Consider the following 123,851-nt stretch of genomic DNA (forward strand, 5'->3'; position numbering starts at 1 on the left):
AGGATCTACTGGTGAGAAGAAGCTGATTTGATGCCCATTAGAACACCTCAATTGAAAGAATTGCATATATGCATATAAACCTTTTAAAGTTACGTGGTGCTCCAATAGCAGTATATCCTAGAAGTTGCTTTCCAAACCAAGAATTCTAATTGATGGTAACTAGCATTGTACTTTCTTTTGCCTCACAGATAAAGTTAGAACTACATGTTCAGATTCCAGAACAATTTCCCAGTGAGACTCTAGCATCAGTAAGGTAGGTCAGATACAAAGAACAGTATCATAATGACTTATGAAGACTACGTAACTTCTAGTTTCACTTAAAAAAAAAAAAAAGTACTGCTTCTCTGATCTCTAAGGAATCACTTGCAGCTCTTTAACTGCAAGTAATAACTCACAGCTAACTTCCCCCCCCTCCTTCTTTGTCTACCTGTTAAGTACTTTGTATTTGCACCCGGTATCACTTATAACATAGAAATGTACCATCACTTATGGACATCGAATATCAAGAAACTAAGTGTTAGCTAATCACCTTCCAATCCCGTACACTAAACAAAAACAGAAATTTCACTGTAAGTCTCTCATGGAATCGATGTACTTTTATAACATTCTAGGAGCAAATTTCTTAAGCAGAATTTTCAGCAATACAGAATATACAACTTTTCATAACTTAATGACCATTTATTAATTTAAGCAGCACATTTTTCAGAAAAAATGCAACCCTTTTGTACTATTTATGTGAAATGAAGAGAAAGTCATTCCTATCTTCAGCTGGAGAAGCCTACCTGGAGTGCCAAAGATAAAGCAGAAGTTTAAAGGGAGGCTACAAGGAAAAGGGCAGGTTTGCTAAATACCTTGATCATGTGAGAGCTGCAGTCCAGTCCTTGCTTCAAGTGACAGCTAAGTTGCATTGTAGCATTTATTTTGTTAGATTGCAAGGAATATATCTTACTTATTGGAAAATAGGATTTTATTTATTTAAAAAAAAAAAAAAAAAAAAAATAGAAAGATTTCTGTCCCATGGAGAAACAACTGTGATCTGCTAGAGTACCAGTGCAGGTTTTGACAGTTGCAGCCTTTTTCCCCATGAAGTAAGTAAATATCAGAGTATAGTGATAGGAAACAAATTCAATGCCACTGGTTTAAGTATCGTTCACAATCTCTGGTAAAAGCTGGTTGAATGCTTTCCTTGCAAGATTCTGCAACTGTAATCCAAGAGTTTGCAGTTAAATAATAACTCAAGGGACTGAAGTAAACTGTTTTATTCTGCATAGAAATTATTAATGTTGCAGAATTACTGATATATTTCTAAAATAATCACTGATCAAGCATAAGGTAATTTCAGCAAAATCTGTTCAAAATTTTATCAACATTTTCATAGAAATAATTATTTTTGGGGGGAAACATCATGATTACCATGTCAGTTTCTCTTCGATGTTATTTTCAGCATTTGTTACATCAGTAGACAAGCTGGAGGTTTGCTTTTTTTTTTTTTTTTTTTAAGGATTGAAATATCAAAGCATAAGTTCCTGATTCAAGTAAGTACTGTGCTTTCTAGAAGTCTGTAGCCTACAAACATACATTCTAGTGATGTTAATGACTTGATTAAACAATCAAAAAAATGCAATGGTTGCTTGGCAACAGAAATCATTATTAAGATTAGAGCTTCATTGTATACTCAGGTATCCCAAGATCTGACTCCCTAATGTCATCTTAAAAGTTTATACTTGTTCAGTACATTCGCTAAGGAGTTTTCTGGAGAAATACCATCACTAACAAGCAAAAAGGTGTTGCCATTGCTGTGCTAGGGCAGTGAGAAACACTGCTTTATGAAGTGGCTCATATGGGTATAAATGTGTTTATGTGCTTGACCGCTGATGCCATGGTCTTTGTCAGTATACCACTGCAGGAAAGAAAATATAGAGACTGTTACCTCTAGCTACATACAAGTCATATAAATCAAACAATAGACATAAAAGCAGACTAAAAAAATAAAAATAAAAAAATCAGCCATGAACGAGGCTAATTCAGCAAAGACAATCATAGCAAAAAACTGCAGTGATTTCTGTCCCTGCTTTCTGTGTGGGATACACCAGCTATTCATGCTAGAAGTACAGAATAAGTACATTACTTGTCTGCTTGCTCTGTCCCTGGAGGCGTACAAGGTCAGATTGGATGGGGCCCTTGGCAGCCTGGTCTAGTATTAAATGGGGAGGTTGATGGCCCTGCATGTGGCAGGGGGGTTGGAGATTCATGATTCTTGAGGTCCCTTCCAACCCTGGCCATTCTGTGATTCTGTAATCTAGATCCAGTTTCTCTGTTAAGAATGGTGTCCCTTCTCACTAGATTGTTATCCCTGCTGAAGGAAAGACCATACAGTGTGCGCATAGCTTCATTTTGTATTTATCCTCAAGGGCTGGGACAAGTAGAAAAGGAAGCACAGCTACCTTAATCTGAGAATTTCCATTCACAGGGCAAACAACTGCTCTGTCTTTACAAGTCTAAAAGGGATGCCAAAAGTGTATCTCAGGTAAAGAAATGGATCTAGCTTAAGTTTACTCTTCCTTATACAGAAAGTATACTACTGAGTGAGCTGTTTCTAAGACTGGGACTGAGTTGGCTGATTTGAGAATACAGAACAATAAAATGGAAGATCAAATACCAGAAAAAAAACTGCATTAGTTTTTGTTCTTGTGTAGTAGATACATAGACAGTTATGTAATGATTTCAATTACTGAACATGAAATACAAATACATAAACTTATTTAAGATTGCAGTTGTTTTCTACCTAACTAGAGGGGGCTGTTGCTATCATTCTCATAATACGAGTCTATTCATATGATAATGAAAAAAAAACCAAAAACACAACCATACCATTGCCTGAAAATCCACTTCAGCATCAACAAGAGCTTTGGAAATCTGAGCTGCTTGCTGAAAGTGAACATTATCTGAAAAATGGAAGAAAAAAAAAATGGAAAAGGTAAACAAAAATTGTTTCAGTACTGCTATGGAGCGAAAAAGCAAAACAATGAACACAGACTCCCCAGCACTGCTGACTGAGACACAAATTAGTAGCATAAAGCTGATTTATTTTATTGACGTAAATGTAACAGCCTTGCCCCTTCATGCTTTTGTTTTGTCAGTAGTAGAATTGCAAACCTGTCTGTAATACTAAAATGTCTAATTAACTGCAACTCACCATCTGCTGTTCCATGGATAAGGAGATATTCAACTTCCTTGAATTTTTCAGCTCTGGCCATTACTGTTGAACTCTGAAATTAAAGAAAAGGAAAAAAGAAAAAAAGGTTCTATTTGTTAGATGATTATTTGCTACCAACTGACTTTGATTCCTATTGACACAGTCTGGGGTTCTTCAGATAAAAAGTAACAACTCTTGCCCTTCTCCCTCAAAGTAGCATATTCACATATCCAACAGCACTGTGCTCACACTCTAACCATTCTGCACTGGTCTGCAATTATTACCAAAGGTTATGTCTACGAAGTGACAAGCAAGTCCAGAGGGGAAGAGTTTTGCGAGTTAGATACACATTTAATGCTTTGCTAGCATGTTGTTAGCCTGCAGCACACCACTTACCATTGGTTTTCTGTGTTACTGCAGGCAAGTTACAACTGTTGCCATGGCAACAGTGCACCCTATGATAGAAAGGAGAGATATTACAGACTACACATTATTTTCCTCACTAACATGTACACTACAGTATACCTGTAGCTAAGCTGGCAGAGGCTGTGTACATGTACGTCATCGTTCTCAAGTAAATGCGTCTCAAAAGTTTAAAACAATGACCTCCTCCGAGTATAATACATGCCTAACAGAAAAAAAAAAAAAAACCTCACAAGACAAAAAGTCTATAAATAAAAAGTCAATCTGCATTTTGGGAATTATAATACAGCAAGGAAAAAAAAATATCAGCAATTGAACTTAATCAACAAATTGAAAACACTGACACAAATGTTCACCAGAACATAACTGAATTACTATAGTGAGCAGGTACTAAGGAATGAGGAAAGTAAAGACATCAGAAACTGCATTTGGGCAAGGGAAGGGAGTGGGATAGCCATTGCCATGAGGATGGGAAGATGCAGGTGAACAATACAAGATACTGTATGCTTGATAAGACAGACGCCTGATGTTATGGGGCCAAACATTTTGAATGAAATTTCCTTCTATTAGCACTATTACAGAGGTTCTCTTTTAAAAATGCCAAAGTCCCTGTAGAAGTAAGTATGTGTTCTCCATATTAGAGCAATTTAAAAGCTACTGTGGCTAAGAAAATATGTAAAAGGTACAAAAAATAAAGTGCATATCCCCCCCTTCCTCCCTCCCCAGTTTGCATGAAGGCTGCATCCATGCACAGCAATTTGCATGAGTTTACAAACAGGAAATAGGAACTTTTCCATTTCTTGGTAATATAATGCATTTGACTTTTTTTGGTGTACTAAATACAAATTATCATTAAAGAAAGCATTAAAGAAAAGCACTGATATTAAATTTCTTCTGTCATAGCAAAATACCATACTGCAACTTCTCATTTGTAGTAATTCAATCAAATTAAAAGACTGAGTACAGTAGAAGGAAACCAACCAAACCAACAAAACACCTCTAATACAACACTGCATTTGCCATATTTTCATAATCTAAGGCTGCAGTTTAACAGAAGCCCCATCAAATGCATAGAAGACTGTGCACATTGGAAGTGTGTCACTATCCATTGAACCACACCAGTACGGATAGCTAGGAGTCCCAGAATCTGAGGGGACATAAAGTATGGAGCACTATTACTGTGGCCAACTAGTGTATAAAAAAAGAAAACAACACAGGCAATATCCTTTGATGAAGTACTTTCCATAGGCATGGAAAACAACTTGATAGATTTTCTTTATAAGCTTTCTCCTAGCAAATAAATTTAGTTTAAGGGACAGCAAACTTATGTGTGGAAGCCTTACTTGATCTACAATTTTAGGGATTTGACCTTCCAAAAGCGGTTTTAAGGAAAGCATGTCATTTCTTTTTGTCTTCAATCATTAAACAAAATGAAGCTGTAAAATATGTCAGAAAGAAGGTGTACACAAAAGGAAGAATTTCTTTTCTAAGTCATTTCTCTCTTGCTGTACCCAAACATAACACTGAGTGCCTTCCCTTTCCCTAAATTGTGCAGTAAATACAAAGCATTTCTGCCACCCCATCCCTTCCTTAAAAAAAAAGATTAAAGAGATGTCACAATAGCTAACAGTATGAAGTTAGACACAGTCACAACTCAAGCCACAGCTGAAATAACTGAACAAACCTCAGGTGGACTGTATGTAAATGCAATGTAGTTAATCCTTTCCATTTCATAGTTATGCTGTAATGGCAAAGGGTCTGAAAACGGGCTATGTGCAAGTACTGAGAATTAGGCCCTGCTGAGTGTAACTGGCTTTTCTAAAGATCACACAGCAGTCAACATTTTATCAGCACTCAACAAACAAGTTAAGGTTTGGCTGAAACTGAAGGTCTCTCTCTCTTTAAGCATATTCTCAGATAATAGAACAAATGTCAAATCAGTACAAGATGGCATATTTACAAAATTGTACCCTGTTTTGCATAACCTAATGATGCAGCAGTTCTTAAGGACTGAACATTTCAAATCTGCTAGAAAAAGATTGCCAAATCTATGACTGTTTCAAACACTTGCCAAAAGCATATCAAATTCAGAGTGAACTGCAAAATAATCTCACAAGTTGAACAGTCCTCTTTGATATGCTTTATGTGGCTACTACATCTGACCGGCAAAACTCTAGCATACTTTAGCCTCCAGCCCTTTACATCAGGGATATTTCTGACATCAGATGAGATTTCTGCCATTCAGCACAGGACCTGTACTCACATTTTCATGCTTATAGTGGGAACCCTACCCATGCTCATGACTGTCTTTTACAAAATGCCAACTGTTAATACCTCACAACCATTAAGTGGCACTGATCACACCTAAGTACCCCACAGAGAGGATTATGAACCATCCTTCAGCCTGGTAACTGAATGTCAGATCTCATCCATCAATAAGTGTGATATCTAATGTCACAGTAATACATAGGTAGGGTTTACCTCTCAACACCACTAGATGCAGTTTCCTGAGATGACACATTCACAGTCATTAATATCACTCTGCTTTAGGAAGGCATTTAGCAATATACACCTATTCTCAACAGGTGTGCACATATCCCCATTTCTTTTAAATTAGATCACACAGTACAGGGTTTATGCAACTTTCCACTTTCAAACCAGCTTCATGTTTTATGTGGTAGAACAGGGAATATATATAATGCAGCATGCAAACCTGACAGTATGAAGTTAACATACTTTAACAGCTTTAGCTAGGAGAGCTTTTCAGTACTTGTTTTGCTGAACAACACTATTCAGGAGTTGGCCTTCAGCTTCAGTAAGGGGCCAGGAGCAGATTTATTGGGCCTGAGCCACTGAAGGAAGGGTCTGTAAGCCAGAGAAACATACTGGGTGGAGGACGGGAAAGGTCTTCAGCAACAACAACATACTTTGACTCTTTCATTGTAGTTATATGAAAAGCAACGAACTCACCTCTGAAGCTACACACCCTCTAAGTTTATGTGGAAGAGCAAATTTTAAGTAATAGGTTATTTGGAGCTTTCAGCAATAAATGAAGACATGTCGAATTTTCATGTATCTAGAAGGAGCAATGAAGTGCGACAATCTGATCTGTGCAATTGCCCCTCCTCCATCTAGCCACCATTCTCCCCAATTAGTCCTCAGAGTAACACATTTGAAACCTTTAGCTCTTTGGTACTGGCAGTTTCAACGTGGCTATTGCCAGCAATGAATACTATGCCAAGAAAATCCAACTCCTGGCTTGAAAGGATTAAACAGTCCTCTGTTGCCATCTGTGCCGTGAAGCTGGTGAATGACTTTGTGCACCCAGAGCGTTAACGTTCGTTCCACACAACGACTGTAACTTCTATTTACTCTGCTACCTCACAGACCTCCTACTGTTCCCATTGCCATAAAGAATTGCATTTGGAAAAAAGCAGGCAGGCTGCTGCAGGCTGCTGGTCAGCCCTGCTGGGCCCAAGCAGCTCGCCTATTAGAGGCGGACACAGTAGACAATCACCCTGCAAATCACTACTGATTTCCTCAGCTCATACAGCAGTATGACAAACTGGATCACTGTTGTAGTATGTCAAAACAGACACTTCAGTCTGTATTTCAGTGTATATAATCATATGTTTTACACACTGTTAAGTCACTCTTTCTTCCCCACCCCATGATATTGAAATAGCGTAGGACTGATTGTGTACTGGGGAGGAAAAGAATCAAACCGATTCACCAAGCTAAACAGAGAGAATACCCCATCTCTTTGTCTCTAAAATTTATGTTTGGTTTCAACGTGATTATAGCTAAACATCTCCATGAAATACCGCAATAACAAAGTACTCCTCACATCACTCACTCTTCTCCAATAGTCAGTGTATTTCCACCTCGATCTGAAATTTAACAAAACCTTACAGAAAATTTGGGCAGCTCTGTCGTACTCTCCACTGCTTGCAGTTTCAAAAAGCCTTTTAAGCAACAAAAAGCTGCTGGCACATTGAGGGTAGACATTACTCCTCCATCAGAAACTTCTCTGTGCAATGAAGCAAAATCCACAGGTATTTTGTTCCCATTACATTGCCTGGAAATTGTTTAATATCTGGACAAATATCAGTTACTTTTGATCAACTTTCAGAAATCCTATATTCATAGAGAAGTCCCAAGCTGGCTCTCAGTTGGTCTGCAGTGTATTTGTATGCTCAGAGTACTCACAGACTTGCCTCCCTGTAAAGGTTTCCAAATACCTGGGAGATTTTTCTTTCCCTGAATAAAGCTTACAGCTTCCAAAGTTGGAAAGTTCACGATATCCATGCTTTTTAATTAAATTTCAGAGAGAACTGGCGTAGATTTGTTTTGATGGAAATGTTTGAGGGTTTTGTTTGTTTGTTTTTGTTGGGCTTTTTTTGAGATAATACATAGTTTGTCCATGAGCATATTAAGACAAATTTGTTTCTTTGTGATTAAATTAAAACAGTTTTACAGCTTATTTCACAGTCTGCATAGTAGCCAAATGGAACTGAATGTAAAAGAAAGAAAACCCAACAAAAATGAGTAAACCAAAGAAACAACAAAGAGCCCACGTGTACAGCAAGGAGTAACTGCCTCATTCAAACTCAGAAGCATGAGACTACAACCTCTAAAAGTGGAATGCAATAATTAACACTGGAATGAAGAAACAAACTTAATTCTTCATACGGGGATGCAATAAACTGCATGAAGAACAGCTTAGGAAAGAAAGAACATACTTAAAAATGAAATCAAGTGATTTCTTACGTTATAGTTTCTCAGATTATCACTTTCTGTAGGAAGGCCCATATATCGCTCCGTGTATATTGAGTCTGTAATTAAAAAACAAAAAACAAAAAAACCAACAAATACAATGTACTACTTAATTCCCAATATTTCTGACTGCCAGACGTTTCACACACTGATAGACACAATAAGAATAAATACTAGAAATTAAAAAGAGATGGAAGATAAAAAACAAGTTTTCCCACAATAAGCTGTGTAGGTAACCATTATTAGTCACAGTATTTAATCTTGTTGCCATGGACACTTGAATGTTGAATATTAATAAAGTACTTTATTTCAACGTTACCTTATTGTTATTCTTTCAACTAGCCTAAGAAAATTGCTGAAATAGCTGCTAAAACAGTTCAGTAAATGATGAGCATTTTAAAAATATATATTACTTTTTTTTTTTTTTTTTTTTTAATCTAAACAGGTAACACTTAAAGTCTATGATATGAAATGTTGCAGAAGCTTAGGACTCTATCTTATATATAGTCAAAGTTTAATATCTAATTTTCCACAGATTTTTGAGAATGACATCTTATTACTCTTGCAAATTTACTGCTTTATTTTAGCCATACAAACCAGTGTTTGTTATGTCAACATATTTTAATGTCCACATTGCCGCACTGTACTAACATACACTGTACTGTTAACTATACGTTATTATCTGGGAGGAAGTTCTCTATAAAGCCATATTTATAGCCTTGTGTGTCTCACAACCTTATAAACTATGACATGGAAGTTTGTACAGACCTGTCAATTTGTTCAGCTTTTCCTCACATCAAGCTATGTGTAAAATTAAATTGGTTGTCGTTTTGAGAGAGCAGTTTGCAATGCAAGTTTGATTTTAGGTCTCACAGTTCTCTCTTTTTTAAAAAAAGTAGCATTTTAAATACACAAAGTATACTTGATACTGGTCTCAGTACCTCAGAACATGTGGCAGCTCAGCAATACATGTGCAGACATATTACAGTATTACTACAAATATAAAAATTTTGCATCATTAAAGGTCATAGAGATTATCTGAAATTGTGGTTGTAACTTTTTAAAATGGAAATAAGGTTTAGGCAACTGGTTTTATTCTGAAATGCAATACCCATGAGTTCATAAAAACAGACCAAATGGCATTTATATGGCATCTAGTAGATAATCAAAGTTCTGCACTATGAGTCAACACTTTGCAGCATGTGCACTGCAAGACATATGGGAATCCTTGTAACAAGGAAGCCATCACATACCATAATATTGCCAACGTGACACAGGGGCAACCGCTATTCCACACTTGAATACGCCGCTTCCAGAGCCAAGCACCATGGAGGTCACATATCCCCCATAAGACTGAGAAGAAAACATTGCTGTTATTTTAGTCGGAAAGGAAAGGATGGGGCCCATCTGCTAAGTGGTTCAGACATTTATAGGATCAGCATTTTTCATATTAATGAATTCCATTCTGAATTTGGGTCAGATCTCACTCAGCCTGCACAGTGTGGGAAACAGACATCAAACAGTGCATGGCAGCTGTGGCTCTGATGAATGAGAGTGTGCTGTGGAAAAGGGGTGCAAACGCCGTTGATCTGTGACTCAGCTTAGAATGACAGTGTTTGGTAGCACTGTAGGCAGCAGCGAAAGACAGGAAACAAGACACTGCTGAACCACTGTGTCCCTCTCTGTGCTGGGGAAGTAGGTGGAAGCAGAGCTGAGGCCCGTAACATGCTTGATGAGTAGTTGTACCAGGGCACCCGAAAATTTACAGCTCCCTCAGAGCAGGGCTATGGCAGCTCACTTACTTCCTCTCCTACAAAGTGTAAGAGCAAGACTGTGACTGGGAGTGAAGGATCTTCTGCTGATTCTGTGGGAGGAACTGTGCAGCAAGACACTTCTTGCTAGGCACAGAACATTCAGAGTCTAGCCCGATACACAGATGAGTAAATATCCGACACACTTGAGCATTCAGGCAGCAAGATACCTAAACAATGTCACCAACCTTCCAAACGACTGCCCTCACTGTAGTTTGAAGAGATTATTTAGGAAAGCGTGCCCACGTACATTCAAAAAGAAGAGTGATTTTTGGATCTCGTTTTTGCCTTGAGAACAGATTACAGGCAGATGGAACTGTGACTTAGTTCAAAGCTCTTAAATGTTTGCTCCAGCTTCAATACTTAAGTCTTCTCAATGAAATCAGCAACATAATGCATGTACTTACTAATTAAACCCGTGTATGAATACTTTGCATAACCTGGCAAAATGAATGCACATAGTGAGAGGCTGACAATCTAAAAACCCAAGAGAAAGAAATTCCCATGGATTTGGTATCCAGGATACATGACCTCCAGCCTAGCCCCAGGAGGACTGCTCTTCAACTATTCATCCCTAGGCTCATAAGCAGTAAGATGGGAATGCATTAAGTCCTCTGTTTCTGCAGAAAGAATTTTCCTCCTGAAAATGCTCATTACAGAAGGCTCAACTTCATACATCACAGAGGTGTTGGAAAGGTACTAAAGGCATCACTGTCATCATAAGTTGCCTTCAAACAATTACTCACTGGCGCTTGTCATCAGCAATGAAGAAATTTCAGCTCACAATTTAGTTCAAGATCCTGCATGCATTCCTGTATTAAATTCAACATAAAGCATGCAAAAAACACCCATTGAACACCAGAAAAACAATGAAATGGCAGCCTAGGATGGAGAAGTGTTTAAACAGAGGTTGTACCAAATAGCTACAACTAATGCTACATGCATGTATGATTTACCTTGAAGCTGAGAAGCTATATATATGCTATTAAGTGCTCCCATCCTCTGTAACAGATTTAAAAACATAGCCAAATCAGAGATATCTAGCCTGAAATAAAATAATCAAAACTAAACAGTATGTTTAGGTATTTTCAGACTGCTAGTGAAAACGCTACAAGCATACCACACAGCCTTACATTATTATTATTTTTAATCTGGAGTCATCCAATTAGTATTAAGAGATATTATTGAATATATTTGGAATTTTTCTTTAAATATTACTATCTGGGCAGCCAGGTCTAGTGGTTGGCAACCCTGCCCATGGCGAGGGGGTTGAAACTAGATGATCTTTGAGGTCCTTTTCAACCCAGGCCATTCTACGATTCTATGATCTTATGATCTAGTACACAGTAACTTGGCTGTATCTCTTTAAATAGTTTTTAATCCCTCCAGTAGTCTGAATTTTTGTTTCAAAAGCACCTAAACAGGTGCAACTGCATGATACACTTCATCAGTTCAAGATACTGGACTGTGCTGCTACACCAGAGGTGCTTCACATTCAATACTCAAGTACATCACACCCACAGGAGGCAGTACAACAACTAGTTGCTACAATTAAGTAAGCCAGCCAAGCAAATTTGAGTACTTACCCAACCCCAAATAGCTATTCTGTCCTTATCGACAAAGCTCATTTCAGAAAACTTTCTAAAAGCAAACACAATAATTGAACACTTAATAGATTGCAGGAATCTGCCATGGTGCAGATGTGCCTAGTTTTCATCCTTTTGGCCTCTTTCTCTTCTGTGAATAAGAATTTCCCACTGCACAGTAGTGACTCCTTACGACAGCAGACCCTGAGAAGTTTGCAAAAACTCTTAAATCACATCCACTGACATCTGTATCATTTGCTGGAACTAGTTCTGATAACCAAGTTGTCCCCATCCTACCTCTCTGCCACTTTTTCAATTCCATGTGTAATTCTGAAAGAATTAACTTCTGTAAGATTCTTCAATATAAACTAAGTTACAAAGATAAACTGTAACATAAACAAAGGGCACCTCAGTGCATACAAGTAAGTCTCAGTTGCAACAGAAAGCTGCAAAAAAGCTTGGAGAAAAACTTTAAACTACAAATTCATTGTTGGTGTACTTTCCTTAACTAAAGTGACAGCTACCATCCCTATAAAATCAGAAATATAGTAAATTTAGTACAGCATTAACTCTTCTCTCTTTTTGAGCATAAAATGATGGTTGGCTTACAAGTCACACAAAAAAAAAATGAACATAGAATTTAGCCATGTTTTAGCCAATAATTTTGAAATAAGCACAGAAAAGACAACACAGTTGTTGACCATTTCACTGTAGCTTACCTGGCTGCTGAAATCTGATCTTCCACTTCATAGGTTCCTAGTCTTCGGTTTATTGCATGCATGATCTCATCTCCCTGGTATCCACTTCCTCTGCCATCAAAGCTGGCCACAATGATCTGCTCTGTACTGGCAAGGTATGTAGCCCAGTTAATCCGGAAGGCATGATCTACTTTCTGACTACAGGGTCCTGCATACCTGAGTGAAAAGACCCATAGCATTCAAGCACTTACTCTCCACATTCTCTCATATAGCATTTGAAACACAATTTGCAGAAGAAGGGCAAACTTTTAAACTAGACAGAACGAACAAGAAAAGCATCGCTCTGATTCTAATATGCTTTTGAAATTGGAATTTTGTTTTATTGCTTTTTACTGTAACAGGAAGCTTTAATCTTTTAAGTGGCTTATCAGATATCTCACTCAAAATCTTCCCTGTTTGTGCTGACGTATCCACTCATCTGAGTTTTAGTGATGACTTACCTATTTCTGTTCCATTTACTTACAGTTTTTCTGTTTAAAGTCTGAAATAAACAAATAGCCTTCATCTACAACATGAAAAAGATCTCTTCTGCATTTTTAGTGTTTCATCAGTGAATTAACTGTTACTGTCTAAGCAAGCTATTTTTTTTAAGCGTGCTGTGAAAAAGGAATAAAATATTGAAAACGTAATTTTTTATTTGAAAGTATTTGGAAGCAGTTGAATTCTACAAAATCAGACCGAGTACCTGCAAGGTGCAATTATGTTCACATTTGCCTAACCACTGTCCAACAGAAGGCCCACCAAAGAGTGGTCTTGTGGCTCTCATGGTTGTATAACCTACTTTTCTCTGTTTTGAGAGCAAAGAAAGGCTATTAGGAATAGTTGATGTCTGTACACAATAGTTGTTTCTGTACACTCTGAATCCTGCCACTGCTGAAAGGTTTTCTAATATAAAGGCATAAAGGCAACTATGCAGCAGAGGTGACCCAGACAATGGCTCAGGTTTCAGTAAAAAAAAGAATCAAAATGAAAAGGAGTTTGTACAACACAAGAACACTGATGGCTCATTAAAGTGTTCAGTAGGCAAAAACTGTTACAGTGGTCCCAAATCATATAAAGGTACATCTAGCAGGTAATGATTATTCTCTTTGGGGGGTAATATCCTGGAAAACAAAGGAAAAGCTAACATTTCAGTAATTTCCAGTTAGAAGAAAATGCACTGCCACAAACAGAAGTGCTTGAGGAAGAGTGGATCAAACTGCATGCATTCATTAGCTGTTCAACTTTTTTTTTTTTATACCTTGTTTCTAAGAATAGGAAGAACTCCTTACCAGCAAGGGTGTATTTCTCTGGTAAAGATGTTCTTTTCTTCTGCTTGTTTTCAATAAGAAGAGAACAAAACCCATTCAAGAATTACTACCCATACAGAATAGTTCTAAGTTAATGGTCATCCCAATTTTAAAAAACCTTTACATTATTTTCAGCAATTTCTAAGCTGAATAACAGAATCTGGTTATTTGTTCATCTGAAGACAATACAAATAATTCTCACATCTTAAATCCAGAGTATTGGGTCTCCTTTTCTGAGGAGATTAAGGTCTTTAAAAATAAATAAATAAATAAATAAATAAGCAGTTAAAAAAAAAAAAAAAAAAACACTTAAAAAAAACTTTCATGAAAACTATTTCTTTCAACTTTTTTTGTTAAGTGAAGGATAAGCAAACTGAGCTGAACTAAATTTTGTATAGCTGTTTACCAGCCTGATTTTTTTTTTCTTTTTTTTTTTTTTAAACCAGACATGGCTTATCTCACTTTCTTCTCTCATCCCTTAAAATAGATAAGTGGCAAGACTGGCATTTGAACAAAATGCAGAAGGCAGATACACTGGATATTTTTGCAAAATGAGACAATGCTCCAAACAGTCAAATATCACAGATACGTGGCTTATTCAAGGTTTCATTTTGAAATGCAGTTTTAAAATATTCCTAAAGGAATAAGAACAGAGAACATAGCAAGTTAACACTAACATCCTGGCTTTTAAATAAGATACAGAACATATCTGCTTCACTGCTAATCACAAAATATGCTCTTATTAAGCACAGCATCATCTTATGGCACAGAAATTTATCAGAAATTGGGATACATCCCTTATTTTCATTCTCTATTAAAACTCCTTCAAGAAGTAATTAGAAAACACATCAGTTCCACGCTTCCCAAACTTATTAAAAGGATTTGAAGTACATACAGGTGATTGATTATTAATGCAACATTCCCACATAAGTTGAAGACTTACACTTCGAGGAGCAAAGGGTACTTCTTTGATGAATCCAAATGGGGAGGCAATATCATTTGATACCAGAGGTCTAAAAGAGAAGCAAATGATTTTGGTCAGTTCTCCGGTAAAATAACTTGACATACTTTGCAATTCATACGAGAGCACATCCGAATCACTCCCTTAAAAAGTAACTTCATCTGAACTGTACTAACATACACAAGTAAAGGTTTCCAGTTAAGCAAACAAATACATAGAGAAAAGTTAGAAGAAAGTTTTAAACTAGAATGCCTAAAATAATACAATCTGTGGCATTAACATGATTTCCTTTAACACTATCCTACATTATAAAACTTACCTGTAAAACTAGGTAAGTATCTGCAGAGGGTATTATACAACAAACTCAAAAGTATTTCAATACTCAAGTTTCTCTCCCAACACTAAACAAATAAATTCTAAATGCTATCAACATACCATATAGGCTTTACAGAGCAGTTTGTAAAGCATCACAGGAACATACCCAAATATCTATTATATCCTCAAGCAACATTGTTCTGGTTCTATCCATATTGCTCTTTCTAGAGAAGTTGTCAGAGAGCTAGGAGAATATTTGAAATGTACACAGCATAAGTTTTGCAAACCAACTGGCTTTACCATTACTCATTAATTTTAAAAGAATGGATGCTGTAAAGTACATGTATAATTGCATGAATCAATTATAATGGACTGTACTGCAGTAATGATTAGAGCGTATTACAGTATTGCAGCAGTCTGTCCAGACAGAAAAATACAATACATTAAAACCACTGAAAAATTCTAAGCCTTAATTGAACATTTAAAAATACTTTTTTTTCCTTTATTTTACATTGTCTATGTACTTTTGCAGTCATAGGAGTCAATTTCTTTGATAAGTACGTTGTACGTAAGTGCAAGTAATACACTGATTTGCAAGTGGACTTGGAACTTGAATTAGGACAACAGAAATGAATTTATTTATTCTATTTGTGACATTAAAAATAGAATCCCCTTACCCAGAAGTTTTTACTCTGATGAGATGAAGTAGTGAGAGCAAAGAAGAATAAAAAGATGAATACACAACTGATAGCATAAAGAATACTTTAAACCTCCATCTTTCCTGGAAGATTTCACCTTTCGCCCTATTAAAAATGTGACTAAAATAAAAGACAGAAAACACAAAGGTAAAGACTGTTATTAAACAAAGTAACAGTGGAAGGAGGGAGACATCTACAAGAACAGGTTACAGGGACTAAGGGAAATCAACATAGCATGTAAAATAAAATTTAAGAATATTCATGTTATCAAGAGGAAGCCTGTCACAAATAGAAAAGCTAGTAGCAAAGGGCTTGAGCAAAAAACAGTTCAGACAGAATGGAAATGTTAGGCCTGGTACCTATCTGATGTTCGTCAGTCTAGGAACATTCCAAGGAATTGTCTGTATTTGGAGGTGCAGATTCAAATAAGCACTATGAGCAAAGCATTACCAGTTTGTTTTCTAACATTCTGTTATTCAGTTTATGCGACCTTGAGCGTGAACATGCTTTTAACAATGTGACTATTCAACTGAAATATCCCCTGCAGAAGTTCAAAGGTAAGCAGTGTTTTTTAATTTGCAAACCTTACCAATTAGGTTAGAAAACTTTTCAATACTAATTGTATGTCACCTCCTACCTGCTCTCTCCAACCAGAGAAATTTATGTCTGTAAATTAAGACCTGCTTGAATTTAGAGTTTAAGGTAACGTGCTTACAAATGTTGTGCCTGCTCCACCTTACTTTTTTCCTTTTTTTCCCTCCAAATTGGTGGTAGAGCCTCCTACTATTTTTCAGGTAAAGATCAAGGAAAAATAGAGCAAATTCATATCATTATGAGAACTTAAAGACATCACACTACGGAAAAAGAGTGTTTTAGGTCAGAATTCTTGTATATTTCAGCAAATATACACACACACACACACACATATATACACATACACACAATATATTTTCCTATATTTTCTATATTTCTAAACATCAAATGACTGCAAACATATCCTCTACACTCATCTTTTTTGTCATGCTCTTTTAACAAAGACTTTGAAGGACTTGGCAAAGTGGGGAAGAAAAGCAAAACATTTTTGAACTTACTGTATCCTCCTACAGTAATGGAGCCAAGTTTTTTTGAAGGCATTTGAATATCTTTCAATGAATTTTCCAGTTCAGTATTATTTTCCAAGTACCTGAGGACTAAATAACAGTTCATAAGTGTCGAAGCTCAAAGACTATTTTCAAATCCATTACTCTCCGAATATGAATCACTTTGAAAAGTCAACCTGAGAAGATGGCCACCTACTTGGTGGTCTCAGTATACTTATCAGTTTGTTTTCTCTCATAGTCAATGCTTCTGGCATAGTTCTTCCTCAGTGATTTAGAAACCAGAATGCCAGTTTCCACATTTTCTAACTGCATTTTCACAAAACCCAAGCAATTGTCCACTAAATAAGACATAGATTAGTTACTGTTTTCTAGCACAGTGTAAGGTAATATTAAATAAAGTATTAATAGCTGCAAGCTGAACTACTTATTTTATTCTTGTGGTTAACTATAGTAGAGAAATAAAGGATAAATTTAGTTTCAGATAAAACTGACTTTTTAATTATTATACTAGGCAATGAGAATTAAAATAAACTTACAGTGCATGTTCCTGGTTTAACAGAAATTATATTTTAAGACAATTTCATACCTTGATCATCACTACTTCTGTGCAGAGTAGCCAAGGGCAGGCCAGGACCTGTTGACAGAGCACAAAACCTTTATGTTTGCATGCTGTCTCATAAAACAACTCTGAAAAAGTAAATGGAATTGGGTGAATCACAAGGCTCAGAATTCGTTTTCATCCATTCTACGTATATTGTTTTCAGTTAGTGGGGCCCAAACTGAAGCTGAAGCATCATATAAATATTCAAATTGTCTGGCAGACAACTATGTGACTGTGAGGTACATGCTTTTCAAGTTAAGTGGAAATCTTAGAAAGATTTTTATTTTTCCCCACTCTGTGATTCATTTATATCTAGTGCTTATAGGTCAGACTGCAGTCCCAGTGCTTAACATGTGACTACGTAATTATATACAGTGGATTCTTTAAACAGTGCTACCTATCTTAATTTTATTCCCACATATGGCACTTCTCTTTACCTAGCCGATGACCTCTTGTTCCCAGAGCTTACAGATCACTTCTACTGATAGAGCTCCCCATGCACAGTATGTTCCCTTAGACAGCACAACTGTATGCAGTGCTCTACAGGAACAGCCCGGAAAAAAGAAACAAGTCCTCCTTCAGGGCCTTAGCAATGATTTCCTATCTTCAAATACCTCGTAGGCAGAGAAATTTCTCTATTCTCTCTGGCCTCAAAGTAAGGTACTACCTCCTCTTTGTCACAATTGTGATGAAGGAATTTTAATCCATAAGGTATGATGTTATTGTTCTTTTAACTTGCTCTAAAGAAACTGCAGTTCGCTACAACTTTTAGCATATTACAAATGGCATCTAATTATGTGGGCAGCTTCTGAGGATAATCAGGTTTGCATACAGAACAGGAATGTTTGCTGCCCCTTTCAGGTCCATTAGTGAATAGAACTATAATTTATAACCTTGTAATTTTATTGAGGTTCTTTTAAGCCTAGAAGGGAGTATGTTTTTCCACTGCCAATGCCAATACATAAGTTACGCAGTGCCTATCAAGATCTTGACAGGGTGAACTTCCCCACCCAACTAAACAGTGAATCATACGTATGTCAACTAATTCCAGATGTACTCACCAAGACAATTTAGCTGATAATATTGTGCATCTTTGCTGAAGGAAGCAGAATAATACTGGCATCTTTCTTGATTCAAATCACAGCTAACACACTGAGTAGATTTTGGACTGCTTTCCAAGAGCATTCTGCAAAGTAGATGGGCTTAATTTCAGAGATGAAAGATTATTATTAAAAAACAAAAAACAAAAAACCAACAAAAAACAAACAAAACAATGGAGCACAAGTATATTTTTTTAAATAAGATGACCAAATACAATTTGATAAAAGTCAAGAATAAAGCTCTTATTGGCTTAAATAGCAAAGCAAGGAAATTTAAAATTTTTAATTTCAGTTAATACTGGAATTATCATCACAGCAAAAGTAAAAGCATGAAAGGTTTTCTTCAGGGGCAACATGCTTCTTTCTTCATTACTAAGATTACAGAAAAATACTATAGTTTTTTGAAGTTTAATTACTATATTGATTCTAATTAAATATCCTATTAATGGAGGTATTTGAGACTATGAACAGCCTAATCTTTGACACAGAAATTTTAAGTATTACATTTTCATTAGCAGATATGTTACTTGCAGTGCAGAACAAATTTCTTACTTGTAAAGATTCCTTCCACCTGGCATATCACCATTTTGATTACTAATATAGTACCTAGAAAAACAAAGCATACTGGTTTTGATAAAGTGCTTCCAATACAATACAATATTTAAAGGATTATCTTCAATGTTTAGATCAGATTTTTAACAAATTAAAAGGCACCCACCCCTTGTTCTCTCTCCTGGTCTGTTTAAACACTGCTAGGAGGCAATAGCTTAATTATGATACTTACAGAAAATTTTTGTTTACAGCTGCTATGCTGATTACTTCCCACTTTCCTTCAGTAATAGGTACTGGATCCTGGAGAGGAGAAAAAGGCAAGGCAAAAAACAGAATATGAGGCTTCTTGACCACCAGCAGAAAAAAAGTCAGCAGTTATTGCCCTATAACTTACCTCTGTGCCATTTATGTAATGAATGTGCTTGTAACCTTCTGTGTCACTGAAGACTTTGTAGTAGGTAGTGTTGTCTGGGGCAAAATAAGGTACAGATGGCTGAAACTTGAACGCAAGAAAGATGTTGTTTAAAGCAAACAACAAAACTCCAAAACAAAAATGATAAATTCAGTTTTTGATATCTCTAAACAGAAGCTTCTATACTTTAAACAATATTTCACCGGGATATTTTGCCTACTGACTTAGCAGGCAAAACTTGTAGCCACTACTCTAGAAGTGAACCCACTTAAAATATCTCATTGATCCTAAAGGGGGCAGAACTTCTTGAGTGCTAGACCTCTGCTAATGACAGATGCTCTTCCTTACCTTGTTTGAATTTGAATTCCTGTAAGTGTTCCTGGTTTCCTATAATTTTACGAAATGATATATGCATCTACCTTTAAAGTAACTGCTTTATTCTGCCATAGGCTATGGCTTTGGTTTGGATAATGTAAATATTGAAAGCAGTTTATTTGAATGCCCAATTTTAAAACACACAGTTGTAAACAAATCTTTGAACTCTGAAAGAAAACAAGCTGCTTTTCTAGAGAAATTTTACTAGTAAGTAGGTCATTATGAGATGTCTCAGAGAACCTAACTGGAATGCTACGTTCGTGAAGGAATATCCATGCAGTTATCAAATGGGAGTGATAGAAACAAATGGGTCCCTTCTACAGCACATACTTTGGATGTGCTCCACATGGTAGGGAAAAAAACACAGAGGAATGAGCAAATGAAGCAGAAGTTATTTCTGATCGATGTATCAAATGCATTAACATTTACCCAATAGACACAGCATGGTCTGAGATATTATACCTGTTTTGTAAATGAAAACTGAAACTGAAAGTTAAACTAACTTGCCCCCAGTCATTAAATAAGCAATGACAGAACTTAATCTCCCTCCCTCACATGCTCCAGGTAATTGTACCTTCTTTGCTAGTAATATTTTTGCACAAAACATCCAGACGCATTTTTCTAGCTTTTCCCTTATCAGTCTTGCTTTTTCAAAGTGTGACTTTTTGTCATCTCAACTGGCAGGTTCTATCTGAGCTCATGACCTGGATGTCTTATTGCAGTAACACAGGCTATGAAGTTCGGAGCATTCTTAGATTAAGAACAATTTCATCTCTACATTCAGAAAAAATAAAAATAAAAAAAAAAGGAAAAAAACCCTATGAACACATGCAAAAAGAGAAGTATATGTTTTATGCACATATACATGATTTTATGTAAGCTTTTACATAGAACATATGAAATATATGTGTATATACATATATAGAATCATATACATATTTTTCTTTTATATATTTAGAAATATGCCTTATCAGTCAAGCATCATTTTATCATCCTTAAGTAGAAGATTAAGAGGGTATAAAGATAGCTTTCTTATCCCCTCTTCAATCATGCTTACTTTCCTCTCCTTTCTCTAATCCAAGAACCATACAGTGAAATCATATTTTCCTTCCAACAGCTTCTAAGATGTGGGTTGTCTCTTTAAAAGAAACAAAAAAACCAACAACCTAGTTTAATGGCACAGACTCGCATTTTGCCCTCTCATTTTGCACAACTGTTTACAAAGTCTGCAGCTTGATCATCACATTGTCTAATTGTGAAGCCTTTGCTGCAGAGAAGCAAAATGTGTCAGCGCTAAGGCCTTCCTTTCCATATCAAATTTGACAGCAGGTGGGTTGATCTCTCATCTTCATACTGCGGATGATTTCATCCCTGCTGTTGCCTCCCTCTTTGCATTTCTTTAAACTTTCATTTTTGACTTCAAAAGTGAATTAGTGACTAAAGCATAATCAGTGTGTGGAAAATGCGGGAGTGGAAAGTGTACTCTGTGTTCTCATAAAAACTCTGAAACTCATTTCTCCCTCCAAGTCTGAACTTTTGCATCTCTGCTTCACTTCCCCCAGATCTTCTGTGTAGTTCATTAGGTGCCTACTCTCTACCATGAACAAAAGTATTGAAAGGCAGCTTGGAAAACATCATCCAAATAGTAGCAATTGGTCTGGCAGAAATGTATGCAAATTTTAATCCAATCAGTTGTAAGCATCTTGTCCTTAGTTCTCTCCAGTGGATATTCTGGGAGGGGGAAAAATATAAATTAATTAAAAAAAACTAAAGGGTACTTGAAGTGGTTTATTCCTGGGAAAAACAAACAAACAAACAAAAAAACCAACAGGGAGAATTTGAAAGACTATAATCGACTCCTATCCTCTACATCTCCTTCATTTTAGTTTGAAGGGTATAGGACACGTTTCGTAATGTTTTATTCCCTAGATCATTCTGGAGGTGGCAAGAAGACTGGAGAGCAGCCAAACTAGCATAGCTGACAGTTCTTCCAGTACAAAGGGAATTCTGAATCCTGACACCCAGATTCTCCTACCTACTACTACCTAAGCAATAGGTCAGAATTAAAAAGAAGCCTGGAATAAGATCTCTGCTTTTTGGCAAGCTGAAAGTGATGCACATGTCATGGAGGATGTGGGCTCCAGCCCACACTGTCATCCCAGCCTTGGGAGTTCAGAAAGCAGTATCCCCATTGTTTAAAAGTGGGAGTGAGGATGTTGTGCAACTCCACATGGGATATTTTTCCTTCATATACAAAACGCAGTGAGTGAATGGAGCAGCCTTGCACACAAGAGCATTGTAACTGGTAAGCAGCTCACAAGAAAATTTCTTAATTATCAGTGTCATTTAACATGTTGCAGTTTTAGAAATCACTCACTCTGCCAATCCAGCCAGTTGTACTTTCTTCCGTAAGTTGTTTTTCCTAAGAAAGAGAAAATAAACATAATTATTGTGCGATTTTGTTTTATATCAGCCTATGTTTCCACAAAGAGAAACAATACAGAGATACTCTACTACTATCAAGTCTCATTTATCAAACATCGTGACTCTTCCATTTCAGTTTTCTTACCTGTGGACATGTCCAATTTCCAGTTGCACTTTCAAAGTCACAGATGGTGAGGACTGAAAAATTCTGAATTCTTCGGAGCCACTGCAGACAGATCCTTTCATCTGTTACCCACGTTACAACGCTCAAATAATGATCCCTGAAACCAGCAGTAGCATTAGGCATTTAAAATCCCTTTCTGTAATAGTATACTATACAATAGCATTCAGCAAATTCAATGAATGAGACCAATTTGACTATTTTCATTTCAATACACTCTTTTAAGGACAACCACTGATGCACTGATCTAATTGTGGCTTTTGGTTGCTGATTATTTTTGCTACTAGAAGATTCATTGGTTATTTCATTCATACAATAAAGAATTATATAGTTTTACACACCCACTTCCAGGAAGACTGCAATTAAATCCTAGTAGCCAGCTCACCATCCTCTAATGCATGAAATACTAGCTACTCCAGACTGCCCCTACATGGTCTTTAAATGTACTGCATGCAACTAGAGGAAATTCTTAAGTTTTTACGGGTCTTATATTTTGGAGTTATTTCGTTTGGTACATGAAGTTGATTGCTGCTAAGCAATTTGAATGATACACCTTTCTGTTTGATTTAGTACTTACTTCTTTACATAGAATTGAGGGAGAGATCATACCAACAACAAATATTACTACTTGAGTATTTTACTTTCATGTTTAGAATACCAACTAGTTGACATGGAGAACTAAAGTTTCCAAAAAATAAATATTAGTTTTTCTAGAATATTCTTGTGTTCGCTTGTTGGTTTTTTTTTTTTTTTGTTTGTTTGTTTTTTAAACAAAGTACCACATAAAATTTAATAATTTTTTTTTTTTACCATTTTGATTTATTTCATTCCTTTTTTTCCTTAATTTAGATCTCTCCTATCTCCTAGAAGCCTTATGAACTAAAATAAAATAAACCTCCCCTCCAAGGCAAGTACACATTTTTAACTAAAATTTGCACATTTGACTTAGTTCCAAGTTCATGTTCCCTTTTTCCCTAAGTTAGTTAACAAAAATGTGTGGGAGTTTTGCCAGAGTGAGTATATATTCATAATCATAAAATGGGGGAAAAGAGACAAGAGAAAAAGAAGGAAGGAAAGAAGGAAGGAAAGAAGGAAGGAAAGAAGGAAGGAAAGAAGGAAGGAAAGAAGGAAGGAAGACTACAATTACTGCAAAAGGATTAAAAATATATGCCAACTCATTACCAGTCTTTTTCAGGTTTATTTCCAGATTGCAGTTCAAAAATCACATTGTAAAAAGGTAGATTCTTGCATTTATATTTGACTGGGAATTTGGTATGATGTTGAACACCACTGCTATCACTGGCTTCAAAAAAGACCATTAATGTTATGAAACCTCTCTGCAAGAGCATGTTGCGTGTTTGGTTAAAAATACAGTGGTTTTTCTTGTTTCTGCAAGAGGGGAATTAGCCCTACAGTTTTTGTTCCTTCAAAGTAAGATAAGTTAGCAGTTTCAGATAGACCATCCAGTGAGACAGGATGAACAGTACATGGTTAAAAAAAAAAAAAAAAAAAAAAAAAAGAACATTTATAGTCTAACAAAAACCTTTACAAAAGCTTATGACAGAGATAGAGAATACACCTTCAGTTCTTCAGTTCTCAACATCTTGTGAAAAAGTAAATTAATTTGAAATTAACTCAAAACGTACATTACAGAAATTCTGCACTGCCCTTCCTCATTTGTTGCTTAGAAAGGATATTCCTGCAATTACTATCCAGAATCCTCTACTATGAGGACTCCTTATTTTTTTGGGTAAATCATTTTTGACAAGAAACATCCATTGCCTTCATCCTCCTGTTAACCAGCAAGAGTCTTCAATGCCCAGGAAGATAAAAGTGGCATCTGAATGTGGCATAGGCTTCATACTGGCCATTCTCATGCAAAATCAGTAACAAGTTTTGTATACCATATTAAAGCAGCAGATCAGGGCCATTCTAGATTTGGGGAGATTTCCATGAAAAATAAAGAGGTAAAGATCAAAATCCATAAAAACATCTATATCTCAGTTAACACAGAGATGTTATACTGCTGTGAGGACAGATATGGAACACCATCAAAATTCCAATCTTTTAGGTCTTCCCTTACAAAATGCAGTTCTGTGCACAAGCTGACAGACCTGTTTTGCTTTTTTTCTGAAGTTTATCAGTATAACCTGTGCATTCATACCCAACATCTTCCTAAGTACAAAACTCTAAAAATAAATAAAGTTGCTACAATAGCATTAAAATAGGAAAAACAAACAAATAAACAACAAACCAACATGATGTAGGATACCAAATTCTGTATGCATGCATTTTGAATCCATTTAGTTGCTCTTTACAGAATACATTTACATCATGTTGTGCATTTTGAGAAATGCAATTTTTCAATTAACTTTGAGAAGCACTGGTTTTCACTGTATTTCCAAAGAAAACAAACATTTTAAGTATAAATCAGAAGACAACCACGATACCTTGCCTTAGCAAGGAGTCTGCTTCCAATGAAATTAAATCTTCACTTTCCATTAAGGTTTTTTTCATGTTCTTCTTCTTCTTCCCAGTGAATTGGAATACATACATTTTAATTTGATTATACCAAAACTTGCTCATATTAAAGTTGTACTGTGAAATGACTTCACCATAGTTAGACTCCACTGAGTGTGATGAGCCAAGAACTTGTCACATTCTGAATATAACATACATGGAATATGCTATCTATATATAATCACTAGGAGGATAATCTCTGAGCAGATTTTCTCTGGTAAATCTTGTTGCTACCAGGGCTGCTTGACTTGGTAAAAGGACAATATACACAGCAGGTAGGGTGGTCACACACAAAAGCTCCTCACTCTCACCAAAAGAAAGATACAAGCATTTAATCAAAATTTCTTACCCTGATTTTATTTCTGCAGGTGGAGAAATTTCAGTAGTGTTAAAATCAGGGAGCATTTGGATATCCACAATGAAGAATTGCACTGTTGGATTTTTAGCTCCTGCCTAAAATAAAATGTTTCATTGTAATTTCAAAGAAAGAATATTCCTGGGGGAAAAAAATAAAGACTGAAATTATAGATGAAGAAATCACTGCAGACAGGTATAACCAGCTACCTTCAGACACATGAGAAGACAAGTTCCTAAATGCAATTCTTAGGATTGATACATAAATTACCTTTAAAAAGCATTAGCTGTGTATTTCTAGATATGAAAGGCTACATGTATAAACATCCATAGGCTTTCCTGTACCCGCAGCAGTATTTGACTGCATCTTGCCTCAGATGCTACACACTATCTAGGAGAGAATCAAATACAGGGAGAAAAGTATAAATATTCTAAATACTCTAACAGGGAGAAAAGTGATTCTTCATGGAAACGAACACCTTGCCTTAAATGATTGTATAACAGCTGCCTATAATGTAATCAAAGCTGTGGCTGCCACATGGACTCCGTTGTTTTTAAATGTAGCACTGATATGTACTAACAGCAAAATTACTTTGTCACAAAGGACTTCTCTAGATCTAGAAATTGAAGCTAGCCAGCTAAATCCTCATAGTAACAGTTAAGCAGCTGTAGCTCACCCATCTGCAGAAATAAGCAATACTCCAAACTGGAAGGGTCTGTAATAAAAGGTGCTATTTAAATTGGCAGTTCTCTCCACGCCTGCTACACCTGTGCCTCTTCACAGGTGGCACACTCAGGGCACAGTCCCTGAGCTTACTGCAGCGAACCCAGCTGCCTACTGTAGCGAGCCCAGCTGCTTACTGTGACCACCAGTGAGAACCTGTACTGGAGCCTCCAAGGAGATAGGCAAAAGCAATGTGATCATGGAGATCAGGGAAGGGTAGGGGGGTGACCTAGCACAGCTGCTGCAAAGAAAGCTGAATTCAGCACAAAGGGGACTGGAGTTTGGCTTTTACTCCAGGTAAGCAGTTTTGTCAGTTGCAATCAGCTGGCTCTACCAGCTGTTCTGCCCCAGCTAATCAAGAATACAAGAATTTTCCTGAGCTGGCCAGACTGGCATAGGGGGAGATACATATATATGTCTGTCCAACACAGAATGTAAAAACCAAAACAGTGAACAAAAAGATGGGCTTAAGCTGGTTTCAGACTACATATTACTTCAAGGCAAACGGGATGACCAGCATTCCAGCAGTGAACTTCTCATAGAGACCACTAATAAGAATCCCATTTATATTGTGATTCAGAGGTACAGTGCAATTGTTGTACTCAAAGTGTAATTTGTACTTAAATTTGTCTTACATCTATTGCTCTATCACTCTACTAAATCAAAATCACAGGTAGATTCAAGTAACTTCAATAGTTAAATCTAGGGAAAACATGGAATAAACATTTAATCCTCCCTCTGTGGAATGTTTGAAAGGACCTGTTGGCAGCATGCTGTACTCCAACATTCACATCATTTATCCCAGTGCCAACAGTGCCATGAGCAGTGGGCACACAGTCATGTGGAGGGAAGAAGGATCTGCATGCACTGAAGTTCTCACTTACAGCAAAAACTGAAAGAGCTTCAGGGTGAACAAAGAAATTATGTCAGTGTTTTCTTCCTCTTCCCAACATAGGAAGCACCCAACAACTAAGAATTACTCGACTGTTTGAAGAAGATTCCATTTACACAAACACAGTACAGTGCACAAGCCTAACACAATGTGTGTATGCCAAATGCATTTACTGAAAGGCTCTTTTTATCTCAACGTCTACTTGTCACCTCTCAAAACTTCTGTGATGAAAAAGAAAAACTTTTTTTTTTTTTTCCTTTCCTTTCCCCTAGAGATAATAAATACTTTAACATTGCCAGATGCTGTTGATTTCAGAAAGGGTAATCACAGCAAGCTGTTGAGGAGAGACAGACAATATTTTCATTAGCAGAAACTGATTAAATGAGACTACTCCCTTAATGAAACTGCAGAATAAACATGTTAAATAAATAACACAGACCTTGGGATAAGGGATTCTAATGGTCTTAGGATACTGCAAGGTGTCTTCAGAATAAAAGGAATACTCAACAACAGGAACTTCTGTATCATTAAATGCTGCATATGCCACAAAATTGCCATTTGGAGACCACCACAGAGCAGAATGGCTGCTAAACATTTCCTCTGAAAGAGATGCAAAAGCATTTAATTTATAATTGATAAATTGGCTCTTATATCTGAAGTAATATTCTTATTAAATTTTTAATAAGTTTTTTTTAAATTGAAGTTAATATACCAAAGCAGAGAGTGCTTACTGGAGTTCTGAAATGAGAGAAAGATTGGTGCTCATTATCTATCACATGAAGCTAAAACTAATTTCTGTTCCTAGATACCTACACTGACCAGGCATAAAGCCCAGACAGTGATAAATGCTTCTGCTAAAAATGCAGATCTGCATTAATTTTGAATTTTTCAGTAAATAAAGCAATTTTAATAAAATCAATATTAAAAAAAAAAACAAATTTTTACATTGAAATGCAAAGAAAAATGTGCTTGATGTACTTACCTTCATAAACCCAATCTGGTATTCCATTGAAAATTTTATTTTCTTCTCCATTGCTAGTGATTTGCACAGGTGCTGCTGTTGGTGAAGCTTTTATATAAATATTATTATTCCAAACATATGCCTGCAAAATATTATTATGATGACTATTAGAGTAAATCCTATTTCCTCTCTATGCCATATTTAGTGACATATTTACATTTACTACTGATGACAAAAATTGTCCTTTAAATTTGCATTTGTCCAAACTTCATTGATACTTATACATGAAGTACTAATACAAATCAAGAGTAACAAACTGAACTTAAGCTGAGATGCCAAAAAATAAAAAATAAAAAATAAAAATCCAACCCTCAGAACAGTTGTTTTAAATGACATTATGATTGCATCAAAAAAAGCTTGCCATTAATTTTCCTTTGAAATACAAGTTTATTTTTGGAGTTGGTTTTTTTTTTTACTCATTTGTCCCTCAAGGAAAATCAAGAATATTTTGGTAAAACCTTGATAAATGTCTTGATGTTGCTAACAGATCTCCAAAGATAATGTATTTCTGAGTAAAATGTCTTTGTTTTTTTTCCCCTTAGCGACTGAATAGCACATTCTTATTCCAGAGCTTCTCTCTGAGATGCAGCAATTTCTTTTCAACATTCTTTGCATCTATTGCTGGGCTCCATAATCCATGACAAGGAATAAGAATACTTAAACACCATATACTACTGTGATTGCTCTTTAGGTCAGATCCAAAACAGCCTTGCAAACACAGTAGCTATCAAAGCTGTCATGGATTAGGGAGGAGAAAAGGAAAATAAGGACAATATGAAAGAGCACACAAGATGATTTTGTTCCTCTAATCCCTGTTAAAGTCATCCTTAAATAAAACTTCATTGTTCTTTTTAAGAGATAAAAACCACAGTGGTGAATGTATAGACAGCTGTAATGATATTGCAAAGATATGTTGATTTGAAAGAGATGAGCTACTGTTTGCTACTGTAAAAATACTAAGTTCCTGTGCAAAATACTGGGAGCATACTGCTTTCAGGAATGTCTTTTCAGCAAAGAACAGAACATGACATAGAGGAAAGTTTGAGTATTTCCAACAGCCATTTTGAAAACTATGTTCAGGTATTTTACCTGGAAGTAGGAAAGCCCCCAAACCCCTAGGACATAGTTTATGTGAGCTACTCTGTCATGGCTACAGAAGAGGCTGTATAAGTTTAGATTATCTTTACTAACCAGTTTGTGACCAACGGGTGACCAGGATATATATTGCGTGTCATTAGGTAGCAGTGCATCATCTAAGATGGCTCTGGAAATAAAGAAACAAGATACAAATAAAACAAATCAGTAAAATGCCACTTCATTGCAAATACTATTAAAATTACATCTTGTGCAAAATTTACTAACCTTGCATTGAAATCATAGATGTGATATGAAGCTGTGTAGGAATGCCTCCACAACTGCAAGAGAATTAGTTCAATATTAAGAAAACAAAAATCTCTTACAGCTTCAATTACCACTGAAACTTCTGAAATCCTCCTCATACTTTCACTTGAGATAGATGTAACACAATGAACCTATAAGGGCAGTAATTCTCTGTATGGTTTAAAGGAAAACTGAAGAAACACTGTCCTTCTGTAGTCATCACTTAGTTACTATGACAGAAGCCGATCACTGATCAAGGGCAGAGATACAGAGGCCAGAAATTCTGCAGATTTTCAGAAATTCTTGAAACTTTATGGCAAGACTATCACAGCTATGTACAGTTAATCCTCCTCCTTCTGCCTTACTGGCACAACTGTTTTCTGCCTCCTTTTCCATGGTGTATTGTTTAACTTGGCATTCTATTTTTTAGTAGTGCTCTCAAGTTCCAGCACTGTTTCTGTAGCAGTTCCTCTAGTTCCAGGATTCATATTCTCATCCATATTGTCAGAGAAATAAAACTTATTTCTCAGAAACCTTCCTCTTGAAACCTATGCCACTGTGGGCATTTATTGAGAGGAATATGTCATTTAGATTTAGATGAGGAGCTGAAGAAGTTTGTTTTAATTCTTGGTGTTGATATGTTACAACAGTGTTACCTTCTATGGTAGTTCTTGAAGATTTGTATGAAAATATGAGGATATAAAACAATATCTTAGTACTACACAACCAGATGGTTGTTATATAAGAAGCATCCACATCTTTGTGATTCATTTCGTTACTGTTTTTTTTGTGATTAAGATTAATAACAACATAACTTCCAATCATACTACTATATAAAGGTTAAAAGACTGTTTCAGCATTAAAGTTAAATTTTATGACTACAGCAAATAAAATAGCATAGAATAATAAATCACAAGTGGAGGGGATGTCTAGGGTAGCTGGAAAAGTATAAGACTTTTAATCACCACTAATAATGCAGAAAAAAGAATCAATTCTGAACAATTTAGAAAGACAGAAAGTAAATGGCCTAGCTGCACTCAGCAAAGAAGCTGAAACTGTAGAAAAGTGGTGACTGACTTGTGGTGACTGGACTGCAGCTGGAACACTGAGACAGGTGTTCTTGGATTGCTTTGCCAGAACATGTAAAGGGAGCTTAGTAACACAGCCTTTAAGTATTTGTACACAGAGCCTTTTACAAACAAAACATGCAGATCTCTCCAGTAATAAAAACAAAAAGGAATAAAAAAACAATGAAATTACTAGCTCCTCAGTGCACACACTGCAGGACAAGTTATCACCTCTATTAGGCTTCTGTTCTCTCCTCTGGAGGCACACAGGTCCAGGGATTCTTGCCAACTGACATACATGCGAGTTGACCTTTGTTACTTTATTCAGCACCAAGCCAAGATGATACACTTACGCTGGGGGCTTTCCAAATACTTGCTGAGAGCAGCAAACTAGGACACCTGAGCCCACACCATGTGCAAGAGGATAGCCTATAACCACACAGGACTTTTCTTTCACCTCAGTTTTCAAACCCTGTGTCCTAAAACCTCAGGCTTGCTGCTACAATGCTGTCAGTGTAACATGCTCATACATACATACATACATACCATATATATACAAGCATATGCATACATCTGTTCTCACTCACACAACCCCTTGGATGTCACACCCATCTACTCTTCTAGTTCATCTTTCTGGTTAACCCTCCAGCTTCACTCCCCTTGTAGTATCTTTCCAATCACTAAGTTTTAATTTAGCTTCTTCATTCAGTCATAGAATTATAGAACACCCTTCTATAATATAAATACCCTTCTCTTGTAGTTTCCAAGCCTGATGCCTTTACTCAACACCACTCAACACGGTAATCTTTCCTCCTCCTCCTCCTCCTGTCTGTTAAGACTTCAGTGTTACTATACAGATATCCATCTTATTCTTCTAAATAATTCTCTCAAAATCTTTCAGCCTCTGCAAACTCTACTTGCAACTCTCAGCATCTTCTTGCTCAATTATTTCCAAACCTTTACTTCCCAGTTTCATTCTCAAAAAATTAAGTGCATTTGTACCTTTTCATACTTGTACTGCAGAAGAGCAAACCTCTGGTCAGGGGACAATATAGCTGTTGTTGCCTCATATGTGCTCTGTCAATAAGAGGCAAAGAGAACATGTTAAGCACTAATTCCAGAGAAATGTTGAGGAAGAAAAGGTATTAAATATAAAATCTTCCTCTAAGATTGCACATATTATATATAAGTCAACGTACTAATGTTGTATTTAACAAGACTACTGAGGATGTTCCAGTTTCAGCATCGAAACGTAGAATGTTCCCATTAGGTGTTTCATGTAGATATTGATTTCCTAAAAGAGCAAGAGAGATGCCAATAAACAATAAGTAAAATGCACATCACTCACTTCTTTCTCCGCTATTTCTTGAAGCAGGAAATAAAATTAAAATTCTGGTCAATATTCTGTTTCCAGCTTTTGTAATTAAAGGATGCTTATAGCACTGTTAACAAAATTGGGCTCACATCTTCAACTTTCTGGGACCTTTTTCTCTTGGGGTACTTTTAGCAATAGGAGAACATATTTTGCCACAAGCACTAACACATATCTACAGAAAAGAATTCACAGCTCTTTGAGCCCTGCACTGTTTTGTAATAAGGCTATTTAAGCATCTAATGTATTTTCAGGATATATTAGTCATCTCTGAGTATTGTGTATTTACAGTAGTACATTTTTTTAATACACATGCTAAGTGTAAAAATAAATTACCTGAAATCCATTGCAAATTATGTGTTTTGTACACATAGTCATCGTTCAAGTAATTCTCTAGGGTATATGTTCTTCGTGAATCAGACTCAGGGGTACTTTCTGGAAGAAAGAGAAAGAAGAGAGATTTTGATGCTGATACAACATTTTCCACCACATCTTAATAGTCAGGCTAAGAAGCTAAGTGTCTTTTGCTACTGGCAACTAATGTGCTTTAGCTAACCAGCTATGAACTGCCAGCAGGGAGAAAGCACAAAAAAATCCAACAGTCAGAAAGGAAAAGGATCACAGTGCTACCCGGCTTTCCACTAAGTTATCAAAGTATCATAATGTCTGCTTTGACATTAGTGTTTTGACTGCAAAATTAAAACCAAGTACCTGATCTACTATGAAAGGACTAAGTGAAACTGAACCCAGCTAAACTTAGGAGATTTGTCATCAACAACTGTGTGACACAGCCAACATCTATGAAAATATTTCTGTTTTACAGTGCCCTAGCAACTTTTTCCAAGATATAAAAGGTTTCAAAAGTACATTGTACTTTTATACACACATAAACATATATATTGAAATTGAGATGTGCAATTCTCTCCCTGATTTCCTTCTGCCTTTTTAAAATAAACAAGGCAACACCAAAAACCACCCTCATATAACCTACACATTCAAGAAGGAAAGCAGTTTTTATTTCAACTTGTATTACCTTTTTTCTTTTTTCTTTTTTTCCCCTTTTTTCCCCCCCAGTTATTAGCAGAACAAATCAAAAAATCCAGGATATAAACAATTGATAAAAACAATCCAACACAGGTGTTTAGACTAATCAGTTGGGATGATAACCCACCACCATCAATTCTGAGTTTTCCAGTCTGTTCAGATACTTTTAAACAGACAGCCTCTTTTAATATGCAGAAGAAGAAAAAGAGTACAAGGGAGTGAGAACAAAAAAAGCCCACCTCACAAGATTGCTGTGGGGAATCTTTCTGCAAGTTGAAAAAGTGTGACATATGGAACATGACAGGAAGACATTTATGTTAGCTACTATGGTTTTACTCTTATTTCCAAACAATAAGTACGTTACTTATATACAGCACAGCCTGGAGAGCCATTGCTGTAGTGAAAGTCAAGAGCCTTAACAGCCAAAGCTTTTAGTCTAACAAAGATTAAGACAATTACTTGCTCATTTCCATCTGAGATTTGGCTATTCTGAAAAGTGTCACAAGTCTAGATATTTTGCTTGTTATGTTTCCACGAGAATATTAAATTCTCAGGTTAATTGTTCTATATTAACTGAATATTTAATTTGATGGATTATGAACAAGTGTGTATTTGATATTCATGCACAGTTGTCTAGTTGGGAATATCACTTCTCTTCTTCCTAATTGAGTAAGTGTCACTTTCAATTAGAGGGACTTCAGAAAGCAATGAAATTCTCTCTTGGAAAAGGAGGAGCAATTTAAGACAGGTGGCTGTTGAACAGGTTTAGGGATTTTTCCAAACTGCTGAATGTTTTTCCTCCCTGGTGACATCCATATTTTGTTAAGGTCTCATTACTAAAAATCAGGCCACCATTAAGATTTTTTGGCTGTGTGTAAAATTAAAATTTCATTTTCTGTCAACACCTTCCACATAGTAACTGAATATGAAACGCCAAGCTGTACTGGTATAGTCATCAAAGTTTTAGTTGGAATATTTTCTTAGTTTGTGAGATAGAGCACTACGGTTATGTTTTTACTGCATGTATCTTATTCTGCATTTTGCTTGTTTTGGTTTAGACTCCATTTAAAACAAAAAATGAACAACAACAGTAACAACAAAACACGTTGTACCCCCCCCAAAAAAGCGTCACCTGGGCTTTTTACAAAATGAATTACTTGTTGACATTCAAAAACATTTATATATATATATTATATATATATAATGTATATGTAATATATATATGTATATATATATTCTTCTTTCTCTCTTCCTCAAAGAGATTGTGAAACTTGAATTTTCTCTCATCTCCATTTTTTTTCTATTTTTCTTTCTTTCCAGACAGGGACTGTTTTTCTAAATTCCAAATGACTTGCTCTTTCTATCTACCCTTAAAACTCCCCCTGAGCAGTACATGCATATTTACCCACTGTCATAGTGATATATTAGAAATATGTACATCTTAATACCTGTTACAATAACAAAAATTTAGAGTAAAACATTCTAGAGAGAAGGCTATTAACCATTTATGTAAGGAATGTTCATACAAAGTTGATAAATAGTATTCTTTCAATTTCAGTGTTTTTCTTAGTTTTTTTGTTTGTTTGTTTGTTTTTTGTTTTGTAAACATGTATCTTCTCAGAGTTTGTTTCTGTAGGTGTAAGGAGTAAAGGAAATAAAAATTCAACTGCTGTGTGAAGTTTGTGCCATGACAAATCATCATATCCAAAATTAAAACTGTTAAAATTACTTTTGGTGAATGCATTGTTTAAATTTCTATATGCAATGCAAAAGAGCAGGAAAGGATGTAATCAGCCCAAAAGCAAAGGAAACCTGTAAAGCTACTAATAACAGAAACTTTATTACACCTTCAGAAGAGAAGCCTGATCCAAGAGAATACCAGCAGAACAGTGACATCAGCCAGGGCAGTTCACCCAGCTGTCACCAAGGCTGCGGAGACTTCCTCAGAGAGAGGCAATCATTAACTTTGTAGTTAATAGCTCTGGTAGCTCTCTCCAAGTTGCCACATCTCGTGCAAACTAAGGAAATAGAAGTGTTCTAGACATAGCAACCAACTGTTGGTAAATTTGTTTCTATGCATTACTCAACATTTGAATTAAAGTAGATAATTCAGTTAAATGACAGCTAGAGAAAGCCAAAGACACATAGCAGGAAAACATTTCTATTCTTTGTCTTCACTAAGTAGAATAGCCACACGCATCGCTGAGAATATGGATTCTGCAATGCAGTGCAAGATGCATGAAAAAAAATGGAGAGACAAACAGTTACGGCAGTCGTATTCAAATGAAAAGAGCGTTTTCTCAGACAAGTACACAGTATATTTTCAATGGCCTGATTAATCTACTGTATCTCCACCTTGCAACTTTTTAGAGAATTTCATCCATGACTTTGAGTAAAGAAATGTAAAGTGAAGTTTGTAGAATTAACTACCATTCACAGGTTATACATTGTCCTTCTAAGTACATACAAAATAAGATTCTCATCTAAACCTTAATTTTTTAACCCAGACTCACAGAGATTCTACTTCAAAGATACAATTCTAATCCATAGATTAAAATTCACTTAGATATTTTCTTGCTTCCTCACTAAACATCCTTAAGCTGAAGGCCTTCCAAAAATTGTGGTAATAAAATATTTCCTATTCCCAAGAAAACTGGTACAGATTACAGCTGCCAGATTCATTCATCTTGTGGCATAGGTCTTCAAATATGAGAGCTACATATCAGCCAGACAGCTTCATATTTTTAAGCATCCTTTTCAGTTGCAAGCAAGGTGTTGACATAGGCAATAGATACTCCTCCACACCATCCAGCTACAAATCTGCTTAGCACAGGACAGATCACAGATAGGATAAACAGGGTAAGTGTTGATATGTAACCATTCCCAAAGGAACAATGAGAGCTATTTGGAGGCTTTCATTTCATCTTCTTTTCAGTTACACATTAACAAAACTGTCAGGAAGATATGCAACCTCATCTCTTTTGAGTCCTTGAACCAAGAAGCTGTCTCAGCAAACCCAATGACCTTCATTATGAAATCCAGGATGACAAAAAGTCATTGGACTTTTGCAGCCAATAACCCTTATCTCTATTTGTGTTAGCTTTTTCCCAGCCACTAGTAATACCTAACTCATCAGTCAGGTGTCAAACTCATCAAGTCCTCTCAGGCACCTCAGGGTTATTAACCTTCCCAGAACCTGCTGTGCTTTACCAACCAAAGGAGCGGGCACATTACTTTTAACAGAGCACAGGAGACAAGCACATTATCACCTAAGAATTACATTTCACATCATTTTGTCAATATTTTACCCTTGGGGAGTTAAATCTCCAGTACAGGAACATGGTTTTAGACTAGACTGTTGTACAGCTCTCCACACTGTAAGATTGTCTGTGGCTTTCTCCTTAGGGCAGCAGTCTGCTAAATATAACACAGTCTCCTTTCTACTCAGCACTGGCTACTCTTCCTTCTACTCCTGGCCTTCCAGAGCCATAATGACAACACTGTTAGAGAAGAGGAAATGCTGTACAGCCACTGGATGTTTTGAACTGCCTTTTGTATAGAAAATTATAAAAGGAAAAAATGGAAGAAGCAAAAGTAAACAGAAAAATTATTTGAGAGCAGACAAACCATGTTTTTAAATAAATACTCATGCCTTGCAAGGTAAACAGTTGTTACTATATTCACCTCTTAAAGAACTTCTCAAGGCATAACAATGTCTTCATCATCTGACTGCAAATTTGACTTCTGGGTCTCTTTTGGGATTAAACTCTTTGAGGTAAGGTTGTAAAAATACAGGGGCTACTTCAAAAGTACTTCCTATTTTATTATGTAGGTCCATAATGTCAGAGGGAGATGGTTGTGGTATGGCTGTAGAGGTTGAAATTTCTCACCAATATTCCATTACATTTTGTTGTTGTGTGACAGATGGCAGCAGAAGGGTAGTCTGACAAAATGGTGCCTGACATGGAAGTGTGCATGAAGATGTTTACGGAGACCAAACAGTGGATGTCAGCACAGTGAGGTGGTGGGTGGTGCATTTCAGTAGTTCGATGTGAAAGACAAGTCATGTTCCAAATGGCCATGGACAGCTGTCTCACTATGAAATGAAGAGCTCTTGTTCATTGTTGGCAAAAATGCATAACTAATGGTGGTAATTGTGATGAAAAACAGTGTTTTGTAGCTGAGAATTTGCTCTATCAATGAGCGCTATGGTGCTCTTTTTATCTGTTGTGATTTCCATAGAAATAAATAAGAGGCATTACTTTTGAAAGGAACTTTTTGAAATGAACACACAGCATGGAATTTTGTACTATCACTGTTCTGAGCTGAAGAGCTTAGGGATGCAAATTTATTATGAAGTGTTTACCATTGTTAAACTGGGGCAAGAGAAGAAACAGAAATAACCTTTCCCTTCTGTGGCTTATCATCTAGCCAATGAACCTGACTTCCTCTGTAGTGGCAAAATTTCAAGTTCTTTTATAGCACTTAAGCCCATTTATCTAGCTAAATTTTGCATTGCATGACTACTAAACTTATGAAATACATAGAGGAATGGCAGGGAGAAGGCCAATGGTAAGAAATTCAAACCCAGTATATTTATGTATGTGAATAATAATTTTCACCTTCTGCAAAATGCTTGAACCATTGGGATGAAATAAAGATTTGGCAACAATTAAAATTGCTTTTATAAGAGCTGACTTTGATTTCACATTGTCAATTACGTGAGTTGCTGGACCTTCTCCCAGTTTTACCTCCTTTCATTCTGAACTCAGTCAAGTCCCTATACTGACCCAGAAGACGTACTCAGCTGACTTGCATGACCTTAGTTTGTGCATAAGGACAACGCAATCAAACTGCCAGTGACTAAGTGTTCTCACCTGTGAAGAGCTAATTATAAGTACACCACCAGTATACTCTAAGCTAACAGAAAACATTGCTTTAACACCCTTCAGTCAAAAATTCAAAGTTCTTGAACTTGCTTTAATTACAGTTTTATTCAAATATTAAAACCAGCCTGATTTGGGAAGTCAGAACTTCAAATTTGCAAAACAGGACCTCTCCCTCTCTGTATTTACTTTATCCTTATTTTATTACCTAGGTGCTCTAGTCATCCATTAATTTAAGCCATGTGTAAGAAGACATGCATTCACACTGCTCTTTTACAATAGACAAAGTAACACAAGCCAGGATGGGTGATATTTTGTAATTCACGCAGCAGAGGTGATTTTTCAATTTTGTTTTTTAATTTCTTTTACTATAAAACTGAATGACAACTCTAAATTGCTGCCTCTTCTCTTGCAAAAGGATTCAGTCTACGAAAGAAGACAACCCATCTGATTTTCAGTAATATGCAGCATAGCATTACGTGTAGAGAAGCAGTGAGGTAACTTAGAGTAGAACTATTCAGTCTCATGTACCGAATTCTTTGACTAGGCGTTGCATTAGAATGCACACATGCACCTGAGAAGCTAACAAGACTCTTTCTCTTGCAATTCCCAACTTCTTCACTTCTTCAACTTGAAGTCACTTCAGAAATCTGCTTTTTTTTTTTTTTTTAAAGATAACTGGCAAAAAGCAGCCCCATCTACCAAAATGAAGCAGCAAAATCTAGCAAAATGAAGAATTAGTAGATATTGATGCAAGCTTTTGCTCAGGTAATAAGAAACTCAGATACCTGGACTTCAGATACCCAGACTATGAAAAACTGTTTTCTATTTTGTGATATTCTTAATTACAGAAAAGAACTGTAAAATATTTTAATGTAAATTATACCATGTGAACAGTACAATGACGCAAATTTTGCCTCTTTAATCGACTTAAACACTAGAACTTTCTATGCACGTAAACCATTGCTATGTTTAGAAAAAGAAATCAACAACTCTATCTTCTTGCTATGGGCAACTATTTTACAAACATAAGGCCACCAAAGGTCTGCTCTACAAAATACTTTGTTTCCTTAGAGTTTACAGTGCTGAACTGCGCAGCTCCTGCCTGCACAGCTGTTAATCATAAAAACATAATGAGGGGGATTAACCTGCAGCTGTGCCCTACCAGCTAGGAGCAATGTGGTGCTGGATGAGGATTTAATGCTGTTTTAGATTAACAATTCAGAGCTGCAATATCAACCTGGAAGGTACAAACTGATCAGAGTCCAAAAACGCATTCCAAATCTTTTCCTACTTTTCTGACCTCTGTAACACAGTGTGTATAATCTCACTCAACAAACATTAATAAACTAGAAGTTGTGCAGACAAAGCAAATTAGAATACAATTTTATTTCTTCAATACACCCTAGAAGTACCGCAATTGGCTTTTTATTGCCGTTTTGCAGATTTTCGGGAAAAAAAGTGCTGAATTTGATGACACGACTAGTAGTTCCTAAATTTGCATAGAAATTAAGTGACTTTTTAATTTCTTCCCTCACAGCCCCCATTCTCCCAGATGAAGCAGCTCCTTGACGAAACACTTTCCAGTTTCAGAGGACTCGTGAGCACCGGCTCTAAAGTACGCTCAAGCACAAACTTTCAACAAAACTTTCCCCCCACAAAGAGTTGGGCTTCACGGCTGCAGACCCCTCAACACCGACCAAGCCCCGGTGACTGCAGCGGTGCTACCCCCACGTTCCCGGCCCCGCCGGGGACTTACCGCCAGTGAGCAGAGCCAGCGGAACGGCGATCACCGTGATGACAACGGCGACCCCCACGAGTCCCAGCAACCACTTCAGCAGGGTCTGTAAAGAGAAGTCCCGTCAGGACCGCCGCCCATCACCCGATCTGGGCAGCCCAGACCCTTGCCTCTCCCTCACCCACCTTCATGCTGCAGCAGCTCGCAGAACGCGGCGTGCGGCTGCGAGCGGGGCGGGGCGGCTGCTCTGAGCGCTGGAAGGGCTCGCCAACGGCCCGTTTCGAGGCGCTGCCGCCAGCGGGCACGCGGCTGGGGCGGCGCGGGGCGCTTTGCAGCGTGGCCCGGGGACGGTTACCGCCTGCAGCAAGCGAGCATCGGCAGAACTCCGCTCGACAGTTGTGCAAGATCTCGTTGCTCCAGCCGGCGCTGCAGCTTCCCGTGCTTTTCTCTTTTCTTTTCTTTTTCTTTTCTTTTCTTTTCTTTTCTTTTCTTTTTTTTTTTTTCTTTTCTTTTTTTTTTTTTTTTTTTTTTTTTTTTTTTTTCCCCACTTCCCCCCACCCCCCGTCCTTCAGTTTAAACGCTTGGAGCGTGGGGACAAAGATGTACATTAGAGAAGAAGGACACTTGACACATAAAGTATTTTTGAAGGAAATCAGATAACGCCCACACAGTGTTCCCTCAAGTAAAATGCCTGAAACGCTAATAGCAAAGCTCCTAATGGTTTAATAAGGGCAATATTTCGAGTTTCTGCTCTTTAAACTACTTTCTTTGACAATCAAGTCCTAGAAATACTGACAAAATTGCAGCAAAGAAGGGTTTATATTGAATTCTTTGGTACCACTGCTGGCATGAAAGGCAGTGCAAGGCTGCAAAATAAAAGCTGAAATCAAGAACAGAAAACAGAAGTATGTGATAGGATGAAAGTTTGAAGTTTAGCTCTGAAGAAAACCCTGGTTTATTACATCAGACAATTCTGCATAGGTTGCTCCGAAAGTAATGCCTTCCATTTAATTCCATGAAAACCACAACATATATATAAAGCATAATAATACTATCTGATAGGGCAAATTCTCAGCTACAAAATGCTATTTTCTCAATACAACCACAACCATGAATTATACATTTTTACCAGCAATGAACTGTACTGTACTGTGTACTGTACTGTACCTGTGTACTGTAATTATAAATATCTTCACTAGCAGACGTGCCCCACTGTCATTGCTGTTTCCACTGCTGAAATGCACTACCCATCACCTCACTGTGCTCAAAGCCTCTGTTTGGTGTGCACAAACATTCAGTAAGCACCAATGAATATCACTGATGGGCATTTTTTCCACATGGAGAAATAAAATTCCACACCTTTGCTTCATATGCTCTTCCATGTCAGACGCCATTTTGTCAGACTGCCCCTCTGCAGGCATCTGTCACATGGCAACAACATGTAATGGAATATTACTGGGAAGGTTCAGTCTCTACTGCCAAACTGCCAACATCCACCTCTGTTGTTTTGGTACAACATAATAATAAAATAGAAGGCATTACTTTTGGAACAGGCTTCATATTTCTAAGAGTAATTTTGAGTCTGTATTGGAGTAGTACAACACACTGCAGGAAAGTACCGGAAATGCCTGGAGATAATAAAAGCATAAAGCATTTGTTCATTCAAAAAAAGAGCATCACCAAATAGAAAGATGTGGGATTTTAGAAAATATTTTAAAAGGAGAATTTTAGCACACATCCTCCCCCCCAAGTCCTTATTAAGTAGTGAGGTTTGTGGTTTTGTTTCAGTTCATCTTAGCTTTTTCCCCTTCTATTTGCATAGCACTAGCACTTACCAGAGAAGGATGCAAGTATTTTACTGCTTTGAAAGTGTAACAGAAAAGTATGTGATCCACTGAAATAAGAAGAAGAGACATGAGACCGAAGAAGACAACATTCTTAGTCTTGCCTGCAAAATACTTGTCAGAATAAAGCTGTACACTGAGCACAGCATTTAATATTTTGCTCTGTTTCATAATCTGTATCTGGAACCGAGCTAACAACTTGTTATGTTAGACACAGACATTAATGGCTGGCAGGCATGGAAAGTAATAGACATTAGCTGGATGTAAGTTTGCACTATGCTCGTTTTTATATACTGCTCTCCTTGAAGGTAGTAGTTACAACTAACTATGAAATAAACTGGTGCTAGCTATATCAGTTTGCCTTAGGAATACTATTAGTGTGATATGTCAATAGTTCCATGCTGCTCAGCTTAAGTTTACAAGTTGTATCTTACATGCTGCAAATTCACAGTTTGCTTAACACTATTTTCTGTGTATAAATGAATCCACAGTGGACTGTTACAAAGTACAGTTACAGTTTTTTACTTTAAATTTCAAACTAGTACCACATGTATGTTGTGAGATGTATGATCAGAGTTTCAGAAGTCTTACAAGCCCATCTGAATATTCAGTAACTGCCTGGTGTACTGTGTTATTAAGTGCCTGACTCATCTTGTTCACAATAAAGAAAAAAAACCCACAAAAATAAGCCAAAACCCTGAAGTGAATTTTCATTTTCACAGTGAACATGAGTCAAAACACATATAATTTAGCCAAAGTGTTCTTTGTTTTCTATATTCAAAACATATAAATACTGTAGTGTAGTGCAGTCAAAGTAAAATCTCAGTCTTGTGATAGAATGCATCTGAATTGTACCGAGCTTTCTGTTGGCAAGTTGCAGTTTAACAATGTACTGAGAGGTTATCTGCAAGCTTTTAGTGTTTCTCAGTGGTTATTTTAAGAAAGACCTACACTGACATATGCCTTCTGATATTTTCAGTGGGCACACAAGTTTAAAGAACTGGAAATCAGGCTATATGTATCTAGACCAAGATGTCTAATAATTTACAGCATTTCTGGCTCTGTTGTGCCAGGGAAGTTTGTGAGATCAGATTCTATACTAAGAACCACATGAATTATCCATTAAGATTAAAGATAGAAAGATATGCTTTCCATTTAGTTGTAATAATAGTAAGTACTGATTCTTGACAACTTTTAAGAATCTCAAATTCCTCTACTATGATCAAAGTACCAGAGGTCACTGGGATGTAATGTTTGTAATGGTGCTTCTGGATACCCTGTCGGATGGTCTTTTGTGGAAGCCTGAGACTCAAAAAATGGCTCCAGCCAAGTGATTAAAATTCCTTTATATCATGGGGTTCTTCTGAAATCAGAGATGTGTGAATATGATGCCAAGAGATTATGGAAATGAATATCCAGGAGTGGCTGCTACACAATAAAACCTGACAAATCATAGCTGTTCAGCATGCTGCATTCATAAAGAATGCAGTTAAGCAAGTTGGATAATGAAGAAGAGCTACTTACTAGAAGGAAGCAAAATACAGCTTTTATCCTGAAGGATAGTTTTCCTAAACGCTTGGTTGGTACACCAGATGGAATGTCTCCTTCAGATTTCCAGCCTTCGTAAACCTCAAGGATTTATTCTAACTCTGTTTATTTATCCCAATCTTCCCTCTAAAAATCTGAAGAGCTCCAATGGGAAAATTGGGAATAAAAACATTCTGTTCTGCAGAACAAAACAAATATTTTTTGGGACTAAAATGCATAAAGACTTTTACAAACACAACAATGATGTATTCCAGTGTCTCAATCTGCAGCTACAGGCCACAAATGAAGTGCTGGAAAAAGTTTTACACTAACTTCAGGGCTCCCTTCAAATGTGCTGTGATGAAGGGAAGGTATGAGTGCTGCTTACACTATAGTGTTCAAGCTCTACTTTTGAGTAAAGTGCCTTTTGATAGCAAATGTATGATTTGTTTCCCAGGAATTTATTTTTGTTTCTTTACATTTTGAATCTGAAATGGCATAAAGACAGTTTGGTAATTCGTTGTTACAATGGTTCTGTTTGAGAGGATTTTGAAGAGAGAGTAACTATGAATCAGAAAAGGAAATAAGAAAAAATCCAAAAAACTTCTTTTCTGTGGTTATATTAGTAGGACAAGCATTTCAGTGTGTCTAGTAGCACCTGTCATTCAGTTCTTTCAAATTTATAATGAGTATATAAATAATTTAAAAAGAATTTCCTAGCTACTGAAGATTCTTGCCACATGTTTGCAGTGCACAGCTAAGTGGCTATTGTATCTCAATTATATTTTTATTTTATTTAGAGGAAAAAAGATTTAAAAAATCAAATTGAAATTAGATATTTAATTCCAATTAATTCTCTTGTTGCTCTTGAATGTGCTTATATTTTGAGATACTTAGAAAATGGAATGGAATAGGAAGGATGCTGCATATTTCAGTATCTAAAATGCAGTTAATGAAGAAGGTAAAACTGGGAAAACTTTTTAATATAAGGACACTTGGAAGTTCTGGGTAGCACATGTGCAGAGACACAGAGGACTCCAAATACAAATGATTAAAATACACAACTTCTGAATCCACACTTACACAATAGAGTAAAAACGATAGAGTACCAAAACATCATTGGTACTATTTTCATACAACTTAAAGAAGGTGGAAGGTTCGGTTTTCTAATAGAGTGAAGAAGTCAGTATGAAGTGTATAAGTGAATAAAAACAAAAGAAGTTTTTTTTTTTTGTTTGTTTGTTTGTTTTTGCACTGTAATCTACATTTATGATGCATTTACAATGTATTTCACATAAAATGGAACCCATATCCTAACTCTTTTAGTATACTTAAAGCTCATATAAAACTTTAAGTATAAAGTAGGGATGCATTACAATGGCATCATCTTTTATAGCTTACCAATGAAGACCCCTTGTACACACCAGAACATTTGATTTTAGAAAGATGTATGCAGTTTGGTCCTCGAATAAAGAGGATGAAAAGGAAGATCAATGTTTCTAAGAGTAGATGAGGGTGTAGCCCTGTAGGTAATTCTGAAACATCCTGTTGAACAAGATCCACTTTGGCAGCCATACTTGCCTTCCTTTATTTGCTGACAGCAAATTGAGGCCTCCTCACACAAGCAGTAGCACCACAGGGAACACAACCAAAATTATAACAGACAGCTGTTACTTCATTGTCTGAAGACTTCAAAGAACATCTATTATTTGCAAGGAATTTCAGGGCCACTCTAAAATTGCTGTTTTTCTCTACAAATGCACCATTCATAGCATGTAATACCTAGATCCTCTCTCCCATACTATAGAGCACAAAATCAAGACAAGAATATAAATAACAATTCTCTGTAGGCTTGACTACTTGTAGGCTTGACTGCTGCAACTATTCTGCTCCCTCTGAGCCTGAAGACATGGATAAGTGGTGTTTACTACAGAATCTTTGAGGAAGTGGCTGCTACATGTTTAGGTTTATACCTTTCACTTGATTATGTCTAGCATGTACAAGAGATATTCAGCACATACCTCATTCGTTCCCCCAACTGAATTTGTTCTGTGATTTCAGGATAAGCGTAAGTCCTAGTCCTGTTGCTAAGCTTGTATTTGGAACTGCTGGAACGTGCTCAACTTCATCTGACTTCTGATTCATGCTCTAGATTGGGACTCAGAAAATTAGAATGTAAATATTTTTGCTGTGTTCCGAACAAACTGCATAACTTTGAGAAAATTATTTATACCCTTCTGTCCTTAAAAACATCTAAAAATTTTATAAACATATGGAAAAGCAGTATTTACATAGCTGACAAAGCGATCATCAGGAGGTGCTCAAATACACTGGTGACAGACAGCACAAGTAAGTGGGCTTGTAACTCTGGAACCTTGTCCTTCAGAGCAATAAATGTCTTCTGCAGAACAGAATAAAACACATTAAAGACATTTGCTCAGTTTATAGAAATAGAAGATTTAAATTTTTGTACCATTTCAGCCTAGACTATATGGATCCAACTATATATAAGTCTGAGTCTTTAATACGGCACAGTTCTACTGAGCTCTAACTGCTTTAGGTTGGATAAATGTTGCTGTCAAAAATCTGCAAGAACTAATTTGGGTGTGATCAGTTCTGCTCTGATACATTTTAGTATGTATACCTGGCATACTGCTACTATGACAAGGGAAGAAAAAGGGGTTGAGGACTAATAAGAAGAGATGCATAGAAGCACCTGCAGTTATTTGACTTATTTGCGGTTACAGCCATACACACAAAAACACATCTTGGCCAATTGAAAGTAAATGCTAGAAACACCGAGATCTGCAGGCAAAGTGTTCTGTGAACATAATGGAGAAGGCATAAGTTACTAAAACCATAGTTGTTCTTACAAGTTTCAGTGTAATGTTGTTAACTGCAAGAGGTGATGGATACAGTACTTTTTGTAGGAGGAAGGAAGAAAAGACTATAACACAGATTATTAGAATGATCTCAGGGCCATTTGAGTTGGCTTTACTCAGCAGTTTTGTAAGCCTTGACAGTATTAGATGGTAGAGTTTCCACTATTAATGATGTAAATTTTAGTTAATATTTTTCAAATCTGTCCTCCTAATTTTCTGAGAAACAGCCATTTATGCTAATGAATACTGTTCAGTCTTGCTTCCATCTCTACCTTCATCATACATTATTCTTTCTTAACTAAGTACAATCAAGCTTTATACAGTTTTTCTCATAAAATCATAATAGAGAAAAATTGACAAAATGCTCATTTTGTTTTATCATTCTGAACAAGCCAGTTCCAAAGATCTCAGTGACAATAACATTAGAATAAAATAAAATTGAGTGGAAACAGACAAAAGGGATGTACAGACAAAAAGTCAACAGAAAAGAAGCTTGAAAAAATTTATTTAAGGCTATTATTTAATATCCTTAAAGCTTAGCCTTTTTATAACAAAGGTTTCAACAGGGATACTCACTTTTCAGACACTTACAGCTGCCAGCCCTAGATAATAACTGGTGATTGAATCATTTGCGTGCATAAATCAATTTTTAGAAAAATAATTTCATAAGTAAATATAAATGGAGTTATTTCAGTCCAAATAAGTGGAAAATATAAAGAAGTGGAACTTTCATAATCTTAAAGCTATTTTGATAACCATCCCTTAGATGATAGGTATTCCATATATAATCCTTTGGCAACATTAAATGAAACTACAATTATTTCCTGGCATGCAAGGTGACATAGCTTTGTTACACCCAATGTAAATGACAATATAGATTTCAGAATCTCTTTGTAGCTGGCAATTCAGGCAGTGAAGATCTTCATTTATCCCATTTTTATCCTGCATTCTTATTGATATTCTCCCAAAAGGTCTCTGGAGAAAAAAAAAAAAAAGAAAAAAGAAAAAAAAAGTGATTAGACATAATATAAATCTCACAAGATTTGTCACTTATGCATCATATGCATGAAATATATTTTTTCTTGTTAAGAATTAGCAGATATTATTTCCACAAATTCCTTAATGCTTTTCTCTAATAAAAGACTGAAAACTATTCCTAAAGGAAAAGATTTTAAATGGTTTCAAATAGATGACTTTCTTAAATTAATTATTTCAGTGCTTAACCATAAACAAACACAAAAATATGAAATTGTTATTCAAATCCATGTTTTAACTATACATTTTTTTTTTTCTGTTTCATATTTCTGAGTTTAATTAGAGATTTGAGGTCCTTTAGGAGTCAAAAGGCAAAGTTAATAAATTTTTGCAATGGACACACAATATTTTAGAAAATCTGGCCTACACATGTGCCTTAAGTGGACATTGCGTTAGTTTTGAAATGCTTTGTTAGTGTCAACAAATAACCCTCAAATATTAACCTGTTTATAGAGCTCAGATAGAAAATGCACTTCTCCCAGCAGCGTTTGCCTATATACAAAGAAATTAAAGAGTGGTTCTTAAGTTGCTTTTTGGAATGGCTACACTTTAGAGCAACATACCCTTGTTCAGCGCTGTCTATAATGTAGAGTTTGTAACACTGTTACATGTATTCTTACTTAAGAGAAAAGTGAGTTGTATTTTCACTGTGTGTGACAAATACATTTAAAAAACCCAATATATTAAGATAAATATGATCAAAATTCAGGCACCTTTGGGTAACTTTTGTGTTAATCAGCCATTTTAGGAACTCTTTGGCAGCCATATCATCCAGAATTTTGTTGATATCACTTGTGAAAGTGCCATCTGCGTGTCTTCGGCCCATTTCTTCAGCCATTAAATCTTTTTCTGGGAAACTTCAAAGGAAAGAAATTATGAAACAATTTGTAAGTCCAAAGCAAAAACTGATAAAAGGGCCTTACTACAGGTCCTTAATTACTGAAAATTTCCTTTTATTTTAAAAGGTTAAAGGTTGAACCAGATGTTATGGCTCTGCATAGCATGAAGCATATCAGAACATCTTACGAAGCATTATTTTAACAGAAGAAAGCATCAGATTCTCCCTTCACCAGAAAGGACTCTTCCTTTAGACTTCCTCTAGTCTAGATTCCTCTTCAGTGTTTTTCATGGATTTTCTTTGAAAGCTATAGATGCAAAAACGTAACTAAAGTCAACACCATCTATGCCAAGTAAATTAGGCGTCAATAAAACTCACAGCAGATTTACGAAGAATCATTTTTTAAAAGAAATATCACTACTAAAATATTACAGTAGAATTTTCATATGGATTTTTCCATTTGACTCTTGAAGTCCTAGTTTTATATTTACAGTTATATTGCATAGGTATTTAAACAGTAAAAGCAGCTGCTTTTGGGGGGGATGAAATAACTGAATTCAAATATCTGTATTAAATTTACGTGCTTTTTTTGTTGCACAATAGAATTTTTTATTTGGAATCCTATTGCAAATCTTGATGCATCCATTTCTGACCACTGGAAAGCCAGTTTACCAAGTAGTTTATTTAGAAAGCTTGTTTCAAACCATCAAATTAAGGAAAATTTTTCTAGGTTCCAATGAGGTTTGCTGATTGAGGCACACTGTGTTCTGGGATCAGTGACAGGCAAACTGTTTTTTTTAATGTACTAATTTTAGGAAAAGCTACATTCAAGTCTGACTGCAAATAGTACTAAATACTAGGAAGTAGGAGGCTGCTATGTATGTAATTGCTTGTCCAGGTTTTTAAACTCAGGTCATCAGAACTCAGTTGTAATCTCTATTTGTTATAAATACTAAAATAACCTATCTCTGCTCATGTAAATAAAATATAACAGAACAAACAGCTGCAGATCTGAACATCACCTGGAAGTGGCACCAGCCTTTCCTTTATCTGTATAGCTTGATCTCATTTACTTAGCACTGTTTTTTCATCATTATTTTCAAAATTTACTTTTACCTAGTTAGTCTTCCTTGACTACAACACACAATCTTGTCTTACAGATTATATTTTATTGTTGCTGTTATTTATTATTTTTAGATAATATGAGAGATTTACATAGTACTTTACAGCTAGCAAAACATAATAATGGGATGAACTGAAATCCCTGCCCCGAAGAGCTTACAGTCTAAAGGCACAAAAAAGTACAGAACAGTTAAAAGGTAGTGAGTGGCATGTGCATGATGTAGCCCCTAACCACACTGGCTTGGAATGGTGATAAGACAGAAAGTGCCTGAAATTAAGGCTGTTCCAAGAGTAAGTCTATTATGAAAAAGGTACAAAGTCATGAGTGAGCAAGTGAAGTGAATAGGTTTGAGAAATCTGCACTGAATATATGGAGAGCAAGATAATGAAAAAATCCGAGATGTACCTGAATCAAAACTATGGAGCTGAGTCTTGGAAACTGTGAAGTATAGCAAAAGAAATAAAGATGCTTTAAAAAGGAAAATAAGGGACAGCAGTAGGAAATTATGGTTATTTTTGATGCTATAATTTGTGGAGACTTTGCAGATAATAGGTAGAGCAAAAGAAGACATTAGTAACTGCTGGGAATGATCACCAGAGCATGGAAAATGGCTGTGGTGGCAGTGACATTGGTACAAATTTAATCTTGGAAATATTACAGAGAGAATGACTGACTACAAAGGCAGAGAAAAAGAGAAAGAAATTTAAGATGACACTAACATGACTCATTTCTGTGACAGTTAAGGAGACTGTAAGCAATGTTATATGATGAGGAAAAGGTGATAATTAGAGGAAACTCTGGTTTAGTTTTAGATATATTGACCTTAAATATAATTTGACCTTTCAGAGTGTAACAGTATATTGAACATGCTTATTTCAATCTATGCTTGAACTTAATAACTTAAGATGGTAGTCTAACAGCCACACAGTATCTTCTATTACAAAAGGAAAATGTGAAGTACAGTAGAAATGATCAAAAATACATCATGATTTCATAAGATTTGATTTCTAACCTTGAAAGCAAAGCAAAATTTAATAATAGGAATGGATGGATTCTTACTCTCTTCTTCCTCGTCCATTCACTAACCAAGCAATGAATTCTTTGGCAGCTTGACCTTCCAAATAAGAGGTGATATCACTGGTGTAGGTGCCTTCAGCATGTCTCTCAAATTCAGAATGACGCTTGGAAATTGCATTGCTGAAAGAGGAGCAATAGTCTAGGATCAGACATCATTATTTATCATTTATTATTTTTTTACCATTTAATAATTTAAATTTCCCACTAAACATTCTGTATCAGAGAGAGAGTTTTTCTTTGCTTCTCTTTTACTCTTGATATTTTCATTTTCCAGTTCTGAAAGCAACATATATGCTACACACAGTACAGTTTTGTGTTAACTGAACTAGCTGTAAAAAAATAAGATACTGAAAGCATGTATAACTGCATCGGAAAGATCTTCTGCTAGGTAAATTAGCTCAGCACAGCAGACCACCATATTCTACAGACATACTTTTTGTTACCTCTAACTGCAGTAACTAAAAATTCCATTAAGCTACTCCTTCTGTGCTCATCTTCATTATTTCTCAGCCAAACTCCTCAGACTTTTATTTTTGAGACGTTACTCTGCATCATTTTGAATTGTTTTGTGAATATCCATTGTTTTCAACAAAGTAATAATTTTGGAACAATTTCAAATTTCAAACTTGATAAACTCTAGCTTAATAGAAAAGAAATTTCTTCCCAATCCTACCCCTGCTTCTTTCTCTAATTTATAGCAAAATTATGTCACACTGACCCTTAGGAAGACAAGCTGCATTGAGAAATAGACGTGTTTTGGAATATTTTCCCATGAAAAGTTCCCTTGAATTTCTATTTCAGAGTTTGCTGATTTCTGCCAAATTTTCAGGGCCGTTAGCGTTTTGTATAATTTTTTTGTCTTCCTGAGATTTCACCATTCTTCCCAATTTCGTACCATCTGCACTTTCCATCAGCATTTAACTAGAGTTTGAAACATTTGTGATAAAACATTAATTTTGTAAAGATATGCTGTTTCTGAAGCTGAAAGATTTAGTATTATATTGACAGCATTTAGAGCAGAAGGGTTATTTTAATCCTCTGGATTTTCTGACAAAAGAAAAAATAAATCTAAGTATTTCTATCTATTTGGCAAACAGAGATTTGTTGTTGTGGTTGTTGCTATTTTCAAATTTCCAACCCCTCGACCTCTCTTCTAGAATCACAGGAAACAAAATTTAAGCCTTCAGCCCAAATTGTTTTGTTTTCTTTTTTTCCTTTCTTTCTTTTTTTTTTTTCCAGCCTCATTCTCTACTCTACTCTCCTCTATTATTTGGGATATGTTTTCCTGGTATGTCTTATTCTCATGCTATTGCAATTTTGAAGTCATTGCACATAGCAAAAGCACACATGTACAGACATGAAAAACAGATGTTTTCTCTTTCCTCATGAAAAGAACAGATGTAGCATAATTTCTTTTTATAAGTATTTCTCTGATTTTGTTAACATTTTAGAGAATATCAGTTTATTTTTTTTTAACAGAAAATTAACTCAACTTTTTTTGAATAATAATATTGTAGTAAATAGAATACCTTGAGAGATGGTCCGGGAATTTGTCATTCTCTTTGTCCTCCTGTCCTTGTTGGCTGTAGGGGAATTCCACAACCATTAGATCATTATTAGCAGTACATTGCAGAGCATGAATGAGCTGATAAAATTCTATTGGTCATTATCTATATATTATCATAAACAATAATGAATGATGGGTGAACATTATAAATATTTTTAGTCTTATGTACTTAAATTAATACTGTCTCTAGAAATGATTACTTTAAAGATTTCCACAGTGATTTAAAAGATTAATATAACAGATTTTTTTTATTCTGTGGGCAGATCTTCTCCAGAATGCAGAGCATAGAATTACTTGCTACTTCATTATTCATGTTAGCCTTTGTTTAAACAAACTGTACCTTCAGAAAACCATGCCAGCTCATGCCTCAAAAGAACACTTGCAAACCATTCATCGATTAAGCTTAATCTCAGCTCACTTTTCACAAATGAAACTTCAGGATTAAAGCAACCACAGGCAGAAAATTCTATTAAGGCTCATCGGCTATATTTTTACCCAATATTTGTGTACCTTGTACATATTGAAATTTGTTTCAGTGAATGAAGTATCTGTCCCAAAAAGGTAGAGATACAGTCTCATTTTAGATCACAAATTAGATAATATAATGACACTATGCCTAATTTATCCAATCAGTTTTTAATAATGTTGTACATATGTACATCTCTAATAACACATTAAAGTTCTATATAAATTTTCTCTAAGTACATTAGTAATTTGAGGATTACATGTGGTCTGTGACAGGAAGCTGAAATAAAGAAATTGAATTCATTCATATTTTTGGCTATTTTATCAGCATGGATAGAGCAATGTGTCCAAAAACTCTTACCCATTTCTTTTAGTGCTCATTAACCATTGCACAAAATCCTGAGCTCGTCTGCTGTCCAAGTATTTGCTGTAGTCACTGGTGAACGTGCCTTGTGAATGACGCTTTACTTCATTCAGCTGCCTGGATTCATCTAGTGGTTCAGATTGGGAAGCTTTGAATGATCTAAGAAAAGTTTAGAAGTTGTTATCTGGCAATAGCTGCAGTACATTCTACAGGTGTACTAACATTTCTTTTAGCAATATCATTTATGAAGTGAAAAAAAGTGGCATATTTTTGGTTGTTAGCAGGCTAGTAAAATGAAACAATATTGTAGCTTGGATACTGCACATTTTACAAGGTTTATTGGAAACAATAGCACTATTATTTAAAATAACAAAAACTACTGTGCCACACTTTGCAACATTAAAAGCTTTTACCAGTTCCAACGGTAGATTAAGTACTTTCTATAAATCATGATATGCTTTGCTTTGAGGAATAAGAAAGCAAAGTTCAGGCTAAGGGTTTCTAGGGGTTTGATCTAAAGAATTTACCTTGATTTCTCTTCCGTATCCTGAAGAGGATTTTGCCAGCTGCCTTGAACTATCATTAAAAGGAGTCCAGCAATAAAATAAATATTTTTCATTTTCATTGCCTGTCAAAATAGAAATAAGGCAATAAAGAAATATGTAATCTTATTTACTTATCACTGAATCAATTACATCAGAAAGAAATATCATCAGTTCTGATCTAAACTTGAAGAAATCGAGATCCTGTGTAATGAATGGAGTCTAATGTGCCTTGGGCAGACATTCAAAAAATGTTGTTTCTGCTCTAGTCTTTAAGCTTTATTCTGTATTCAGGATAGTAAGGTGAGCTGAGAGTAGATGTATCCTTTGTAAAAGGTCCTTATGTCCTTTGTTTAAAGTTCTGCTGATGGCAAGCATTGTATCTATTTCCACAACATTGTTTTACTGCAAAACTAGGGCAGTGATATGACTTCTCCTTTTTCCTTTAGTAGAGACAAAGTAAAGCAAATTTCTGTCAGGAAAGCTGTGGTATCAGCAGCTCCTTGTTCTTTCTGACCAGTAACACTCATTTAACTTTGTTACTTTTTGGAAATAACACATATTGCACCAGTAGACCTCTTGAGTAAATGGCATATTATTAGGTGACTACTTAGAAAAAAATTAAGCCTCACAATGGCTTAACAATTTATGGCAGGATATTCCAAACTCTGCTTCTTGCATCTTTACACAATATTCTGTTTTGCTTAACCACTTCTACTATGGGGTTTCATGGGATATACAAGATTTAGTCTATATACTTTGTCTTAATGTTAACAACTCGAAGAAGAAAATACTGTCTTCCAGGAATAAATCTTACTGTTTTAGGTCATTCTATTGACTTTAGTCACACAAAAGAAATGGGTACATTGTTATCACAAGCACTCTAATATTTTCAAGACTCAGTGACTTTATTGTAAGATTATACAATGTAATTTATTATATTTCTTTATTTACAAATGTACTGGTGATTTACAGCCAAGCTGTGTCTTATTTGAGTAAGTGACTGGTTTACTCATGTAAGTAGTTCAGTTGAAACTGTTATTGAATTGTCACCATTGCAAAAAAAGCATAATCAAATTTTCTAATTAGGTGCCATGATTTTCATTATTTAATATATTAATAGCTCAGTTGACACATAATCCTGTGTGGGGCAAAGTGTTTATAAAATGAATGCTTTTCATTTGGGTCTTACTAACTCTGGCAAAATGGACTACAATAGTTTAGTAGTCTGAAAAGCACTGACGTTGTTTGTGTAAGCGGGAAATGAAAGGAAATCTGCTTACAAAATTCGTAAGTATTGTTTATTGTTCACCGATGTTTTGATCACTTAAATTTGTGGAATGGCTGTATAAACAAGGAAACTGATTTAAAATGTGGCTGGGTGCTTTCAAACACACAATTCATTCAAGGAGTAAATGCTAAATCACTGAATAATGAATAGTAAATATTCCTGAATTCACATGTTCAAAATGTCACTAGAAATAATTTCATCATTATCACGAACTTGGACTGATACTTGGCTATTTGACGAAGCCCTTCTGCTATCCATGAAATCTTCCTATAGAATTTTATGTTACAGTCTGAAAAACAAAGTGAAATAGGAAAGATGAATGCATTGAAGTAAAGTCATAGGTGGTATAATAGGACCCAGCTATAAACACCATTCCCGCTAAATGTAATCTGCACTAAACTTCTCCAGCTCTGATAATTTGATGTGTAAATTCAATTTGAAAGAAAATACATATATTCTCTATGCCTTGTCATAATAGGTTGGATTTAAACATACAATGCCTGGAGGAATTCAGGCTATTTTGCTTCAATACCTCAATGCCAATATCAAAATATTTAGTCATCCAAAATCTTAATTAAATCTGAATTAAAAATGGGAAAATAAATTGATGAACATAAGACTTCTTGGTGGATTTTATTATATTAAACAAAGGAGTCGATTTCTTTGTCTCTATCAGGAGCTACTGACTGTACCTTTTTTCCCCCCCACACTGTGTGTAATGTGTTTCTTTTGTAATGCTTTTGTAATGCTGTCATATATGAGATTTGTTTCCTACATCTCCATAAAACATACCTGTAGTAACAACAGATAATGGAGTGGACATGTAATCATTCAGTCCTATTATAATCTTAACTATTATATCAAACTCTTTTTGCTATTTCAGTTGGAGCTGTAATTTGGTGGTGCAACACTGACATCCAATGTTAGTCCCAAAGAATGCATAAATTCACATTTCATAGGCTTTCAGGGACACAACAGAAGCTCTGGCTTATTCTTAGGGAGATTATTCTCTATGATCACAAAAACGGCTTGATTTCTGTGTAGCTACCGTCATGCTAGCTGACACAGCTACAAATGTGTTAGCCCAGACACCAAATAGAGTCCAGATATTGCACTATACATAAGTAAATTTCCCATGTGTAATGGTATACAAACTAACTAGTATACTTTTACTTAATTTGAAAAACTAGAACAGGATATATACTTTACTACTGCTTGTACCGCTGTTAAATCATGTTAAAGTTTAGACATAAACCTAAGACACTGAAACGGAGAGAAAGAAATAGCCTCATCTTTAATCCAGTCTGTTTATAATAATATCAGACAAAAAAGCTATTGTGATGTATAAAACTTGAAATAGAATAAACATTTTAAAATGCATTGACTAGCTGTTAAACCTCTGTCAAATATATTTTCCTAAAAATTTAGAAACTGTTCAGTTTGTTCAGAGTTTAGCACTTGTCATTTCTAATCCAAACCAGCAACAGCAGTTTTCTAAAAGTTAAAGAAAACGTATTTAAAGAAAAAAATTCTATTATAAAAAGAAAAACACAGGGAATCTACTGTTAGGATGCAGGAAAACTAAAGCTAATTTCTCATAGTGCTTATGAAAAACATTTCTAATCAAAAGGATCTCGCTTTGAGCTATCAGAAAGTATGAAATGAATATTATTTTCTTGATCAAACTGATTTTTTTGTTTTCCCACGTATTTTGCTGTAGTTATCAACTGCACACTGTGTAAGTTATACTAACTTAATGTTACTGAATTTTCAAAAAAAAAAAAAATTCTTTCAAAAGTCAGATTTGTATCCATTTCCAACTTAAAAAGTATGGAATGACATCAGTAAAAAAAAAAAAAAAGAGGAATATTACAAATGAAAATATACGAGTGAATAAAGTAGATTTCTATTGAAGCAACAATTACAGATAGCAATTATTTCTATTATTAGTGTATTACTGTTTTGGATAGATATGCTTTACATCTATTTATCTGCAGCAATGTGGAGATTTCTGTAAAAAACAATCAATCATTTTAGCTAAGGAAGTCCAGACCAGAAAACTGAATTAAATTTTATACAATAAGCAAAATAACTTCAAAGGTTTTATTTTTTTTCAATGCTATAAAATTTCCCATTGAGATCCTACAGTGATATGAAAATAACAATTTTTTGAGATGGACTAATCTGAAAGTAAGGCAACGGAGTGGTAATCTGTAGGGTGTTGGGGTGACAAGCTGTTTTGGACAATTTTCAGTCAATATCCATATAGACCCATTTATTTTGTTTGTATTTTCCTAAGTTAATCTATATTGATTCATATTTAGGAGGGAGCTGTAAGAAATGAATATTTTAAAAATAATGTTCATTAACTATCCCTGAAGTAGATAAAAACATAAATATCAATAGTTTTGTATTTCACATTTAAATTCTTACTACAATTCCTGTTTTGCATCTTTACATGCTTAACTTTCCTCGTTTCAACTGCTTCTGCAATCCTAGTAATTGATGTTCATTTTGGGATTAATTCTGTTAAACTAACTCCATAGATTAAAAAAAATTAAATGATGATGCCATTAATTTCAAACATTAAGTAGTATAACCACAGAGGAAAACAACAGTTTGTTGAAAGATCCTGCATCTCTGTTGTAATCTTTGGACGATACAATTCAGAAAATGCATTCAGCTTTCTCAGATGAATTGTAGTAGTACTTCACATAAATCTTACCTTTTATATTTTGAAGTGATACGTAGCAGTTGTAGAAAGATCTGCTACTCTCTCTTCTGGAACTATGGAAAGCCTTGAGGATCCTGAGATCTGCCTAGCTGCCTCTTTTGCACAGACATATATATACACTGTTCAGCTCTAGTAAGCATTACCAGAGTGCATCATTGCTGACAGTTTCCTTATCCAACTTAAAAAAAAAGTCATCGTATTTGCTATTCATTTTATTTGATGATTTTACAAGCAATTTCACACATTCATTCTGCTTACTTTATGACATCAATGCTAACATGGATTTGCAAAAAGAGTAAGGTAGCAATGTTCAAATAAGTAAATATCAAACAGAAGGGCATTAGGATGGTAAACAGTTGGCTAGAGGTGCTTAGGATTAAGGCAGAAGTTTCTCCAAATTCTGAATTGTCACATTAGAATTAATCAAAACACTTAGTTTTAAGCAAAATCCTGGGCCTGTTGACATTTGTAGCATCAATGGAAGCTATCAATTTCAAATCTAAATTTAAAGATTTAATATGCTATTAATAATAATCAACATTACTCCCCCAAAGTGCTTCATTAATTTTTAGGTAGACTTATGCCTATATTATGAACATAAAGAAGCACTTTTATTTTGAAGCACTACAGCAATGGCTACCCACTATGCAAAGCCTAGCCCAGGTCAAATTTAACAAAAAAAAAGACTTGATTATCCTTACATGAATTATGCCAACACTACTGAATGATATTTCATACTCACTAGAGATCTGTATGCCAGACTTCCATTTAAATTGGGTTTCAAACCATGGTCTACAGGTTTATACAAGATAACCTTTTTGCTCACATCTCTGTTCCCTACAATGAAATAATTATAATAAAAAATATAGGTGTGAGTTTCATACTTGTGTATGCTCTGTACAACTATTGCCAAGGTCCTAAAATATTCACTAATAGATGGGGGGAAAACTCATATCTGCGATGGGGCAGCACTGACACAGACTGCGTTGAGCCATCTGGTGACAACAGTAGGAGAAACTGACAAATCTTGTCAGTGTCCCTGGCAGCTGAAAAAAAAGCCCACCAGTAAGGAATACAGGTGTTTTATCCTGTTGGTGAAGCAACAAGCAAGATATCCTCTGTCAAGGAATTCCTACAGAGCTTCCCTTACGGATTTTCTGACATACAATAATTCTTTTTAAAATGAAAAGTGCACCAAAACCAAAATATTATTATCATATATATAGGATACTATGCATCAAGCAGAGATATTAAGGACTTCAGTTTCAGTTCCGATCAGGAGGAAGAAAGGTCTGGATTTACAGCTGACATCTCACTGGACATAAATAACAGCCTGTATTCCAGTGTAGAATGACCATCAGTTAATTTTGGCACAAAAATCCACAACCTCTCTGGGCAGCCTGTTCCAGCACCTCACCACTCTCTCTGTAAAGAACTTAAAGACCTAGTCTGGTTTGAAATGAAAAGAAAGCCCCAGAATTACCATCTCCTAGGCAGTGTAATATTGAAGACATAATGCCCACAGAGCCAAAATTAACCAGGAAACTATCTTAAGCTCAAAAAATCTAGCTGTCTTCCTGAGAAGCCAGTTTCACTGTGACACTTTGTCTTCATATCTCAACATTATTTTTACTTGCAATTTAACACTGCAATGTCATGTGGTAATTCCAGAACTAAATATTAGAAGGCACTCTGTCCTATGAATTTCATTAACTTTACATCTCCTGCAGGCAGGCATGCTCCCTGGCTCTGCAGTACGCTGATATAACAGCAGATGGTGATAAAAGGGTCGTTTAGACCTTCATTTTGCACCAGGATGAAACACTTGTTGAAATAGATTGTCACAGATAATATAATTGCATGTTGAGTTCAACTGCTTAGGTTTCTAAACAGAGAATACAGAATGTGAGACAATACTACCTTCTTCAGGATTCAGGCTCTTTTTATTTGGGTTTGTATACTTTCTTGTCTCAGATGTTTCTTGTTTACAGTAGGATGATTTCAGGAAAAAATATATGAGGCAGCAGCCCAGTGCACCTCACTGAGCAGGTTGTTACATGGGCTATCTCATTTAGCAGGTCATCTAGCATCTAAAAGATGACTACCTGATTATGTTTTTCAAGTGATACACATACAGGATGTGTACAGGAAAGAAATTAACTACCATCAAGTATAGGAGAGAGGAGGCTGAATCTTAGGATCTGACTACACACCCGGTACTTTTTCTTTCTTACATTGCACAGGAAGCATTCTCTTCCTAATTTTCTCAATCATGACTACAGAGGCTGAAATGTGTAGCCCTTTTTATTTTCCTATCCTTGCTACATGATAATGAGGCAAAAAAGAGGCCTGCATTCTCCTTCTGGGAACTGATGCAATACATACATGTAGAAACTGACATACGTAAAGCAACTGGAGCATAAATGTTGCTCACATGCCTGTACATGCACAAAATGCATGCATATACTTGTGTGTAGCTCTATGGCTATACCCTGGAGAGTAGAAGCTGCTTTCTGAAAAGGAAGATTAGTTTAGGGTCTCCATGTTCACAGGAAAGAGTTATTGTAACTATGCAAATAACCCACACTATCTACTGACAACAAATTGGAATTGCTCCATTTGAAATCAATGGAGCTTCATCAGTTTGCGCAAGCAGAAGAGCCAGTCAAGTATGTACTAGTTACTTTACATTGTGAGAAGACAATATTGGTAATTGAAAGTAATACCAAATGCTCTCTTAGCAAATACTATGAATTATTCAGATTAAATATAGACCATTCATAAGACTCTATAAAATAAACCAAACAGCTGTGCCTTGTAATCGGAACTGACTGGCAAACTAGAAAAAATTGAATGCATTCTGATTTTTACTTGTTAGCTAAGTAAAAAGAGTATAACACTAACCATGTTCTGGAGACTGGCTGAGGTTACACTTGGTCTTCCAATGCTGCTTTATTTTCAGACTTCTTTGCAGATGTAGTAATCTCATGTGAAGGAAAGAATGTAGTTCCATGTTTAAGTATGAAGAAACGTACGTTCATTGATAGATACTGCATAATATTGCTCATTGATTCATACGTGAAGCAGCAGTAAGGGGGAAGATGATGAAAATGGAGGTCAGAGAATGATTAGTAGTGGAACCAGTGGATTTGCTATAGTTTATGTACAGTCTATCTCCTATAACAAAGCAGCTATTGCTTTTCAGCTGTGTATTTTGTAAAAGTTATGCAGGATTTTTAGGGAAAACAGACTTGCAAACAACTCTATCTGTGTCGATTTCTTCATTCAGAGCAAATATCAGTACCTCAACTTTGGTGTTTAGTATATGTCATTTACATGACAGACTTGAAGACTAAGTTTCACTGTTGGAGGTGACATCTCAAGTGTGAGATTCTTACTCAAAGGGGAGAAGAAAATGTGGATTACTCAACATTTTCTGAAAACTGGTCTTCTTAAATGGTCTAAGGTGAGAAGTAAATCTTTAAGGATTCTCACCAACTTGGAGAAGCTACCATTTTTTAATTTTAAAGTAAGTTGTTCTGCAGTTGGCTTTTACATACCATACTCTATGTTTGCAATGTAGACACATAATTGTTTTTCATATGTAAGACCAACTCTCAAATATATTTTTCTTAGCTTCAGCTTGATTCCACAAGATAAGCCCTTTCACCTTGAACTATATTGAAATTCTGTTATAGAACTGTAGTTAAATATTGTAGGCTCAACTAAGGAGAAGGAATGGGGCAAATAATTGTCCTAGAAAGTGTCTTGGATGATGGTTTTACATGGATTGTGATTGGATTGGAAAGCAAAGCAGAAAGGAAAAGGACTTTTTCTTGAGAAAAGGAGAATTGGGGTATGGATCTTAGGAATATATATAAACATCTGAAAGGGAGGTGTAAAGAAGATGATGCCAGGCTCTTTTCAGCTGTGATCAGTGCGAGGATGAGAGGCAATGTGCACAAATTGAAAACAGGTGTTCTGTCTGGCACAACAGCTTTACTGTGCAGGTGACTGAGCACTGGCAAAGTTGCTCAAAGAAATTGTGGAGTCTCCATCCTTAGAGATGTTCAGAAGGTATCTGGACGTGGTCCTGAACAACATGTTCTAGGTGGCTGTGCTTGAGCCACTGAATCAGTCTTGGTGGGACAAGAAGACTTTTCCAACTTCAATCATCATATGATTCTGCAGTGGTTGGTTAGAAGTGCTCTGGATCATTTCTAATGAATGATTGCATTGTTACCTGCTATTAGTATAGGCAAGCTACTTTAATACGTTATTTATGCTTGAAATTTTTTGACATTCACAGCATTCTAGAACATTTTCCCCAGGTCATCAAAATACATGGTTGCTCAGTCTAAAAGCTTTAAGGTTCAAGAGCACTCTATAAAGTAAATAAAATAACAATATGAAAAACAGTAAAGCAAAAGTGACAGCAGCATGGTGCACTTTAAAAAAAAATAATAAAGTTTTCATGGTTTATCCCCACAAATGCTTCCCATAAACCCAGGTAAATGGTGGACAGTTTAGAAGATGTGCTCCCTTTCCCCTCACAAAGTAAAACAGACATACGGGCAAATAAAGGATGAAAAAGCTAGTACATCCCTTGGGAAAAAAAAGGCACCTTCTGTCTCACATATGTCACTTATCTCAAGTAACTCCAGAAGCTTTTGACTACAGACCTATGGTCAAAGTGTAAACAGTGCATTGTATTACATTATTACTTATAGTATCCACAAGGGGTTGGTTTATCTGGTCAAATTTCTAAGGCGTGTAGGATTTTCAAAAAATATAAATAAAGTATAAAGATGCAGAATCAGAAAACTTAATGATTAATATGAGCTTGATACCTTGCAGTCTGAAAATTGATCTGGGTTCCTACTGACTCATTCAGGTATCTAAAACCTTGAAACATCTGTTGCAAGACCCTGATTTTATTCTCTTTCACAAAAAAAATTGCAGTAGTTTTTGTGAGGTTGTATCAATACAGAAAAAATGATAGTAAAATCTCAGTAATTTCAGCTGAATTGTATTCCTTATTTGTAGAATAATCACATTGCTGACAGTATTTGTGTTTACAGCAAATGCACATAGAACCATATAATCAATGTCTAATTAGCCCTACTTTATGTTATATTTGCTTAACATTAACTTTCTTAGAGCTGTAATTTTTTCCTTTAACCATTATAGCAGTTGCATTTTAATTACATTACTAACAAGACGCTCATTAACATCATGTAATTGGCAACAAAACCTGAACTAATTGAGTATTTTCTGAAGAGTTCCTATCAAAGTGTAATTTAACCATTACAAACAGCTTGGTAACTACATTTACATAAAAATGTCTAAGAAATGTTCTCATGTGCAGAAAATCAGATTTGATATTGCCATTAACAAAATGAAGGAAGTCATTACATAGCAAATCACTTCTACATTTTAATGATTTTGGCTAAACCCCATGTTTTTGTCAAGGGTCAAATTAAATGCCACAACTCTATTCGTGCTTGTTCCACAAGCAACAACTATTTTGGAGTTGGAAAGCAGCTTGATTTTTTTTTTGTTTGTTTGTTTTGTTTTGTTTTTGCTGGGAATTCTACTCCACAATTTTCTCAGGTTATTTTGAACTTACTTGCTAATAGCAAAGCTGAGATACTGCGTTAGACAACAGTTCTTATGCAGTCGACTAATTCAGAATTTTTTAAACATGTGACCATCTAAAATAGATCTCCTGCCAATTTTCTTGCTCATATTCTTACATTACAACTGGACTCATTTAATTACCAATTAAAAGAATATATGTGATCCAGTTATTATTTATCTAGACTTTTTACAGGATGCTCTAAAATAGTTTAAGTGGAAACTAAACAAAAAAGCCTGCATATTCCTTTGATTCCTTCCTCACAAATCTCGAATGAATGACATTAAAATTAATGTAAACGTTGAAGTGATGAGTAAAAACAGGTTGAAATGTCTAACATATTCTCAAATCAGACAGAAAAAAAACCCACTGAGATAAAATAGATATTGTGAATGTCCCGCTTCCATATTTAAACCTGAATACTGGTTTTTGCATAACAAGGGCTTTAAAAAAATGCTGAATATAATTTGAATAGAGTGTTCAATAACTATCCATACTACAGCTTCAAATATTATGTTCCTGTCTGGATTCTTTCCAAGAAACTGGAATTATACATAAATTTTAAGAAACTAATTCTTGTTAGGATGTTAATTAGTTACTTGCACTTCTTTGTCCCTGCCCATTTTACAGTTATAGTTAACAAATGTAATTATATTCATTTAGCAGTATGCCTTTGCAATGGACCATGTATCTTTGGAATGCAGAATGTAGTTTAAGCGAGATGGCAATAAATGCACATGCCGTGTTATATTCCGATTTTATTTTTTGCTATCAAACAGGTGTTAAATGTGCCAAAACATGTATTAACATAACACCTGCTAATATACAATCTCAAAAATGGATGCAAATATCAAATTATAAGCTTCAAAGATCCTGATATTAATTTACCTGAACATGATACAACCTGGGCACTGCTATCGTGGGATTTTCTCAGAGATATACCAGATGGCTTAGCATTCTCTGAGTAGCCTGCCTATTCTGACAAAGAAAAACATTGTTTGAGGAAGTGGGTCATATGTGTGTAGAGATGTTTGCTAGACAGTCCAGGAATTCCATGATTCTGGTCAGTGTACCACTGAAAAGAAAGAAAAAGAAAGTCATAAACACACATGCTCTCTTCAATTCTGTATTAATTAAAAAATACCAGAATTTTTTGTATTGCCATATAGAAGAATATACATGTCTCAATTAAATAACTTCTTACATGCACTGATAGGATAGGATAGGATAGAAGGGAATGGAATTGAATGAAATTGGGGTGATTTAAGAAGGTTAGATGTTAGGAAGAAATTATTTACTTGGTGACGTGAGGTATTGGAACTATTTGACTAGAGGAGCAGTGGTTGCCCCATCCCTGAACATGTTCAAGGCCAGGTTGGATGGGGCCCTAGGCATCTTGATTTAGTGGATGGCAACCCTGCCCATGGCAGGGATTGGAACTGGGTAGGCTTTAAGATCCCTTTCAACCCAACTAATTCAAAGAGCCTATGAAGAGCAGAATTGTTCTGTCTTCTCATTTAAGGAGTAAGAGGCACCTTTGGAATGTAAAATCTGATTCCTTGATGCTGGTTGTATCAGAATTTTAAAAGTAGACAGGCTTGGTTTTTTGTTTTTTTTTTTGTTTTTGTTTTTGTTTTTTGTTTTTTTTTTTTTGGTGTGCTATACTCCTCTGAATTCTGCCTGTTCTATAGCCTAACTGTTTAAACTGGTTTTTTTCTAATTTTCAACCTCAATGTGTTCGTGAGTAGTTTACTTTCACTTGATCTTGTGCCAACTGTCTTTTTGCTTCAATAGCTTTTTCTTTCCTCTGTATTTCTCCTCCACTGTATTCATAGGCAGCAATCATATTGTTTTCTAAATTATATTTTACTAGGCTAAAAATATTCTGCTTTCATTAAGTAAGTCAGAGATGTTCCCCAGATTATCCTAACACTACTGAAACTCTACTACAGCTGAACAGTAATGACTGAAACTGCAGACAGTATTCCATGTACTTTTCCAGATACTTGACAAATGGCCCAGGTTTGCTAAATAACAGTGAAAACAGGAAATATGGAATTCACTTGCAGAAATACCAAGTACAGGGGGACCCATGTCTGATCCATGTTCAAGGTGTTCATTGACCTGGGAAAGTGATCTGAAGCAGAAGGCCAATATGTTTGATAAAAGACAGATACTTTTGTCACTAGTCTGGAGAAAGCACATGCAGAAGAACAGATTAACACCTAATTCAGTGTTACTTTTCCTCTGTTCATTTCTCATATATATCCTCTAACCTCTCATGTATGTGTTTCTCTGCTTGCCTGCATCATCTTCCCCAGGTAAATTTTGTAGACAACTTATTTGTTTTTTCATGTCCTTGACATACTACTTGGATACCTCATTCCCTTTTTCCCTTGATTCGCCTTCTGCCTGTAACAAGCATGTCAGGTCAAGACAGAATCCATCAGAATCACTGGCAGTTTTGGCCCCAGAAGCCAGTTCTTTCATCTTCCTTGCGTTTATTAGCTATCATCAAATTTTAGAAAGGAGGTTGGACTCTCATTCTTCTCCCTGGCTCATTTTAAAAGCTTCTACGTTATACTAGATAATTGAGAAGTTCTGTTAAAATACAGAAAGAGGTTTGAGGGGAAGAGCAAACAAATCCTTTGAAGAATAAATGATTTGTAAACAATAAAAAATGCTGTAAAATTGCCAGATCTTGCTGAACTGGGTTCTTAAAAACATCAACAAATAACATCAACATATCAGATAAGCTTATTGATAAAGCTGTAAACCACTGTTCAAAATTGAAAAATAGTCTGTTATTTACCATTGCCTGAAAATCCACCTGTGCATTAACCAGAGCTTTTGCAATTTGTGCTGAGTTCTGAAAATGTACGTTATCTGAAAAAGGAAAAAAAAAAAAAGATTGGCTGTTGAAATGTGTAAATACCACAAAGCATAAAATTCTAGTGCATTAAGTTGTGTCCACTGGTTATCAAACAATACAGTTGACATAACTAAGAACGAGCAAGCATCTAATAATATGTTGCATAGAAATCTATCAAAGATCTAAGTACTGATCCTAATCAAAGGCACAGAAAGATGCTTAATGTTTTTCAAACAAAGTGATTCTGGTTCTGTATTTGTACTACCATTTGCAAACCTCACCATCTGCTGTTCCATGAATGAGAAGATACTCAACGTTTTGGAAATTCTTTGCTCTTGCCATTACAGTTGAGTTCTGTTGAGATGAAAAGTGAACAGTTCAGCAGCTTCAATTTAAAACACTAAGTCATGGAGCTGAAAGGCTTAAATTACCCAGTGAAACAGCAATCAAGCAGTTGGACTGGCATAATAAAGAAAGCAGTAACTTCATCGCAATCTGAGATTAATAGAAACTAAATACATTTATAGGCATTTCACAAAAAGCACAGTACCCACCATGTGTCATTTTCTGAACACTGTAATTCCTGGCTACATAGAGCAGCTCTATGAAGGCAGTTTGGTATTGAGCATTGCTGCTATTTGGATTAGGACAGAGAATAGACATTGATAATATAGAAACATCTATCCACATCTCCCCTGAGCAACCTGTGCCAGGGTCTCTCCTCCGAGTAATGAATTTCTTCCTAATATCTAACCTAAGTATCCCCTTTTTTAGTTTAAAGTCATTCTCTCTTTTCCTATCACTATGAGACCACATAAAAAGTCAGTTTCCCCTTCCTGCTTGTAAGCTCCTTTCAAAGTCCTAGAAGGTCACCCCAGAAGCTTTTTCTTCTCCAGTTGGAACAAGCCCAGCTGCCTTAGCCCTTTTTCATAAGAGAGTTGATCCAGCCTTCTGATCATAGTACAAAATCCTTAATAGAATGCTTTCTCTAGCTTCTCTGGGCTTATTTCAGGCTTGTCTGTATTGAGAGCTGGAATGTGTGCTGCTAGAGGAAGCTATAGATTTCCTATCAATGTGAAGAAAAGCAAAAATGCAATCTGTTCCTGCAGAGGAATGCATTCTGACTTTTTAGTCTGAAGACATTATTATCAGACAACTAAACTGGCATAACATAGCGAATATTACTGACCAAAACCTAGTAAACACCAACATTTTAACATCTATCACGTGTTCTTTCCTAAGTTAATAATTTGCAGTGTCAAAACAGACAGATTTGTCCAGTGAGAAAATAGGAATCCTACAATTTATCATACCTAAGATTGATCAATATAAAAACTGTGAGTAACTACAGAGACATGAATTTCAGAACAGCAGCTTTAGCTGCTACAGGGGTGCCATTATGCGAGCATTATATTTTCACTATTCTGCTTGTCTATGGAAATGTAAATCATGTTTAAGGCAAATGAAAAAGAAAGAATTCTCACCTTATAGTGCTCAAGATTATCGGACTCTACAGGAAGACCCATAAATCGTTCTGTGTAGATAGATGCTGTGATATTAAAGAAGAAAAAAGCAATAGATAAAGAATGCAGATTGTGCCTCCAGTGACGCATAGAAAATTGAACGATTATGTTAACTATATCTGTTCTGCTTGATTTCCTTATAACACAACAAATCTAAACATATTAAAAAATATGAAGGATAGTTAATACATCTCCTCCTAACAGTCCTTGCACAAATAGTGGTTTGATACTCATCTGCAGAAACAAGATTTTTTTGAATAAATACAATTAACTGATGCTACTTTATGCTACTGGTTTGAACTCCTGAAGTCAGTTGAGTGAGTCACATTGTTGAATAATTTCAGTGTGGTGGAAAGATAGTACAGACTACCATCAGGAAAAAAAACAAAACAGAGAAGAATTTCAGCCTGGGATGCACATGAGTATTTACACTTAACATGGAAGAAATGTTCTTTTTTCTTTTTCCTATTGGTCAGTATATTTATGGAGGAAAATACAAATACTTGTGGGGGAACAGGAAAAGATAAAGACTTGCATTGAAAAAACATTATAATTACTTTTCAGTCTCTGTCCAGTTCCTTTGTCTAACTGCAATGAAGTTTGCTAATGGATTTGAAAATAAAAACAAGAACGAATAACTGAACAGTATGTAACACCAAGAAACCATTAGGAACAGCTTCCTTTGAGCTGCCTGTATGTTTGTAATTTAACTGAAAGCAGTTATGAAAATCTGTGTAAAACTGATGTAACAGCTGTCACTACAAGAACATTATTTATGACTATCATTGAAAGAGTTACTGGCAAATACTGAGTTGTCAAGCTGCAGTACTATGAGAATTTTATTTATTTTATGCAGACAAGGCTTTTTGATGATGAAAAGCTGGCATCTTTCTTTCACATAATAGAAGTGCTGGCCACTATAATTATTAAGAAATTGAGGTTAGAAAGAACCTCTGGATCCTCCTGTACATGCAGGGTCTTATAGAGCTGGTTATTTGCAACTACATTAGCTATATCTAGATGGCTTCTGATTATCTTCAAGGTGGGAGACCCCACAAACACCCTGTGCAACCTGTGTCAGCATTTTACCCACACAGTAGATATGTGTTTCCAGATGAACCTCCTGTGTTTGACTTTGTGCCCACTGTCTCTTGCCTCAGCGTCACTGGAAAGAGTCTGTCTCTATCCTCTTTGCACCCTCCCTTCACATATTTATACACATTGATAACATTCCAAGTCTCCTTGTGCCTTCCTAAACCAAGAAGTAAGTCTCCCATAGATATTTTCTAATAAACTAAGTGTAGAAAAACCTAAGTAGCTCATCTTTTATCAAAATCCTTTATCATTGAATGAAAACAGAAAATGTGCAATATCTGTTGTCAACACAGTGTCAAACAACCATATTGGGCTTGAGTTTTCAATAAAATAAACTCTTTTTGAATGGCTGGCATTTCTACAGCATTTTGAGCCAAATTCTCCTCTCTCTTCTACCAGTATAGCTACAACAAGTCCACTGAGGTCAGCAAGAATAGTGTTACAATGACTAAGTGGAAGATTCAGCTTGTCAATTACTGAAGAAAAAAAGAGAGAGATTGAGCAGTCACATATTTAATGTTTTAAATATACATTGTCCCTAAATGCAATTTGCCTTATAATCGTTCAGCTGCTATATTAACTGACAGAAAATGGAGGTGAGCGGGAAGTTTTTAGAAAAAAATTATGCTCCAAACTAATCTACGCATCTAAAAGAAAGCAGTACTAAATTTATAAGCCAGTACATCCTCTGACATTACAACTCTTCTTGGAGTCTCATATATGTAGCATCCTGTAGTTTTGCCCCTAACATAGTTCACCAATATTAACGTGTTCTGTTTGCCAAAATTAATGACTAATGACTTTGTTCTGCTTCCTTTCTTCCTTCCTTTGGGAGTACCTCTGCCTGCCTAGATTTTCAAATGTGCTTTTAGAAAGACTCCTTAATAATCCCTTGAAAACTCAACTAAAGTGAGACTTTTGCAAAAATAGTGCCTAATGCCTGCATTCTAGAAATAATTTTGTGATCATGAGCAAAGATGTCTTCAAAAAACATTCATGCCAGTGAAAACATGAAGACTATGCTTCCTGTGTCATACAAATGTTTTCCCCTTTGTTTGCAAAACACCATAAATACAAGGAATGTCTGTTCTAGCAGTAAGGGAAGCAATCCTTTCCATTTAACCAAAATTTTTTCTCATAACCAAGACTTCTTAGCAAACGACCATATGCTAAGTAAATGTGTTCAAAGTGCTACATTTTCCTCACAGAAAACATGCATGGCATGATTCTTTTTTACACTAAGGTTCCTTTATGCCATGCCAAAAGCTAGCAGGTCTGCAAGTATGAGTATGCATCTGCTTTATTCACACAGTACGGCCCTCAGATTATACTCCCAGAGATTCTTCAAAACAGTTTGGCGTCTTAGTCAGTAAACGCTAAGAAAAATATGGCTCATAACACAACAGCAGGGGTGTGGCTGAGAAAAATCTAAATAAAAATCAAAAATAGGAATTCAGACATAAATGTGTTCCTCTGTTTTTCTCTACTATTTGGAAATAGCCTTGCAATCATCATTGATAGTCATTCCTGACAGAGTTCATTTTCAGATGAAGTTGGAGTGTACTGTGACTACAATACAGGTACAAAAACAGTTCAACTGAGTTTCTGAACAGTTCACTGAGTTTCTGAACTCAGTGATACAATTTTAACAGGATTTTTTTCAGGAAGATCACTCCAGAGTATGGTGGTTTACTGAGAGGGCTTTACACCCTAACACTTACAGATGTGCATTTGGAATTGTGACAAAATCGGTCTCAAACTGTCAATTGCAGTCTGTTATTTTCAGTAAGGAAAATGTTAAACTTAAGGTCTTAAGAGTTTAGTGTTTAGGTAATTGCACTGCCTTTAGGTTTCATATTGCCATTCTCTTGCAATGAATTCATTTAGAAAGTCATTAAATGCCGCATCTCTTTCCAAGTCAGCTTTTATGACAAGTTTCCTTACCATAATATTCCCAGCTGGAAACAGGAGCCACAGCTATTCCACATTTAAATACTCCACTGCCAGATCCAAGTGCCAGAGAAGTTACATATCCACCATAGGACTGGGAAGAAATCAGAGATAGTTTAAAACTACTGTGAAGCGCCATTTTGTTCTCCAGATCAAACTCGTGTATTAATTTCAAACTAAGTATTTTGCTTTAAGTAGACAGAGGATTTACATTTTGATTTTGAATGGATCTGATATAAATCTTCTGGAAAAGACAAACAGTAAAAAAATAAAATACAAGGTCTTTCTAAACGATAATCAGAAAAAAATGAACATATATAAAGAGAAAAGTATTAGAAAGTGTTAATGAGTGGCTATCATAACAGTTCATTTTGTAAAATTGCCTGTTGCTGCTGGTTAATCAATATTGATTTACCGGGACAGTGAGAAGAGGTAGATAATGTGTCTGGCTTCCAATCCCTTTTGTCATTCCTTACAGTATTGTCCCTAATCCACAATATCCTTAGGAATTGTTTACCATTGCTCTCCTGCAATTGTCTGTTAAGCTGCAGACACTAAGCAGTCTAGGAATCAGGGTTCCAGTAATGTTTGTGCATTCTTTAGCTAGATATAAATGATGAACAGTTGAGCCTAAAAAACTTAAAAATTTCTATAAGGGGGCTGTGTGGCTGCCCCTATAGTTATCTTAAGCCAACTCTTTTCTAGAGAGGAATAAGGAAGAACTATATGCAATTACATTACAGGATTATTTCCAGATAAATGAATATAAAAAGATAAACCACTTACCCAGCCCCATATTGCTATTCGTTTCTCATCAATAAAACCCATTTCTATGAATTTCCTGTGGAAAAAAAAAGATAGAAATAAATGTATTATTGCAAAACAAGAATGTTAATACTATACTGAATTAGCAAAAAATATTTTTCTCACTTTTTTCAAACATCATGCCAATTTCAGCAAATTGACAATCAACATAGCGTGTCTGATTTCTACAAAGCATTTGACTAGCAGACATTTCAGAGGAAAGGAAACTTTTTTCTTCAATGAATAAAAATAGCAAAAATGAATAGTTTATTTGCATAATATTTTTTGCTCCAGAGGATAAAATGAGGACTCCACACAACTATCATCTTGTAAAAAAAAAAAAAAAGTTGTTTTCAATACCTAATGTCTACCTGGATATAATGCCCTGACTCTCCAAATTAAGCTTCATACATGAAGGAAAATGTTGGGTCAAGACAGAAAGAGATACAATTGGGTTCAAACACATCCCAGGAGATACATCAGCAGCTCTTAGCCTTATTTTTCTAGGGCAAGCACAAATGACAGGCAATACCTAAAATATCCAATGCAGTCTGGGTGGAACCAAATTAGGTGAGCCAAAAAGTGATTCAGCTTTGTTACATTGCTGTCTTAACCCATGGGGTTCCTCCTATAGTAAAAGCCCCTCCAAGATCTTCCCACTGGAGTATATGATTGATTTTCTCTAAAAATCTTGCATCTTAAACCATGTGTTAGATCAGGAAGATGGAATGCAATGCATTTAACTGAATAAAAATTTAACCTAGGTGCTGACAGAAAGTTGGGAAGTGTGAAATCTGAGGTCATTTTTTCACAGCTTGTCTCAGCAAATTCTGCAACTGCAGAATCAGATTCCCTCTGTCTCTGGCATTTTATGTCCAAGTGACAATTTGGACTAATTTGTCTCTCTTTAAACATGTTGTTGCTGCTAAAAGATTCAAGAAATACAATAAAATTATGTATTACATTGAAAAACTTAGCATGATAAACAGAAATTCTGTTTCACTTATCACTGAAAACAATAATTATGTTTTTATATCATTGAGGTGGAAAAGGAATTATCACAAAGCAGGAACAGACATCCTCCTCACATACATTTATGAATGCAGGCAGTGTTCTTAAGCAAGTAGAAAAGGCAGTGGGATCCTGGACTTTTATATCCAATTTCTAACTACAGTTTCTACTGGGCCCATTAACTTGGGAAATATTATTAAATACCTGGAATTTTATCCATACTCTGATAGGACAAATTCAAGATCAAAACAAAGAATAAATTTCTTATTTTTGTACTAACATTCTTACTCTCCTATTCTTGTAAGGTTCAAACTAAACAATTCTTTAAATGTTCACTTCAACAGTGCTACTGCATCTGTTGACAGACACACTCGCTTTACAAAATCTCATCTTTCTCTCCCCTGCAAAATCTCTGCTCAAGGACTTGTTTCCCTTTAGGAACCTCTTAAGTATTTCTGTGCAGGGGTGTATATTGTGGGGAACAGCTACTGGAGGAGCTCAGATTCTTTCTGATTTTTATAAGTATTTTAAGATGGCTTGGAAAAGAAGTTACGAAAAAGCCAGAGTCAGGATTCAGTTTTTTTATGTTTGACTTTTAGCTAAAAACTATGGTCCACCACTGGCTAAAATCATGGGATCTTTAGCTAATTTCTATAATGGTTGAGGTAGATTTCCCCTACAGGGAAGAGTTCAGGGTAGTGGAAAATACATTAGCTTACCTCTCACCACTGATGCTCATACTTCCTTAGGCCTCTGATGTTGCCCTTACAAAATGGAAGTGCTGAGATCCAAATACATATTTGGTAGTGGATGTAGTACACCACCCAAAACCAAATTGACACCAAATAGCTCACTAGTATTTTATTTCTACAAGTTTTACATTTATTTCCTGGAGACTTCAGCTTTCCAGAAGAAAGGTGCAGGAGTACATTTAATCTATCTTTTTTTCCACGCTTTTTGTAGTTGTGTAAGTACAACGATTTTATTGGGAGACATTCTACTTACTTCACTGCTGAGATTTGGTCCTCAACTTCATAGACTCCTAGTCTTCGATAAACTGCATGCAAAATCTTGTCACCTTGATAAGCTGTTCCTCTGCCATCTACTAAAGCAACAATAATTCCCTCTTTGCTTGCAAGATAGGTTATCCAGCTAATGCTAAATGTGTGTTTTACATTCTGACTGCATGGTCCTCCATACCTAGAAGGTAAGACATTTTCAACTCAGATTTACAAATGAATACCAGATACAGGAGTATAGATAAGTATGACTTATATTTTCTCTACAAGTATTTTGCTAAATGACTGTGGTTTAGAGAGTTCAGTAGACAGAAACAGTACTATTAGCATTTTCATGTATTCATGTAATTTTACTTTCTAAAATTCATTTAAATCCTTAATGTCTTATGCCTAGGGTAAGTTCCATTTGTTTTAGCTGAGACGAAGGGGCATGACATCAGGTATCCATCCTAAGGGGAATCTTTGGAAGAGCTATGTTTCAATTTTTAATTACTTCCAAATTCATTGGGTATAGAAATTAGGTGTGACAGCACTTTTTGATTCTTACCGCCCCATCCTCCCCATGATTTTATAGAGTCACCAAGGTTGGAAAACACCTACAAGATCATCCAGTCCAAATGTCCACCTATCACTAATTTGATCCTCACACGTATTACACATTAACAAAGAAAAAACAACAGAAGTCTTAAGCTTTTTGGTCATTACTAGACCTCTGAATATCATGTACAGTAGGAACTATTGGCTGAACACACCCCACATAGCTGAGCAGTATATACAAACACTATTTACGACAATGATCTAATACAAATTATCATGTGACCTCTAGGACATAATTCACTTCATCTTCTGCTCTAAACTTCAGCCAAACATATTTAGCTTTGTTGGACCTTTGGATCATCAAAGGATTAGGGGTTTTTTTGCCCGCTTGTAAGAAAAGCTCTTATATGTTCCATATCAACAAATCTGAAATCAATACATTCAAATTGCTTCAGGATAAATAGAAGCGGCAACTGAACTAGGAAATCCAAGCAATAAATGATGTGCCTTTATTCCTTTTCTTTCACTAAGGAACTAACCCTTGCTATGATAATAAAACCTCATTGATTTCCCTTAAGTTGAATTTCTACACCAGAAATATATTAAACAAACAAACAAAATAAAAACAAAATAGTTTTTCTTTTGCATTACAAAATACTGCAAAAATCTTAGATTTCCCTAAATTATAATGAGTATTTTTATGACAGAACAGTAAAATTGAAAGAAATAAATTCTTACATACACTTGAATAAGCAGTGGGTACTTCTTGGATCTATCAAATTGTGGAGGTATAAGCATTTTGTACCACAAAGCTAGAAGAAACATATCAAAGTTATATCACTAATTGTTACAATGATTTCTCTAAGCACAATCCGGTTCGATGAAATAGTGATGAAATAGTAATAGAAAATGAATCAGCACAAATTACAGAGTGCATAAAAGGTAAACCACAAAATTCATACAAGTAATTGTTAATGTTGAACTGTTTAAAAATAATTTTGAAAAAAGAAGTGCCCATTTTTATTATTTAAATTATGTTATGTATAAAGTTATGACTTTAACTAGGTTTCTAGTTTTCCTGGTGTCTAAAAATACACAACTAGGAGTATAACTGTTATTAAGATTTTGAGAAATGAGTTTTGGAAACATTACAATGATTCACTACAATGGAATATTATTTGTAAATTTACTAAGGAAAACAACAGTGTATGCAAGTCAATATAACATATAAATGGCAGTTTATGTTTCATTTTTTATTACCACCATATTATGATGTTTTTATGTGATATTTAAACGCTACAGCAATATTGCTAATTTTTTTTTTAATTGCATCATGAAGAAGAAATGTGTTTTAAATTTTGTTTTATTTATGTATACACTGAGGAACAGACAGGTCACTGTCACAAAAGGCAGAATGATGGTCAGATTTCCAATCTAACATGCTAACAAGTTTGATCTACAAAAAGATTATACTTATTATAACAAAATGAAGGCATAATAAAAAAGTTAGGAATAAAAAATATAACAAAAATGTATAATTCTTACTTATACCATCCACTTCAAGTTTATTAATTTCTTCTTTTGGCAGTATGATCTCTTGCAAAGCAGACTGCAATTCCTGATTGTCTTCTAATATTCTGAGCTCTAAGGAAAATAATTGTCCAAATTATTAATTAGCTTATTTGTTAATTTCTCTTTGTTAAATAAGATACGTTTCGTATTATTTGAACAATAAGAAAATCTGTGACAGTTTACAAGCAGAATAACGAAATCTGCTTAGTTCAATTTGGGTTTGATCAAATAGCTAAATAAAAGCAAGGCACAGGGTTGCAGTGCACAAATATTCCTTAATTTTTTATAGGATACATATTTTGCAAGGCAAATAATTTCACACACTAGCTGTGAATAATAGAGTTCTGGATGTTAGGAGAAAGCTTTTCTCTTGCAGCACCTCCTTTCCTGCTTATCACAGTACTGTCAGTTTAGACTCTGAGACTCTTGGGCAGTATCGTTAAGCCCATGTATATTTGTGAATATCTTGTTTATGGGCTAACACAGAATATTTGGTTACTTATGGGGCTGAATCAAACATATACTTAACTACCTTATTGTATGTCCCCACAAATACACTAGACACACCATATAGTTGTCCTTATTACTGGATTGCTGCACTCTTAGCAAGCTTCATTGCTTGCTTTTTTTTGTTTTGTTTTTTTTTTTTTTCTCCGTGGTATTTTATTTTTTACTTTGTTTGAGGCACAATTTACTGTTTTATCGTTTTAAAGTCACTATTAATAATTCAGCTAGTTTCTAGTACAGAGCTATATATTATGAATTCACTGGGTATTATTAGTTTTCTTATGCTTTTTTCCAAGAGTACTGGTGAATTAATATTGTAAGTAATAGAAATCTGTGACTTTCATCTTTACTTTCAAAATGAAAGAGAATATTCTTTTAGACTTCAGAAGATCTTTCCTTTGTGAGTTTGGTTTTTTAAGACGTTTGTTGGTTTTTTTTAGTGGAAAGCACTTCCGTTTTATGGAAATGCTGAAAAAAAATAACAGTACTACTACTCTCAGCATGTTTTGAGCTAGATTATGCTCAGAAAATAGCAGAAATATAACACTAGAACACTTTCTTTCAAAGTACTCTGACAATTTTTGCAGACTCAAGTGAATTTTTATGGCTGAAATATCCTCCTAGTTTTGGATTCACATGCAAACTCAGCTGATCCTCATTCCATCCTTCCTTTCTAATCTGAAAGCTGCCCTTTACTACAAATTAATTGTGATCATGCTGAAGGGAGCTTCCAGATTAGCCCATGTCAATTTAACAATATTTTTCTGCTAAAATTCATGGGTGATAAATTTTCAAAATGCTGCCAACCAAAATCAAAGTGATCCACAATGATTCTTTCACAGCTTGCAATCCAATCCACAACAATTTGTTTTGCACTACAAAAGAGACTACGAAAGCAGAGAACTTAAGTAAGATTAATACACAAAAGGACACAAAAGTTCAAAGAAGAGCCTAAGAGTGAGGAACCAGTGGTAAACATCCTTTAAATGAAACTGTTCTCTCCTGCAGAGAGGTTGAGAAATGCATAACTATGGCTAGGAACTTTGCTGCATTTCATGCAATTCCAATTTTCATAAGGAAGAGAGATATTATGGGCTCTTGGTAAACAAGACTGGGGAGGGGAGGAGAGTGGAGGGAAAGGGAGGGAACTAGTAGTTGGGGAGGTCAGAATATTTCTTGCTGGAGTTTCAGTTCTGTATAGATAATTACATCTCCTCTGAAACAGTTATTTGAATGGATATTTTTCACAATTCTTCTGCAAAAACTTTCGCTCTTCCCTAGTATCTGCTAATGGCTGAAGACCACCCAAATTCTAATTAGTACAGTACAGTATCCCAAAGTATGAACTCTAAGTACTACACTGAAGCCTATTGCATAGGCTTCTGGTAGAACTGCTTCATGAAAAAAAAAATCAGAAAATCTTGAGCTATAAAAACATATAGTTTTGAAGTCAGAACAAAGTATTCTACAAAGTTTGACTTAAAATTTGATAGACGAAGAGATGCCTATATTGATTTCATCTATAACATATGAACAGATAAAAGAATGTCATAAATTTCTTACGATCAGAAATGAAAATAAATACATCACTGTATTCCTGAGTGTTAGGATTTTGCTAATTAATAAAATTAGAAAGACAGTAGATATTTTTATAACACTTATACAATATGAGAGGCTTTTTGGTCACAATCCTAAGTGCTACATTAGAGGATCTGAACAGTGAATATCAATAAGAAATACAATTAATTGTCTAGAAATAGGCAGAGTATTTTCAGTACCTCTATCACTCTCATTCTCAAAAAGAGTAGAAATAGGAATCCCAGGACCTGTCATAATAATGAAAGGAAGATCATTTATAGTTTGAAGCCAGAATTTGGTGATAAAGTACAGATTACATCACTGTTGGTAACTGTCAGGAATTAAAGAGCTAAATACAATCAATACTGTATTAAATCTCATCTATTGAATAGAATTCTAGTTTTTACTGCACAAAATACATAAGGTAACGTGTGTAGACATACATAATACACCTGTATTGCTTCGCAAACATAATAGAAGTAACTTTGAATCTATTGTCAAACTTTTCCTCCATAGAGATGAAGTGACATCTAGTTAATACCTGAGATGCGATTACATAAGGTGACTGTGGAATTAACATTGTGAATCATTCTTTTGAGAACATGTCACATTATATTTGTGAAGGTGACTGGCTTTCATATGGTGATGACCTTACAGACTGTTTTGTGGAAGAATGATTGAAAGGTATTGTTATTAGCCACATTTGGTCTTCTGCTTAACACAGGTCCTAAAAACTGTTCAGCTAATCATTCAGAGAAGAATAGTAAACATTATATAACGAATGCAAAAGGAAAATTTTGGATAGTTTTTCCCCTGCTTTTTTTAGGCTGTAACTTCACTGTACTTTGATTAAGATGGATGAACTCATTACTCATGCTTCTGTGTTATTAGCGGTTTCAATAATCACACATTTTTATGAATTGAATTTTTATTTATTTTATTTATACTTTCTCTTACTAAAAAAAATGTTTTCAAGTAGCAAGTATCCAGCATTTTTTGTAGTTGACAGATTTTGATCGTTTCAATTGGGGAACACATTGTAATGGTTTCTCAGAGCTACCTTTGATTATATACATAGGAAATCAATCTTTTTCAAAATCCTGCTCTTGTTACTGCAAGAATAACTTTGATGAGTCAACTTCAAAACTGTTTTGTGCCATAGAATATTTTCAAATATTTGTTTTTAATTCTATCAATCCAAAGCTTTTGAGGAAAAATTTATAGAAGTAAAAATATTTGTATTTTCTGAAAAAAAAAAAAATCCAAGGTTTTTAAATGTGGAAAAAAATGTAGAAAAAATTTTTGTTTACAGTGAAATTTCTATGATTCCTCGGGACATTGTTTGCACTAACAGTTACTAACTATGGTTTTGATATATCTGACAGAATAATTGGTTTTATGTTTATTCTCAGGCTATACATACCATAACAGATCAAGGCATAATACTTAGAGCGCTCACTGAACCTCGCTGTATAATACTGGCATCTCTCTTTCCGTAAATTGCAAGTAATGCATAGTTTTCTGATAGGCTTACTCCCAATACTAATTCTAGGAGAAAAACAAAATACAACAATTATTAATTTTGCTATGACTAACTTTGTATGTGTCTGCCTCACATGCTGGAACAGCGTACTTGGAAAACAGTTCCTTTTAAAAGTAAATGTTTTCCCTTTTTCTTATTTTTTTCCTATCAGCATATTTAAACTTTAGATGGTATTTCTTGATTCTCAGATACAAAAAGGCCATGATTTAATTAAAGCAGCTTGATAAATTGTACTTTAAACATTTTGAAACAGAATTCTGTTATTGAAAAATCCACACCCATCACCTAGTATCATTAATTCAACATTGATAACACTTACTTGTAAATATTTCTTCTTCCTGGATAGCCTTCAAATTCATTGCTTGAGTAGAAACTGTGAATTAATTTAAATGTTAATAAATAATCCATAAACTGATTATCTGTGAACCAGCATGAAGACAAAAAGATGTCTTGGAAGTTAACTTACATTTTCTCAGATTGCTGCTCATGATGGAAGATTAAACTAAGCTTACATACACTTCATCTTAGTAAATCTTTGCTCAAACTCTCATTGGGTAATAAATACACCATATAAATAAGAGTTCTGTCTTAATTCTCAAAAGATAATCACCTCAATTGTGTAAAATACATCTAACTGTATAGTGAACCAAATGAGAGACCACATTTCAAATGCAATGAAATAAAACTGAAATAATTTCTATTTGTAGATAGGTTAATCAAATACTTAAAATTAAGCAATCCTAGATAAGACTCTCTTTAAATGGGTGACTGATAATAATCTGAAAGGTTGAGGGCTATTTGCAAAAAATCTACCAAAAATAAACCAAGTCTGCAAACCTGCACAATGCCTTTGCCTATGAATTTGTTGTGAATGCACTCAGTTGGATGCAATATATTTATAGGTAGTTATAACTTGATGAGTTGACAAATGGCTGGTATGTGTCAAATGATTAAGTATTACTTCTATTGACAAAATACTCATAACCTATACTCTTCTGAGTGGTACTTACATTGCATCATTTGTTACTCTAAAAATATAAATTGCCTCCCATTCTCCACTTGTAATTTGGATTGCATTCTCCTGTGAGGCAAAATATATGTCACTGAATACAGTAAAATTATTTCATAAATTCACGGTATATTAAGGTAGAAAACTTTAATTGACTTACCACAGAACCATTGATGTAATGTATGTGCTTATAACCATTTTTGTCACTAAAAATTTTGTAGTATGAACTGCTGTCTGAGGTAAAATATGGTGCAGAAACAAAGAACTGAAACAAAAGAACATGGTAGATGAGAGGAAAGAAAGAATGTCCAAGCTGTTTAACAGGTCCTAAAAACTAAAAATAACAGGACTCTATTTCAAAAGTTCAGGTGTAACAATTAACTTCAGAGAAATGTTCACCCATGATATGCACTCTTATTTAGTGAATTACAATTTATAATCTGTCATGTAAGCTTTTTTAAATTGGTAACACTAATACCTAAAGTTGCCCACAAATACAGGATCTTTATTTGCAGAATGGAATAATTTGTATACACCAAATGATCTACATTTACATCAAAATATTTAGAGGTGATTTAAAACAAAAAAAAATTTCTGAATGAAACTAATATTTGTAAGCAGTGCCAGATTGGAATCCTACGAATCATAGAGTTTAGCTGATTCAATGAACAAAAATGACAGAGTGAAATCAGTATCCAGTCTTTCCCATATTACTACACTAATGTTTAAGAACAGATTATTGCAGATAAAACCATTCAGATTTTACTTCCTTTCAACCCATCACCGCCTTACTTAGACTGTCAGCCAGTTACTGCAACTGTTTTATTTTCAAAATTATGAGGACAATGACTTGCAAAAACTTCAAACTGCACCAAACACTCCTGAGTGGATATGAATAATACTAACACAAACTCAATTAGAAACTGTGACCAAAAGTTAAATTATTCCTAAGTCAGCTTCTAATATCTCTAATCTTGGAAATCCCATAAAGGCTAAAGCAGGAATTTATGCTTGTGTACAATTTCACTAATTGTATTAAAAACCTATCATTACAACCTCTACATAAGAGGTGAAAAAAGGAAAGGGGCCAACGGGCTACTCCATTTAGATGTGTAATTTTTACTCCAAAAAAAAAAAAAAAAAATCTCTTAAAGGGAGGCATGCTGAAAATTGTGGCTCTTAGTTAAGTCAACTGCAGGATCTTTAGGCAGAGCATGTAATTCCCTATATTAAATTCTGTTAACTTTATCTGCCTGAGAGTAACATAAGAATTAACACATTTTTAATCTCAGAAAGCTGGCAACCAACTACTGTGCCTCACAAAACATAAAACATCATAAACCATGTCTGTGTATTACTGTGTAATAGGTTTGAGGCAGTAGCATTGTGTGACTCCAAATAGTGCTTTGTCATTCAAAACATCACCATGAAGATGCAGAAGCTGTAAGTTCCCATTAAATGAAAGCAGAGTACAAGAAAACCTACTCCGCCTGCCCATCCTGTTTGACTCTCCTCTATGTGCTGTTGATTCTGAAAAACAAAATCAAATGTACACTCTTAAGGAAGTTTGTACACTAAAAAATAATCAGATCATGATTAGATTAAATTAAACTAGATTTAAAAGCTTCACCTAAGAAGTCTACCACCTCCTCTAAACGAAAATTTTAGAATACATGCTATGGTTATTTTCTTAGTCTGCAGTGCAATAGCAGAGACTTACGGCTGCATCAGCAGTCCCACTGAAATAAGGTAACACGAGTATTTGTATTTGAAACTATTTCATATCCACACAGTGTAAAATAACCTGAGCTAGTATGGTACAGAGCAATCTGAGGCTCTCCACTTTTGTTACTCTGTCTAAGGGGCATTTAAAAGCCTGATTTTCATCACTTCTTAAAATCTCACAAAAGGTACTTACGAAAGAACTGAAGACTGACTGACGAAAATAACGCAGTTAGCAAAAACAGCCCAGATTATAAGATTTTGAGATGATGAATATAAATTAATGTAGTTTTAACTCCCTGTAACATTCTTGAATATGATTTTTATAAAGTGTTATGCTGAGTATAAGTGGATCGGTGCCTCCTTCTTAGAGGTGCTTATATATGTGTGTTTTACTTACAAAGTTACAAAAAACATACTCAGTGTTTTCCTACGATTTTTTAATTGAAGAGTCCTTTTATTAAAGAGTTCTTGGAGAATGGAGCAAGTGATTCAACACTTGCATTCTATAAATGCATTTCTTTAGTTTCCTTGCAAGCTCTGCTTTATATTTTTTTCATTTAATAAAATATTTCTTCACAGAAAAAATTAAGTTCAGCAATTTTGCTTCTAAAGAATATGTTTTATATGTGTTGTTCTCAACAAAATCTTATTAACATTCAGAATTTTACTTTTTCCCTTCCAACCCTACACCCTGCAAACTGGCTTATTCAAGCGAACATTGTAGATGCTTCCTCCTTAGAATTTTGTTTAGTACTTTGCAAGGGCTCCAATGAGCCATTCATTTAGTAGATGGACTTTTTTCTTATTAAGATAAGAAAAAAGAGAAGTATTATTTTATATCTGCACCATAGATTTATTTGTCTTAGTTCAAATTAAGGTTCACATCCTGATGACATAATACGTAAAGAATATATTTAACTTTCCTCATATGAGTAGTTCCATGGCCTCTGTGGGATTTTTCTGTTATTAAAGCATTTGCAGAATTTAGAGACTTGGCATATTTATAGTAAACCCCAGTTTTACAAACACATATTTACATGCCTAGCTTTAATTCACAGAAATAATTCCACTGAAGTCATAGTTGTTTCTCTGGTTTATTCACAACAAAAAGAACTTGAACACATGAATATTTTTGATGAATCAGCTTTAGGAACATCCTGTGGATTATATTTTGTTATTAATTTCAAGTACATAAAGCCTAGTACATTTATTGTACATTAGTCTCAATTTAATCTGAAATCAACAAGAAAACTACTTTTGCTGATGTAAACGCACAGAGATACACTTCCTAACAGCAAATAGAGCTAATGCAGCACTCCCATCTGTTCACACTCCTCCAATTGGCCATTTGTGCAAACTTTAATGTGATAAAAGCATTGTATCACTGTATAAACATAGAATTATAGAAACGTCAGTAGTGATTCCATAAATAAAGTTTCATGGAGAAATGCAATTAAACAAGGATCATGAACACAGTCCCGCAAGATATTAATTGTTCTGGTCTGGTTCCAGCAAAGCAATTAAGCACATGCTAAATTTTAAACACATAGATAGTCCTACTGACACAAATTAAACTGGTTACTTGCTTTAAGTTGTTTGGTGAATTGTGCTAAAATTCTAGATTTCTTTATTTATTTTTTATACTCTTTAATACTATGTTTTAACAATTATTAAAATGCAAATGATTTTGAGGTGAGATATAGATTCAGCATTAATGTACTCATACACAGGAGCAATGACTTAAGAAAGACATCAAATACTGCCATAAATATATATTTTGTCCTGATGAACTCTAGTTATTTCTCCGTGGAATCAATAAAAGCTTTGAAAGAACAGGAGCTCAGCTTCCTTTCAAATTTTCAACTATTGTTTTATTATAGAGGAATAAGTATTTTCAACTTGGAAAGGCTATGTCAACAAACCATAAGCCTATAACATACAAGTTCTACAGACGATTATAATCAAGTATGCTATATGATTCCACTTTTGAAAATGAAGAGGCAAGAAGGAACTGAGCAACAATTTTGAAAGCTAGTCAATACACTCTTGTTATTTTTATTGCTTTGATTGTTACTTGAACCTCACTAAAAATATATTTTAGTGATTTTTCTGCTGTTGCCATTAGAATTTTTTCATTCTTCCTTCAAACAGCATTTACAATATTGAAGAGGTTATCTTTATTAGCTGAAAGATGAATGTGATCAAACACTGGAAAATAAAATTACTTTCGTAAAGTCATTGAAATATTAAATATACTTTTTGAGTAAATCAGAGCAATTTGTGCACAATGAGTACATGTTAAAATAGGACAATTCAACAGAAAGTAGCACATGCTAATTCCAGCAACGTATATCCAACTTTATTACCTCTGGACAGACCCAAGTATTTGAATTTTCTTTGAAGTCACAAATAGCTAAGACTGAAAAATTCTGGATTCTCTTTAGCCACTGCACACCAACTCGATTATCTGTTACCCAAGTAAGCCAAGTAAAATAATGATCACTAAAAAAATAAATGAAAGAGAAAGAATGATTATTAAAGAGCAGGAACACAGAAAAATTGCTACAGGCTATAAACCCCATTTTGCTCTGTGGAAGACAACAGCAAATCTTCTATTCTATTAGGAATTTTTTTTGTTCTTTGTAACTATATATCATATGAGCACACATAATCAATGTGTATATATATATATATTTATCTTCTGATGCATCTGTGAGATTAATATGGCACTCCACTATTAACAAAACAATTCAGAGTTTCAAGCATATAAAACAAGCACACAAAAAGTTTTTTAAAATACTCTGATGACATATTTTGAGGGCACAGTACCTTGATGCGATCACTGCAGGAACTGGAACCTCTTTAGGACCAAATGCTTCAACGTTAATAGTGTCTACAATAAACACTTTAACAGTAGGATTTTTAGCACCAGCCTTCAAAAAAAAAATGTATGAGGTTATTCAAATGAACATAAAATTCAGATCTAGGAAAATGACAACAGCTTTTGTGGGATAGAAAATAGGATACAAAATATTTATTCAGCTGAGTACCACATTGCAAATGTGATCTTATAAGATCTTGTATGTGACCCTACAGAAGTAGTTATTTAATTTTGCTCCATTATACAAATAAAGAAGAAAACCTTTTGAACAGTCCAATTCTGTGCCTTTCTGTACTAAAACGTAATGCTTGATGTGAACCAGAGTTGTATTTGCAGCGTGGATCTCTGCAGTACACCCTACATTTTACAACAAAACTTGGCTGACAAATGAGACCTTGTTAAAACACATTAACATGATCACTTGTAGTCATACAAAGATGATGAGTCATAGAGTTTGTACATGGTGAAAAAGGCAAAACCAAGAGGTTCTTGCCTTAAGTTTGGCACTAAAAAACTGGTAGAATCCCAAGCGCTTGAGAACAAAGCACACTATGAAGCCTGCAAATAAACTGAATCCGTCATACCTTTTATTTCACAAAAACAATTAAAAAAATGTCTCCTAGTTGACATACTGTATTGGAAAATAACAACTCCACAGTTAATACATCACAGAAAGTAAACTGAATTGAAAAAAAGGCTTGACCATGCAAACATGTTCTTTCCTATATACCTTTTACTTACATGAGGAATTCTGTTTATTTCACTAACACTATTTAATATGTACAGTTTTGAGTGTGCCTATATCTTTTTATAATTTGGCTTACGTTTGCTTTCATTCATTAGTTTAGGCCATAATGTATTTAAGCACTGTAATGCAAACATTTTTTAAGCACAACTAATTTTATAGTTATCGTAACATATTTCTCAACAGAAAGTAAGTCAAAGAATGATGAACATACCTTGGGATATGGGATAATTATTTTTCTTGGGTACTGTTCCTCACCAAAATATGAATATTCAATTACTGGTATGTCAGAATCATTAAATTGTACATATGCTAAGTATTTTCCACTTGGAGACCACCACAATGCATATTTTGTCGCTAGCATTTCCTCTGAGAAAAAAGAAATTGTTTGTTTCTCAGTGCAATTAATCTATCTTCTAATCTATTTTATCATTTTACTCATACCAGCCTAGACATGCAAAAAGAGTTATACTAGATAGATAACAAGATGTACATCAAACCTATACATCTCATATGTGAAAGGCCTTGAGAACTCCCAAAACATGTACAAACTGCATTTAACTCACTTGGATTATTCAAGTGCACGAGTTTATTATTTTATGCATTGAAGTGCCAAATAATCAACCAACCTTTAAATTTTCCCTAAAGCTTAATTCTCAACCATTACCTACATAGTAGAATGAGGATAACAATATGTAAAGTTCTGACATAGTTTCGGTAACTAAATACTCAGGATTTTGCTTACACAGAATGAATGCAAAATGCAGTCATTGGCAGGTAATGTACATCTAGCCATAGAGATAGAGATAGATTCTAAGATAGATAGATTATTCTTAATGATAGTATTACCTTATTTTTTTTTTTTAAAAAAAGCTGCAGCATACATTTCCAAGTTCTGCTGTTTTGGCACATTCCACCAATATACATTTCCTTAAAAGCTTTGAAGAATCCATCTTACCCCTTCTCCAGCTTATTTTTCCCCCAGATTATAAATTTCATTGCCAAAACATACATCTGCAAAGTCTCACTGTATATAAATTTCCACCTCTCTCCTTCTCTATAGCTCTGATTCTTCTCCTGTCCAAAACAAGATCTAATTCTATTTCTCTGCCAATGTCTCACACTACCCTCTGGATGTAAACAATGCCTGTGACTCTGTAACTCTTCTCTGGTAAGCCTCTCTAATTTTCCCTTTTTTAAAGCATTGAGCAAATCATGCTTCTCCTGCCTATAAAGCCCTTCACAGCTTGCTTGTACCCCAGCACTCCTCTCTCACTGATTGTGAAAAGATTAACTCTGCCTTCTAATCCATTTGTGATGCCAATTTCCATCTCTTACTTTCTATCCATCCTTCACTAGACGTGGCAGGGAGCGTGACCACTGAGGATAAGGAAAAGGCTTAGGTTCTCAAAGCCTTATTTACATCTATCTTTAAAAGTTGGACTAGTTATTCTTGGGGTACCCTGTGCACTGACCTGGAAGTCTTGGATGGGGAGAAGAATAAACCCCCTGTCCTTCAGGCGGAAACTGTTAGAGACTTAATACTTCATCTGGACTGCTACGAGTCCATGGGGCTGGATAGCATCTACCCAAGGGTGCTGAGGGAGCTGATAGAAATGATAGCCAAGCTGCTTTCCATCATCTATCAGAGTTCCTAGGCAACAAGTTAGGTCCCAGAGGACTGAAAGCTTGCCAAGATGACTCCCAACTACATGACAAATCGCGAAGAGGATCCAGGGAACTACAGGCCTGTCAGCCTGACCTTGGTCCCAGGAAAGGTTACTGTGAGACATGGTTTAGTGGGAAATATTTGTGACAGGTTAACAGTTGGACTGGATGATCTTAGAAGTATTTTCCAACCTTGGTGATTCTATGATCCTATGATTCCATACTTTCAGTAACATTCTTCACTATTTTATCCAATTTGCCTTGGAATTTTGCCTTGGATTTGCCTTGGAAGCGCATGAGCAGTGCTCAGATGTACAAAGATGGCACGGTTAACAACAACACATGATATAGAAAGGGACTAGCTATATTATGTGAAAGAAAAAATATTCTAGTTTGAATTTGCCACCTTCACATTTGAATGCCCCCTGGCCCCTTACTAAAAGACATTAAAAAGTACGTAGTGATTAGTATACATCACTTAAAACAGTTTCAATAAATGTGATTCCTTTCTCATTCTCTCTCCCCAGAATAAGAAGTACTTACTGGTTCCAAGAAATCCTTATATGGAATAAATAAAGTAATTCTTAGGGCTCTAAAACCATTTAATCAATGATTTAGAAAGGATTGTGAGAATTTAGTAATGTAGATTTCACGTTGTTGCCCTTCAAGATTTACTTACCTTCATAGACCCAATCAGGTATCCCATTAAATATTTCATTTTCTTTTCCATCACTAGTAAGCTGAATTGGTGCCTCTCTTGGACTTTGTTTCAAATAGATATTATTTTGGTAAACATATGCCTAAAGATAAGAAATTTTTTATGAGTACATGCATCAAAAAGAGGGGTTGTCAGATTTTTTGCAGTCAATTTTTTTTTTTTAATAACTGTATTAAAACCTTTGCAAATACTGCAAGAACAAGTACTTCTGTAAATAAATTTTATCTTATAGGACAAATTCTACATTCAACTATGACTCTCTAATGAAATATAGGACTCTCCTATATAAAATATATATATATATATATATATATATTTTTTTTTTCCATTTGAATTGTTATTTCTTGTAGTTTTCTGAAATTAGTATGATGCTTAAAGTATATTTCTTGCATCAGTATTCCAAGAATGAACATTTGTAAACTTTCTACTATAGTCAACAGGTCCATAAGAATTAGTAAGAAATAAAATAATTTGAACTATTAAGTAATAATAATAATAATAACAACAACAACAACAACAATAGAGATTTTTTAATAAAATTTGAGACCACATTTTAAATATGAGATCTTCAAATATCCATATTAAATTCATATGTTATATGGTGTCAAAGACAAACTAATTATTTTTCAGGCCCTGAAAACTGTATTTAATCCTTTACACAGTTACTTTGTCGATGCTTGATACAAGACTGACTAGCTAAGTAAAATACATACTGCCATTAAGAATGCAGATTCTTACATTGAAAAGAGTGAAGTTAAAATGTGACAAATGAAAAACTGTTTGATTTTTTTAAATCATTCTTGTTCATAAGTAAGTTTGATACAAATAGGCTTGTCAAAATATGGCCTAATGAAACAGTAACCAAAAGGCAAATAAAAGTCTTCTAGCCTTCTTATATTTACTGACCAATTTATGTCCAACGGGTGACCAGGATATATACTGAATTTTATGTGGAAGCTGATTTTCTGTTACAAAACCACTAAAAAAAGGGAAAGAGGTTGAAATGGCTTTATGTTAACAGTACAAATGCACAAATCATTACACTGTACATTCACATAAAACTCTTGAAAGGCTATATTTTTGTTTCATAAACAAAGCAAAATTAATGCAGGCAGTGAGGCATGCAACATTGTAATTGTGTGCACAATGTGTAACTGAGTGCTGGTGCAGCTCAAGCCTTTGAAAATATACTCAGCGTTCTAAGAAGGCAGTCTTATCCCTTTCTAAAAACTGCACGAGCATCTGCAGGCATTTCCTCAATCTACTATTTGCATTGTAGTTTCAGCAAGCCTCAACAATCAAGGAGACAAGAACTCAGTGATCACATTGTATTTCCCAGGTTATAACATGCAGAAGCAAGTTGAACAGCAGAGTTTGAGCATCTATTAAGGATCCACAGAGCCACATGCAGTAACTCTCTACTCACTTAAGCTAGTAGTAATTCTGTCACCTTGAGCCAAGAGTTTTCCAAGAATGTAGCTTAGTGCAGTCCCTGCTCAGAACTAAGAAGCTTTTAGTCATTCTGTGACTTCTGGCATAAAAACATGAGTGGGAAAGCAGATGGCCTTTAGTAGAAAGCAAAAGAAGAATGGTCTGGGGAAGATCTTGGGAAAGAGACCAAATGCCATGGCAGGAGCTGAAAGTTTCTGGGGAACCCAAGACTTTACAAGATCACTGAAGGACATGTGAGATTTTTAGGAAAGCTGAAGATTGAATTAATAAAAAAATTGATGAATTAAGAAAAAAGAAAGGGAAGGAGACAGCTGGTGTGATACTGAAGTGGACTAAAGCAGCCAAAAAGGGTGGGATAAAACTATGCAATGAAAAAAAAAGAAGGTGAGAATCTTGAGCAGTCGAAGTTTTAGGGTGTGAAGTATAAAGCAATCCACATATTTGGATGAGTAGATGAATGGACTGTAGAATTTTCTCAGAGGCAAGAAATCTTTTGATTTTTCAGAAATAATAGATAACAATAATCAAGTAAACAAGTGACAGTTTCAAGTAAAAGCCAAGCAGCAGATAGTCACATTGCTATAGAATTTTTCAATGAAATGCTTGCAAGTATATTTTTACAGAGCATCACCATAGCTCTTCGTAAAAAATACCACGCCTTACCCATATATAAGATCATAAATGTGGTATGATGCAGTATAAGAATATCTCCACAGCTGCAAAAATTAAGCAAGAAAAAAAAAAATTAAATTGGAAAAAAAGATGATTTAAGTAAAAATCATCAGATGGTTTTCACAGCCTTTCACTTTACTCAAGAAAAGACTGAAAAAAATTCATGCATAGTAACCACACATACTGAATGAAATCAAACATTTCATTAAGCAACATATAAAATAATTACCTTTGAATAGTTGCTCTCCAAAGCTATGAAGTATTTGTCTGATGACATCACATAATTTGAAGCATTAACTTGTTTCTGAAAGGTTAAGATGTATATTAGATTCTAGCAAACACTATGAATTGATTTGTCAAGTTTTAATCTGATTACTTTTAAAGAGATAGTTGGAGCACAACTGCATTTTACTGCCTTTTTATTAGTTGAAAAGATACATACCATTGTGCTGTTGGTCATAATGGTAGTTACGTAGTTCATGTCAACATTGAAAAGAATAATATCATCTTCTGGATTCTGGTGAAGATATTCACTATCTTAAAAAACAAGATAAATGGGCTGTTACTTCACAAAGAAGGTAAAATAGAACAGACCTGTTTACCAAATTATTCACTACCCTTGTCAGTAAGTAGATTTTGAGCAAGTCTCTTTAAGTATCTACAAACGCACAGAGGAGAAGTTTTCTACTAATGATGCCAAGTTTTAACAGTTGAAGAAGGTTTCTTAATTATGTTCTCAAGATCATATATTGCATGCAGAATCAGCTAGTTAGCTTCATTATAAAATGCCAGATTTTATTCTCAATAGTACATGATCAAGAATACTAGGGACAGATCCATCATATCCCAGCATCACAATATAAAAGCTATTATGAAAACGTTCAACATCCTTGCTTATAATTTTACCAGAATATTCTCATTTTTATAGATTTTAGATGTAATAGCAGTACCATGTAACTGTCAGTATATAAATAACTGCTCTTACTCACATTGCAATGATCCTACATAATGAAGGTGAGTGGCCTCCAATGAGAACCGAATTTAATCCTACCTGTGCTCAAGACATGAGCCACAGTTTGGTAGGATCTGAAGATGAGAATTTTAGTTCCACTTCATAATTCTCATTGCTATAAATAGAGATAAGGAATTGCATGCTGGATGCAGCTTAAGAGAGAGAGAGACTAACAATTTAAAAGCAGTCTGAAACATTGTATAAGGTTTTCATTAGGGAGGAAACTAGATCACTCTTGGACATTTAGCAAACGCTTACGTGATTTGAGTAAAAGCATTTGTGGTTATCTCAGGCCCCTTATAAAAAGTTATTCAATTTCAGCTCCCTGCTTCAGAAGAAAAGTAGGCATATGGAATGCTGTAGGCATGACTATCTATGGAATTTATGGCATGACTTTTGTGTGAGTTTTGTGACTGTTAAGACGAAAGATAAGCCTAAGTGAGGAAGTTATAAAGGGAGAATGTGAATATCAGGTTTAGGTGGTATGCTGCCTACATACTTCAGACATTCATACAGAATTCTAACAAATGGTGACCTAATTTTTTAATCACATAAGTCATGTCTACATACTTCAAATTGCTAACTGTGAAACTAAAACTGCTGCTAGCAACATCCTGGAGGGCTTTGGTTCAGTTCTAAAATTGTGGGTTTAAACTAACTTTGATAAGACTCCATGTAAATGGGAATTTGTTTTTTTGTTTGTTTTTTTTTTGTTTTTTTTTTTTTTTGCTTCTACTGATAAAATAATAACTGCTTGAGGCAATGCACAGATATGAGTGGTAGTACTGCAAGTACTAGAATGTAATCCAACCTACCTAAAACCTTCTGGTGCTGCTGCAGTTCAGTGATAACAAGAGTAGTATTTTGGACACACACTGACACGTACATCAGCAGCAACTAACTTTGTGTCTTTATCTTCTGCATTAAGGAACTTGATTAGAAACTCATCCTTACTTCCTATGCATTGCTTTGGAACTCAAAATTTTAGCAGTGTTTGTATTTCCATATATAAGAGATAAGAACAGGTTGGCTTCCTGCAGCACTAAGTAATACTGGAAACAAAAACAGAGCCTGCAATACAGGCTACCTCAATTATAATTAATAGCAAGTGAAGAAATGCTGTGACAAGCACAAGAAAGGGAAATTCCTTAAAACATGACTGACACATTAACAAATTTCTTTACCATGATGTATTGAGTATGACAGTAAAAGAAATACAGCAACAAATGGCTCTGTATAATGATAGTTTATGCTTAACTCAAATATTTCTGTTGCAACATTGAATACTAGGAATTTCTAGAATCCCTGACAGAAGTGTAAATTTAACCTTGAGTTTTGAGTAGTAAATTGTTGAATTTTATTTTTAGCATTTATTTGGAGTAAAGCTGGAAGAAAAGTATATTTCTTAGTATGTGTCAGAAAACACATACTAAAAATGCTTATGTACCTCAGAGAAAAAAAAATTACTTACCTGACACCCAGTACGGAAAATATGTTTTATACTGAAAATTTCCATTCAAGTAATCATCCAGTGTAAGAGCTCTAGGACCATCAGCTGTGGTGACAACTTAGAATGAGACAAAAACCTTCTGTTAAAGCAATGCTGTTACGTGAAACTTTTTAAAGAAATCGTTACTTAGTTAAATATTTCCTCTTATCTACACAGGCTGCTCTGAAAGCAATACCTCCTATTTTATTATGTTGCTGTCAGAGGTGAATGTTGGTGGGATGGCAGAAGAGACTGAACCTTCACACCAACATTCAATTACATGTTGTTGCAGTGGAACAGATGGTTATAGGGGCAATCTGACACAGTAGTGCCTGACATGGAAGCGTGAATGAAGCAGAGGGGTGGAACTGAATTCCTCCATGCAGAAAAAATGGCATCCACTGACATTTATTGACACTCATTGAACATTTATGGAGACCCCACAGTGGATGTGAGCACAGTGAGGTGGTAGGGAATGCATTTCATCAGTGGTAACACCGACATGGTTCATTTCTGCTGGTGCAGATTTTTAGTGTTTTAGCTGAGAATTTGCTCTATCACATAGTGTTATTGTGCTCTTTTTTATCTGCTATAGTTTCCACAGAAACAAATAGGAGGCATTACCTTCTGACCAACTTACTGTTGTGGTTTAACCCAGTAGGTGGTTCAGCACCACAGAATCATTTGCTCACTCCCCCCTGTCAGTGAGATGAGGGAGAAAATGAAGAAAAAAAAAAAAAACAAGCAACAATGTAGAACTCATATGTTTAGAGAAAACTATTTACCAAGATAGATAAAAGGAAAATAGTCCTGACAATATATATGTGTATATATATATAAAGTTGGATGCACAAGGAATTGCTCATCAGCCCATAGCCAATGTCCAGCTAGCCCATCAAACAGCAGAAGAGTGAGACGCACTCCCATCTCCTTCAGAACTCTTTTCACATGATGTCATATGGTATGGGATATCCCCTTGGCATGTTTAAGTCAGCTGTCCTCATTCTGTCCCCTCCCAGCTCCTTGGGACCCTTGCTGAGAATGGCCTTGGCTCTACACAACACTGCTTTGCAGGCAACTATAAACATCAGTGTGTTGTCATTGATGGTTTTCTCCCTGAACCAAAACATAACATCATACCAGATGCTCTGAAGAAAACAATTCCATCCCAGCTGAAACTAAGACAACTGTGTATATTTAAGTACCGAAGAAGAGTGAGGATAGCATAATCCTGGAACCATGCAAACAGCACAGAAGAGAGAAAAATTCTGTGTTAATGCTCTTCACCATCTGAAGGATTCTCCTTTAGAGGTATGAAATTAGGAACTAGTTGGTTTAACTAATTTCACCCAGAAATTTATTCGTTGAGATATATTTACTTGTATACCTTGGGACTACAAGGAAAGCCTCTTACTTACAAAGGGCAAATCAAAGTTTTCTTAAAGCATAGGTTTCTTGGACTTGTTTGAACTTATGAGCAGAGAAAACTATTTTAATAAAGATCCATATGTATTCAGCAGAAATTCAAGCAACAGGTCCATACAAATCTTTACTGCCAAATTTTTTTTTAAAAAAGCCTCATCAGTTCATGCTAGAAGATGGATATGAGAACACCAAAAGGATCCTCATCCACATATATTTCTTAGTAGCTGTATGAAATAAACAGACAAGGCTACAAAGGTACAATCAATGTTGAAAAGTAATGAACAACTGAGCCCAAGCTTCAACTTTTTAATCAGTGCTTTAAGGGCACATTGACAATGATTCCCTAGAGAAAACAGGTGCTCTGACATTTGATTTCCAGCTAGATCAGACAGCTACATTAAAAATGCACAAAAATTCAGCTGGTTTTGTGGCTTTTCTTTGACTGTTTACTTTAAAGATGAAAGCACTTTAAACTAGAGCAAGGGTTCCAAACAAAAAGTAAGGGCAATCAGCTCTGAAGAGGGAAATGCTGAATTGCTAGCTTGCTAAATGCACAGAAATGGAGAAGAAAAAAAAAAAAAAAAAAAAGTATTATAAAAATGTAATAAAACAACTATAAAAAGAAATAGCATAAAGTTCTCTAGGCAAAGATTATTCAAAATGTTTAATCTCCAAGACACAGGAAAAGAAAGGCATTTTTCAAATTTGTCAGCTTTTAAGGCTTGATAATTTATCTTCTTTGAAGTTAAGGTAGATTTTGTCATGGTTATCAGAGGTAGAGGAGATGTCACAAGGAGCCTCCTAGATTTCTGCCACTTCCCCTGTTTGCTCCTTCAGAGTTCTCACAGCACAGCCAGATAATCAAAATGACTCACTGCCCTCAGGTTTCATATGCTCCATCACTTCCTCATTACAACCTCCCTCTCAGCTAACATCACACTCACTTCCTGGGAAATGTTTCTTCATATTCTCTCCTTTTGTACTTTCTAACGATAATCCCTTCTTTTTTCAGATATGTGACTATTACTTACTGTAGAATACACATGTCAGGTTGACTTCTAACACTAGCCTTGTCTGCACTAACGCAGAAGAAAACTGTCATGAGAAATAAAACCAAATGCCAATCCATGAGTAAAAACCTATCAGCATAAACTCTGAGGTAGCAATGTGTCCAGAAAATATCCCCAAAAGTTCAATAAGAAGTTAATTCCTCCTGTTAGTTCCATGATAGTATGTTACTAATCCTTGATACATTAATGACAAGCACAGAAGATAGCAAAACCTTTAAAAGTGCACAGAAAATTTCAGAAGATACATATCTACTTATATTTATACCAAGTGATGACTACTTATTATCAGCTTCCAGTTTAAATTCTCTAAATTAATGTCTATCAGCTAAAGAAATCCATGATAAAAATCTATTTCCATAGCTGTGTGCAAAGGAGGCTTAAATTTACAATCCTGTTTGATAGCTTCATCTGGTAAAATCTCCTTATTCCTTCTCTCAGCTTAATAGGAATTTTTAGAAAAGCAACACCACAAATATCTCATCAGTGCTCTAAATTTTACAGCTCTAATTTAAACTTTACTCTGCACACCATCTCACCCTTGCTTACTTAATATTCTGTGATAATTTATTATGACTGTTAATTATTTTCAAAATATGTCCACTCCTATTTTGAAAATGACCAAATTTCGACTTTGCTTTCTTCCCTTTATTGCCTCACCATCTTATTTTAATGCTTGGTGGTCCATTTTCACTCAACTACAGGGTGCCACTCTGTATTTCTCTTGCATATTACAAAAAAATAAATAAATTCAGAAAATGCAGAATAATATTGTGCACTGAACTGGTTACTTTGCTTCACAGTGTAACTTTGTTTTTTAATATTCCATGGTCATAATTAAATGCATTTCAGCATATCCTATGTACACATATAAAACTGGCATTAAAAGCCTGTAAACACCTATTAATCATCACTGGTTCTAGGAAGATACCTTCTATAGTGTCCAGTTTGTTCTATGGGAGAGTTTAACAAAGCACAGACAGGAGAAATTTTAGCTATATTAAAAATATAACAACATTAAGCACTGTTAAATTTAGCTTGCATTATCTGGAATACTCCCTTTAATGGCTGGATGTGGGTAGCCCAACAGAACTCTTGTTTCAGACTTGAAAACCCTCTTAGCTTGTTCCATAACATGTGAATTCATACACATTATGTTCTTCTGCCAGATTAAATCACGTGTAGATAAAAATCAGAAAGTATTGTGGTTTCTGTGTTTATTAATTACCCGTACGTATTTTAACTTATGTATATCTACAATAAATATTTATACGTATCTTATTTAGCAGCCATTGCCACACAGTAATTAGATGACTTGACAAAACGAAAGTGGTTACTGTTTTCAGACAGCCAGCTTGCAGATAGTACTGTATTCCCTGCAACATCGAAGACGCAAGGGCTTAGTCTCAGACCTCGGTCAAGAGTGTAATGGGAACAAGAACACTGATGAGTCAGGGTTCTGGATGTTCATTAAAAATAACACAAGAAAAAAATAATGCTTCTTGTGGTTGTGTTCCTGCTTTTCAGGCATAAAGAGGTATTTTATTCCTTGCTAATGCTGCTGAAAAACAGGACCAGTTGCACCAGTCTACATGTGAAAAGAACCTTTCTGAACAGCTTTGAGTTGGGTTATCATACCAAGGTAAGTCACAAAGCATATTCCTAACTTGGAGAAATGTCAAAAAAATGTCACTAGTTTTGCAGTCATCTGCAATTACAATGTTGACATTGCCCATACTGCTCTTCTTAGACTCTCAGAAATTGTATTATCACTACAGCTAAGTACTTCCCCCAAACTATCCTCTACCAGACCAAAATATAAAAAATTAAAAAAAAATCCAGTATAACCTTTGAGAGATTTTCACTTTTTTGATACACTTTTTTTTCACTATTTTGATACACTTCCACGTGTAAAACGAAACCAGATACCATATTTTTGAAAGTTTCATTAACATGAAATAACTAGAAATTTAGCAAGTCAGAGTTAAATTATATCTTTCAATCTTCTCAATATTATAGATGACATTTGTCTTTGCTGAATTATTATGCAGAGATTTAGTCTGTTTGTATCTATATAATATTTAATAATTAATCCTTCCAGATCACCACATCCTTTCGGTTAAGCAGTAGCCAAGGTGGAATGTACAAACAAAATTCCATCTCTATAGTTACTTCCTGTCTCTCTTTCACTTGCAAAGTTTGTAACCACAAAATAAATTTATAGTTCCTCCAGACTATTAGGAATCCAGAAATATTTAGGTATTTAAACAGATGACTGCAGTATTTGCAGTTCCAACAGAGAATAGGAAGGCACAGTCAGACATGTTTGACATAACTCTGTATTCTACAGTTGTCTGAAATCCTCCTTCAAGAGTATTCTGTAAAGAAGACAAATTCTATTTCATCCTCCTGGATCTAAATGTGATGTTCAATATGATTAGTTATTAAGTCACTGTTAAAAGAAACTACAGATGACATTAATTCTCTGTAATGGCTGAAGCAGCTCAGAATGAGACCAGTCAGCTGGTATGTGGTAACTTTAGAAGGGAAAAATACATTCATTTCCTCCTGCAGTACCTTCCAGGATATTTAGCAACTTCTTCAGGCTGCTAATCCAATCCTCATGCTCCACTGTATTACTCTCCTCACTGCTTTTTAAATTGAAATTTCATCAAAATATTCTGTCCTTTCTTAATGTGTAAACTTGGTAAATCTGGCTCGATACTACATTTATCTAACAATGAAAGCTCAGATTTGACCCCATCATGGACTGTAAAAGTCACCACTAAATCTATAACCCTCCGGTTTGTTAGAGAATAAATAGTTACATTAGAATTTATTTTTTACCTTTTTTTTTTTTTTTTTTTTTTTTTTTTTTTTTAAATATATATATATACATATTCTCTAGAACTCCAAATGGGACAACTAGATGAGAAAGAGGAAAATCTAGTTGTATATCTAATTACGTTCGAATTCTTTCACTGAATACAAAAGCAAATTTTCACTACAAAAACTAGTTCACATATGTAGACAAATTCAAGATATACTTTTTTCCCTTTCATTTTTTTCCCTTCCTATTTGCTACCAGTTTAAGGCAGTTGCAGGGTTCTCTTTTACATCCCAACAGCAGTGTTCAGCGCAAGACCTTTCTGTAGAGATTCTAGTAATCAGAAGTGTGATGTAAACAAAGCCCAAATGGGGAAGAGCTTAGTGAAGGACTCCATTTTGAGGTGTGATTGGATCCCAAGACACAAAGAAAGGCTCTTGGAAACATTCAGGATATTCCAGGAAAACAGCTAAGTTTTATTATATTTCTTCTTTTTTTTTTTTTTTTTTTTTTTTTTTTTTTTTTTTAAACAACAGAAGGAATTCTGCTATCTTGTATCATGTTCCAACTCATGAAAACAATAACTTTCTAGTTACATATTTAGGGTAAAATCTTCTAGCTTATTTTAGACTACAAATTTGGTTTCTATGACCTTTTATGAGATACAGCCCAATATCCCCTGAGTGCGTTTGAAAATCTTGTGGTTAATTTAGAAAGAGGTCAGTGGGATGAAGTTCAACGAGACTAAGTACCAGGTTCTGCACTTAGATCATAACTCCATACAGAGCTATAGGCTTGGGGCAGAGTGGCTGGAAAGCTGTGCTGGGGAAAAGGATCTGGAGAGGTTGGTCAGTGCTCAGCTGAAGATGAGCCAGCAGTGTGACCAGCTGGCCAAGAAGGCCTATGGCATCCTGGCTTGTATAAGAAATAATGTAGCCAGAAGGAGTAGGGAGGTGATACTCCCCCTGCATGCAGCTCTAGTGATGCCACACCTCGAGTATTGTATTGCATTTTCCCATTACAGTAAGTGCACTGAGGTCCTGGGGTGTGTCCAGAGTGGAAAGGACAGTGAAGCTATGATGGGTCTGGAGCACAAGTCTTATGAGGGGTAGCTAATGGAACTGGGATTATTTAGTCTAGAGGGGAGAACTGATTTGTATCTACAACTCCCCGAAAAGAGGTTGTTGTGAGGCAGGTGCTGGCTGCTCCTCCCAGGTAACTGTGATATGACAAGAGGGAATGGTCTCAAGTTGCACCAGGGGAGGTTTAGGCTGGATATTAAGAGAAAGTTCTCCAAAAGAGTGGTCAGATACTGGAACAGTCTGCCCAGTGAGGTGGTGGAGTCATCACTCTGGAGGTGTTCAAGAAACATGTAGATGTAGTACTCTTGGATGTGGTTTAGAGGGCAATATTGGTGGTAGGTAGATGGTTGGACAAGATGATCTTAGGGGCCTTTTCCAACCTTAACATATGATTCTATTCTATAAATCTCCAACTCCTCTCCAGCAGAGGTATTCGTGCTAAATATGTTAAATTGAAATACCAGGTTAGAAAGGGAGATTTGACCTTCCACTAAAGTTGAATATTATCCATAAGACAAAAGTAAGGATAAAGCTAAATCTGATTTGCCAACATATGGGCAAAGCGTAATTATAGAAAAAAGAAATTATTGCTGGAATATATATATATATATATATATATATATATATATGTATATATAATTATTACTGTTTTAAATATTTCAGAGGCATTCAATTCATCCACTGTAGTGAAAGGGATATATAAATACTTATTGGATTTCTCATAGAAAAAAATGCCCATTAAAGCCAGTGCCACTCAGACTCTAAATATCAAACCACACATACTTCAAGCTTTACCAGTGGACTCAGCAGATCGTTCTGTGCATCAGCAGTTACATATTCACAAACATATTCACAAACAATTCACTACATCCTTTCATTAGAGAAATATTTAACTTGCAAATGTCTATAGATCTTTAATAATTATTAAAATACAGGCTCACCAAGCTGAAATAAACTATTAACAGATTGTGAGATTCTCATAGCTCCTAACATATATATAATATGAGACCTGAGAACTACTTCTGCAGTCTTGTCTAAGAATGTTATATGTTATGAATAAAGTTAACTGAGGTGCTTTTCACTTCAAAGGGTTCATTGTTTCAACATCTCCTGGCATTTCGATCATACCTCCAGGACATTTTAGCTGTCAGTACATTTCTGTAAAGTGCATAACAGTACAGGCATGACAATCCTAGAGATGATTTGACAAACTTTTATGAACTTTACAAGCCATAGAAGCTAAAAACATTGTGTTTTCTGCTACATTAGATAAAAACGCCTTACCTTTGGATGGAAGCAGTACAATACACATGAGTAATAAGGAAAGCAAAACACATACAACCACTCCAAATAGAACTTTTAGCCGGGTCTGCAGGACAGAAACAAAAAATTATTACATTTCTAATATTTTCTGAGGTAAACTGTTATGGCTGTCTAATTAAATCCTCTCATTCCTTTTAACTGCTGAAATCCATCCAGAAAAAAAAAAAAAAAAAAAAAAAAAAAAAAAAAGCAAAAAGCAAAAAATATCTCCACAGTACATTTGAAAAGACTTCCCTTTTTCTTTAAGGCAAATACTTCCACAACAGAGCCCAGCCTTGTACAACAACTGACAGTTTAAAACAACAGACGCAAACATTATTGAAAGCTGAATTCAGCAGCATACAGACCTTCATTTTTCTGCAGTCTTCCTAAAGAACACAAACTTTTTTCTGAGAGCTGGTCAGCGGATCTAGGAGAGGAGTTGGAAAAAGCAGTGTCTGTTTTCACAGTTAGAGCCCAAGCCTCTGGCAGACTTTTTTTTCCCTACATACTTTTGTAAACTGTGCCAAATTTCAAAGGGTTTCCATAAAATTAGAAACAGGCTTTCGGGGAAGTTCTCAAAGCAGAAATGGACATTGGGCAGCTATAGTGGTGGTGATTATATACTTCTCACCAATGCAAGCTGTAACCAACATCTGGGTTTTATGACTCAACAGTTATTTGATATCTACTGTTTTTCTCTGAAAAGCATCTACAGTGTATTTTGGCAGCCCTCACATTCTCAGGACATATTCATGACCTTATTTCTACTTCCTACTGAGAAATTAAATGAAAATTCAGGCACGTCGTTAATGTTTATCTATAACTCTTTCTTGTTTACTTTCTAAAATAATAAATGATAGCATAAACATTCAAACCAAGAAACATACACAATTTACTTAACATCTTCCACATATGAAGATAATTACTTTTTTTTTTTTTCCTCAGAAAACAGTAAACTTCCACATAACTGAGCTCAGACATAACTCTGCTGGCCCACAGCATTTCAGAACAGCGCTCAAGCCACCAACTGTACTTGTTTCATTCAGCTCATTGAAATGAGGTCGCCTGCAAACAGAAAACTGCTGGGACCGCAGCGTCAAGTTACACAAGAGAAGCCTCAGAAGAGTGAAGAAACGCTTGAAAAGAGAAGTACGCTTTGCTCGTAAGACTGGTTTTGTCCAGCTAGTCTCAGTCTCGCCCATCAGCGCTGCTGCGAGGAGAAAAACCTCGCGGCACCGCCTCACAGCGGCTGGCTGCGGGCGGGGGGGCGGAAATAGCAACGGTCAGGCGGCGGCTGAGGGGGAGTAACGGCCGCAAGCAAGGCACGCTGCCCCCTGGTGGCCGCGCGCGCCAGCAGCTGCACATTGGGCCGAGCAGAGGAACGGCCGCTCGAGGCAGCCTGCAGCCACGCGGCACGGCGCTCCCAGCTAAGCTCTGCTTTCTGCTCTGCGCTCCTTCCCAGCACCCTCATGTGACTGGAGGCTCTTAGGCGTGTCTCACAGCGCTAGCAGTCAGCCACGCTCAGCTCAGCTTGCATCTTGTGTCCACAGCAGCAGCAAGGGGTAATGCCACCTGCCCCAAAAGACTATAAACTAAAATCATTCCCTTTGGCTTCTCTGAAAACAGAAAATACAGGAGATGAAATAATAGTTTCCTGTTATACTGAGGTATCTAGCAAAGCATGAAATAATGGTTTGCAGAGAAAAAAAGCCCAATGTACTATCAACCAAAAGTAGTCAATACCTCAGCCTAACAGAGTGGGCTGGAATTTGAACCACGACCATCATGCTGTCCCTGGTGAGGCAGGGGCTGATCTGGGCCCATCTGGCAGTTTTTTGGCAACAGTCATTGCATTAATCTTGGTGGGCAGTCTGAAAGAAATTCAATTTAGCTGTCTGGAATATGCCCTATTTTCACATAAACTTGTGTTTTCTCGGCTCTTGTCACAACAGTGAAATTATGCAAGAAAATGCTTCTGAGTAAGATCCACTCTTGTCATTGAAATCCAGGAATAAATTTATAGCTAGGTATCACCTTGTTGACATTAGCCATACAAGTAAAAAGGCTGAGAAGACCAAAATACATTGTTCTTGATATATTGTATACGAAGGCCAGAACTGAGCTCAGCAAGGATAGTTTCCTAGCAAGATAATACCAGCTGCTCAAAATTAAAAAAAAAAAAAAAGAAAAAAGAAAAAAAAGAGAGAGAGGATTGTGACAACCAGAACATTGCAAAATCGCAGACATAGGTTTTGCTCAGTTAATAGTTTTTATTTCCTCTAAGGAACAATAATTTAGAGAATGCCTCAAAGGAAATGACTCAAACTCACAAGATCCAAATGACTTTGCTAAGTGACTATATGCTGCATACTGTGGGTTTTTCTAATTTGGAAGTCAAAATGCACATGCTTCATCAAGATTTGCAAACACTGGAGCAATAGAAACAAACCAAAATTTACCCAGCAAAGAATGACCCTTACAAGTTTTGTACAGCTACTGCTCCTGAGACCCTTCTCTGCCATGTTTATACCAGTATACGCAAAGAATTAAACGTTAATTCTTTCAATACTACTCTAAAATATTTATATTTTCCATATGTGGGAATGGACATTTACAGATGTAGGTTGTGCATGACAGCAGACCAAAAGTAGATAGAATAATGTAAAAAACAACTAAAGCTGAAGCCAAACACACAGCTAAACAAATCCCCGGTGACTAAGTTTTTCTTCTTTCCACATTTATGAACAAATAAAAGCTGTAAGTAGAAAATGCAATCAGGATTTGTCACACTCCCTGGAGGACTTTGAGTCCATAAAGGCAATAAATGCATAAGCAGCTGGAAGATAAAACACAGCAATTTAGCTTGCTTTTTACAACTTCACACTTCCTGGATGAGCAATAGAGGCACGTTTTATAATCCCACTTGGAGACAATGACTTGAAATGGAAATCCTTATTCTACAAGCCAGCAGGATTCACCTGAGGTTTGTTATCCATTATGCTGAAATGAGATTGTATCTTTCAGCTTTGGTGACAACCTGGTTGAATCACGCTAAGAATTGGAAGTGTGACAGTAGCACACAAGTGGACTACAAGAAGACTAGACATGTTGAATTCAATTATAAAAGAATGAAGAAACCAAGTTGCATATGCTCCTTCTTGCTTCATTAAAGTATTTGGAGTTCAGAAGATCTACTTAGTACAGAAGCAACAGATCCAGTGATACAGTTTTACCAGGTTTATAAATTTCCTCAAAATGCTGAATAAACTACAGGTATTTGGAAATTATAGATATATGTTACATTTACACTCTAAACATCTCACAAGCCTTTCCTGATTTAAAAGTTTTCTTCAAAGAACTGTGACAATTCATATAAAAAGAAATGCAAAGATTATCTGGATAATTACTTGCCAAGATAAACTCTTCTGATATTTAATTCTTAGTATATTTCATAGCATCTTATTTGTCAGATCAGATAATGATCACTTTAACAAAATACATCTTAAGTCCCAATGCTCCATGATCTATCAATCTACAGTATCTTTAAATAGTCAGATTCTCAGATCCATGTCTAAAATCAAACCTACAGAATTAAGTAGATTCAAAAGTCACCAAAACTTTCAGTAGTAGTCAAAATACCAATATAAGAAAGAGAGTAACTTGCTTACAGGACAATATATGAAGGAAATGTTGGTTTGGTTTCTTTTTGTTTCACTTTTTTTTTTTTTTTTTAAATAAAATCTAACAAATTATGCAACACCAAACAAAGAAATTGGAGATTTTATATTTGTTTTTCACTGCAAAATATGTTAAGCAAGGAATAATATTGTGTAAAGACACACGCAATAAAAATATACATACACTACCAACTCCTTATACTCTGTTTCCCACTGGATTTTCCTGCTTCAGTTTTATCATTACAATTGTTGAAGTGCAGTGTCTTGAAAGATCTTAATGTGTATAGCCTCTTAACTCTCAATACATCTGACATGTTTTCCTTTTCTTAGAACAATTTCAACCTATAAGACACAATTTCTGTAGGTTAAGCACAGTGAATCTACAAAACCTCTACAGTAAAAACTTATCAGGATGCATATTTGTTTTATAATACTATAATATGTTTATAAGTAAGTACTTCTCCACAAATTAGCATGTCAGTTTGATGATGCTTGAAACATGCCACATTTCTGTTAAAAATGAGACACTTCCCCCCCTCAAAATAAGGTCAAACATGGAAAAAAAAAAAAAAAAAAATCTGGTCCTGATGCACACTTAAAATAAAATCTGATTTTAAATAATTTACAAAGTATTTATATTCCTATTAAGAATGTAAAACAATACAAATCTAGATGTAAGAAGATTCTTTTTGCTGAGTTATACTCTTTAGCTTAATTGAAACTTCGAAATTTTACCTTGGGCTATTGAAGTGTTTACATGTCCATTCCAGTAAACATACCACTGGGTTTACAAAGCTGACTGTTGTAACAACAAACAGATCTCTCACTCCAATATCTTATGTAAAAGAGAGAAGAAAAATCTGTCAATAAAATAATTACAGTGACGCATTTTGCTATTTTTACAGTCAGAATACCACCATACATTTCCAGGGTGAAACTGTAGTCTTTTTACTGTCAAAATAATTACAATGAAACAGACTATACAGCATCAAAGTTGGCAAATGCTATTCATTACAGTCATTTATTGGAAAAAAAACCACATTATTGCATAGGCAGTTTAACAATTGTATGAAACTAACACAAAGAAAGTCACTTGGCATAGTGCTTCGTGGACATTAAAATAATCCGTTTCAAGTAAATTTAAGGGCTTGATTTTTTTAAAATATCTTCTAATGAAATTTTACTTCATAAAAATCTATAAGCTTATAGCTAAAGATAAGGTGAAAGACTAAATCATGAAAACACTGAAGAAACAACAATGACTCAGAAATAACAACCAAGTAATTTGCTCTCTTTACATGGATTCTTTTTTAAGACATTTTATCTTCACAAAGATAGTAGAAGAAAGTAGAACTGAAAGCAATCACCATGGCAAGTCTCAAGAAGTCTGTCTCATGTTCTGTGCTTGAAGACAGGTTACCTAACATGCATTTGAGTGTTGTCAAGCCGCACTGGACAGTACTGAGAAGGGAATTTGTTCCATGAATGCACACCACTACAATGCATTTGTTCTTTGTTCTGGAGTATCAGAACAAATTAAAGCAGAGACAGCTACCATGTGACTTTGTCCTTCTTCCTTGGGCCTTTTCTCCTCTTCAAGGCAGTTTTTTAAGGAATTCAGGAGCCTTCATAGGGTTTATGATTCAGTGTCTATGGTGCAGAACTCTACAAGACAAAGGAGCTTCTAAACAGCAGCCAGTAAAGATTTTGAAGTCTTTATTTTCATTCTGAGTCCTTAATCTTCATCGCTTGAAGGACAATGAGTTGCATAATCAAAATTAGGAAACCCGATGGGCAGTTCTCCCCATTTCTTGAAAATCTCCTTTGTTGTTTTCTTGTCTTCAAAAGCAACCACGAAATTTCTAATCTTTAGACAAGGCAGGTCAAGACCTCGATAAACCATCATATTTCCCCAGGCCTGTAAGTATAAGGAAACCATGTTTCAGACACACTATCATTAGACACGCAAAGACAAACACAAACAACATAAAAGTATGAAAAGAATTTGTTCCTCACTTGTCCACAATCTTTACATATAATTTCCACATTTGTCTGGTAATCAGCATGCTTGTCTTGCAAAGTTCTGTTTTCTCTTATATGGTAAAGATGTCTGAAAAGCAGTCAGAAAACATGAATCAGAATACAGTGGTCAATAGTGACAGCTATTACTGAAGTCAGTCACGGAAAGTAGAAGCAGTAAACCGTCTGACTGTTGTGCACAGACAGAACCAAAGAAAACAGAAAGTCGTATTACATGCTTTTAAGTAATGGCGACATATAAATGTGCTCCATCCCATCTTTTGTAGCATTTTATAGAACCACAGAATCATAGAATCACCAAGGTTGGAAAAGACCTTTAAGATCATCCTTTATTTTATTTTATTTTATTTATTTATTTTTTTTAATATCAGGGGAGATTCAATTCACTTATTTTTCAATATATGAGCACTAATTTCTCAGTAACTCTTCAAAAAGTCTATACAAATTATACCAGTGATATGTCTCAGTGAAAGAACAAATTTGGAAGGCAGTGACTTTGTAGAATAGCTACATAATTAAAAAAGCATGCCTTATTTGTAATGTGTAATACCCATCATAAAATTACTATGATAAACTGAAATTGAATTAAAACATTTTCTTGGCTTCTTAATTTCCATTATAAGTGAGAAAAGAAAGCCACTTCTTGCCATCCTGGCACTGTTTAATATAAGTAAATGTTTAACAAACTAAATAGTGTGACATCTCTTGCAATGGAAATATAAAAAAAAACAAGAACACTAGGAGAGATATAGTAGGTGTGTCACCAGCATGAGTATTCTCCTAATGTACAGTTGTCAATGCACAGATGATCAACTTGTTGTTTATGAGTCACTGTCACGGCTCAGACTTTTATCTGGGGTCTGTCAGTAGTATTACTGAGATTAAGATTTGGCAATATTGGAAAAATCTGTTTATTTTTCCCCTCTCCCAGGGCCTAAAGGATTACAGACCCTGCACAACCTCACTGAAAACAAAATCCTTTTCTGTCTGAAAGAGACAAACTAGTTCATAAACACTTACTGGAAATCTTTTTTCACACTGACATGATGCATATTTTCAATAACTTGTATATCTTCTCCAGAACATATCAGCTTGTGGCAATTCTTGCACAGGAATGTTATTAGTGAAGGGTTTTTCTTAAATGTCTTACGCTGATCTCTCTTTGCCTTCATTTGTTTTTCCATTATACTTTGCAACTGGAAGTCCTGAATCTAGAAACGTACCAGTAAGACAATATTCTAGTGGAATGATCATAACAACCTCATAAATCTAAACACTTATTTCCGGAAATTATAGATCCTTACAAGTAAAACGTATTCTGAAAACTTAATTCAAAATGATATATTCAACAAAAAATAAGCTAATAAGTTATGTCTTCAAAAGGAAAAAAAGACACCATTCATTTTCTCTTTCAGTTACTTTACTGAATTAATCAACAGCACTTTTAGTTGATTTTCCCAACTTACTTCTTTTATCAACAGAAGGCGCAGAAACAAAGATTGGCAAAATTATTCATATATAACAGCTAATATAATTTAAATTTTTCTTCCCTTAATAGTAGAAAGTATTCTTTACAGAAGAATTCCTTTGAAAGCCATCAGCCTTCTTGAATGGAAAAGTGCAGAGCTGTAGCAGATACCTTGTTCAAATACTCTTCTGGCGGCATCTGCTGGACACGCTGAATGGCCTTATACATCATATTTTCACGGAAAATATTTACATCTTCACGTTCAACAGCTCCTGAGCCACTTGAAGCCACAAGTGCATAAGTGCTCTCATCAGCTCGAGCTCGACCACGGGCCTACAATTTGCAAAGAATGCAGTATAAAAAACACAACATTCCCTGCAACATCAAACAACACTTGTTCCTATTTTGGAACAATGGACAGATACAACAGTCTTATTGCAGTCCTTTATGCAATGACTTCACAGAGCATTTTATTTTTTTTTCCACTTAGCCAGATAACGAATCAGCCAATACCATACACTGTTTCTCTATTATCATTGAAGATACCTGTGAAATAGCATTCAGGAGGTTTGTCATTAGCACAACATTTTGCAAAGCACAAATCGTATCCTGTCACCAAAAAAATAAGCATGCATATAAATATCTCAAACATATTTACAAATTAAATGAAAACATAGACAAATTGGTATTATGATATGCAATTATCTCTTTTCAACTACTGGCAAGACAAATGTCTTTATACATTTCATTTATTATATGAATTGGAGAGTTGTAGCCATGTGGATGTATCGTCCAGTGGTCATTAAAGCAATGAATTTGATTGATCACAGGCTGGAAATGCACATAAGCTTAAAAGTCCATCTTCTCCACATTACTTAAAGACAGAAAGTTAGTTTCAACCAGGCCTGCCTCTGGTCACATCCTCTTATCTTTTCTACACCAGGCATAAGACAGCTTACTAGTTGCGTAAAGCTTTAAATGAATTTTACACTGTTCCACGTGGAGGCAAATTTTATATTACGTACAGATGTAGGTATATGATTCACCATTTGTGTATTCCAAGCAAAAAAGCACTTTTAAAAATAAGTTAGGTATGCAAAAAACTCCTACCTGCACCATAGCAATTTCATTGGTGACCAGACCATAGCGAATAACAATGTTACACTCCTTGATGTCTAGGCCTTCCTCAGCTACAGTAGTAGCAATAAGTAAGTTTATACTTCCACCTCGGAATTTATCAATGACTTCCCTTTGCTCATTCTGTAATAATAAAAAATTCAATAATTCAATAATAATAATAATAATAAATACATCAATATATTAACATTCAGTATTAGTTTCTGACATTAGTTTATTGTAATGAAGAGGATTAAAGAATTTTAGTTCAATCGTTTCAGAGTGTAAACATCAGTGACTTCAAAAACTATGTTTAAACATCTTTCGAGATCACAAATGAGGAGTTTCTTTTGAATATGATGTGAGTTTGGTGCCATTTGTGACAGAGGAGGGAGAAGAAACAAATCTTTTAAAGGTAACTGAGCTGGGAACGTTGTAGTTGATGATTCCAATTCAGATATGCTATGAGTTTTGATAATATAGTTCTTTCTTCTATATTTACAAAGTTTCTTAAGTAGTTAATAAGAGGTTCATCTTATTTCATCTTATAGTACAGCCTTCAGTACTTTGAAGTTCCAAAATACTTAAAATTCCCCATAACTGCATTCTGTTGCTCTCCATAGGGGGAAAAAAAAAAAAAAAAAAAAGCAGCACAGTGATTATGCTCATAATAGATAAAGCATCCAAAACACAAACTTCTGAATTAGCTGAACATTTCAAATAAGCTTGAGCAGAAGAATACAAGCATCCTATGCATCCTATTTGTAATAAAGTCATTATTTTTGAGTTAATAATTCACTTTTTTTTTTTTTTTTTTTTTTTAATCTGAAAGGAGATGAAGTAAATGAACTCTGCAGTAAAATCCTTTATGCTTAGATGCTGGAGTAGCAATTTTATGGGGTATAAAACACAGAAAAAGTCTTAGCACATTGAAGCACTTAATTTTGAAAATGTTAAATTATCAGAAAGATGTCTGATGTTAACACAATGGAGAGATGGACCAACTGTTAAATTTTCATTGTGAATTTTGGCAAATTTTCTTTCAGAGATTGGCAGGGTGAAGAGCAGATATAAATTTGTATAAATTGATTAAATGATTATATCAGAAAAAGGCATCATTAACACTGTGGTTCACTTCATTTTTCAATTCAGCCACTAAACTGTAAATTGAATTACTTAACTATCATACTCCTTCTACTGATATTTTGTTTATTTTTTCTTCATATGACTCACTACAAATTGTGACCCTACTGACTACACACACCACTAGGAAACTATTGCCTTTTACTCCTACTGTCACAGAATCCAAGCACCAAAAAAACTTGTTTCTAGTGGAAATAAAATTGAAATATTGTTATTCATCTAAACTACAGCCTCTAACTGTAAGATGCTGGCAGATGAGAAAGCAGAACTCTGGGCTCCAAAATGCAGTCCTTTGTACTAGTACTAAAAAAGAATGTTTTCTCAAAATACGTGCAAGATTTTAACACCATAGTGCATATTTCTGTACCTGAGTCATAGGTTTAGTTTCACTATTGTGTCCAGCACCAATAAGATAATGAGCTTTGATTCCCACTTCTTCAAATTTAGGGTTATCCATAATCCAGTGGTATAGAGCTAAGGCACTTTGTCGAGTCTTCGTGAAAATAATCCCTCTTGATTCTTCAGTCTTTGTAAACTCTTCCATTAAAGTGTTTCGGAGCTTCATTAGCTTCTCATTGTCATATTCTGGCTTTCTAGCCAACTCTTTCAGCTGTTTCTTTTTTGCTTTAAAAGCAGTAGATATGAATTAAGAAAAAGTAACCAAGTAAAATAAAAGCTCTAGAAAAATTCAGCAAGAGCAACTCTACTAAAGAGTTAAATCACAGCTTACCATATTTGCTTAAGTTTAAAAATAACTGAAAAAGTCTTATTTGGAAAAACAGATTAATATGCAGTCATCAGTGCTGATATTTTCCATTTACATTTAGACATAATTTTTCCCTGAAAACTCACAAAAGCAGGAAACTTTTTTGGAAACCTGCAATGTTATGCACCAGGATTGTTGCATTCTTTTCTTTATTGAAGCTTTTATAGACATTTCAGTATGTTCAATGAAAGGCTTGGTGAATGATTCTCTCACACAGGTATTATTGCTCATGATCAGGGAGGATTCATCACACTTTCTTTTTTTAATTTAAAAATTTTAATATTTAAAAACTTATGGTCAAATGACCTTATAAACACAACAATAGCACTTAAAGACGGAGAAGGAAGGCTTGTGTTGACACTACAACCACTTGCAGGTTATTGTGTGATTAATCCACCTTGTTGTGTGAAATGGTACTCATGCTGCAGTAAAATCCATTCTCTTTTGCACCACTCAGAAGCCAACCTATCTCTTATAATTGTAAAGGCAGTAAGAGAAAAAAAAGAGGCTGCAAAGATTACAGCACAAAGGATCGCATAAATCCTCATTCCAAGGTGAATGATTGAAAAAAATGGCAACTACTTTTGGCCTGAAATTTAGCCTTCTGTTTAATTATCTCAGTAACAGCTCTACTTAGAACTTCCAGTCTCCTAGTAAGTAGTGAAATGTTGTGAAATGTTGGTAGAGAGGGCTATTTAAAAAAAAAAAAAAACAAAAAACAAAAAAAAAAAACCAAAAAGCCATTGGACCTTATTTTTGTTCCATTTGCTGGACAAAGTTTTGTCCCTTAGGAGTATATAATGGAATACGCATTCTATCTACCTGTTAGAACATCCTCAGGGACATTTCACTGGAACAAAGGAGAGAACAATTTTTACTTAGAATGAGCATAAAAAAAGTGTCCTTAGGCCAAAACTGAAGAACTTCTACTCCATGTTTGGACATATGGAATCACAGAATGGTTTGGACTGGAAAGGCCCCTAATGACCATCCAGTCCCAACCCACTGCTGTGATCCCACTAGATCAGGCTGCCCAGAGCACCCTCCAACCTGACCTTGAATGTCTGCAGGAATGGTGAATTCACAGTTTCTCCAGGCAATCTGTGCCAGTACTCTCTGAGTAAAGAATTTCTCTCTAAAATCTAACCTAAATCTCCCTTCTTTTAGTTTGAAACCATTCCCCCTTATCCTATCACTATCAGACTGTGTAAAATCACACTGATGTTTAACGTACTTCGTACTTTATGAATTGAGACATTCACATATCTTCATAATAAATAACAGTGCAATTTTCTATGAAGTAATAATCAATGGGCACATGCAAATCGATTTCTAATATTTAAAATTACCATGTATTTCTAGCTTACCATGAAATAAACCCATTAAAAATTCATCTGTTTCATCCTTTTTTGATACTAATGGTTCTTCATCATCATCACTCCCTGCTGTCTTCTTCCTTTTTAGCTCCTTGTAAAAGTTATTTAGGTGATTGTATGCATCAACCATTCGAATGGTATCATTGATTTGCAGTGCATCATTATATTTCTTCAAGTGTTCTGCACAGACACGTTCCTTGCGTTTTTCTTCTTTTGCAGCTAAAGGTTAACAAAATATAAAACAACATTTAAAAATTCCAAAAACAGCAGATAAAGCCAAGGTGCTTTCTCTGTACACTTACCTTTTCTCTCTTCCCTAATCACCCACTGTTCATATGGCTGAGATCCAAACTCGGATTTTGGATAGAGCTGGCAATATTTTTGAATATCTTGCATGATCTCAATAACTCTTTCTCTAAATGGATCCTACAAAGAAATAGATTACTAAAGTAAGTATTTTCTGGCAAGAATAAACACTGGACCTAGCTATTCTGGCTGATACCAAATTAAAAAAAAAAAACTTAAAACCTAAAATATTAAATTCAGAGCCAAGTAAGGTTGCTGCGTGCATTTACAATCATCAAAAACAATAGTTCAAAACATCATAAAAATTGTGCTGCGAATATTATATTTTTAGCACATGTAATGTCAAGGTCTTCTGATCTTCTGAACTATAGAATCAAATATGTAAAACTTTTGTTTCTGTTTCACTTTACTAATACTTTTCCATTCAAATGATGGAAACACATTAAAAAAAAAAACAAACAAAAAAACATATACAAATAGTGCTATGGACCACAGTAGATCTACAGCAAAACATTGTTAGCAAGAATCACAGAATCATCAACGTTGGAAAAGACCCCACAAGACAACCCAGTCCAACCATCCACTCATCACCAATAGCTCTCGCTAAAAAAGAAGAATTTGATATCATTCTTTGAAAGGGAAATGTAATTTCAACAGTAATTTGTTTGATAAAACATACCTTTCTTTTGTCATCTGCAATCACAGTTTTCTTAAATGGATCCTTCACCTGGTTCTTCAGTTGAGAGGCATGCTCTTTAACAGTCATTATTCTGCATGCATCAAGATTGGCACAGATCTGTAAGAAAATAATGTATATTTTTGCTTGGCTTATTTAACATGAAAAATGAGTTAATGCAACATACCTTCTCATTTATATATTGACTTTTTTTTCCAGAATTTTCCGCATTTTTTTCTTATTAGAAAGGCAAACTCTTTGAAGAGAATTTGGGAATGAAAAGTTGCTTTTACTTTTTAGGCCAGAAGTGATTCTTTCACATACGAAAATGTTTGCAGATGAGGGTGCAAAGCAGGTAATTTGAAAAGGAAAATATGTCACCAATACTTCAGAAGAAAATATGTTACACTACAAAACAAATAAATAAAAAGAATAAATAGAATGAAAGAAATGTCATGTTGTTATTCTAACAATCTTGACATATATGTAGAAAATTATTTGAAATGATCTTTCTTGGAACTCGGAGAAAATTTCTACACTAACTGCACAACTGAAATACATTTTTCAGTATTTGTTCTCTCCTGAGAAGACTTGCACATTTAAAGAAATGCTCCTTCCCCCCCCCCCCCCCCCCCCCCATGAAGAGTTGTCTGGCAGGCAAACGTTACAGCATTTGGAGCAGTAAGTATCTATTTGAACTTGCAAATTCAGATTATGTTTCTTTACACAGAAAAGCCAGCATCTTATCATTAAGATTTCACAGAATCTTTTTTTTCCCCCTTTTCTCCTGGCCTGAAAGTTTTTGTCTCAATATACCTCATAATTACATGTATTTCAATAGAGCATAACAGTTTCTTGCAGGTCTTACCTATTCAGTTTCACACTTTGTTACTGTGCAATTTACTAGTCAGGAATCTTCATTGAAGTACTGTGCAAAATTCTATTTCTGTATCACTAATTTAAATCCACTGATTTTCAAGTTAAATAGTTTCTTTCAGAATCACAGCTGTTTTAGGCACAGAATTTAATCAGTTATCTCCAATTGTGTGTTTATGGAACTACATACTACTCCCTCTCAACCAGAAACTCTTAACTGTTGAAAATAAATGAATTTGCTTGCTACCTTCATCTCACAGGTACCTTGTTTTAGCTTGTTTTTAGTAGACAAATTCATTTTTCACTTTCCTGCATCCACATACAAGCAGAGCTTAATTGCTCTGGAAATATAGATTTAAAATACTGTGACCTCTCTAGGACTTAAAATATGCAGTAAATTTTAATCCAGCAATGGAATTTTATTATTATTATTATTATTAATTGATTAATTTTATTATTATTATTAATTTAAAAAATGTATAGCTGCTTTGTGTATTTCTTGCCTTGAATCTCAAGAGTTTTTTTTTTTCAAGGGTGCCAATCCTTTTACTTCTCAATTTATGTAAGCAGCCTTTATCTTTATAGTGATTTCCATTAACTTGTAGTGGGACAATTTGCTGAATGACTCTAAGCTGAATTCCCATGTACACATACACAAAAAAAATTTCAGATTATATATTTGGAGCCCGATGCTATAAAGTTTTACTTCAGCAAAACAACATTTCTTTGGTGATTTGAAAATGAAAGGGCAGTTTACTTTCAGAATATGTTCTTCAGCTTTCGGTTTAGTTTTTGCACCGCCGACTCCAGGTGAGGCTGTAAGTCCCAGAATCTGAGGCTGTGGAATCAAAGGTTTGTTTTCTTTTGCCTGCTTTCTGTTCTTGATCTTATCTTTTAAGTAACGTCTCATGATATTGTTGTAAACACCTTCCTTTTGAGTGTGATGGCACTCATCAATAATGATGAGTGAAAAATCTGGGGGAAAAAAAACAAAACGAAATAATTTTCTTTCAAATGTAAAATTGTTTGAATAAGTCTTCTTACAGATAAAGACAACGTTGAACTGATTGTTTATATGAGTACTAATTGCATTTGAAATATTCTAGTAAGAAGTGGATGGACCTGTATATATTTAATGAACTTTGGAATCTTTTCTGCACTCTTGATGTGCAAAGTACAACTTCCTTAAACAGTTGTAGAAGACTTTATAAAGCAGCCTGAATGTAGTTAGAATTAACCCTACTAACGTTAGCAAAATGGTAAGATTTTAAAGGATCCAACTTTTATGACAGATTGGCTTCTTTCTTGTGTGTCACTGTATTTCCCAAACTACTTACTACATATGTATTTCTAGTAATTTTTTCTAAATTCATTTATGGCCCCTGTATGATGTAATTCAATGTTCTACTAAGCTCAGAAACAGCAATCAGTAGAGCTTATTTGCATGATGTTGTACTTGAGCTATATAAAATGGGAAGTACAAGTAAATGCAAAAGTCTAATTTGGCTTGAAAAACCTGCATGCTCATTATCTAAGGTCTGGTTTTGACTCTCAGAGTACAGCTTGCATTTGTACAGTCAACTGAAAAAAACATTAATTACTGAATCTGGCACACTTTTAATCTGTAGTTTTCCAGAACAGTCATACTTCCAGCCCTTCTGTAAAAATGTCAGAATAAAAAAACTTGCCTGACAAGTGGACACCTTCATCTTCTTCAGTGGCATTTAGCAGTGAATTCTCCAGGATCTGTGCTGTACAAATGATGACATCATTTCTTTTGACAACTTCAGGAAATGAGATTTTCAGCTCAGAATCACCACTTAAACCAATAACTTGATACCAGCGTTTCAGGAATGGATTAAACTCCTTTCGTAAATGCTGTTCCACTAACGGCACCTGAGGAAAACAGTTTCCAAAGAATTTAAATCAGAATATATGTAGAACTAAAAATACGTGCTTATTTGTAACAGATGTAAGGTGAGTGTACTCTGTAAAATATCTTTTAAAAAACAAATAAATAAATAAACATCCCCTTATTCACTACGGAGTAGGATATAAAAAAAAAAAAAAAAAAAAAAAAAAAAAAAGGAGAAATAAACACTAAAAATCCACAAACCAAGCCCTCCCCTGCAATTGTTCCTATGAGAACTTTCTGACCCAAGAACTTTAGTTTAGCTGTGTCTTAGAAAGAACAAACTATGCATGCTCCAGCTCTTCAGCTGCGCTTATAACATACTGTCAATTCTATTCTCATGGGAGGATATAGATATCTTTTAATCTTTAAAGGAACTTCTTAAATGCATTTATATACTTCAATACCATAATAAGAGAAGTTTGGTTCAGATTATCCACTCTGAATTTAGCTGTAAACATTACAGTAATTATCAGAAAATCTGACAAGATATTACTTAACTAGTGCAGCTCCTTAGATGGCCTTCATTACTAAATCCGAACAGATAAGGTGAAAAATACATTTTAAAATGTTATTTTAATTAATCCTAACAATAATAATACTTTTTATCAATTATGTAGTTATGAGGACACAGTAAGTGGGTAAATTCCCACTTGCACAGCATTAAATCAAAATAATTTATGTTTGCACCCATATAATGGAGATGACAGTCTAGGGCTGTATGACTTCAAACATAGCTACATCTGCAGAAGTTGGGAAATGTATTTACATTCACTTTAGAAGTTTCTTACTAACAGTGCACAAGGTTTGAAAAATACTATTTTTGAAGAGACCAACATACCTTATTAACAAGTACTATAACTTTTGCTGGCTCTGATGCTTTTTTCTTCTTATCCAAGTGATCTTTGGTAATGTAAACAGCCACTCTGGTCTTGCCACTGCCTGTAGGGAGACATATTATAATATTCTCCCCATTCAGTGCTGGTTTTGCAACTTCCATCTGGTAATCTCTCAGGGTGAGATCTGGCTCAGGTGAAGCTCTGCCCTCTGCTTCATCTTCACCTAAGGGTACAAAGAAATTTAAATATCAAACAGGAGGCATTTATCAGAACAACAAACAGCTGAAAAATGTAAAAAACATTAATTTACTGTGAGATGCATCTTATGAATAAAGAGAAACGTGGCATATGAGCATAAGAAATGCTGTTCTGTGGACCTGTACAACTCCAGATCAGAACTGCTTTACATCCAGCCATCTATCATGGTAGGTGGAATTAGCCACTGCACATCTTCACTCATGTACATTGATATGCTTTCTATCATGTATGAATTCAAATGATACAATTCAGTACACTGAAAACAAACAAACAAAAAAAGCGCTCAGAGCTGCAGTTTTTGTAATACAGGCAATCTTATGCGATGCTCTTATTTAGTTTGTTGCAAGTGAACTAGCTTTCTAAATATTTCCCAGAGGAAGAAAAAAAGAAAAAAAGATGGAGCCTTAGAAAGAAGATATAGGGACTACTTAAAAATTGATGAAGAGAGTCATAAAGTATGAAGATCAAATAGATGAGAAAATTCAATTGCCCATACAAGACAGAGCTAACTGCAGAACATGACCATCTATTCATGGTAGACTGCCCTGCTTCCAGACTCACTCATACAAAATTCAGTCTCAGCTGATCAATAAAAGGCCATGCACATTTACCACCCAAAGGCAAAACCTTCCATCAAAACACAAAATGTAGCAGCAGAGAGTCCAGATTCATCATTCACAGGTAAAACGAACAACATTCAAAGGTAAAAAAAAGGATAATTTCACATAATTTCAGGCAGCGAGAAAACTGTGTCAGGTCTCTGAGCTTATATATTTTTAGGAAGTCAGAAATCATATATATGAATATAAGAAGCATTTATTTCAATGTAGTCCTGGGCATATTTTCTTTCTACAGGTATGTTTAAATTTGCCTGAATGTGTACCATCCTCAGTGAAAAAGAGACACAAATTCTACTAGACTGAAAATGAAGATAAAACCCTATGGCTGTATTTCCTGATGATACTAAATGAAGAATCATGGGGCTTTTATTACCACTGATACATCATACACGAAAGAAGTGTTTTTCTAGTACCTCTTATTCCATTCAATAAAATTAAACTAACAAGAAGTAATGAAGCTTGATAAAATATTGATAAAATATTGCTGATGGAAACACCTGAATACCATTCCTAAGTGTTTTTTGCTTGTTTTGCCTTTTAGCGTGAGTGCAGTACTACCTGGAACACAGGGAAATTTACACCAGAGATTACTGGCTGTCACTTATCTGACTTCTACTACTCTCTTTTGAGGAAGAATATTGTTTGCTTTCTGGTTGACTAAATCCAATAGTTCAATCATATTGAAACTAGCACTTTATCACCCATCTGTTTAGTTAAATTTCAGTATCCTAACATCCTCAACTAACTGTCTATGCCTAAAAAATATTTAACTTATCTGCCTCCTACTTTCCTCAATCCCTCTAAAGATAAAGGTAAATACAGAAATCTTTTCAGAAGATATGACTCCATTAAAGAATTTTAATCATGCACAGTACGACTTTACGGAAGCTGTCTGCCTTCATACAGTGCTCATATAAACTGCTGCTCTAGCCTAAAAGAAACATAATAATTATTCTTCTATTGTCCTGATTCCAACGCTTTTCTTGAGTGTAAAATGATACTTGCACTGTAACTAAAACTACATGATTATTTGCTTTAAAATGCCACATAAGATTACACATAAATGTCTTCATTAATACATGGCAAAATTTCGAATTATAAAATGCATAAATATAAAAAAATTCCATCTTTATCTCGTTAGCTATTCCTCTCATAGTTTTTAAAATGAGTTTACTAGGCTCCAATAAAAAGCATTTTTTTTTTTTAATATATTTTTTTAAAACCCAAGCATAAGCAAAACAAACAGAAAACAGTAAGTGCAAAAGAAAAAAAATCTGTTCTGCACTCTTCACATAACTGTAGGGATTTATTTTTTTCTACTGAACTACTGGATGTAGCCAACGCCAAATTCACTTAGCAGATTTTCCAGAGAAGTCTTAAAGGATGGTGACATACGTATGTGTGGACACATATCAGTAACCTTTTTAAGCTCGATCAACTGATACTCTGTGTGACCACAAAACACAGCTTTCTGTGTCCTGACATTTCATGTGACATAGTGAGGAAAAAGTCCAACATGAGCAACGACTCACCTCAGCTGACACAAAAATGCAAATTATATTCCTTAGAGCTAACAATATACAGGCTAAAACCCTATCTCTAGGATAGCAATTTAGATTTGACATACCTTGAACTTTCTGAGTACTTGTAAAATACATTATTTTTAATATTAAAAATGGTTGAAACTATTTTAAAGCATTTCCAGTAAACACTTTTCAGGCATATGATATATAACAATTACATTGACGTTATTGGACTAGTTTTTTTAGTCAGATTTTGCTAGTCAGGCATACAGATTTTTCTTAATCCTTGTACAAGACACTAACTCAGAACAAACTTTGTAAATGCTAGACTCAAAAAGAAAACTGATACTTGAATTCTGTGTAGGCAAAAACTGATTGTTCATAGTGGTGGCCAGCTGTAAGTGCATTCTGCCTGAGGTGCACTGATTTGGTTGCTTTCACAAATACTTCTACTAAATTGTTTAGGTCCAAAGGTTCATTATGGTTCTTACAGGTACCTAGGAAATGCTTCTCCTCAACCTATAGATGCCTCTAAAACCTGTCCTATTTATTCTCTTTCACTGCCCCATGTAGGAGCCAGGAACAATTTAGCTTCTGTTAGAACAAAAGAAGCATATATATGCAGCGGTATCTGTACAGACGACCATGCTAGATTACTTCTGGAAGTACCTTCTAGCCTATGTATTTCCATTCTGCATCACTGACCATTTGTACGATGACAATACGGCAAAACTTAGAGGATCCCAATAAATTAAGTCTTTGGGGGCCTGAACTTAAGTTCAGACCCATTGAACTGGTACCCATTTTCCAAAAAAATAAGAAGTTTGGCACTTTCAGTTTGCTGCGGGAGTTCATCTAAAAGTTTCCATCAATTTTTGTTTTAGCCCATTCACAGAGTGCCTGTGCTCCAAGCTTATTTTGCAATCACTGAACAACAAAAAAGAAGCATACCTGAATCACTGGTCAGGCTGTTCTGTCCCAGGTTTTCATTCAAGTTACTGACACTTGCATCTCCTACAGCGCCAAGTGATTCTAAGTAAAAAACAGAAATAAATGTGGTGTGGTATATTTGCTATACAAATATAAATAGCTAATATGTGTGTAATTTGCTCTCTCTCTCTCACTTGTCAAAATAGGCTAGACAAATGTCTGGAAGGGATGGCTGAGGTCTAATTTCCTTTCTTGCTGAAGAAAACATGGAACGAAAAATAAAGATCAAAAATACTGCAGAAGAAAGGCTCATTATTAAGTGTACTCAGCATTTATTTTTTCCTTGCATGAAAGTAAAGTACATGACTACCTGCACAATCATCTGTAGTCCTATGTTCCTTTTCAGAAGAGGGTGAAGAGTAAAAAAAAAAAAAAAAAGGAAAGAAAGAATAACGTGTTGGATAGGACATGCTGGCAATGCTGCTGGCAAACTGAAGACAAACACTCTCTTATTCTATTTACGCTGCACATGTTGTATTCGTAGTAGAAGAAAATCAAATCCAGGACTGTGATTTTTTTTTTTTTTTTAAAAATCTTGTTTTTTTTTTAAACAGGTTTTCCTTCATATAACATAAAAAGCAAAAATCATAGGTCTGAAGTAAAGAAAAGCAGAAAGATTATTATTATGTCCTCCAAAAGCAGAGACAAAAATTCTGTTAACTTTGCAGAAAACTTCGACACCACCAGAGAAATACAGCAAGTTTTCTGTTGATATTCTAATGTTAAGCTCTCCCTCTGCTGGGCAATCGATATATTGCACAGATAATTTTTTTCAAGCCACAAAGACAATTTATACAGATTTTTGAAAACTCAGTCATTTTAACACCTGAAGAGACAAACAATTCTACTAGAAAAATCTTCCGCACACAAACTTATCCTGCACTGTTTGTCAGCTTACCTGCAGCACTCTGAAACTCAGTTCATACGTGCATAACAAATAAAACAGTAATAGCGAAATATTTTTGCAATAGTTGTCATTTTGGGCTGCAAGCACACACATTGCTGGCTCATGCTGAATCATTCATTCACTGACACTCCCAAACACTTCTCCTCACACTTGCTCTCAAGCCATTTGTGCTTGAGATCACCCTGATCCAGATGCAGGACCTTGCACTTGGCCTTGTTCAATTTCATAAAGTTGGTATGGGCCCACCTCTCAAGCCTGTCCAGGTCTCTCTGGATGGTATCCCTTCCCTCTAGTGCCAAACAGTGTGTCAAATTTACCACACTGCTTGGTGCTGTATGCAAACTTGCTGAGGGAGCAATTGATCCCATTGTCCAAGTCACCTACAAAGATGCTAAGTAACATTGATCCCAACACTGATCCCTTAGAAACACCACTTGTTACTGGTCTCTACTTGGACACTGAACCATTGACTGCAACTCTCCGAGTGCAACCATCCAGCCAATTCTTTATCCAGTGAGTAGTCCATTCAGCAAATCCATTTTTCTCCAATTTGACGACCAGGATGTCATGTGAGATAGTGTCAAATGCTCTGCACAAGTCCAGATAGATGAGGTCAGTTGCTCTTCCTTTATCCACTGATGCTTTAATTCCATCATAAAGGCCACCAAGTTTGTCAGGCATGACTTGCCCTTGGTGAAGCCATATTGGTTACCACCAATCACCTTGTATTTATTTTCCAACTGCCTCAGTAGGGCCTTCAGGAGGCCTACTCCATGATCTTGTCAAGCTGTGATCTTGTCAAGATGTGAGACTTGACTGGCCTTCAGTTCCTTGGATCTACTTTTTTTCCTTTCTTGAAAATGGAGGTTATGTTTCCCCTCTTCCAATAAACAGGAACTTCACCAGACTGCCATGACCTTTCAAATATGATGGATAGTGGCTTGGCAACTTCATCTTACTGTTCTCTCAAAACCTGTGGGTTGAGTCCCATAGACTTGTGCACCTTCAGGTTCTTTAGATAGTCTCAAACCTGATCTTCACTTACAGCAAGCAGATCTACTTTCTGCATCTTCTTACCATTGCTTTCTTAGGTGGTATGGCTAGAACCCATGCCAGTGAAGATTGTGGCAGAGCACCTCAGCTTTCTCCACATCCCTTGTGACCAGGTCTCCAGTTTCCTTCCAGAGTGGGTCCACATCCTTACTGACCTTTTTATCATTGATATGCAAATATATATTCATTTATTTATAAATAAATAGGTATATAAAATAGCTATGAACCATCATCATCCATAGAATGGGCAGAAGTATTAAAGACTTAAAGCACATAAATAAAGAAGCTGGTTTCCCAGAAATCACTGCAATTGAAGGAAAGGCACTTAAAAATATATTCACGGCAGGAGCATGATTTAAATAAATATTCCCAATTATTATGTAACAGTATGCATTTAATGTCATCTGAAAAGAATGCACTGTCTTATAGAAGGACAGAAGAATAGAAATAATCTTTATTCTAGAATAGATATATTCTGTTCCATATAGACAGAAGAAAAATATCATTAATCATAATGCATGTTCCAAGACCTGACACACTACTGAGGAGCATTAACAGGAATTCCAGTGCAGAACATGACACTGTTGTATCTCAACTTTCTAGGAATCCATTCAGTTAGAAAAGAGAAGATAGGACTAAAATTATATTTATCTAATCCACGATCTCCCCTCTAACAAGACCTACTGAAAGATGCACATGCAACAGAGAATATGTATTCAAAAAGCATTCAGTGCAGTTACAATCTGAAGGATGCATTACAAAATCATCTCTCAACATAAAATATTGGTGGTAAAGACAAATGTAGAATATTCATCTTCCAAAGGAAAGGTGAGAGAACATTATGCAATAGCAGTAGCATAGTATTCCCCTTTTTCAGTTGTGACAATTCTCTTGAAATATTTTAAAAGAAAATAGTAGTCCATTCCAAAACCATGAAAATAGAAGGTGATATTCTAACCCCTGCATTCAGCATTTTCACTAGCTTTCCTTTACAATGCTGCTTATATACTAAAACAGTGTAATGCACAGAAAGATTTTCAGTCACTTTGCATTAACAAATAAAAAAGGATACAATGGAATGCAGTGAAGAACATAGACCTATGCAACATAACTTTTTTTTAGAAAGTCTCTCTTACCTGTCCTGTGCTACCTTATGCCTTAGAATAAGTTTCAAAGACTGAAAAACAGCAGTGATGTACCAAGAATAAACAGCTTAGTAAAACTGTTCATACTTTCAAATTAATGAGCAGTTTCTCCATTCTGAAACATTAAGGGGAACACTTTGTAAGACATTACTGAAACTGATGCTTAAAAATCAATCAAGTGGTACCACCTTATAGTAACTCCAAGGTTACTACAAATCAGATTTTCATAGAATTTATTTGTTCCAGTCAACTTCATTTTATGAAACAGGTCTTGAAAAACAGAGCTGTTAATTCTTTAGAATTAACTTCTTTATACTGGTAACAGAAATCTTAGTCTATGTGTTTTCATCTTCAGACCTTGCAAATTTAACTGCTTTTGCACTGTATTTTGTGCATGAAATTTCTAATCTGTGTTTTTGTACATGCAGTTATCTTTCTGAGGCTAAATTACTTACTTCTACATTTTCTTTATAATCTTAATATTCTTATACCTCTCCTTTACTCCCTCTGCCTAATCTACAGCTATAAAAGAGTCAGGGGAAAATTTAGATATAGTGCAAATTGTAATAAAATGAAGTGATTTGAAAAAGCTTCTTCCTGTAGAAATTTGTTCCATCTCAATACAGAGAAGACTGGTGGGAGCATAATGCAAAACATCTGACAACACCAAACTGTAAAGTGAGCGGTCTCCTAGTCATATGCAAAATGGATTAGGGTTTCCAGCTGTATTTTCACCTGCCTGGCCTAGAAATAGTCTTATGAGATTACGAGAGAGGTTGTAAATGAAAAAATAAAGAGGCTTGATTAACACTTCTGTTTGTGTGTACAGGTGAATTGAGATTGAAGCATACTGCACTTCAAGATAGCTGAACATCAGCATAAGTTCCTCTACAGCCATCTTCACACAATGCTGTCTCCTAACAGCCCTTCCCATCTTGAATCTACATGACTGTTTTAGATCAGATCAGAAGTGTAAATTAAAAATGAATCTGACAATTGTCCATACTTCATATTAGCTGGTTTGGATTGCTAGAAAAACTCCCCTCAGATGAAACCAAATGAGATTGTATTCTAGCCACTTGCAGACATGCAGCCCACACCAGACTGAAATCAATCAAACTGCCAGAATTAACACTGTACATACATCTTTAGCACCCACTATTTCACTGAACAGATCTGTTCAACTTCACAAATTGCTAGTAAAGACATACTCTGCCTATTTAACTTCACTACAATTCATTGAATAAACCATAGTTTTCAGGCTAGAATTAGCTTGTAGTAGGCTACTTAACAGCTAATTGTTCTAGCTAGCTAACAAGAGTCATGCATGGGATCCTGGGTAACTGGATCTAGGGGTGGGTGGAAACCCTGCCCACAGCAGAGGTGTTGGAACTATACAATCTTTAAGGTCCCTTCTAACCCAAACCTTTCTAACCGTTCTGTGATTCTGTGAAAATCTATCTTCAGCAAAGCTACAATTAAAATCCTAGGCCTTGCCCTGAAAGCACCTGACTAAGATTAAGACCTGATACTCAGTCAGATCCATTCTAAATCATTAATAAACATTTGATACCTCTACTTTATAATGC

At 35.2% G+C, this 123,851-nt stretch overlaps 4 protein-coding genes across 4 annotated transcripts in view; all 4 read right to left on the minus strand.

Moving 5' to 3' along the window:
- Window positions 1-1,801: 1,801 nt before the first annotated feature.
- On the minus strand, window positions 1,802-39,747 carry LOC306949370 (dipeptidyl peptidase 4-like; the record flags this gene model as incomplete). The annotated part of the gene is made up of 26 exons (XM_079539234.1): window positions 1,802-1,900; window positions 2,872-2,945; window positions 3,197-3,269; window positions 8,390-8,454; window positions 9,649-9,748; window positions 11,793-11,847; window positions 12,512-12,706; window positions 14,783-14,852; window positions 16,905-17,003; window positions 17,500-17,547; window positions 18,576-18,700; window positions 19,167-19,220; window positions 19,399-19,466; window positions 19,561-19,665; window positions 22,331-22,375; window positions 22,523-22,658; window positions 25,428-25,531; window positions 27,488-27,648; window positions 28,031-28,151; window positions 29,261-29,333; window positions 29,432-29,484; window positions 31,519-31,593; window positions 31,716-31,810; window positions 32,225-32,323; window positions 39,578-39,662; window positions 39,742-39,747. The coding sequence occupies 26 exons, from the start codon at window positions 39,745-39,747 to the stop codon at window positions 1,802-1,804; spliced, it is 2,283 nt and encodes a 760-aa protein (XP_079395360.1).
- Window positions 39,748-46,759: 7,012 nt separating this feature from the next.
- On the minus strand, window positions 46,760-52,903 carry GCG (glucagon; the record flags this gene model as incomplete). Its single annotated transcript, XM_079538928.1, has 6 exons — window positions 46,760-46,784; window positions 47,558-47,701; window positions 49,865-50,002; window positions 51,412-51,465; window positions 52,276-52,437; window positions 52,806-52,903. The coding sequence occupies 6 exons, from the start codon at window positions 52,901-52,903 to the stop codon at window positions 46,760-46,762; spliced, it is 621 nt and encodes a 206-aa protein (XP_079395054.1).
- Window positions 52,904-63,456: 10,553 nt separating this feature from the next.
- Window positions 63,457-100,773, minus strand: FAP (fibroblast activation protein alpha; the record flags this gene model as incomplete). Its single annotated transcript, XM_079539236.1, has 26 exons — window positions 63,457-63,558; window positions 65,296-65,369; window positions 65,637-65,709; window positions 66,840-66,904; window positions 69,918-70,017; window positions 70,710-70,764; window positions 72,744-72,938; window positions 74,037-74,106; window positions 74,840-74,938; window positions 77,152-77,199; window positions 78,375-78,499; window positions 78,814-78,867; window positions 79,505-79,575; window positions 79,664-79,768; window positions 80,989-81,033; window positions 83,595-83,730; window positions 84,058-84,161; window positions 85,069-85,223; window positions 87,202-87,322; window positions 88,147-88,219; window positions 89,356-89,408; window positions 89,594-89,668; window positions 89,807-89,897; window positions 91,844-91,943; window positions 99,551-99,635; window positions 100,600-100,773. 26 exons carry the CDS (start codon window positions 100,771-100,773, stop codon window positions 63,457-63,459), a joined length of 2,448 nt encoding a protein of 815 aa, XP_079395362.1.
- A 4,210-nt stretch (window positions 100,774-104,983) lies between these two features.
- The window catches only part of IFIH1 (interferon induced with helicase C domain 1), a gene marked incomplete at both ends in the record, with an annotated part of 24,648 nt that continues 5,780 nt past the window's right edge, over window positions 104,984-123,851 (minus strand). The window contains 13 exons of the mRNA XM_079539104.1: window positions 104,984-105,166; window positions 105,265-105,358; window positions 106,309-106,499; window positions 106,928-107,089; window positions 107,867-108,016; window positions 109,383-109,639; window positions 111,149-111,376; window positions 111,460-111,583; window positions 112,143-112,259; window positions 113,773-113,990; window positions 114,704-114,911; window positions 115,769-115,989; window positions 119,119-119,199. Coding sequence (XP_079395230.1) covers window positions 104,984-105,166; window positions 105,265-105,358; window positions 106,309-106,499; window positions 106,928-107,089; window positions 107,867-108,016; window positions 109,383-109,639; window positions 111,149-111,376; window positions 111,460-111,583; window positions 112,143-112,259; window positions 113,773-113,990; window positions 114,704-114,911; window positions 115,769-115,989; window positions 119,119-119,199 — 2,234 coding nt within the window. The remainder of the gene's footprint in view (window positions 105,167-105,264; window positions 105,359-106,308; window positions 106,500-106,927; window positions 107,090-107,866; window positions 108,017-109,382; window positions 109,640-111,148; window positions 111,377-111,459; window positions 111,584-112,142; window positions 112,260-113,772; window positions 113,991-114,703; window positions 114,912-115,768; window positions 115,990-119,118; window positions 119,200-123,851) is intronic.

The sequence above is a fragment of the Tetrao urogallus genome (genome assembly GCF_951394365.1).
Source record: "Tetrao urogallus genome assembly, chromosome: 8".
Lineage (NCBI taxonomy): Eukaryota > Metazoa > Chordata > Aves > Galliformes > Phasianidae > Tetrao > Tetrao urogallus.